The sequence below is a fragment of the Monodon monoceros genome, unplaced genomic scaffold (assembly GCF_005190385.1).
Source record: "Monodon monoceros isolate NGI ecotype Baffin Bay Population unplaced genomic scaffold, NGI_Narwhal_1 Super_Scaffold_15, whole genome shotgun sequence".
Lineage (NCBI taxonomy): Eukaryota > Metazoa > Chordata > Mammalia > Artiodactyla > Monodontidae > Monodon > Monodon monoceros.
The window spans coordinates 77,173,290-77,317,468 of record NW_021703771.1 but is presented as its reverse complement, the minus strand read 5'-3'; the positions used below and the strand labels follow the sequence as shown (position 1 = coordinate 77,317,468).

Genomic DNA, 144,179 nt, shown 5'->3' with positions numbered 1-144,179 from the left:
TAAATATCCTTGATGCCAAACTCATTAGGTTTCATTCTAGAAATGACTGTGTGAAAATGGAGAGTTTCAGAAAAGCTTTTTCAAAATGAGACTGTTTAAGTAGGTTTTATTCCTCAATCCAAACTACAAATTTTGATTTATAAACCACAAGCAGTTTCAGAAGCATCTCTGAAAAAGCTACTTATACTCTTCCAGGCAGGAATCTGATAGTGCTGGGTGGTTATTTTTCTAGAGAAAATGCTGTCTTCCAACAGGTTGGGCTTGCTTTGTTCCATAGGAAACCACATTTCTCCCATCAGTGAGATCTCCCCACTGAAAAGAGAATTCCATTTTCTTGAACCTTCCTTCTGCCACATCAGAGAAGAAATACCTAGAAGTTTGCACAAAGCTTGCCGAGGATTGAGCTGCAACAGCATGATAAGACTGGTAAACTCCCCACCCCTCCCTATGGGCACGGTGGCATCACACCACGTGACTCCTGTGGCGGGTATCACATGCTCTGTCATAGAAGAGGACAGAGCGTCTGTGTCTGTTCTAGATTTCTCTAGCAGTGATTTTCCTGTTCCTGTTCCTATTTGAATTGCCCTTTCTCTTTCTTCACAAAACATATCACAGCTTCATTTTCAAGGCCAAGGAGGAGAGTAAGCTGTTTCCATCCAAGGATGATTTTCATAATTAGTCAGTTCATCCCATTTCACATTCCCAATTTATTTCATGTATCTTCCAGTCCCAATAAAGGACCATATGAGCATTTTTATTTTTTTGAAGATATTTTGCAAATGGAAAAAAAAGAACAGTTTTGAAGTGTCCTCTAAAGTTGTCAGGAACATAAAATTAAAATCCCTTTAAGATACCAAAATCAACCTAATGAAGAACAGATTAATAAGATTTCAGGAAACCTTTCTTTATTCCCTTAAGCAGCTCCAACTAAGAAAAATATAAATTCAACTCAATAGAAAATTCTTTCATGAGAAATGATTAAGGTTTGGAGAATGAAGTTTAGGAAGGGAAGAGGGGGGCCTTTCTTCCACAGTGAGGACTAATTTCTAAGGTTAACATCATTCATTCTCGTACAAAATGGTTCTGAAAATTTATGTGGACAACTTACTATATCTACAGAGTAAGGAAACCATCATAAAAGATTTCACCCATGAAGGATTAACTGCTATGAAAATTTCCACCTGCAATAAACAACTAGAAAATGAGACAATATTTATGAAACAAATGTTTTCAAACTGTGGACAACAGGCAATGTGTAGGTCAGTGGTTCCTAAGAGAAGGAGAAAATGAAGTAAGTCCTACAATTGCCCTTGTTTACTGCCTGGGGTCAGTTTCTAGGTCCAAAACAGTGAAGCAGGAAATAAAGAGAGGCTGAAGTTCTCACTGAGTTGAAGAGATCAGGTTTGGAGTTTGATTATCTAAGCCAGATTGTCTAAAATTTACAGAACAGAATAGGGGAGAGGAGGGAGCTACACAGAGGTAGCTCCAGAGATCTGCAGAAGTGTCCACTGAAATCATTGCCTAAATACTAAACTATGCATGTGTATGGTAGAACTCCAGAATGCTGGGGGAAGAACCAGAAAGCAGTAGGATGAAAAATTAATCTAAGAGAAGGCAGGAAAAACAGGAGAAAACAACGACCAAAAAACCCCAGATGGGACAAATAGGTAACAACTAGCAAGATGGTAGATTTAACCCAAAACTTGTCAATAATTACATTTAATATAAATGGTCTAAAAACTAATTAAGAGACAGAAATTGTTAGACTTAATAAAAAACCAAAACCAGCTATACACTAGCTTCAAGAAACCAATTTTAAATATAAATACTCAGATAAATTAAATATAAAGGAATGGAAAAAGATATACCAAGAAAAATAATCTAAAGAAAGCCAGAGTGGCTATATTAACATCAGACAAACTAGACTTCAGAACAATAAATATTACCAGTAATTAAGAGGGATACTTTATCACAATAAAACAGTCAGTCCAACACAATCTTAAAGGTGTACATACCTAATAACAGAACTCCAAAATATATGAAGTGAATATTGATGGAACGAAAGGGAGATATAGATGAACCCAAAATTATTGTTAGATATGTCAATAATTTTTTTTCAGTACCTGAAATGACAAGTAGAGAGAAAAATCATTAAAATATTGAAGACTTGAGGAATAACACTATCAATCAACTTTGACCTAACTGATATTTATAGAAAACTCCACTCAAAAACAGAAGAATAGGGCTTCCCTGGTGGCACAGTGGTTGAGAGTCCACCTGCTGATGCAGGGGACATGGGTTCATGCCCCGGTCCGGGAAGATCCCGCATGCCACGGAGTGGCTAGGCCCGTGAGCCATGGCTACTGAGCCTGCGTGTCCGAAGCCTGCGCTCTGCAGTGGGAGAGGCCACAACAGTGAGAGGCCGGTGTGCCGCAAAAAAAAAAAAAACACAATAAATATTCTTTTCAACTGTAGATGAAACACATTTACCAAGATAGACCATGTTCTGAGTTATAAGACAATAAATTTATTTATCTCAATAAATTTAGACAGACCAAAATCATATAAAATATATTCTTTGATCACAGCAGGATTAAACTAAAAATTTAAAAAGATATCTGGAAAAATCACCAACTATTTGGAAATTAAATAACACACTTCTAAATAATCCATGGGTCAAAAAAAATTATAAGGAAAATGAGAAAATATTTTCAACAAATGATAATGAAAATACAACATTTGATATTTGTGGAATGTAGCAAAAGCAGTGTTTAGAGGGAAACTCATAGCTTTAAATACTTATATTAAGAAAGAAAAATGGTCTAAAAATTATTATCTAAGAAATTAAACCCAAAGTAAGCAGAAGAAAGGCAATAATAAGAAAAGAGACTATGAAATAGAAACAGGACACACAATAGAGAAAAAATCAGTGTAATCAAAAGCTGGTTATCTTTAAAAAAGAGAAAGAATATAAATTACCAATATCAAGACTAAAAGAAGTGACATCACTTCTGATTCTATAAAAATTAAAAGAATAATAAGAAAATACTATAAACATATTTATACTAATAAATTTGACAGCTTAGATAAAATAGAAAAATTCCTTGAAAGACAAAAAAAATTCACTCAAGAAGAAATAATGTTAAAGACCTATATCCTATTCAAGAAGTTGAATTTATAGTTTAAACACCATCCCACAAAGAAAATTCCAGGCTTAAGTGAACTTATTGGTAAGTTGAACCAAACATGAAAGGAAAGAATAACACCAAAGCTTCTAGAAAACAGAAGAGAAAGGAATATTTCCCTAAGACCAACACTATCCCGATTCCAAAACAAGACAAAAAAATATTACAAGAAAAGAAAACTACAGGTGAAGATCTTTCATAAACATAGAGGTAAAAATTTTTAATGAAATATTAGGAAATCAAATCCAGCCATATATAAAGACAATGCACCATGACCAAGTGGGATCTATTTCAGGAATGCAACATTCAAAAATCAATGTAATTCACCATGTTAAGATGTTAAAAAAAAAAAAAGCAAAACTACATGATCATTTCAATAGATACAGAAAGAACATTTGAAAAAATTCAACACATACTTATATCAAAAACTGTCAATAAACTACAAAAAGAAAAAAACTTCCTCAACTTGATAAAGAACATCTACAAAAAAAATCTTCAAAACACACTGTAAAGAAGGTAAGTCACTCTTGGAGGAGATATTTTCAAAACATATAGCTGATAAAGGACTTTTACCCAGAATATCAAAATAACTCATAATTTGTTAAGAGGAGAATCCAATAAAGACTGGGCAAAGCATGTGAACACTTCTTAAAAGAAGATATACAAATGGCAAATAAGTACATCAATAGGTGCTCAATATCATCAGTCATTAAAGAAATTCAATTGCTACTAATGCCCACTAAATTGACTAAAATTAAAGACTAACGCTACCAAATGTTATTGAAGATGTGGAGTAACTGAACTTTCTTACATTGCTTCAATGTATAAATAAAATGAAACTTGCTATAGCTACTATGCGAAATAGTTTGGCAGCTTCTTACAAATGCTGCAAGTACATTTACCATACTACACAGAAATCCCACTCCTATATATTTACTTAAGAAAAATGAAAATATATGCCATGCAAAGATATACCTGAAGGTTCATAGCAGTTTTATCCATAATAGCTCCAAACTGGAAACAAACCAGCTGTGCCTCAAGTAATGAATGAATAAACAAATGGTATAACTATACAGGTGACTACTACTCAGTCACAAAAAGAAATACTGAAAGACTTGAAGCATAGATGATTCTGAAATGAATAACGCAAGTGAAAGAAGCCAGACACAGAGAACCTACAGGCCAAATGACAAAGACAAAACTAATGTCATGCAAAGATCAGGAGTTTCCAGGGTCCAGAGCAAAGGAGAGACTGAATGCAAAGGGTCATAAGAGGATTTTAGGGATGATAAAAATGCTCTATATTTTGATTGTGGTGATGCTTACTTAGCAGTATACATTTGTCAAAATTATACATTTAAGTTGATTAATTTTATTGTTTAATTGTTCATCAACAAAGCTTATTCTTTAAAAATATCAGAAGGAAACATAATAAAAAGAAGCCATCATCATTTATTTAAAATTCTATGCGAAAAGATATTGCTCTTTTTTCCCTATTATTGTGTGTCCTGAGGTGTGTTTTATCTTTTATCGAATAGGGGAAAAATCAAGCTATTTTAAACTGAGATTATGTGGAAAGAGCTTCAAGTGGTATAAATACATTTATATTAAAATTAGAGCACTTTACAATAACTAATTGATGGGGTTTTTTTAACAGATATTTTAGAAGTGCAAAGAATACACATGGATGCTTATCTTTTTTAAAATTAATTTTTATTGGAGTATAGTTGATTTACAATGTGTTAGTTTCTGCTGCACAGCAAAGTGAATCAGCCATACATATTGGATGCTTATCTTTATTGTGATTTATTAAGTAGTTGGATGGCTCTACTCAAATCTCAATATTTACTACTTTCAGTACTTCATTTGAATTACAGTTTCATTTAGAGAATTCTAATTTTTATAATCAATAAGTCATTACGTTTCACATAAAATTATAATGAACATAACGTTGGGATAACATTATGTTTACTGTTTTGCAGTTTCACTTCTAGACTATTTCGTAAAAATTTGAAAAACAAATTCACTGATGGGAATAGATTTCCTCTGCTTGGCTTTCAAATTCATTGTAATCAATCCTGTAACATTAAGCACATTTCCTCATCAATACGAAAATGAAACTTCAGGGACTGACCTTACAAATAGATCAGAGAAAGCTGAAGGACACTGAGAATAAGTTAACATTTCCAGATAATCAAGCCCAATAAAAATGTAGTGTTTGAATGTGAATTTGCAAAATAAATCAAATTCAAAGGTATGTTCTCAGACTTTAAATAGCCTATGCTGGGCTTCCCTGGGGGCACAGTGGTTGAGAGTCCGCCTACAGATGCAGGGGACACGGGCTCGTGCCCCTGTCCGGGAAGATCCCACATGCCGTGGAGCGGCTGGGCCCGTGAGCCATGGCCACTGAGCCTGCACATCCGGAGCCTGTGCTCCGCAACGGGAGAGGCCACAACAGTGAGAGGCCCGCGTACCGAAAAAAAAAAAAAAAATAGCCTATGCTGAAAGAGAAAAGAGTAACCTAGTAAATCTTGATCACTTTAAATTGGCAACACCGGAGGCTTCCGGGAAGCTGGCGGAAGAGTAAGACGCGGTGATCACCTTCCTCCCCGCAGATACACCAGAAATACATCTACACGTGGAACAACTCCTACAGAACACCTACTGAACGCTGGCAGACCTCAGACCTCCCGAAAGGCAAGAAACCCCCCACGTACCTGGATAGGGCAAAAGAAAAAAGAATAAACAGAGACAAAAGGATAGGGGCGCGACCTGCACCAGTGAGAGGGAGCTGTGAAGGAGGAAAGGTTTCTACACACGAGAAAGCCCCTTCGCGGGCGGAGACTGCGGGTGGCGGAGGGGAAAAGCTTCGGAGCCGCAGCAGCTTCGAAGCCGCGGTGGAGAGCACAGCAACAGGGGTGCGGAGGGCAAAGCGGAGAGATTCCTGCACAGAGGATCGCTGCCGACCGGCACTCACCAGCTCGAGAGGCTTGTCTGCTCACCCGCCGGGGCGGGCGGGGCCTGGAGCTGAGGCTCGGGCTTCAGTCGGAGCGCAGGGAGAGGACTGGGGTTGACGGGGTGAACACAGCCTGCAGGGCGTTGGTGCACCACGGCTGGCCGGGAGGGAGTCCGGGGAAGAGTCTGAACCTGCCTAAGAGGCAAGAGACTTTTTCTTCCCTCTTTGTTTCCTGGTGCGCGAGGAGAGGGGATTAACAGCACTGCTTAAAGGAGCTCCAGAGACTGGCGTGAGCCGCAGCTAAAAGCGCGGACTCCAGAGACGGGCATGAGACGCTAAGGCTGCTGCTGCCACCACCCAGAAGCCTGTGTGCGAGCACAGGTCACTATCCACACCCCTCTTCCGGGGAGCCTTTGCAGCCCGTCACTGCCAGGGTCCCGCGATTCAGGGACAGCTCCCCCGGGAGAACGCACGGCGCGCCTCAGGCTGGTGCAACGTCACGCCGGCCTCTGACGCCGCAGGCCCGCCCTGCACTCCGTGCCCCTCCCTCCCCCCGGCCTGAGTGAGCCAAAGCCCCGGAATCAGCGGCTCCTTTAACCCCGTCCTGTCTGAGCGAAGAACAAACACCCTCCGGCGACCTACACGCAGAGGCGGGGCCAAAGCCAAAGCTGAGCCCCTGGGAGCTGTGAGAACAAATAAGAGAAAGGGAAATCTCTCCCAGCAGCCTCAGGAGCAGCGGATTAAAGCTCCACAATCAACCTGATGTACCCTGCATCTCTGGAATACATGAATAGACAACCAATCATCCCAAATTGAGGAGGTGGACTTTGACAGCAAGATTTATGATTTTTTTCCCCTTTTCCTCTTTTTGTGAGTGTGTATGTGTATGCTTCTGTGTGAGATTTTGTCTGTATAGCTTTGCTTCCACCATTTGTCCTAGGGTTCTATCCGTCCGTTTTTTTTGTTTGTTTGTTTGTTTGTTTTGTTTTCTTAATAATTATTTTTTTATTTTAATAACTTTATTATATTTTATCTTACTTTATTTTATTTCACTTTATCTTCTTTCTTTTTTTCCTTCCTTCCCTCCTTCCTTCCTTCCTGCCTCCCTCCCTCCCTCCCTTCTTTCTTTCTTTCTTTCTTTCTTTCTTTCTACTTCTACTAATTCTTTCTTTCTACTTTTTCTCCCTTTTATTCTGAGCCGTGTTGATGAAAGACTCTTGGTGCTGCAGCCAGGAGTCAGTGCTGTGCCTCTGAGGTGGGAGAGCCAATTTCAGGACACTAGTCCACAAGAGACCTCCCAGCTCCACATAATATCAAATGGCAAAAATCTCCCAGAGATTTCCATCTCAACACCAGCCCCCAGCTTCACTCAACGACCAGCAAGCTACAGTGCTGGACATCCTATGCCACACAACTAGCAAGACAGGAACACAACCCCACCAATTAGCAGAGAGGCTGCCTAAAATCATACTAAGTCCACAGACACCCCAAAACACACCATCAGAAGTGGACCTGCCCACCAGAAAGACAAGATCCAGCCTCATCCACCAGAACATAGGCACTAGTCCCCTCCACCAGGAAGCCTACACAACCCACTGAACCAACCTTAGCCACTGGCGACAGACACCAAACACAACGGGAACTATGAACCTGCAGCCTGCAGAAAGGAGACCCCAAACACAGTAAGATAAGCAAAATGAGAAGACAGAAAAACACACTGCAGATGAAGGAGCAAGATAAAAACCCACCAGACCTAACAAATGAAGAGAAAATAGGCAGTCTACCTGAAAAAGAATTGAGAATAATGCGAGTAAAGATGATCCAAAATCTTGGAAATAGAATAGACAAAATGCAAGAAACATTTAACAAGGACCTAGAAGAACTAAAGATGAAACAAACAACGATGAACAACACAATAAATGAAATTAAAAATACTCTAGATGGGATCAATAGCAGAATAACTGAGGCAGAAGAACGGATAAGTGACCTGGAAGATAAAATAGTGGAAATAACTACTGCAGAGCAGAGTAAAGAGAAAAGAATGAAAAGAACTGAGGACAGTCTCAGAGACCTCTGGGACAACATTAAATGCACCAACATTCGAATTATCGGGGTTCCAGAAGAAGAAGAGAAAAAGAGAGGGACTGAGAAAATATTTGAAGAGATTATAGTTGAAAACTTCCCTAATATGGGGAAGGAAATATTTAATCAAGTCCAGGAAGCACAGAGAGTCCCATACAGGATAAATCCAAGGAGAAATATACCAAGACACATATTAATCAAACTCTCAAAAATTAAATACAAAGAAAACATATTAAAAGCAGCAAGGGAAAAACAACAAATAACACACAAGGGAATCCCCATAAGGTTAACAACTGATCTTTCAGCAGAAACTCTGCAAGCCAGAAGGGAGTGGCAGGACATATTTAAACTGATGAAGGAGAAAAACCTGCAACCAAGATTACTCTACCCAGCAAGGATCTCATTCAGATTTGATGGAGAAATTAAAACTTTTACAGACAAGCAAAAGCTGAGAGAGTTCAGCACCACCAAAACAGCTTTACAACAACTTGTAAAGGAACTTCTCTAGGCAAGAAACACAAGAGAAGGAAAAGACCTACAATAACAAACCCAAAACAATTAAGAAAATGGGAATAGGAACATACATATCGATAATTACCTTAAATGTAAATGGATTAATGCTCACACCAAAAGACACAGATTGGCTGAATGGATACAAAAACAAGTCCCATATATTTTCTGTCTACAAGAGACCCACTTCAGACCTAGAGACACATACAGACTGAAAGCAAGGGGATTGAAAAAGATATTTCATGCAAATGGAAACCAAAAGAAAGCTGGAGTAGCAATTCTCATATCAGACAAAATAGACTTTAAAATAAAGACTATTACAAGAGACAAAGAAGGACACTACATAATGATCAAGGGATCGACCCAAGAAGAAGATATAACAATTGTAAATATTTATGCACCCAATATAGGAGCACCTCAATACATAAGGCAAATACTAACAGCCATAAAAGGGGAAATCAACAGTAACACATTCATAGTAGGGGACTTTAACACCCCACTTTCACCAATGGACAGATCATCCAAAATGAAAATAAATAAGGAAACACAAGCTTTAAATGATACATTAAACAAGATGGACTTAATTGATATTTATAGGACATTCCATCCAAAGCAACAGAATACACATTTTTCTCAAGTGCTCATGGAACATTCTCCAGGATAGATCACATCTTGGGTAACAAGTCAAGCCTCGGTAAATTTAAGAAAATTGAAATTGTTTCAAGTATCTTTTCCGACCACAATGCTATGAGACTAGATATCAATTACAGGAAAAGATCTGTAAAAAATACAAACACATGGAGGCTAAACAATACACTACTTAATAACGAATTGATCACTGAAAAAATCAAAGAGGAAATAAAAAGATACCTAGAAACAAATGACAATGGAGACACGATGACCCAAAATCTATGGGATGCAGCAAAAGCAGTTCTAAGAGGGAAGCTTATAGCAATACAATCCTACCTTAAGAAACAGGAACATCTCGAATACACAACCTAATCTTGCACCTAAAGCAATTAGAGAAAGAAGAACAAAAAAAACCCAAAGTTAGCAGAAGGAAAGAAATCATAAAAATCAGATCAGAAATAAATGAAAAAGAAATGAAGGAAACAATAGCAAAGATCAATAAAACTAAAAGCTGGTTCTTTGAGAAGATAAACAAAATAGATAAACCATTAGCCAGACTCATCAAGAAAAAAGGGAGAAGACTCAAATCAATAGAATTAGAAATGAAAAAGAAGTAACAACTGACACTGCAGAAATACAAAAGATCATGAGAGATTACTACAAGCAACTCTATGCCAATAAAATGGACAATCTGGAAGAAATGGACAAATTCTTAGAAATGCACAACCTGCCAAGACTGAATCAGGAAGAAATTGAAAATATGAACAGACCAATCACAAGCACTGAAAGTGAAACTGTGATTAAAAATCTTCCAACAAACAAAAGTCCAGGGCCAGATGGCTTCACAGGTGAATTCTATCAAACATTTAGAAAAGCGCTAACACCTACCCTTCTCAAACTCTTCCAAAATATAGCAGAGGGAGGAACACTCCCAAACTCATTCTACGAGGCCACCATCACCTTGATACCAAAACCAGACAAGGATGCCACAAAGAAAGAAAACTACAGGCCAATATAACTGATGAACATAGATGTAAAAATCCTCAATAAAATACTAGCAAACAGAATCCAACAGCACATTAAAAGGATCATACACCATGATCAAGTGGGGTTTATTCCAGGAATGCAAGGTTTCTTCAGTATACGCAAAACAATCAACGTGATAAACCATATTAACAAATTGAAGGAGAAAAACCATATGATCATCTCAATGGATGCAGAAAAAGCTTTTGACAAAATTCAACACCCATTTATGATAAAAACCCTGCAGAAAGTAAGCATAGAGGGAACTTTCCTCAACATAATAAAGGCCATATGTGACAAACCCACAGCCAACATCGTCCTCAATGGTGAAAAACTGAAAGCATTTCCACTAAGATCAGGAAGAAGACAAGGTTGCCCACACTCACCACTCTTATTCAACATAGTTTTGGAAGTTCTAGCCACAGCAATCAGAGAAGAAAAGAAAATAAAAGGAATCCAAATCGGAAAAGAAGAAGAAAAGCTGTTACTGTTTGCAGATGACATGATACTATACATAGAGAATCCTAAAGATGCTACCAGAAAACTACTAGAGCTAATCAATGAATTTGGTAAAGTAGCAGGATACAAAATTAAGGCACAGAAATCTCTGGCATTCCTATACACTAATGATGAAAAATCTGAAAGTGAAATCAAGAAAACACTCCCATTTACCATTGCAACAAAAAGAATAAAATATCTAGGAATAAACCTACCTAAGGAGACAAAAGACCTGTATGCAGAAAATTATAAGACACTGATGAAAGAAATTAAAGATGATACAAATAGATGGAGAGATATACCATGTTCTTGGATTGGAAGAATCAACATTGTGAAAATGACTCTACTACCCAAAGCAATCTACAGATTCAATGCAATCCCTATCAAACTACCACTGGTATTTTTCACAGAACTAGAACAAAAAATTTCACAATTTGTATGGAAACACAAAAGACCCCGAATAGCCAAAGCAGTCTTGAGAACGAAAAATGGAGCTGGAGGAATCAGGCTCCCTGACTTCAGACAAAGCTACAGTAATCAAGGCTCCCTGACTACAGACAAAGCTATAAAGCTACAGTAATCAAGACAGTATGGTACTGGCACAAAAACAGAAATATAAATCAATGGAACAGTATAGAAAGCCCAGAGATCAACAGTATAGAAAGCCCAGAGATCAACAGTATAGAAAGCCCAGAGATCAACCCACGCACATATGGTCACCTTATCTTTGATAAGGGAGGCAGGAATGTACATTGGAGAAAGGACAGCCTCTTCAATAAGTGGTGCTGGGAAAACTGGACAGGTACATGTAAAAGTATGAGATTAGATCATTCCCTAACGCCATACACAAAAATAAGCTCAAAATGGGTTAAAGATCTAAATGTAAGGCCAGAAACTATCAAACTCTTAGAGGAAAACATAGGCAGAACACTCTATGACAGAAATCACAGCAAGATCCTTTCTGACCCACCTCCTAGAGAAATGGAAATAAAAACAAAAATAAACAAATGGGACCTAATGAAACTTCAAAGCTTTTGCACAGCAAAGGAAACCATAAACAAGAACAAAAGACAGTCCTCAGAATGGGAGAAAATATTTGCAAATGAAGCAACTGACAAAGGATTAATCTCCAAAATTTATAAGCAGCTCATGCAGCTCAGTATCAAAAAAACAAACAACCCAATCCAAAAATGGGCAGAAGACCTAAATAGACATTTCTCCAAAGAAGATATACAGACTGCCAACAAACATGAAAAAATGCTCAACTTCATTAATCATTAGAGAAATGCAAGTCAAAACTACAATGAGATATCATCTCACACCAGTCAGAATGGCCATCATCAAAAAATCTAGAAACAATAAATACTGGAGAGGGTGTGGAGAAAAAGGAACACTCGTGCACTGCTGGTGGGAATGTGAATTGGTACAGCCACTATGGAGAACAGTATGGAGGTTCCTTAAAAAACTACAAATAGAACTACCGTATGACCCAGCAATCCCACTACTGGGCATATACCCTGAGAAAACCATAATTCAAAAAGAGTCATGTACCAAAATGTTCATTGCAGCTCTATTTACAATAGCCCAGAGATGGAAACAACCTAAGCGCCCATCATCAGATGAATGGATAAAGAAGATGTGGCACATATATATAATGGAATATTACTCAGCCATAAAAAGAAACGAAATTGAGCTATTTGTAATGAGGTGGATAGACCTAGAGTCTGTCATACAGAGTGAAGTAAGTCAGAAAGAGAAAGACAAATACCGTATGCTAACACATATATATGGAATTTAAGGGGAAAAAATGTCATGAAGAACCTAAGGGTAAGACAGGAATAAAGACACAGACCTACTAGAGAATGGACTTGAGGATATGGGGAGGGGGAAGGGTAAGCTGTGACAAAGCGAGAGAGAGGCATGGACATATATACACTACCAAACGTAAGGTAGTTAGCTAGTGGGAAGCAGCCGCATAGCACAGGGAGATCAGCTTGGTGCTTTGTGACCGCCTGGAGGGGTGGGATAGGGAGGGTGGGAGGGAGGGAGACGCAAGAGGGAAGAGATGTGCGAACATATGTATATGTATAACTGATTCACTGTGTTACAAAGCAGAAACTAACACACCATTGTAAAGCAATTATACTCCAATAAAGATGTTAAATAAATAAATAAATAAATAAATAAATAAATAAAATAAATTGGCAACACCTGGAGTGTGTTTTGCAGAAGGTTTGTGTCAGATACACACACACACACACACACCATGAGTTCATTGTCAAACCAATCACAATAATGTAGATGTAAACAAAGTAAAACCAATTTTCTCATATCAGGACGTCTCAGAACGTTTAATATGCTAATCTACATTGGGATTCTTACTGGAGAAAGTTGCATGTACCACAGATTATTTAACTATGAAATCTTTTATCCAGGATCAGCTACTGGAGTTTGTATTTTAAAAACGAACTTTGGGAAAGCTGGCCTAAAGTGGTGTTTATTTTCCCAGAGAAACTCTTACATATGTGAGCACAGTTCTCTAAACCACATCTCACTTAATCTTTTAATAGGTATGTTGTTTTATTTGTTCTGTTTGTTAAATGCCCGAAATAATTATTTTGTTGCTTGTTTTTTAATAATCTCTTGGAAAGTGTTTATTTGTACACATTTTCAATAAGTAAATAATTATAAAATGTATGTATATAATTTAGCTAATTATGAATGGCTCTATAACATTTTCTAAACCTAGGCAAAGCTAGTCTGCTTTATAGTAGATAGGCATACCCTCTTATCTACAAAGGGACACTTTTTAAACAAGAGCAGTTGTTAGAAGACAATTCTCCATGGGTTTCATGCATTTCTACATGTCTTATGACCAGAGGCATTGACAGTTTTTTCAGTACTATCTTTTGAAAGACATTTGTCTAGCAAACAGCCTTGGAAGATATAGAGTCTTCCTCTGGGGCACAGACAAAGGTTGGGTAGGTTTGCTAGCAGTCCCCTTCAAAAGAATAATTCCTTTAAAGTTTGGTCCCTGAACTCCCTTTAAACACTCAGGACTTCTCAGCCATGAGACAGATGCACTGCATTGGAGTGTCCACCTGGGCTGCTCCGTATCACACCCACGGGCCTCACCGTGCAAGAGAAACATTGTGAACATGAAGTTCAAGCTTCCTGCTGTGCCATGAGTAATAAGATCCTTTGTCTCTGACCCAGGAGTCTCGTATCTGCAAGCATCCATGAAACTGTGACAGGCTATCATTAGCTTGCAAATAGGATAAAAGCTCAGACTTTTCATAGTTCTTGGCAGCTGTAACATTTACACTGAGGTGACACTTTCAGGTGAATAACTTCCTGTATAACAGCAAGAAAAGTTTGAAGATGTCAGTGGAGGATTGAACAGGACAAGACAGGGAAGGAGTAAGGAGGCTTAGTCTTTTATTTTATTTTATTTTTATTTTTATTTTTTGGCTGTGTTGGGTCTTCATTGCTGTGCACAGGATTTCTCTAGTTGCAGTGCACGGGTTTCTTATTGCGGTGGCTTCTCTTGTTGTGGAGCATGGGCTCTAGGTGCACGGGCTTCAGTAGTTGTGGCATGCAGGCTCAGCAGTTGTGGCACATGGGCTTAGTTGCTCCGTGGCATGTGGGATCTTCCCGGACCATGCATCGAACCTGTGTCCCCTTCACTGGGGGGGGGGGCAGATTCTTAACAGCTGTGCCACTAGGGAAGTCTCAAAGGAGGCTTAGTCTTATTGAAAGAACCAAATACATACCATTGGTTCCCAGGAATGGCCAATGTAAGACACACTGACAAAGTCAGAAAGAAATAACAGAGGCAGAATTTCAGAACACAGTGATTTTGTTTTCATGGTCCAGCTGTACCTTCTACACAGTTTATGGGACTTAAAAGCAGAAAAGAGTGACAGGAAGCTAGAATCTGGGAGAGTCAGGACAAGTCTATTCTATAGGTCTGCAAGAAAAAAATCTAAAAAGCTAAAATAGTTCTGTGTAAACTGTAGTGCATCTTATTTTGGTTGCTCAGGCATGATCAGAATACGTACTTCATGCTTGCAATTCTAGAATGGAAGAAAGGACTTGAAAGGTAACTTGGAATAAGGACAAACTGCAAAGGAGAACATTCCAGAAAAATAAATGCTCTAGAATTAGAGAAATAAGATCCTACTGTCTACACTCATGGTTAGCACCTAACAAGTTATTCCTGTACCATTTTGTTCATTTTATTCTTTTAGGACCCAAAAACCAAAAATCCCAAAGTTTTGGATGATGAAACTCTGGGTCTTATTATTCAATACTGTGGTAAGCAGAATAACAAGCCCATAAATATTCACGCCTTAATCCTCTGAACCTGTAAGTAAGTTGCAGTACATGGCAAAAGAGACCTTTCAGATATAATCAAGGTTACAAAGTTGCAAATGGGGAGATTATTCTGCCTTGTTTGGGTGGACCAATCTAGTCAGGCAAACTCCTGAAAGCAGAGAATTTTTTTCCAGCTAGAGCCAGTAAAGATGCAGCAGTGGGAAAGTCGGGGAGATTTGAAGCATGAGAGGGACTCAACTAGTTGTTGCTGGAGGAGCACCACATGGAATGCATGAGAAGGAATGTGGGCAGCCTCTAGGAGAAAAGACCAGCTAGGAGCAAGACCTTTGCTGACCATCAGCAAGGAAAGGGAGACCTCATTCCTACAACTTCATGGAACTGAATTCAGCCAATGACCAGAATGACCTTAGAAGTGGATTCATCCCAGAGCTTCAGAAAGGAGTGTAACGCTGCCATCACTTTGAATTCTGCCTTACAATCCTTTAAGCAGAAGACCCAGCTAAGCTAAGCTATGCCCGGAAATTCTGACCTATAGAACTGTGTGATAATAAATGAGTGCTGTTTTAAGTACTAAATTTGTGGTAATTTGTTATGGCAGAAATAGAAACTAATACAACACTAAACTCCCTCTGTAACCGCTGATGGACAATTTGTCTGAAGCTTTTATATTTGAGGATTCAAGCAGCGATGACCCGATAAGCAAACCTATGGAGATGGTACCAGTTTTTAATTCCAGTGTCATTTATTTGCCTACAGACATTTGTCTAGTAAATGAAATAACTTGGTGAATAATTGAAACTTTGCTATTTGATACCTTTTCAATTATTCAGTAACAAAAGAGAATAACAGTATCATTCCCAGGGAGTTTAAATAAATATTTCTCTCCTGAATTTATTTAACTCCTACACTGTGACCACAATGTCAAGGCTACCATGCTGACAGTGAAGTTGGAAAACTTCTTTTGAATTATTCTTTTAGGCATTGCATGTGAGGTCGCTGTAGGTTAGTGAAGCACATAGGTTAGTATTTGCATCAAGATGCAGTCCTTCTAAAAGGATCTTTCTCGTTCCTTTGGACTAAGGAAACTAACTTTGAGAATAAAATTCCTTGACAATCTAAACAGTAGAATTGGAGTGATGTAACTTTGGGGAGATGGTTATATAGCTGATCATTAGTTAACTCACAGCAAGATTATTTTTATTAACTCAAGAATAGTAGTAAAGAACGGAAAAGAGAGGAGTGGTCTCTCTAGGATACAGTGAGTGGTTTGGAAAGATCACGATTATTTATGTGGTAACTCTGAGTCAATACTCCAGAGGAGGGAATGCTTTTCAGTATCACTAACGAGGTCTTAACTCTTCACATGGTTTCTCCCCATCCTTTCATTTAATATTAAGGTACGTTCGCTAATAATAACAGATTACCAATTACCTCCTTCCAAACATAAATCTCAGAAGCAGAAGATTCTATTTTCTGTCTTCTGACATCAACAACAAAACTAGAATAGGAAAAGATGCTGGTAGCTCCCTAGAAAATGTTCTGCACTGCAGAACGTGGTAGACAGCATTAAACCCCTGCCAGGAGAACTTCTACTTTGATAATAAGAATACACCATATCTCACTTACAATGTATGGTCTCCAGTAAAGGAGTACCAGAAAAATTGAGGGGAAATTCTCCTTATTGAGTCAACATTTATTTTTTAAATTGTACCCGGACATCTGTAAAGGGCAAACTCAAAGTGGAGCTTAAGAACTAAATGCTATGTAATATGTCCTCTTTTTAAGAAGGACAATACCATCTCAAGTGGATAAAATTTCCTGGTTTGAAAAAGTCCTCTAGAAAGGGGAATTTCCCAGTGTCCTATGGCAACTCATATTGATATAGCATTTTTGGAACATTTATTGTCATATATAACTCAGCTGTTGAAGTCTGCTTCTTCTTGAAAAATCTTTCAGTCAATATTTATTAAGTACCTACCATGGTCTGATTCTTCCTATCTCCTATTTAACAAAGTTATTGAGCTATAATTCACATACCAAAAATTCACCCATTTAAAGAGTTTTTAAAGTGGTTTTAGTGTATTTAGAGTTGTACAGCCATCATCCCAGTCTGTTTAGAACATTTCCATCACTCCAGAAGGAAACCCATTAAAAGTCTTTCCAGCATTCTTTCTTCCCCCAGCCACTGGCAACCACTAATCTGCTTTTTGTATCTGTAGATGTGCTTGTTTTGGACATTCAATAAATATATGGAATCATATCTTTAAGACTGTTTTTTTTCACTTAGCCCAATGTTTCAAGGTTTATCCACACTGTGGTATGTATCAGTTCATCATTCCTTTTTATGGCTAGATAATATTCCACTCTATGAATATATAACATTTTATTTACCCATTTATCAGTTGATGGACATTTGGGTTATTTCCACTTTTTGGTCATTATGAATAATGCTGCTTTAATCATTTATTTGTCACACAAGTTTTTGTGCAGATGTATGTTTTCATTTCTCTTAGATACGTACTAAGAGTGGAATGATGGATCATATGATGTGGTTAACATTTTGAGGGACCACCAAATTTTTTCCCAAAGTGGCTGCTCAGTGTTACATTCCTACCAGCAATGTCCTACACATCCTCTCCACACTTGTGACTTGTCTTGTGTCTTTTTTCTTACTGCCATTCTAGTTGATCCACAATCAACTTTTCATGTGCTAATTAACCACTTATATGTCTTATTTGGATAACTGTCTATTCAAATAGTTTGCCCATATGTTAATTGGGTTATTTAACTTTTCTATTATTGAGTTGTAACAGTTCTTAATATATTCTGGATACAAATATTTTATCAGATACATGATTTTCAAATATTTTCTCCCATTCTGTGAGTGGTCTTTTCATTTTCTTGATGGTAGTGTTTGCTGAAAAAACTATTTGTTTCTCTATTGAATTGTCTTGACACCCTTGTCAAAAACCATAAATGTATGGGTTTATTTCTCAACCTTGAATTCTATTTCATTGATCTACATATTTATTTTTTTGCAAGTACCACACTACCTTGATTACTGTAGCTTTGCAGTAAGTTTCAAAACTGGGAAGCATGAGTCCTTTAGCTTTTTCTTTTTCAAGATAGTTTTTGCTATTCTGGGCCCCTTCAGATTCCATATGGATTTTAGAATCACTTTATCAATTCCTACCACAACCAAAGAAAAAGCAGCTAGGATTTTGACAGAGATTGTGTTGAATCAGAAGATCAGTTGGGGAAGTATTGTGTTTTAACAATACTAAGACTTCTGTTTTGTGGTTTGCACTTCTTTTGTTAATTTGTTTCTTTTGTTAATGTGTTTTACAATCAGTCCTGTGAATTAACTGTCACTGTGACTACTGACCAGGCAGTTTGACTTGTTATGTATAAAAGCTCTTTAAAGCTGCAAATTCTCTCTTCTGTTGACTTTGAATCTCCCACAGCACCCGGTTAGAGTATAAGATACTCCACAGAAAGTTAATTTGTAAGCACTGAATAAATAACTTTTACTGAAAGTTAATTTTTTACCTATTGTGGGAGCTGAATGATCCAATGATCACGAATGACGAAATGAAGACAATATGCCAAAAGATATTGGAGAAAGTCACCCCAGGAGTGGTTGCTGAAGACAAAAGATGCAGTCCTTGACTTACAAATGATCTTTGGCTGTATAGCAAATGCTGTGGCTTGTACATTTTTTTTTCCACCTCCAGAAACCCAGACATTCATAAAGCCTGGGGGCATAGGCACAAGAAGCCTTTTCAGTCAATAGCAGTGGTCAACATTTTTATTCTAAAAAGGATCAGATAGTAAATACGTTTCGGGCTATCTGTCCTCTGTTACAGCTACTCAATTCCACCATTGTAGCACAAAAGCAGACACAGACAAAACGTAAACAAATGAGTGTGCCTGTGTTCCAATAAAACTTTGTTTATAAAAATAGGTAGCAGACCAGATTTGGGCAGCAAGCAGTACATAGTCAACTCCTGCTCTATCATGATGTACCTAGAACACAGTGCTGTCATTACAGACCTGTAATGGGCAGCATGGGCAGAGGGTGCTAGCTCAAAGAGAAATTTTTTTCATTATTACAACCTAAAGTATCAGAATCACATCTGCATCAGGCATTCACCTGACCAAGAGGAAGATAGACTGCCGATTCTATACCTTCAGTGATGACTGACTCCTGAGGAGGGATCTGGGTTCATGCAGCCAGAGAATGGGGAGCTACAACTGCCCACGTCTTCTGGATTAGTTTGCTAGGGCTGTTGCCACAGACCGGGAGGCTTAAACAACAGAAATTTATTTTCTCACAATCCTGGAGGCTGGATGTCCAAGATCAAGCACGTCAACAGGCACCAGTCATATTAGATTAGAGCCCACCTTAATGACCTCAGTCTAATTTAATCATTTAAAGACCCTGTCTACAAACAGTCACATTCTGGGGTACTGGGGGTTAGGACTTCAATGTATGAATTTGAATACAATTCAGCCTGTAATACCTTCTCTCAGAGAAAACCCAGAAACACTTAAGTGTAAAACCAGCCCCTATATTTTCCTTTTCTTTGTTTCACCTGTCTCTGTACCTGTACTTCCCACTTCCCTTTCCATGGCCACCACCAGCTGTGTAGGATCTGGATTTCTTCCCATCCTAGTTTACCAAAGAACAGATAAAATCTCCCAGCTTCTTTCTTATTTATCCAGCCTATAAAGCATGCTCATAGCCATCTGAAGATTTCCATATGTTTAAAGTAGTGTGTAATAAATATTCTTTCCCTCTTTCAGAACTTAAACCTTGTTAGGACAGACATAGTTATACTAGAAGAGATCGTTGTATATACAATGGACAGAAGAAAGATTTGTCTAGTTTACTGTTAATAACACTAACTCACATTAACATCGACTTTGCCAGCCACCATAATATACATATACATATATCATCACTTTTCATCCTTATGGTAGCCTGTGAGGAAAATAGGTCAACCCCAATTTACAAATGAAGGATCTGAGCTTTAAAGAGTTTCAGTGATTTTGCCTAAGATTATACAACTAGGTTATACAACCAGAAAAATCCCATGGCTCTAACAAAGACTTGGGGCTATTTGTACCTGATATTATTCAGATATTCAAAGCTAGAACCTTCCTATTTTAAATGTAAATGAAAGTGTGTCATTTCTGTCCATCAGCAGATGAATGGATAAAGATGTGGCACATATATCCAATGGAATATTACTCAGCCCTAAAAAGAAATGAAACTGAGTTATTTGTAGTGAGGTGGGTGGACCTAGAGTCTGTCATACAGAGTGAAGTAAATCAGAAAGAGAAAAACAAACACCGTATGCTAACGCATACATGTAGAATCTTAAAAAAAAAAAAAAAGGTACTGAACCTAGTTGCAAGGCAGGAATAAAGAGGTAGACATAGAGAATGAACTTGATGACATGGGGTGGGAGGGGAAGCTGGGGCAAAGTGAGAGTGGTATCGACATATATACACTACCGAATGTAAAATAGTTGGCTGGTGGGAAGCAGCTGCATAGCACAGGGAGATCAGCTCGGTGCTTTGCGATGACCTAGAGGGGTGGGATGGGGAGGGTGGGAGGGAGGCTCAAGAGGGAGGGGATATGGGGACATGTATATGCACATGGCTGATTCACCTTGCTGTACAACAGAACTAACACGGTATTGTGAAGCAAGTACACTCCAATAAAGATCTATTTTTTTTTTAAAGTGTGTTATTTCTGATTGAGAAAAAGGAGGTAAGTTTGGAGGGTAGATTTGCCCAAGGAGTAATGAGCAGATTCAGTCCTAGGAGAAAGGGAAGAAAATAAGTAAGGTAAGTAGGCTGCAATATTCAGAAAGTACAATACAAACCCCAACCAGGAAGGGAAATAGTGTGCTTCCCCTCCCCCCACCTCTGCTAGGCTGAGGGTCACCAGACAAAAGTCTGAAGTGCTAGCTTAGGGGAAACATGAGGGAGAAGCTAGGCAGAGCTGCCTGGGCTTCCCAAAACCATTTTCTAAAAGGAAAGATGGCAGAAGGCTATCCCAAGAGGTAGCTGCTCCCACGACCACGGGGGAACAGGTTTGCAGACCAGTTTCAGGTGTTCCAGGCCAACGTTCCTTAATATGCAGCCTATAGTATGTCAGACACAAGTAAGCCTGGATCTGCCTGCAGCCTGTTGACAGAAGAAATGGTCTGTCTTAGGTTTATCTTAGGGATAGTTTATCTTAGGGATAAACCTAAGAAGAAATCCTCACGTTGGAATACTCGGTGTTGAAAAGAAATTGTACAATCCTTCCCTCCCTGTCCTCCAGAAAAGGCTTTTTATTTTCTAAAGGGCATGATGCTTAAATTGTTCCAACCAAGGCTGTGCAGATTTCTTCAAAGGGGCTTCTGTGGCTGCCCTTGGGAGACAGCGCCAAAATACATTAGATTTTGAAGCTCTAATTTGAAAAAATGTTTCTAATTCAGATCCTCCAGTTTCCTTTAGTAAATTTCACAGTATTATTTCTTGTTATACTTCCTCTTGGCACTATATATAATCCTACCCTTCTTCTTACCCTTTAGCTAGCAGTCAAGAGTTATTGCATCTCTCCAATTCATCACGTAGTTAAGACGTATAAAGCATAGTGAGTTATTTTAGCCACCTTTCTCAGGCTTAAATCCTTAACATGGTCTCTTTATCGTCCCTAGCACTTTTCTGGCAGAAGATCTCAAAGCTGGGAGAAATTTTAAAGATCACCTTAGTCCAGCCACCTAATTGATATCTAAATCCCATTCACCCAGAAGACCAATAAAAAGAACCCCAAATGGCTACTCAGCCCTCAGGTAACTCAGTACCTTGTGAAGCAACTCTTTCTTTGGACAGTGGATATGGTTTTTCTGTGTGTTTTTTTGTTCTAGTGGGGAAAAAAAAAATCTGTGGCTTCCAACTACTGTTCCATGCTCTTAGCACTAAACAAGAGTCTATTCTTTACACATGCAGCCGATCAAGTATTGAAAACAAGTTTTGAGCTCATTGACTATCCCCAACACTCTAGCTAAGGTCAGATAGTAAGGGCGTACATTAAATTTAACTATGAAGTAAGCAAATTGTCTACCTACTTACTCATTAGCTTGACTGGAAAAAACACAAAGAAAGCATCCAAGTGCTATTTACGGAATTTCCACCCTCCCCATGTCTTTTTTTGGTCAGTGTCCTGCTTGTTCTCCCTGGAGAGCCTTTACTTTTACCTTTTCCCCCATCATTTACCTATATTTTCCTTAAGTCCCTACTACGTAATTGGTTAAAAATCTAACATGTGAATTTGGACGACTAAGTGAACAGGACAGAATGACTTAGCCTTCTCTGACAACATCATTTTATGAGAGACCATCAATATTTAACACTAATAAATACAGGATAGTGCAAGCACCAGATGACCTAATAGTTTGAAAGGGGTGAGACCCTGAGCTCTGGAAAGTAATTTTGACCCTTTTAAAAGTACGTTGTTTGTCTAGCCTAGGGCTCAGTGCTGGAGAATAACAGTAATGTGTTTCAGATTCTTGAATAAACCTCCATGTCAACGTTAAAGAATTGCTTATGTTTTTTGTTTGGGGAGATGACTCAACACTTCCAGCGTAAGCTGCAAATCAGCTCAGCTGAATTGCATTTGCATCTGGGAAGTAAGAAGCTTACCATAAGCATTCTCCCTTGATTAGTCATATATTCAAGGGAAGAAAGGTCTTGACTATATCTTTACCCTCATTTCTAGAAATCCCTTCATTCTATGGACAGAGAGACCCATTAGCTTAGCTGTTTCTCTACCAAGGCAGCACTCCTGCACCTTCTCTGACTGATGAGAAGTTAAAGGTTTCCCAGGAAGCAAATGCCACTGACTCCTGTGGTTACCTTTGTCAGTGTGGCACTTAAATATGCCTGTATGTCGCCCTGCCCTGCCCACCCTGATTCCAAACCTTCTGAGTCTCCCTGCCTTTTTCTACTCTCCCCATGAAGGCATTTTTCACCCTTCTGGCCCTGACAGATTAATCTTTGCTGGGCCAGCTCTGACCTCAAAGAACTCCAGACATTCCATTTGCTTCCAGAGTAAAAGCCAAAGTCTAACCAGGCATTCCAGATTCTTCATGAGTGAGCCTCTTCCCACCTTTTTGGGCTGACCCACATTCCCTTCACAAATCCTCTTAGGCAGAGCTAACCATTGGGCTCACCTCCCATAAACACAGACCCTTTCACACCAGCCCTTGATGTCCTTTCTGCCTGGAACCTCCTTTGCTACTTGTTCCCAAAGGGATGCGTTCTGCTGCCCTTCAGAATCTAACACTAATGCTTCCATCAAGGGTTCTTTGATATTGCTCATAACATTTCCTTCCAAACTCTCAGGAGATTGGCTTTATTACTTTTTTGTCGTACTTACAAATAACCTAACTTGAACTATTTTATCATCTTCCTACCTGCCTATAATAATGTCTTACACCATCACCTAGTACTATGTTTGAATCCATTGGCGCTCAATAAGTGCTTATCAGATGGCATCAACCTAAAGTCATTAACCTGAGTTTATTCATAAACTCAAATTCCAATGAAAAAGAAATAAGAAAGAATAGACATATAAATGATACATATACATGTTCATTTTAGGCCCAAGACCAGCTTTTTAGAATATTGACCTTGGGCACTTGATCCAAGGCATTTTTGTAGTTGTTATCACTGAGTCCTATGTTATTTATATATTTTGCTATTAGAAGACAATGAAAAAAGCTCATCACTCACTCCCACCAAGTTTTAGTACTGATAAACCACCCTGGAAACTCTTTTGTGTTTCATTCATTGCTGGCTCTGTCACAATGTTGCATTCCATTGGTGCTCTTGCTTTCCTTTTAGCATTTCTGCGTTGCTCTCTTAAAGTCCTTGGAGTTGTTGCAGAATATCATTGTGTCTTGTAATCACTGAGAAAAATGGAACAATTCAATTTCCCACCAACATAACTCTGGATAATCCTCCTTTGCTGCTAATTCTGGAAAGGACCAGAAAACACAAAGAAAACATCAAAGTGCTATTTCCTGAAGTAATTCCATTCTCCTCAATGCCTTCTCAAAAGTGACAGCAGAAGCAGAAGAAACAAGGTGCAGCTTGCAGAAGCTCATGACAGTGCCGCAATCCAGGATTGCAATAACTGAGTTTTAATGTCCTGAGCTGTTGCTTGTCATAAATCCTCTATATGTAAAACCCTAGCCTCCGCTAGGCGAGATGAATGGTTAGCAGTGTATATATTATTTATTAAACCTCTTTTTATGTTGCTTGGCAATCTGTGCTACCTTCAAACAAGTTGAAATAATTGACATTTAGCACATCAACCTGCTTTTGACTGAGAAGCATGACATTCATGTAGATAGTAAACACTTGGCAATTGCTGTAAATGTCTCCAAATTTAACGTCATGACCTTTTCTCAGGTAAATGTTTTTGGATAAAATGTAAATAATGATTCACTGTATGTCAAATACCACAGTATGTCAACTACTGTGCAGTGTCAAGTTTACTGTCTTGTTACCCTCCAGAGGTTCATAGATTGGTTGACCTGTTGCATCTTTCAGTGAGTTTTATATTAAAACTCACCATTATTTATTATAATTTATTGGCTTTCCAAACTTTTTTCCCCACAATATTTCTGATTAAGAAGAAGTGTGGTTTGGTTTCATTGTTTAATTAAATGAAACTTGGCATTTTAAAAATCCATACTGCGGCATGAAAAAATTAGTTCTATTTCAGAGGCTTCTAAGCACAGGGATACACACATGCCTCAGAGTCTCTGGAAGTAGTGACTGCAGATCATCAAATAGAAAGTAAGACTAACGGATTCAAGGGGCCCATTTTTTACCCTCCAACATCTTTGGGCTCTTCTCCAATCATATAACAAATGCTAATGTTATGAAAGTATAATGTAACTGCATCTAATCGTGCTTCTTTATAAAAATTCATCCTCATTCATCACCATGAAAAGGATCACTCTAATTAATAATCCATAGGGCCTTTGTTACTGCATTTAAATCCTTTCCCTAAGAAGAGTTCTACTTTTCAGATGGCGTTCTCTTTGTACATGCTAAGTGCACGTGGCATTTTTTTCATGCGTCTTCCATTCCTTTAGTTTAACAAAGTATTCTAGGCAGAGTATTTTGCAACTGTTGAAGTGGTTCAATTAGACTATTTTAATGTAGCAATAGAAATAGATATGCATTGACATGCTAAGAATAAAATGAAGTCTATTTAAATTTGTTTTCTGATGTTGAAAAATAAGATAAGCAATTCGGTCAAATTTCTAGAGAGGTTCCTACAGAGGAACTCAGATAATCAGTTAAAGAAGAAATAGGTATGAATTCTGTTTTTAAATTGAAGTTTAGTTGATTTACAATGTTTCAGGTATACAGCAAAGTGATTCAGCTTTATACATATATATAATACATATATATGTAAGTATGTATATATATATACATTCTCAAATATATATACATATTCCAAAACAAGAATTTTAAAAAAAGAAAAAAGAAATGGCTATGAAGACCCATTGTGTGCCTGATATTCATTTTGCATTTTGATCACCCTTTAGTAAACAGTTTTTTCAACAGAATTTTATTAAGCGCCTACTCTGGGCAAAAATCACTCTAGACCTTGTGACTTTCACGCTGGATGAGGCATTGGGGTGCCTTCCTCACAGAGCTTACACTCTGGGGGAAACTTTACATTACACAGACTCACCCTCTCTTTGTTTTCACAACACCAAGGCACAGTTAAAACTGTTGAAACCTAAGAGATCACTTCTTCCAACACCTTCATTTTCTACATGGAAAACTTTAGTCCCAGGATTTCTCTCTGACTTGTCCGAGGTCACAGGCTCTCAGCAGCAGAAGGAAATGAGAATGGAGTTCTCCCACCTCCTGCAGGGTTTGTGATCCTCCCACTGTCCACCAAATTCATCTTCTAGTCCATTTAAAATTCAATTCAAAATGGCACCTCATACAAAAGTTTGGGGGAAATTATCCTATCCTTATGCAATTGCCATTATGGGAAAACACAACAAACTGCATAGATATTTAAATATCTCTTGGGAATACTGTCAAATTGTGGTTAAAAATAACAGTGATGATGTTAATAATATTAAACTCCTTTATCATGCCTCTTAGCTTCCAAATATACTTCTAAGCCCTTTACGTATATTAGCGCATTTAATCCTCAAAACACTATTGGGCAGGTCCTATTATCCCCACTTTACACAAAGACACAAAAAAGGCACAAAGAAGCAAAGAAACTAGCTCTTAAAATATTCTTCAATTTAATGAGACAGTGCAGCCATTAAAAATAATAAGCTGACAATGTGTACATACTGTACATATTATTGATACTGTAAGATTTCCATAGTTTATTGTTAAGTGAAAAAAATATGCATTTATGTATGTGTGTAAATACATATATGTATATATATGTACATAGGTACCTATATATGTGTGTGTATTGCTATTGTTTGTTTTCTTTTAATCACCAGGGAACTTAGTCAAAAATATACTTTCCACACTAGTCAGGCATAAAAAAGAATGAAATAGTGCCATTTGCAGCAATATGGATGAACCTAGAGATGATCATACCAAGTGAAGTAAATCAGAGAAAGAAAGCAAATATCATATGATATCACTTAAATGTGGAATCTAAAATATGACACAAATGAACTTATCTACAAAACAGAAACAGACTCACAGATAGAGAGAACAGACTTGTAATTGCCAATGAGAGTGAGGGGATGATTTGAGAGTCTGGGATTAGCAGATGCAAATTGTTATACGTTGGATGTAGAAACAACAAGGTCCTACTGTCTAGCACAGGGAACGATATCCAATATCCTGTGATAAATCATAATGGAAAAGAATATGAAAAGAATGTATATACATGTATAGCTGAATTACTCTGCTGTACAGCAGAAATTAACACGACACTGTAAATCAACTATACTTCGATAAAATAAATTTAAAATAAAAAAATATATACATACATGTGTACCTACATATACTTTCCAGTGTCTTAACTCTAACCTATCAAATTAGAGTATCTCTGGATGGGGTCTACACCAACTGATTCATAAATAGATGAGGCATCTAAGCACCCTTGGTTAAGATTGCCTGCCCTAGTGTAGTCGAACTCAGCAGGGAAACAGCATTCTAATTAACTGATTACTACAAGTTATATTAAGTTATGAAATCCAATAACCTTAACATTCTCAAGACTTATTTACATATATATAAATATATCCCACATCGTGTACAAGGAAAGAACACATGAACAGGAGCAAGAGCTTTTAGCCCATTGCTAACAACGGGCATCCATGAAATCTTTCCTGTCACTAATACACCAGAAAAGCAGGCTTCAGAATTTCAATTGTTAATCCCTGATTTCGACCATTGAACTGCAATGCCCTTTAAGGCTAAACTAAATTTTAAATTCAATTCACTTGAAGGAGTTCATTGGTGACCTTTGAGAAATCAATTGTGTAGTATTCCAGGCAAAAAGATGATCTCACTTCCCTGTAAATTGATGACCTTAAAAGTCATGTGCCATCCCTACCAAATATATTGGGAGTGCACTTTCACGGTTCAAGTTCGATGACAGGTTCTTATGTCCTAATGGGAAACTTTGAGTCTCCACAAAAAGAGGGATGAACACTGAGAGCCAGCTCTGAGTTTGGTTCTCTGGAGAAACATTTAGCAATTTTTATAAACACTATTTTGGTCTCACCCACTCATTGTTTTGTTTACTTAAATAAAAATTAAAGTCAGTCCTTGATTAAAATCTTTATTTTAAAAGTAATAAATGTCCTGTTTCGGAAAAATAAAAGGTGAAGTGGTTTGTCTCTAGACAAACTAGAGGTAGTCATGGAGACACAATTTTCAGTATGTAGATGCAGAAGACAGTAGCTGTCACCATGAATTGTCATAACGCTCGAATGAGTCCACCTCCCACAAGTGGCCATGGCCTCACCACGTGCTTTCTGTCTGTCAGGGGCCCAGGATCCCTGAACATCCAGATTCAGGAGTTCCTTTCCTATGGCTGAACCTTGCTTCTATTAAATTTCATATCAAGATCAGTGGACCTCCCTACATGACGTACGACCTGTTGCGGAGAAGCTCCCTCTCCAGAGACCCCTGACATCGAAGCAGCCCTTGTTCCATGGAAATGCAAACCAAGCTCCAGTATGTTAGCCGGGGTGGTGGCCATCCCTTGAGATAACTCCGTGATTGACTACAACCACCAGTTCCTAATTTTACTGGCACTTATTAGTTTAATAAATCCACTAATGATGTAAACAACCGAGTACAACGTTTAGACAAAACAAGGAGATGACCCCTGTTTTGTGAGATCAGCAGAAGCTTAGAGGAAAACAGAACAGGTCCAGAATAACGAAAGAAGTGTTAAGATGCCCCACGTTTCATTTGTTTTCAAGGAGTGTTTGTCAGCTCCCCTCTGACTCTCAGTTAATAGCAGCCCAGGTCCCCGTTCTATCGGCCCAGCCAGCAGAGTTAAACACTGCTTCTCAGGACAGCCTTATATAAATAAGTTATGGACAATATATTGCCAGCTTCCACCACCTAATAACATCATGTATTTTTCATGTATTGTTGGGATTCATAAGTTGGAGGCATATCCATTGAGATGGATAATGGCTGTGCTCTTTTATTTTATGCACTTAGCCCTCTTATTGAGAACTGCATTAATCTTGTGTTTTTTAATGGTGAATGCCAAAGATGTGTCTCTCCTTCTCCTATTACAAAAAGAAAATCCTGTTTTGACTTCTAATATACTTGCTACTTCCGTTCATCCCCTGCTTAGACATTTTTTATTAGTATAATTGTTTTTAGAGTCATAAACCAAAAGCTGAAATCTAAGGAGATCAAATTCCTATGGAGTAGATTTATGATCCAATATGAAAAACTTTTGTACTCTGAGATGCAGTCCTCAAAGTCAAGAAGGATTTGATGTCAGAATGTTTTTAAATCATTTCCTAGAGGAGATCTAATACAAGTGCCTGGAAACGCTAGGGCTCCAACAAATGGAGTTAAATTTCAGATTAATTTGCATCGATATCAAGGAGTATTAGGTGATTTAACCATCATTAGTTTCAAATTGTTATACAGGTTAAGCAGCTATTTTATCCTAAATGCAAACACAATGGCAAAACCCAGGACTACTATTTAATTGTTTTCAATAGGCTGTAATTTTGAATATTTCTAGTATGACAGATTTTCTCAACCCCTCTGAAATAAGCAATGCTGAAAATATGTGAACAAAAACCAGTTAGTGCAAACACACCATTACACCATAGAAAAGAAAGCTTCCGCAGATATAGGCTTTCTGCAACTACAGATCTACGTGGACTTTCTAACAAATTTCTTAGCTTACAAGACATCAGAGACCAAAGGGACTGTGAAAGATGATCTGGTCTTGCACCCTTATTTTACACCGGACATATCTGAGTGGATAAGTGGATTATCACACAGCTGTTTGAAGGAAGAGATTATGTAAGAATACAGGACTCTGTCTTCTACGACAATATTGTTTCCACCAGACCATCTTATGTCTACATGACCATAGAAAAGCAAAGTGGTAGAGTGTTTGTGAAATTTTTTGCCATCCTTGAATGACAATTTGAAGGACTCCGTGATTACTATAATATTTTAAAAAATAAAACTAGGTAAAAACCAAATTGTTCTTGGGTGTTACATACAATACCAGCCACTTTTTTTTTCTATTTTTGTTATTTTATTTTTACTGATGGTTCATGGAACTTATTTTTACTGTTTCTCTAACCTTGAAATTATCTTTTAGAAAGCGTTGTTTTCTGATCTTTGTTGTTTTCACTTAGGGTTCAGTAATTGTGAATACTTTGTTAAGATTTGAAAAGGAATATCCGAGGCATTGTGACAAAGCTATTAAGAGCTATTACATCTATACCATCAAATTACTCTATTAGACATACACATTTTCATACTAAGCCTAAAAATGTGATTAAGACCACCAGAATGAGAACCAAGAGGACAAATCTAATTGTTGTACTTATATCAGTATTTAAGATTGCACTGTTGACATGTTGCACGTTAGTAGAAATGTAAATTGGTGCAGCCACTATGAAAAAGAGTATGGAGGTTCCTCCAAAAATTAAAAATATAACTACCATATGATCCAGTAATTCTACTTCCGGATATTTATCTGAAGGAAATAAAATCATTATCTCAAAGAGATACCTGCACTCCCATGTTAAATGCTGCATTATGTACAATAGCCAAGACATGGAAACAACCTAAGAGGCCACTGACAGATAAATGGACAAAGAAAATGCATATATATATATATATATATATATATATATATATATATATATACATTCAGCCATAAAAAGAAGGAAATTCTGCCATTTGTGACAATATGGATGGAACTTGAAACATTATGCTATGTTAAATAAGTCAGTCAGAGAAAGACAGATCCTTGTATGACTTCACTGATATGTGGAATCTTAAGAAAACTGAATTCAGAGATACAGAGAACAGATCAGTGATTGCCAGAGGCAAGAGATCAGGGTTGGACAAAATGGGTGAAGGCGGTCAAAGGTACAAACTCCCAGTTATATGACAAGTCCTGAGGATGTAGGGTACAGCATGGTAAGTATAGTTAACAATACTCTATTGCACATTTGAAAGTTCCTAAGAGAGATCTCAAAAGTTCTTATCACAAGAAAGAAAAAATTTGTAATTATGTCCCATGATGAATGTTAACTAAAAATTGTTGTGGTAATCATTTCCCGATATATACATATATAAAATCATTAGGTTGTACACCTAAAACTAATCCAGTATTATATGTCAATTATATCTCAATTTTTAAAAATTAAAATATATATGTGTAGCAATAGTTAAAATTTATTGAGTACCTATTGTGTGCCAAGCCCTTGTGAAGGGCCCTATATATATATATATTTTTTTTTTTTTTCATTTAATTCTCAGCACAAAACTACAAGGTGGATAGCACTACTGCTCCAGTATGCAGTTGAAGAAAGAGAAGGTCAAAGAGAACTTGATCAAGATCGTATTGCTCGGGAGTTCGGGGTTTTTGAGTATGAGCCACCAATTCCTTTTTTTTTTTTTTTTTTTCCGGTACGCGGGCCTCTCACTGTTGTGGCCTCTCCCGTTGCGGAGCACAGGCTCCGGACGCGCAGGCCTAGCGGCCATGGCTCACGGGCCCAGCCGCTCCGCGGCATGTGGGATCTTCCCGGACCAGGGCACGAACCCGTGTCCCCTGCATCGGCAGGCGGGCTGTCAACAACTGCGCCACCAGGGAAGCCCCCGAGCCACCAATTCTTGCTTGGCCCTGCAATAAATCTTCCTCTGCTCAAAAAAAAAAAAAAAAAATTAAAGAAAAGGAAGATCATATTGCTAACCAAAGATATGTCAACGTTCAGATCCTGGCAATCTGGTTCCAGAGCCTTTGCACTGAAGGAATCCAATGGAAACTTATTAAGAACTTCACTTGGAGCAGATTTAGGACCAGTCTATCTTCTACTATGCAGATAACAACTTCATGAGATTTGAAAGCTCTTTTTCCAATAGCCTCATCAATTGCTTTCAATTTCTTATGCAAATGAATTTACAGATATGTAAATGCAAGCTCAAAGCAGAAATGCAAACCTAATAAATCTGTAATGAATGCAACCTTTATTAACAGTCTATGGTTCCAATGAGAACTCTTCCTATAATTTACAGCAGTGGCGTAATTATTCTATTTCCCATAAATGGCTACCATAGTGATACCAAGTTTGTAGCTTGTCACATGGATGACAGCACAAGTCATATATAGCTGTTCATTTTTAACAAGTCAGATACATTGTGGGTATTCCCTAGCAATAACATTATGAAATATATTTATGAATGTATGGGGACATTTACTTAATGGCACAAATTAAAACATTAAATAAGAAGTAAATATGATAAACGATGAACTGCAGCATACAAATAAAATGTTGTTATACATTTTGTCCTTTTTGTCTTGCTACCTATACTTATCCATTTGTGCCCTGTTTTTAGTTAATGTCTGAGTGACAAATGTCACCACAATTAATCCTCCTGTGAAGAGAACTATTTCTATCAATGTAGTTATGAAGGGAAGAATGATATCTGGAAATACTTTGGAGTCCTATTTCTGAAATATTGGTATTAAATACCAAAGAATGGCTTAATTATCTTATGTCATTATTTTACTTCAAAGTCTAAAATATTGATAATGAAGTGATTCACAGAGAGTGATGACAGTAACCTTTTACCTTTGTTATGTCTTGAAAGGTCACTTGGTTTTATGGACTTCTATGGGCACTTGTTTCAAGTAATTGTGTACTATATATCAGTGAAATCAGATGTATAATGCCAGAAGAGAAAAAAGCTCCAGCCTAATTTTACCCTATGTCTTCTAGACTGAAGGTCACAATGATGTGTTTTCACATTCACTTAGTTTGCTCAAACAATTACATCTTGGATACCTTCAAGATGACAGAAAATGGTGTAATGAATCTTAAGTTTGTGATCCTCATGTTTGCCCCATAACACTGTGTTTTCTTCTGTCTCATTGTTCTGTAATTCTCTACTTACTAATTTAGGGGGCCTATCTCCCCCTAAATTATAAGTTCCTTGAGATGATGACTGTGTCTTCTTCCTCTTTGAATCTGCATGTTCCTCTTTGGATCTTCAACAGAGGCACATTACCTTGAACGCAGTAGGCATGTGACATCCATTTGTGGAGTGAAGAAAGGAAAAAAGGAGGGAGAGAGGGAAAGAGCGATGGAAGGGAGGGAGAGAGGGAGGGGAGGAAGGAAAGAGGGAAGGGAGGAAGGAAGGAAGGAAGGAAGGAGGAATGAATTCTGCTGCATCCTCTTCTTAAACTAACAGACTCCATCCTTGTAGTCCTAGCGATGACATACATGTGAAGGAAATGTGAATTCTAGATGAAGATATCACACAGATACAACTGATACCAACAAAAGACATCAGCACAGTGTTCTGCTGCTATGAAACTTAGAGAAAATTCCTCTGGTTACAGTGTGCTTGGAGCTCTATTCAATTAGGTTAATCAAGCATGAGATCATACTGATCATTGTTTTTTTTTTCTTTTTATACATCTTTATTGGAGTATAATTGCTTCACAATGCTGTGTTAGTTACTGTTGTACAGCAAAGTGAATCAGCTATACATATACATATATCCCCATATCCCCTCCCTCTTGAGCCTCCCTCCCACCTCCCTATCCCACCCCTCTAGGTGGTCACAAAGCACCGAGCTGATCTCCCTGTGCTATGCGGCTGCTTCCCACTAGCCGTCTATTTTTCATTTGGTACTGTATATATGTTGATGCTCCTCTCACTTCCCCCTCCCCCGCCCCACATCCTCAAGTCCATTCTCTATGTCTGCATAATTTTAAAGTACTCAAGTAGTGTTTATTAAGTGTCTAGCACAAGTCTAATATTATGCTATCCACTGAAAGAAAAGCAAAAGAAGTTGTGCAATCATCCATTCATTCAGCATTTATTATTTAGTAATTTGCCAGATGTGTTGAACACTTTCCCTGCCCTTGAGATAATTACATTGTTCCTGGGAAACCAAGGCCTGCAAGTGTAAAATAGGACACTGAGAACACTGGGATAAATATAAGCATTTAATGATAAAGGTAGTATTAGCCAACATTTAGTAAGTGCTTACTATGTGTCAGTCAAGGTGTCAAGCATTATACATGCATTACTTTATTTAATGTTCACAGTACTTTATACTCATGTCATTGAAATACCCATTTTATAGCTGACAAGTCTCAACCCAAAGCATTTAAATAATTTGCCAATTAACTTGAACCAATGGTCTTTCTGGCTCCGAAATTCATGCACTTAACCATTATGCTCTACCGTCTCTGGTCACCTGCCTAAATTTTTGGAAGTAGACAATATACTCTAAGGAATAGAGATTCTGTTTTGGCTAAAATCAATTTTTTTTAAGTTTCATGGAATAAACGAAACTTGAGATACAGGTCCTGAAGTGTGGGCATGATTTATATTATTTGAATAAATAGAAGGAAGAATTGGTAATATCAAAGTGTGGAATAGTAAATCCAAATATGAAAATGTGGAATAGTAAATCCAAAAACGTCAATGCAAATTTATGTGAAATGATGAGATCTGTCTAGGAGCAGATAATTTAATGGGATGGATGCCTTTGGACCATGAGTCTACCAAGACCAATGGATATGCTCAAGATGGCAACCTAAAACTAATGAACCACCATCCTCCCCTCCTCCATCAGCCCTTTCTTAATGACACCAAGTTCTGTTCACCTAGCTTTTGAATCAGTTTTCTCCTTTCCACGTCCATCAACAAAACCTTAGTTCCCACACAATTTCTTCCTCAGATTTGTGCTCCAACATAACTTACTTTCATGCAAAGTATTAAATCTCTCTCTAATCCTAAGTTTTCCTATTAGAGAAGTGAATAGGAGAATAAAACCTGTTTCAAGGCTAGTATGTGCATTGAATAAAACAATACATGAAAAGTACATAGCTCAGTACTATTTTCCTGGCACATAGTATGAATTCAATAAATATTAGTTTTGCCATCTTCTTATCTCATCTTTCTATAATGTCTCCTCTGTTACCTATCTCCTAAAATACTGCTAGAGTTAATGTTTCCCAAAATGCACATCTCATCATTTCAGTTTGCTGCTTTAAAATTTTCCAGTGAGAGGACCTTCAAAATGGCAGAGGAGTAAGATGTGGAGATCACCTTCCTCCCCACAAATACATCAAAAATACCTCTACATGTGGAACAACTCCTACAGAACACCTACTGAAGGCTGGCAGAAGACCTCAGACTTCCGAAAAGGCAAGGCACCACCTACATACTTGCCATGTGGCTGACAGTGTTTTGGTGCTCTGACCAGGTGTCAAGCCTATGTCTCCGAGGTGGGAGAGCCAAGCTTAGGATATTGGACCACCAGACACCTAATGGCCCCTTGTAATATCACTTGACGAGAGCTCTCCCAGAGATCTCCGTCTCAACACTAAGACCCAGCTCCAATCAATGACCAGCAAGCTCCAGTGCTGGACACCACATGCCAAACAACTAGCAAGGAACACAACCCCATCCATTAGCAGAGAGGCTGCCTAAAATCATACTAAGTTCACAGACACCCCAAAACACACCACCAGGCGTGGTCCTGCCCACCAGAAAGACAAGACCCAGCCCCACCCACCAGAACACAGGCACCAGTCCCCTCCACCAGGAAGCCTACACAACCCACTGAACCAACCTTAACCACTGGGGGCAGACACCAAAAACAACGGGAACTACGAGCCTGCAGCTTGCGAAAAGAAGACCCCAAACACAGTAAGTGTGAAGAAAAATGAGAAGACAGAGAAATACACAGCAGATGAAGAAGCAAGGTAAAAACCTACCAGACCAAACAAATGAAGAGGAAATAGGCAGTCTACCTGAAAAAGAATCCAGAGTAATGATAGTAAAGACATCCGAAATCTTGAAAATAGAATGGAGAAAATACAAGAAATGTTTAACAAGGACCTAGAAGAACTAAAGAGCAAACAAACAATGATGAACAACACAATAAATGAAATTTAAAATTCTCTAGAAGGAATCAATAGCAGAATAACTGAGGCAGAAGAATGGATAAGTGACCTGGAAGATAAAATAGTGGGCATAACTATCGCAGAGCAGAATAAAGAAATAAGAATGGAAAGGAATTGAAGACAGCCTCAGAGACCTCTGGGACAACATTCGAATTGTACCAACATTGTACATGTTGGTACCACATGGTAAATGTACCAACATTCGAATTATAGGGTTCCCAGAAGAAGAAGAGAAAAAGAAAGGGACTAGCAATATATTTGAAGAGATTATAGTTGAGAACTTCCCTAATATGGGGAAGGAAATACTTAATCAGGTCCAGGAAGTGGAGAGAGCCCCATAGAAGACAAATCCAAGGAGAAACATGCCAAGACACATATTAATCAAGCCATCAAAAATTAAATACAAAGAAAAAATATTAAAAGCAGCAAGGGAAAAACAACAAATAACATACAACAGAATCCCCATAAGGTTAACAGCTGATCTTTCAGCAGAAACTGCAAGCCAGAAGGGAGTGGCAGAAAATATTTAAAGTGATGAAAGGGAAAAACCTACAAGCAAGATTACCCTACCCAGCAAGGATCTCATCCAGATTTGATGGAGAAATTAAAAACTTTACAGACAAGCAAAAGCTAAGAGAATTCAGCACCACCAAACCAGCTTTACAACAAATGCTAAAGGAACTTCTCTAGGGAAGAAACACAAGAGAAGGAAAAGACTGGCAATAATAAACCCCAAACAATTAAGAAAATGGTAATAAGAACATACATATCGATACTTACCTTAAATGTAAATGGATTAAATGCTCCAATCAAAAGACATAGACTAGCTGAAGGGATACAAAAACAAGACCCATATATATGTTGTCTACAAGAGACCCGCTTCAGACCTAAGGACATATACAGACTGAAAGTGAGGGAATAGAAAAAGATATTCCATGCAAATGGAAATCAAAAGAAAGCTGGAGTAGCAATTCTCATATCAGACAAAACAGACTTTAAAATAAAGACTATTATAAGAGACAAAGAAAGACACTACCTAATGATCAAGGGATCAATCCAAGAAGATATAACAATTGTAAATATTTATGCACCCAACATAGAATCACCTCAATACATAAGGCAAATGCTAACAGCCATAAAAGGGGACATCGACAGTAACACAATCATAGTAGGGGACTTTAACACCTCACTTACACCAATGGACAGATCATCCAAAATGAAAATACATAAGGAAACACAAGCTTTAAATGATACGTTAAACAAGATGGACTTAATTGAAATTTATAGGACATTCCATCCAAAAACAACAGAATACACTTTCTTCTCAAGTGCTCATGGAACATTCTCTAGGATAGATCATATCTTGGGTCACAAATCAAGCCTTGGTAAATTTAAGAAAATTGAAATCATATCAAGTATCTTTTCCAACCACAACACTATGAGACTAGACATCAATTACAGGAAAAGATCTGTAAAGAATACAAACACATGGAGGCTAAACAATGCACTACTAAATAGCCAAGAGATCACTGAAGAAATCAAAGAGGAAATCAAAAGATACCTAGAAACAAATGACAATGAAAACACGACGTCCCAAAACCTATGGGATGCAACAAAAACAGTCCTAAGAGGGAAGTTTATAGCAATACAATCCTACCTCAAGAAAGAAGAAAAATCTCAAATAAACAACCTAACCTTACACCTAAAGCAATTAGAGAAAGAAGAACAAAATACCCCCAAAGTTAACAGAAGGAAAGAAATCATAAAGATCAGATGAGAAATAAATGAAAAAGAAATGAAGGAAACAATAGCAAAGATCAATAAAACTAAAAGCTGGTTCTTTGAGAAGATAAACAAAATAGATAAACCATTAGCCAGACTCATCAAGAAAAAAAGGGAGAAGACTCAAATCAATAGAATTAGAAATGAAAAAGGAGAAGTAACAACTGACACTGCAGAAATACAAAAGATCATGAGAGATTACTACAAGCAACTCTATGCCAATAAAATTGACAACCTGGAAAAAATAGACAAATTCTTAGAAAAGCACAACCTTCTGAGACTGAACCAGGAAGAAATAGAAAATATAAACAGACCAATCACAAGCGCTGAAATTGAAACTGTGACTAAAAATCTTCCAACAAACAAAAGCCCAGGACCAGATGGCTTCGCAGGCAAATTCTATTAAACATTTAGAGAAGAGTTAACACTTATCCTTCTCAAACCCTTCCAAAATATAGCAGAGGGAGGAACACTCCCAAACTCATTCTACGAGGCCACCATCACCCTGATACCAAAACCAGACAAAAATGTCACAAAAAAAGAAAACTACAGACCAATATCACTGATGAACATAGATGCAAAAATTCTTAACAAAACACTAGCAAACAGAATCCAACAGCACATTAAAAGGATCATACACCATGATCAATTGGGGTTTATAACAGGAATGCAAGGATTTTTCAATATACACAAATCAATCAATGTGATAACCCATATTAACAAATTGAAGGAGAAAAACCATATGATCATCTCAATAGATGCAGAAAAAGCTTTCGACAAAATTCAGCACCCATTTATCATAAAAACTCTCCAGAAAAGTAGGCATAGAGGAAACTTACCTCAACATAATGAAGGACATATATGACAAACCCACAGCCAACATCTTTTTCAATGGTGAAAAACTGAAACCGTTTCCACTAAGATCAGAAACAAGTCAAGGTTGCCCACACTCACCACTATTAGTCAACATAGTTTTGGAAGTTTTAGCCACAGCAATCAGAGATGTAAAAGAAACAAGAGGAATCCAAATTGGAAAAAAAGAAGTAAAACTGTCACTGTTTGCAGATGACATGATACTATACATAGAGAATCCGAAAGATGTTACCAGAAAACTACTAGAGCTAATCAATGAACTTGGTAAAGTAGCAGGATACAAAATTTGTACACAGAAATCTCTTGCATTCCTATACACTAATGACGAAAAATCTGAAAGAGAAATTAAGGAAACACTCCCATTTACCACTGCAACAAAAAGAAAAATATATCTAGGAATAAACCTACCTAAGAAGACAAAAGACCTGTATGCAGAAAACTATAAGACACTGATGAAAGAAATTAAAGATGATACAAACCAATGGAGATATACCATGTTCTTGGATTGGAAGAATCAACGTTGTGAAAATGACTCTACTACCCAAAGCAATCTACAGATTGAATGCAATCCCTATCAAACTACCACTGGCATTTTTCACAGAACTAGAACAAAAAATTTCACAATTTGTATGGAAACACAAAAGACCCCATATAGACAAAGCAATCCTGAGAAACAAAAATGGAGCTGGAGGAATCAGCCTCCCTGATTTCAGACTATACTACAAGCTGTACCTTGTAGTGCTCAAGACAGGATGGTACTGGCACAAAGACAGAAATATAGATCAATGCAACAGGATAGAAAGCCCAGAGATAAACCCATGCACATATGGTCACCTTATCTTTGATAAAAGAGGCAAGAATATACAATGGAGAAAAGACAGCCTCTTCAATAAGTGGTGCTGGGAAAACTGGACAGCCACATGTAAAAGAATGAAATCAGAACACTCCCTAACACCATACACAAAAATAAGCTCAAAATGGATTAAAGACCTAACTTTAAGGCCAGACACTATAAAACTCTTAGAGGAAAGCATAGAAAGAACACACTCTGACATAAATCACAGCAATATCCTTTGTGACCCACCTCCTAGAGAAATGGAAATAAAAACAAAAATAAACAAACGGTACCTAATGAAACTTCAAAGCTTTTGCACAGCAAAGGAAACCACAAACAAGACAAAAAGACAACCCTCAGAATGGGAGAAAATATTTGCAAATGAAGCAACTGACAAAGGATTAATCTCCAAAATATACAAGCAGCTCATGCAGCTCAGTATCAAAAAAACAAACAACCCAATCCAAAAATGGGCAGAAGACCTAAATAGACATTTCTCCAAAAAAGGTATACAGATGGCCAATAAACACATGAAGGGATGATCAACATCACTAATTATTAGAGAAATGCAAATCAAAACTACAGTGAGCTATCACCTCACACCAGTCAGAATGGCCATCAACAAAAATCTACAAACAATAAATGCTGGAGAGGGTGTGGAGAAAAGGGAACCCTCTTGCACTGTTGGTGGGAGTGTAAATTGACACAGCCACTATGGAGAACAGTATGGAGGTTCCTTAAAAAACTAAAAATAGAACTACCGTATGACCCAGCAATCCCACTCCTGGGCATATATCCAGAGAAAACCACAATTCTAAAAGAGTTATGTACCACAATGTTCATTGCAACACTATTTACAATAGCCAGGACATGGAAGCAACCTAAGTGTCCATCGACAGATGAATGGATAAATAAGACGTGGCACATATATACAATGAAATATCACTCAGCCATAAAAAGAAATGAAACTGAGTTATTTGTAGTGAGGTGGATGGACCTAGAGTCTGTCATACAGAGTGAAGTAAATGAGAAAGAGAAAAACAAATACCGTATGCTAACACATATATATGGAATCTAAAAAAAAAAAAAAAAAGGTTCTGAAGAACCTATGGGCAGGACAGTAATAAAGACCCAGACATAGAGAATGGACTTGAGGACACAGGGAAGGGGAAGGGGAAGCTGCGACAAAGTGAGAGATTGGCATTGACATATATACCCGACCAAATTAAAATAGATAGCTAGTGGGAAGCAGCCCCATAGCACAGGGAGATCAGTTCGGTGCTTTGTGACCACCTGGAGGGGTGGGATAGGGAGGGTGGGAGGGAGGGAGATGCAAGAGGGAGGTGATATGGGGGACATATGTATACGTATAGCTGATTCACTTTGTTATACAGCAACAACTAATACAACAAAGTAAAGCAATTATGCTCCAATAAAGATGTTAAAAACATAAATCAATAAGAATAAAAAAATGTTTTTAATTAAAAAAGAAATAAAAACTTCCAGTGATTTCTCATTGCATCCAGGATGAAATTCAAACCGCTTAGTCTGGTACTAGCATTGTAGGCCATTCATTCATTGGTAGATTAGTTTCATTTTAAAAATAAGTAAGCACCTCCTATGTGCCAGGAACTATTCTAGATGTGCAAACAAAAACAGCTACAAACCTGGTAATTCAAAGTCTAGAGCTCAAGATGAAGTTCTGGACTAGAAATAGTTTGGGGTTCATTATCATTAGGGTGAAACTATGGGGCTGGTTGAAATTGCTGATGGAGAACATGAAGCTTGAGAAGAAAGAAGGGTCAAGAATAAAACCTTTGAGATAACCAACATTTGATGTGATGTTGATCAGGACAGACAAAGAAGAGTTCATGAAGGAAATTAGAAGGAACAATTGGGAGAAATACAATGGGAACATATGAGGCTGAGAATAGTCAAGGAGGAGGAAGAAAGGAAGGAGAGAGTAGTCAACGACATAGGTAAGTAGACCCTGCAATGAGAAAGCCATCAGTAACGTGTGCCCCGGCAAGAGTAGAAACCTCCCTGCAACAGCTAGAAAAGAGAATGGCAGGTGAAACAATGAAAGCAAGGTTATGGGCTATATTCTTAGGTGCTTCTTGGTGAAATGAAAGAGATACATCCCTCTATGCCCACTCCTGCATCTCCACACAGCCAAGAGCAGAATTTTCTTTAAAGAAAGATTTCATTTGCCAGGAGCTTTCAACCCTGCCTGCTAATTAGAATCACTTCAAGATAGTTTAAGAAATAATGACACTGTGCCTAAATTCTTACCCAGTTGATTTTGAAATAGATCTGACATTAATATTGTTTTAAAGCTTCAAAAGTGATTCGAATTTGCAGCCAGATTTAAGGACCATTGTCATAGGCAACAAGGAAGAAACGAATCACAAGCCTTCTGGCTATCTCATGAAAGAAATGGGTAGAATCCTGTTGCATGGCAGGGACTTTGAGTAATAATAACTAATATGTTTTATGTGTTTATGCTGCACTGTGCCCAGGAGTTGATGTACACCATCTTAATGCATCCTTACCATCACCCTGTGAGTATGAGTATGATAATCATCCCCACTCTATGGCTGTGGAAACTGAGGCTCAGGAAGGTTAGGACTTTAGCCAACGTTAGCCAGCTGGTAAGAGCAGAGCCAGGTTTCACAGGAACCCAGTCTGTTGATTCCAGTTTCCTGTATGCCTAACCTGCTCAATCCCACCACAAAAGCACTGTGGCTGACAACACAGAATAACCAAATAATTCATTCCTGTGAGTATACAGACGAAAGCAGAAAACCAAAAGTGAAAATTTAAGACTAACAACACAAACCAACTCTATTGTAGGTTCCACTAGAATATTCAGAAGTACTATGTTGTTAATTTCCAAAGTTATCCCTACGTCATTTACTTGGCTAACTCTAGACTGCAGAAATTTAATTAGCAGGTCCAACACAATCCAGATAAACCACTAGACAGATAATTAATTTTGCTTAAACTCACACTGAACCTGAATGGCACTTCTATTCTGCCTTCCTAAGTGACCCAAAACCGAATGGATGTGATGACATAAACTTAAATAATGATTTAGTAGAGCAATTACCAGAAGTTAAAAATTTTCTCCTAAATGATCTGCATGATAGAGACTCCTAAATTTGCACGTAAGTGAAAGTTTATAAATTATTCAAGACAGGTGAGTGGAAGGGTATCACCAGCCGCCCTAAATTGTAACTCATTGTAACTAAAATTCATTTCATGGCACACACACATACAAATCACGCCTGTCCTCAAGGAGTAGACATACATATGTTAGCATGTGTGTGTATGTGTGCGGTATTCACATGTTCCCTAACATGGAAGAGCTTAGGTCGATCACAGCATCTACAGTCGCACTGACAGCCACAGCATTTTAGGGGCTAAGTAAACAATGGATACTTTTTTAATTTGCAAGTGACAGGATGAAGAATATTGTGGATTTTCCCCACCAGACTATAACAATATTAAGGTAAATCAAATTTTGCACCTCATTTATTTAACAATGTCATTTTTCAGTTGCTATAGGGTTTTTTAGCCTCTCAGAACACAAGGCTGCACAAATTGCCCAGAACTTATTTTTGCAAAGAAAAAAAAATTGTCACCTCTTGAACACTTAATTATAATTGGTTATGCTTCTTTTCTTTTATTAAAAGATAATTTATGAAAGACTATTTCAAGATTGTCTAAAATGCTGCCTTTGGAAAGACTGAAGCAAGGGAATGTAATCACTATGTAATGTAATCAGAATATGTAATTAACATATAATCATAAAAGAAGAAAATAGTCTCACAGCATCTGTGCCCCAAAGTCAACAACAGGACTGTATTTAAAAGGCTATATATGTTTTTTTTAATATTTTTAATGAAGATAATACGGATTTTATAAAATATTTTCTCAATCTTTTTTTTAATTTCAAACAGAAAATTTAAAAATTTGACCTAGAACTTAGTACCGGAAGGATGCTGCCTCTGGTTTTCAAATCAGTTCACACATCCCTCCATATTCCCCAGCTCCCACTGAGCTCCCAATCATTCTCCATCCCAAATGTTTCTCCAGTCAAAGCCTCCTCCATCCACCCCATACATTTCTTCTTTCTCTTGAGTCTTTGTTTGCTACTGAGGGCCATCCTCCAAAACCAAGACTTTGTTATTTTTAATTTCTGGTCAATTTTTTTTCCTAGTTAAGGATCCATAAGAACATAGAGAAATGCAATCACGGAAAATCACTGAGGATAGGGAGGTCACATAATTTTGTACCCCAAATCCATGACAAAATACAGGGCAAGAGACAAATTTGATTGAGTGATAAAGGTAATACTAAGAATCATAATAGCCAACAAAATTCAGAATCAAGTGCCTTTTATACGTTCTCCTAGTTGTAGACATGAGGTGGTTTCAAATTTATTTCTTTAAAAAAATGCAACAAGGGCTTCCCTAGTGGCGCAGTGGTTGAGAGTCCGCCTGCCGATGCAGGGGACACGGGTCCGTGCCCCGGTGCGGGAAGATCCCACATGCTGCAGAGCGGCTGGGCCCGTGAGCCATGGCCGCTGAGCCTGCGCGTCCGGAGCCTGTGCTCCGCAACTGGAGAGGCCACAACAGTGAGAGGCCCGCGTACCACAAAAAACAAACAAACAAACAAACAAACAAAAAAGCAACAAACTTCTTGTACATATCTCCTTGGATACATGTGTGAAGCTTCTTTAAGGCAGGTACCTAGCAGAGTTGCTAGGTGGTAGGGTGTACAAATATTCCAGACAGCTACGTACTACTCAAAGCCTTTCCAGAGTGGTTTTAACAGTTAAATGGTTGGGGGAATTCCTTTTCCTTAATTCTTGCCAGCTCAATATACTCTGGCATTTTAATTTTTGCCAATCGAATGTGTCAGGAAGGGTTCTTTGTTTCTTCAGTTTGTATTTCTCAAATTATTAATAAAGTTAAATTTCCTTTTATAGGTGTGTTGACCAATTTGATTTCCTCTTCTCATTGCTGTCCAGATTCATGTGTTTAGTTTTCTAGAGAGTTTTCTGTCTCTTTCTTATGGATTTCTAGGATTTCCTTCTATCTTTATATTAAAGGTATTAATTATATAGCATTAATATATGTTAACATTTTCTCTCAGTTTTCACACTCCTTTAACTACATATTATGTTTGTTATTGTATAAATTAAAGCTTTAATTTTGATGTGGTCAAATTTATAAATCTCGTTTTTTGTACCTTGTTTAAGACATCCTTTTTTATTCCCAGGTGATAAACCTATCTCCTGTATTTTCTTCTAATAGTTTCAAATTTTTGGTTTTCATCTTTACGCATTTAATCCACACAGAATTCATTTGTATAGATAGAGTGAGAAAGGGAACCAATTCTATTTTTTCCATATTGAAAGCCATTTATCTCCTTATCACGTATTAAACAGTCCATCTTCTGCCCACTGAGTTGTAACGGCACCTCTCATATAAGTTCCCACATAAGATAAATCCGCTACTAGACATTATATTCTGTTCCATTCAATAATTTGTTCTTATTCCAAAACCACATCATTTTATATTGTATCATATTTTTAATTAAGCTTTATATTATCTTGGTACTTAGAATAATTGTCCTTTCTTTGTGCCTATTACCTTTGCTTAATTTTGCTTTTAGAATTATCTTATTTTTCAATTTTTTATTTTTCCACTTTAATTTTTGAATCTCTTTCTCAAATTCCAAAAACTTAGTTATGAGATTTTAATGTAATTGCATTGAATTTAAAAATTGATTTGGTGGGGAAATGGCATCTTCATTATTGTGAGTCTTCTCATTCATGAAAATGATACATTGTTTATTACTTTAAGCTGATTTCAATGTTTACATTTCAAAGTTTTATAATTTTTTCCATAACAATATAACATATGTTTTGCTAAATTTGTTCCTGGCTACCACATACATTTTATTGCCATTGTGAATAGGATTTTATTGATTGTATTTTAGAAATAGAAAATCTATTAACTGTGTATGTTAATCTTTTATATACCAACTTTCCTAAAGTCTTTTAGTTGCTATAATTTCTGATTCTCTTGGACCATATATGTAGATAATCATTTGCAGTCTGCCTTTTTCTTTATAATTGTATAAGTTGTAGTTCTATTTCTTGTATTATCTTCTTGGTTAGGTCCTCGAGAACAAGGTTGGATGATTATAACAAGCATCTTTGTTTTATAAAGTACACTAATGGAAAATGCTTTTAAGTTTTATCATTAAGTCTGAGGTTCATTATAACTTTTTGTTAGATGCCCTTCTTTAGTTTAAGAACTCTATCTCATATTCATAGTCTAATAAGAGCTTTCATCATAAATGAATATTGACTTTTATAGAATAAGTTTTCTCCAACCGTTGAGACAGTTCTATTGATTTTGATCTGAATTTGTTAATACAGTGAATAATATTTAGAGATGTCTAATTTTTTTAAGAAACATTCTTGAATTCCTTAAATAAACAGTAGTTTGTCCTAACAATTTTTTCTCTATACACTTATAGTCAATTTGCTAATATCTTACTTAGGAATTTTACATCAAAATTTGTCTATAATTTTCTTTTCTTGTACTTTATCTAGTTTGGCTATCAAGATTATACTAGCATAGAATTGTTTTTACAAGAGAGACATCTCTTGTAAAGGTTCCATAAAACTTTCTTCTAAAACTTCCCAGGCCCTTTGTCCTATCACTGCTTTGGGAAAGGACAGGGTAGGATTTTGACTATTAATTAATTTCTTTAATAATTACTTTTCTACTCAGGTCTTCTATTTCTCCTTGAGTACATTGCACTAATGTATATTTTTCTTGAAAGTCATATGTTTTATCTATTTTTTCAAAATTTTAGAGAGTTATTCATAGTATACTCTGATCCTTTAAAAAAATCTGTGTTGTTGGGTTCATTGTTTCAGTTTTGTCTTTACTATTTTGTTTTACTTATCTTTCATTATTTCATGCTATTATTTAATGATCATCTTCCTCTCTTAACTCTCTATTTTAAACATTTATTTTAAAGTCTCTTTCACATTTTTCTATTATTTCTTTTTCTAGAACTCTTTATTTTGTTAAATATTAGAGAGGGTAATATTATGAACCCGCATGTACTTGTCCTAGATTCAAAAATAATAAACTCTTGGCCAGTCTTTATTCATTTGTTACCCCCCATCCACTTTCTCCTACCCCTTGATTATTTTTAAACAAATCTCAGACATTATATCTTTGCATCCACACATATTTTAATATATATCTCTAAATGATAAAGACTCTTTTTTAAATGTAATCACCATAACATTGTCATACCTAAAGATTAAATATATATATATATTTGATATCACCAGATCCACTCAGTGTTCAATTTTCTTTACAGTCTCATAATTTTTTATAGTTTTATTTTCAGTTGTTTATTAAGGTCCATGCACTGTAACTGGCTAATGTGTCTTAAATCTATTTTGATATATAGATTTCCTCTAACTTTCATGTTGTTGTCTGAAGAAACTGAATAGGTTGTCCTACAGAGCAGCTCTTAGTCGGGAATTTGCTAAATGCCTCCAGGTATTATCTTAAATAATAGAGTATTTTATACTCTTCTATACCCACTATTCCCTGAAAATTTGTGGTTAGATCTAGAAACTTGATCATATTCAATATTTTGCTCGGCAAAAATACTTTATAATGTTATGGACCATGAAGAGATTCATAATGCCTGGTTGAATTTCTTTTTTTGATGTTATCGACTAGTGATAAAAGTTGCCTAAGTCCATTCAAGTTGCATTTCCAAATGATAATTCTAAAATTTTATTATTCCTTTTGCAGTCATAAGCTTGAAATCTGCCCTCCTAGAAAGAGAATTTTTCTTCATCAATTATTTGGTTACCCTAGGGACAGTTCAAGCAGAAAGGATAAAAATGTAAAAATGGTTGACTCTTTCCTTTTAACAGGTTTCAAATGAGCTGGTGTCCCAGCAGCGTTGAAAGGTGATGAAGGAGGTGCTTCCTTTTAATATCTTTATGAACTCATGCTTTTAAATATATTTGATATGTGCTGTCTTTCTTGGTCCTCAAATTGTTCCATCTCTGGCCTGTGGGAACTTTCTCAGTTTGGCTCTGAAGTCTCATTGACATGTTACTTGGAGTCTTTGAAAGTTCCCTTGTTTTCTGGCATGACAAGGTAGTCCAGGCTTTTGTAAATTTCCTGCTCCAGAACTCAGCCACTTCTCCATGGATTTGTGGTTGCTTTTATTGGCAAATGGTATTTAGAAACCACAACCTGAGCCAAGAGATGTTCATTGCCCCTTTGCCATTTGGTCCCCTCCCCGTTCCCACCACTGGCCTTTTTTATTAGCATAACTAGAAAATAATCTTTTAGATAAATATATCATGATGTTATACTGATATTTCTAGTTCAAATCCATAATTATAGAGTTTCCATTTATCCTCATTAAGCTCACATATGTATCATTTTTCCCCACATTGAAAACCTTGGTTCTCAATGACACAAAAGTAAATATTCATTTTCTTTATCCTTCAATACACACAACAGTCTTACAGTAATATTACCAATAAAAGTATACTTTAGTTCTTTTAGTCCTTACAGTTTATACCTCAAATGTAATTCAATTACTTTTAAAAATCAGTTGGAATAATTCTTTTTTATGTAGTTATTGCTCCTTTATTCCTAATAATTTAGATGATAATTATCTAATTTACTGTCTATGGGCTGTCTTGCTGTGTACCAAACCTTAAATGTACTAAAAACTTCCCTATGTAAGGTTATCTCTCAATCTTAAAGGAAACCCAGTAGTTGAGTGCTACCTTCCATGGGACATTTTCCAGTGTCTCTGCCAAGACCTTAAAAGGTTTGCTGGTTATGAACCATTTTTACATTAATTCATGGCTCTATGTTTATTGCCTTTTAGCACAAATGCAGGGTTCCAACTCTCAAGGCAATTGTCTCCTTCCACAGTAAGATATGAACTCCTGTCTTCCAGGATTATAAGCAAAGATCTTTCAGTTCTTATTGACAGACAGGACAGTGATGTCACAGCTTCTTCCATTGGGTAGGTAGCCTGTATCACCTCTTGGGTATGCGTGGGGCATCTTTCCTGACCTGTAAGTCCTGAGGTGAGTTTCCACACTGGAACCCACCTCTCACCACTGCTTCTCTGCATACTGTGCCCTCTTCATTTTGCTACCTGGAGTTTTCTCATAAACTTGGTTTCTTAATATTTAAAAATAATTTAGGTGGCAATTTCTGTGTACTTTAAGTAGTAGTGGAGTTCCCTGCATCTATGAACACCACAGCCTTGATCAGAAGTGTCAGAAATTAAACTTGTACAGATATGTTCACACAGTCCAGAAAATCCAGGTGAAATCTGGAAGCTTTCTTCATCCAGATATTTTGATATTTGTAAACATCTGAATAATTGAATTTTTCACCTGGACACTTGAGTTCATATAGGTATATATCCAGTTTAATTTCTGGTACTCATTTTAGACAGTTTTTAACCTTTTAATCTACGTCCTGCAATAATTTGACCTTGAACTTGATACTCACACTCTCAGTGATTCAATGGGGACTCTGCCTTCTAGATCGTGTGACTGTAACTGATGCACTGATGCACTACAGGCTAATAGATCCTACAAGTTTGAAAGCTTTTTCTCTGAGTGTGCACCCAGCACAGTTTAGGGGTATTATCTTTTCCAGTTCCTTATTTAGTCAATTGTTGTTCTGAAGGAGACTTCAGGGCTCCCCAAGTGTCTCATTTGCATTTGTTATTAGGTTCCTCAAACTTAGCCCCCATCTCTTCTTAAAAGTTTAATTTTTCAGAAGAGAAAGAACCATGTTTTCAGCACTTTCTTCTTTTATGTCTTAAACCTATCTTAACACGATTTTTTAAAGATATTTTAAAATTAAATTTATCCCTCAGCAATTTGATTTGTAGGATAAGGAGAGCAAAGTTTTACAAATGGAATACTTTTAAATAAATCATAATTAATTAACTATGCAAATATATCAAATAAGTGTGGATACATAGTTAGATGACTAATTACCATTCAGAAAGGTTAGAAATTGTAATACTATTTTTTAGCTTGGTTAATATAATATTATAATTGGGGTTGCTTTGATCATAGGGAATGTCACAGACAATAATTTTTCAAGCTTGGCTGATTTTGAAATCATATGGTTATGAGTATTAGCAGCTTAATATAAAATGTGGTGCTGTCCACAAAGTTAAAAGAAAATTATTTTTGTCATAATAAGCTATATTAATTTAATTAGTTGTGCATATGGTTACATTTTTCATTTGAAAATGAAAGCAGAATGTTCGTTGATCCAGTTTTTTAAAAAGAGAAAAAAGAATTCTTTGATATTTTAATTCTACAGGAAAAAATGTTTGTCTCCTTAGGTTTTATTATTTCATATGTCCTAGTTTTTTAAGTGCCTGTTAATTCCTGTATCATTCAGTAAGTGTTCACAGGGGCTCGGTGATGCGTTAGGGCTGCCACTCCTTGAATTAACTGAATGTGCTCTCTCCCAGCCTAATGCAATGACCTTCTACTTTGCCTTCTGGCTTCTAGGCTCACTCCCTCAGATCCATCCTCCACCCTGACACCAAGATCATCTTCTGATGCTGTAATCTGGGGCTGGTACCCTGTGTTTCACATTTTTACAGGGCTGATCACCCCTTGGTTCTCAACCAAGGGTCCATGAGCCATTCCCAATCAACAGATTCATTTCTTGGGCCCATACTGTAATATAAGCCTTGGTTTAATTTTCATTTAAATTTGTTCCCAAATTTTAAAATAAGGAGATTTTATGTAAAATTCTAGAAATCTGACTTTTCTTCAAAAATTCAAAAGATATAATAATGCTGGCCCACGTTCCTTCAGGAGCTGAGTAGCGGCTGCTCCTCTCAGATGAGGTCGGTCACAGCAGGCAACTTGGGCCCCAGCTCACTGACATTAACCACCTGGAATCTGAATCTGTGGTCCCTGAAAGCAGGCTCAGATCCAAATCTGTTATTTTTTTCCTACAAGGCTGTAGTGGATTAAATTGTTGCCCCCAAAAGATAGGTCCACCTGGAATGTCAGAATATGACTTCATATAGAATAAGGGTCTTTGCAGATAATATAAAGGTAAGTATCTGAGATGAGATTATCTTGGATCAGGACAGGCCTTAAATATGATGATGGGCTGTCGTCATAGGAGACAGAAAAGGAGAAGACAGAGACACACAGAGAGCAGAAGGCCAAGTGAAGACGGAGGCAGAGATTGGAATTACACAGTCCCAAGCCAAGGAGAGCCAAGGGTGTTGGCAGCAACCAGCAGTGTAGGACAACAACTTTCTGTTGTTTTAAGCTTCCAGCTGGTGGTAATTTGTTACCGCAGCCCTAGGAAACTAACAAAGTCCCTCTGTGATCTGGCCCTGGTCTACCTCTCCAGTCTCTGCCCCTGTACATACTTGCCGTTCCCTCACAGCCATGCGGTTTTGTGATTCTGTTTTTGCACCTGCTGCTCCCCCTGCCTGGAAAACTCTTACATCCCTTTCTTCCTGGTTGAATTTCACTTCACTTTAAGGCTCTTATCAGAGGGCAAACTCCTTGGAGAACCCCTCTTCCTTAGCTGGGAAAATGAGCAGGCTGCTGCCCCCTAGTGGTAATAATGTTCCTTGACCTACAACGCCTTTTAGTACTCGCCACACTAGGCTGAAAGCATGCCAGGGTAAGAAAGCTTCCAGAGGTGTTCATATTTGAACTAATCCTTGATGGCGGTGAAGGTTATGAGGCATGTGATGGTTAATTTTATGTGTCAACTTGACTAAGCTATGACTAAGCTGTGACAATGTTGTTTGGTCAAACACCAATCTACATGCTACTGTGAAGGTATATTTTTAGATGTATTTAACATTTAAATCAGTAGACTTTGGGACTTCCCTGGTGGCACAGTGGTTAAGAATCTGCCTGCCAATGCAGGGGACGCGGGTTCGAGCCCTGGTCCAGGAAGATCCCACATGCCACAGAGCAACTAAGCCCATGCGCCACAACTACTGAGCCTGCACTCTAGAGCCCGCGAGCCACAACTACTGAGCCCATGTGCTGCAACTACTGAGGCCTGCATGCTCTAGGGCCTGTGCTCTGCAATAAGAGAAGCCACCACAATGAGGAGCCAATACACCACAACGAAAAGTAGCCCCGCTCACTGCAACTAGAGAAAGCCCACATGCAGCAACAAAGACCCAATGCAGAAAAAAAAAAAGAAAAAAATCCATCTATTAAAAAAATATATAAATAAACCTCAAAAAAAAATCAGTAGACTGTGAGTAAAGCAGATTATCCTCCACAATACAGGTGGGCCTCATCCAATCCGTTGATTTGTTCTGTGCTTTAGAAAGGTAGCTACTTTGATTGCAATATCAAGATGGAAGCAGAATAACTACAAACAGATATCAATTATGGACTGTTGCAAAAATGCAAGTAAAATGTAATAAAGGCATGTAGTGAGGGACCTGGAATGAATGGGATGGCTGGCGTGCTGCACTGTAACTTCTAGAAGTCAGGCTTGTGTCTTATTCCTCTTGGCCCCCCAGGGCCCACCCAGCACTCATGGGACACAGCATGCAATAACTTGTTAAATGAGGGATAAATGGAAGAATATACAGGAGAAGAATGAAGAAAGGTTTAAAGACAGCCTTGATGCTTCTATTGATACATCAGCATATCCATTCTTTTCCCTTTCAGTGCCTTTTTAAAGTTCTACTTGCCCATCCTCAAAATCTGTATCATCTAAAAATAATCAGGAACAGCGTGGATTTAACTTTGCACAAAACTTCTTCCCCCTTGAGCCTTACCTCTAATCTCTTCCCTTTTTCCATCCTCCAGTTTTCCTTTGTATCATTTGGAGCCATGAATGTATGAGATGTGATTGATGAGTATGAGGATATGGTGATCAGTGAGGAGATCTAGTTTAGGGAAGTGGAGTCAAGGTTGGTTAGAAAAAATATTGTGTTAGCAAACTTACGGGAAAATGTATAGGTAGTCAAGGCCTACCTGTACAATGTGGACAGGAAGAAAATTAGGACGATGTCAAGATACCATTGGGTATTTTGCAGTCATCTGACCAAACCACCTGAACAGAGTCAGGGTGTGACCAATCAGTTTTGAGAAAACCCTAATTGTACTTTGTACCATATTGGTCACCTTGACAACAAATCCTCTTTCTTAGGACAGTAATGTCATACCAAGAAAAGTGCTTGCAAATTAAGAAAGTATTAATTATAGGTGGAATACATATGGCTAAGCTAGCTCCACCTGGAGAAATAAGTGGGAGGGTATCTGAAGAGACAGTACCACTAACACAGGATGGGGTAAGAGGGAATATTGAAGTTATATTACAGAAAGGATAAAGTACAAAGAACAGATGGGTTTATTCACAACCAGCGTCAATCAGTCAAATGATGTGCAGCCAGGATTTTGGATCCATTGCTCTCACCTCCTGGAAGTGACTTTAAACTGAAAAAGGAACAGTTATAGTAGGAGACTGTAGCATTGTAGCACCTGCAGCTTCAGTTGACACGAATCAGCTGGGAGGATTGAGGCCACACAGAGAGGAGGAGAACCAGATATCAAAAGTGACCATAGGCCAAAATACTGATTTTCAACATACTTATAGGAGCTCATTGTTCTTAATGAATATCCATCTTCTAAAAAGCACTCTAACATGGATTCTGAGCAATTTTGTTTCCCCCCCCCACCCCCGGCCCAAAGAATTGCTAAAAATATGGCAATGGGAAAAGTAAATTTTATTTTTAAATTATCTACAAGTAACAAAGCACTTCTTCAGGACTATTGTCCTATTAAGCTGTACTTTTCCCAGGAAAATTTAGGTTTTAAGTATCAACTTTTAAACTTTGACATAAAATCCACAAGAGCTATGTTGTCAGTGAGGCCAGAGGAGCGCTAGATGATTGATCCCATCTTTACATGCGCCAAAAACACAGCTTAATGGCTCTAGTCATTCTGAATAATACTTTTTCTTTATTGGTTCAAGTTAATTAGCCAGACCATTGTAAAATGCATCTAGCTCTGGACACCAGTCAAACAGAGGCCTCCATGCGCATAGGGGAAGTTGTTATTGGTAGTTTGGGAAGTGCATCTGTGCATCTGTCTTTAAAGTAACAGGCAGACCACAGGACCAGGGGTCAGGCACGTGCAGCTCAGCTATATTTACTAACTAGGAGATCTTAGGATGACTTCTGAGCCTCTTTGCATCGCTATATCCCCTTCATCTGTAAAAAATGCCTTATACCACCCTCATAGATCTGCAGGATTAAGTTTCATAATATATGAAATGCCTGGCACCTGGGAGGCTCTCTGGAAATGTCCACACTCCAGGCTTCTGGAGAGTAAATACATTCTCCCTATTAGCACTTCCAGGCCCCATTGTGTAGGACCCAGGCTCCTGGAATGAGCCCTTTGATGCTTTTCGCTATTTCACCTCTGTATATTGTAGACTACAAAGATATGAAAACAGAGGTGTAGTGAGTGATACAATGGAATAGCCGGTAGACTTGAACAGCTGGACTCTCATCCTTTTTTACTATTAACCTGCAATATTACTTTAAACTAGTCCCTTAAGCTCCCTGTCTCTGTTTTCTCCTTTGTAAAGTGAGAATATTGATCTTCATGATCCCTAGATTTCCCTCAGTTCTTGAGTATTATGATTCTAGGCAATTTTTTTATTGTATAAGTTTTGGGTGTACAGCATTATAATACGACACCTGTATACACTACAAAGTTATCACCACCACAAGTCTAGTAACCACCCATCACCACACAGCTGACTCCCATCACCCATTACCCTGCCCCCAACACACTTCCACTCTGGTAACCACTAGTCAGTTCTCTGTATATATGAGTTGGTTTATGTTTTATCTTGTTTGCTCATTCTTTTTTTTTTTTTTTTAGGTTCCATGTATGAATGAAATCACAGTATTTGTCTTTATCTCTCACTTACTTGACTTAGTCAAATACCTTTAAGGTCCATCCATGTTGTCACAAATGGCAGGATTTCATTCTTTTTTATGGCTGAGTAGTATTCCATTACATATATGTGCCACATCTTCCTTATCTATTCACCTATCAGTGAACACTTAGGTTGTTTCGACATTGTAGCTATTGTAAATAATGCTTCTATGAACATAGGGGTGCATATATTTTTTCTAATTAGTGTTTTCCTGTTCTTCAGATGAATACCCAGAAGTGGTAATACTGGGTCATATGGTAGTTCTATTCTTAATTTTTCGAGGAATCTGCATACTGTTTTCCAGTTTACAGTTCTACCAACAGTACAGGATTTCCTTTTCTCTACATCCTCTCCAACATCTGTTATTTTTGTCTTTTCAATAAGAGTCACTCCTGTCAGCAAGAGGTGGTATCTCATTGTGGTTTTGATCTACTTTCCCTAATACTTAGAAATGTTGAACATCTTTTCATGTACCTGTAAGCCATCTGTATGTCTTCTTTGGAAAAATGTCTATTCAGATCCTCTGCCCATTTTTTAATCTGGTTGTTTGTTTTATTGTTGTTCACTTGTATGCCTTCTTTATATATTTGTATATTAACCCTTTATTGGTTATATGATTTGTAAATATTTCTTCAATTCCGTAAGTTGCCTCTTCATTTTGATATGTTGCAGAGATTTTAGTTTGATGTAGTTCCATTTGTTTACTTTTGCTTTTGTTTCCTTGCCTTTTAATTCAGATCCATAATAATACCTCTAAGACAGACGTCAATGAGGTTACTGCCTATGTTTTCTTCTAGGAATTTTATGGTTTCAGGTCTTACATACAAGTTTTAAATCCATGTTAAGTTAATTTTTGTGTAAAGTGTAAGATAGGGGTCTAGTTTCATTCTTTTGCATGTGTGGCTATCCAGTTTTCTCAACACCATTTATTGATGAGACTATCCTCTTTCTTTTGTATGTTCTTTGCTACTTAGTTATAAATTAACTGTTCATATATATGGGGATTTACTTCTGGGCTCTCAATCCTGTTCCATTTATCTGTGTCTGTTTTTATGCCAGTAAAATATGGTTTTGATTACTATAGTTTGTAACATATTTTGAAATCAGGGAGCATGATATCTCCATCTGTTCTTTAGAATCTCTGCAGATTCTTTTGACTATTTGGGATCTTTCATGTCTCCATACAAATTTTAGAATTATTTGTTCTTGTTCTGTGAAATATGCCATTGACATTTTGATAAAAACTGCATTGACTCTAGATTAGTTTGGGCATTATGGACATTTTAATATTAATTCTTCCAATCCATGAACATGGAATCTCTTTCCATTTATTTGTGTCTTCTTCAGTTTCTTTCATGAGTGTCATAGTTTTCCATATACAGGTCTTTCACATCCTTGGTTAAATTTATTCCTAGGTATTTTATTCCTTTTTGATGCAATTGTAAATGGAAATATTTTCTTAATTTCTCTTTCTGATATTTCCTTATTAGTGCATAGAAATGCCACAGATTTCTGTATATTGATTTTGTATTCTGCAACATTACTGAATTTGTTTATTAGTTCTAAGTTTTTCGATGGAGTCTTTAGGTTTTCTATATATAGTATCCTGCCATCTGCAAATAGTGACAGTTTTACTTCTTCCTATCTGATTTGGATGCTTTTCATTTTTTTCTTGCCTAATTGCTGTGGCTAGGACTTCCAATACTATGTTGAATAAAAGTGGTGAGAGTTGGCCTCCTTTTCTTTTTTCTGATCTTAGAGGAAAAGCTTTGAGCTTTTCACCCTTGAGTAGTTGTGGGTTTGTCATATATGACTTTTATTATGAGTCTTCTCTCTTTTTATTTAAGTCCTCTTTCCTTTTCATTGAGAAGCTTTATCAAAATGGATGTTGGATTTTGTCAAATGCTTTTTCTGCATCTATTGAGATGTTCATATAATTTTTATTCTTCATTTTGTAATGTGAGTATCACACTGATTGATTTGAAGATGTTGAACCATGCTTGTAAACCTGGACTACATCCCACCTGATCATGGTATATGATCCCTTTACTGTATTGTTGGATCTGGTTTGCTAATATTTTGTTGAAGACTTTTGCATCTATGTTTATCAAGGATATTGGACTGTAATTTCTTCTTTTGTGGTATCCTTGTCTGGTTTTGGTATCAGGGTAATGCTGGTTTTGTAAAATGTGTTTGGAAGGTTTCTTTCCTCTGCTATATTTTGGAAGAGTTTGATAAGGATGGGTATTAAATCTTCTTTGATTATTTTGTAGAATTTGCCAATGAAGCTGTCTGGTCCTGGGCTTTTCTTTCTTGGGAGACCTTTGATTACTGTTTCAATCTCCTTACTAATAATTTGTCTATCCAAATTTTCTGTTTCTTCATCATACAGTCTTGGAAGATTGTATGTCTCTAGGAACTTATCCATTTCTTTTCTTATTGTTGTCCAACTTGTTGGTATATAATAGTTCTTATAGTCTCTTATGATCCTTTGTATTTCTGTGTTATCTGTCATAACTTCTCTTCTTTCATCTCTCGTTTTATTTATTTGAGTCCTCTCTTTCTCTTTTTTTGTTGATTAGTCTAGCTAAAGGCTTATCAGTTTCATTTATCTTTTCAAAGAACCAGCTCTTAGTTTCACTGATCTTTTTATTGTTTTTTCTGTCTTTATTTCAGTTATTTCTGCTCTGATCTATATTATTTCCTCCCTTCTCCTAATTTTGGGCTTCATTTGTTCTTCCTTTTCTACTTCCTTCTGGTGTAAAGTTAAACTGCTTATTTGAGATTTTTCTTGTTTCTTGAGGTAGGCTGATATTGTTATGAACTGCCTTCTTAGAACCATTTTTGCTGCATCCCATAGCTTTTGGTATGCTATATTTCTCTTTTCATTTGTCTCTAGGTATTTTTTAAATTCTTTGATTTCTTTGATTACCCATTGATTTTACAGTAGCATGTTGTTTAATCTCCATATTTTTTGTGGCATTTCCCTTTTTTGTGATTGATTTCTAGTTTCATACCATTGTGATCAGAGAAGATGTTTGATATGATTTCAATTTTCTCGATTTATTGAGACTTGTTTTGTGACCTAACATGTTATCTGTCCTGGAGAATATTCCATGTGAATTTGAGAAGAATGTATATTCTGTTCCTTTTGGATGAATGTTCTATGTATATCTATTAAGTTCATCTGCTTTAATGTGGTGTTTAAGTCCAATGTTTTCTTATTGATTTTCTGTCTGGATGATCCATTGATGTAAGTGAGGTGTTAAAGGCCCCTACTATTGTTGTATTGCTTTCAATTTTCCCCTTTAAGTCTATTAATATTTGCTTACATATCTTGGTGCTCATCTGTTGGATACATATACTTTTATAAATGTTATATCTTCTTGCTGGATTGACCCCTTTGTCATTAAGTAATGCCCTTCTTTGTCTTTTATTACAGTCTTTGTTTCAAAGTCTATTTTGTCTGATATGAATAGCTACTCCATGTCTCTTTTCATTACCATTTGCTTGAAATAGCTCTTTCCATCCCCTCACTTTCAGTCTGTGCATGTCCTTTCTACTGAAGTGAGTCTCTTGTAGAAAGAATATAGATAGCTTTTTTTTTTAAATCCATTCAGCCATTCTGTTTTTTGATTGGCAAATTTAGTTCATTTACTTTCAAAGTAATTATTGATATGTATGTATTTATTGCCATTTTTATAAACTTTAAAAAAAAATAAATGCCAAAGCTTCATCTTTTAATTCTCCCTCCCTCACATTTTATATTTTCGATGATACATAGGCAAGGCTGCCCCTAGACCAGCTGCAGGGCCTGGCCATGGCTGCTATGGCATGCTGGTGGGCAAGGCTGGCCCCTGGAATGGCTACAGAGCCTGACCACAGCTGCTGTGAGATGCTGGTAGTAGGGCTAGCCCGCAGATGAGTCTAGGCAATTCTGATTCTAAGTATGAAGTTCTGAAGACCATCTTTTAAAAACTTTTACTTGGGGGCTTCCCTGGTGGCGCAGTGGTTGGGAGTCCGCCTGCCGATGCAGGGGACACGGGTTCGTGCCCCGGTCCGGCAAGATCCCACATGCCGCAGAGCGGCTGGGCCCGTGAGCCATGGCCGCTGAGCCTGCGCGTCTGGAGCCTGTGCTCCACAACGGGAGAGGCCACAACAGTGAGAGGCCCGCGTACCGAAAAAAAAAAAAAATTTTACTTGGGACTTCTCTGGCAGTCCAATGGTTAAGACTCTTCACTTCCACTGTAGGGGGCATGGGTTCAATCCCTGGTGGGGATCTTGCATGCCGCACAGCATGGCCAAAAAAAGAAGTTATTACTGAGTCTTTTGTGTGTGCATGTCCTGTGTTGTTGGATGGTGGTTGTGGTGATGACTGTGGACAGGTTTGTCCCTTTTTGCCAGTTTCTAGTTTAGTATTTATTGAATATTCATAGAAATTTTGTTAAGCTACCAAGCAAACATACCTCTTTTCTGTGCTTACAATTCTTTCTTCTATTTTCCATTTTTTAAATTTTTGTATTATTATGGTTCAGCTTCCTAACTGAGTCCTTTGTCAACAAAATGAATCTTTAATGTTGTAATAATACAAATATTGATAGCTGAGCAGAATAATAACAAATTGCACATGAGATGACGAATGAGCAGCAAATCATTTCATCCTAGAAGAGAGATACCGTTGAGCTTGTTGAGTGACATTGGCATCCTTCAGAATAAATGTACAATGCTTTCTCCAGCTAATACTTTCTTATCTGATGGCTTTATTTAAAAAAAAAAATACAAAACCTTTGTTTCATCTTTCTGTTCTTTTCTGAACTCCGATCAAACAGTCCCACAGTTTGGCTTAAAAGTAAACTCTCCAGCTTGTCTAAATGGATCATGAAAACAGAATATTTCAATAGGTGTTCATTTGCTTTTTTATTTGCTACCAGAAAATTCATGGCTGTTACAAAAAAATATTTATTTTTAGGAAGCTTGTTTTATGTTGCTTCACCCCTCCCCTGTCTATTAAATCAAATGGATGTAATCCACTGCTTGATGCCTCACTTTCCCTGCCGCACACAGGGGATTAGGAAGCATGCAATGTGAAAGAGCAGCAGGAGAGATGGTTTGGAAGTGCTCTCCTCATCACAAATATGTGTCTTCAATATTTAGTTGTTGTGGCAGGAAAACAGCAACAAATACATGAACTGTAAACCATCTGGCTTGAAATATGTTCAAATATGAATGTTCATCTTGAAAAATGAAATCTATGGAATTCTGGCATCCACTTTGACTTTTGAGAGATGAACAGCTTGGATATGCAAAGAAGGGATTTCTAGACTAGCCTTCTTAAACTTTACATTTTCCTGAACTAGAAGTTAAATAATTCACTACCTAGACAGGAGAACTTTCCTCTCACTTTTAAACTTTAAGGAAAAACGTTGCTCGAAAATCCTGCAGTTGTATCTGTGTAGGGATTTGTACAGAATTGTCTTATGTTTTAGGAAGAAGAGAAATGAATGTGGTTCTGTGTTTATTATTTAACATTTATTAAGTTTCAGTGTATGCTAGGTACGATATAAAACACATAAAAAGCATGATAATTCTGATGTTCACCGGATTCCTAAACCAAAAAATTAAAACTGGCAAAACAGGAGGCTTTGAACTGTTCCACTTAGTTTGGGGGTAAGAAATGATGAGTTAGTCACTCTGCTTGCTTTTGAACTATGATCCTGAGGCTACTCAGCATCCGTGCCCTATAAGAAGTAGCTCTCCAAATGACTCTCTGAAATATTTTAGGTGACTCAGTAAATGTAAAGATGAAACGTGCTGCAAACATATGTGAGCAATAGGGAAGATGAAGGCAAACAAAGCACAAAGCCCTCTGGGCTTAGCAACCGGATCAGAGGTAACCACAGAAAGGACTAGAAGCAGGAGTAATTTTTGCTTTTGCTGTTTGATGTTTTGGGAGCTTTTCAAATTGACCCTTTGAGAGACATAGAAATTCAAACTTATTTGCCTCCTTCTCTTCTTCACGTTATATAATTTTTTTTTTTTTTTTTTTGCTGTACGCGGGCCTCTCACCGTTGTGACCTCTCCCGTTGCGGAGCACAGGCTCCGGACGCGCAGGCTCAGCGGCCATGGCTTACGGGCCCAGCCGCTCTGCGGCATGTGGGATCCTCCTGGACCGGGGCACGAACCCACGTCCCCTGCATCAGCAGGTGGACTCCCAACCACTGCGCCACCAGGGAAGCCCCTATAATTTTTGGCAAAACCCAGATTGATCCCCATCTAGAGAGAATTCTCCCTACAGTAAATCCTTCAGCTAGATCTCTTTGTGCTTCAGTGACCCTCAGGTGGACAATCTCTACCACTCCAGGATGTACTCACTTTTAAATGATTCTTTAGCTGCTGCACATGTTCCCTGCTACACTGTAAGCTTCTAAATAGGGGACTATTCACTATTCACCAGACTCTAAGACCCTCTGTGCCTAGCATCATGTGATGTGCGCAGTGGTCTCAGTAAGTATTCATTTGAAATTATGAAACTTGGATAAATGAAAGAATTATGCCTAGGTGGGAAAAAAAAGGTTTGAACTGGATAATGTTAACAAAGTTTGTGAAACAAGCCATTTTTACATGATATTAAGAGAGCATCATGTTTCCTAAAACAAAAATACAAGAAAAGGTAGGGTATTGGTGATATATTCAATTAAATTTTATTTTAAAATCAGATATATTTCAATGCATGGCCTTTCTTTTTTCTTTTATTCTACTTTTTCTTTAAAAAGTTGAATTTATTCAACATATGATTTATCTAAGAGAATTTCATAATTTTCACAACAAGTGTTCTTCAAAATAACTATGTAAAGACCTGAGATATATGTGTTTGTATTTTTTAATTTCTTTTTTTCACCTCTTTTCACTTTAATACTTAGTTGTTTATAAATGCTTTTAGGAAAAGGGGCAAAAACATGTTCAACGCTTAGAAGAGGAAATTTGGCAATGCTATTTTTATGCTCTGTGAACTCTGCTATATCTACAGGAAACTTAGATTTTAGTATGCAGCAGCAAAAGCTACTAGATGATCAATCTTGCCCTTGAGGATCAAAGTTTTTCTTTGGTCAACTGTTCAACTAAGAAACTAAAAAGAACTAAAAATATAATGCAGCAAATCCAGTCCAGGAATGTATTGTGGGCAGCATGGAGTTTGTGTCATACATACAAGCAATTAACCTGCCTTTGTAAACGTATTTGTTTGGTTTCCCTCCTACTTGTTCCATTATAGAAAGTTTGTTGTTGGTGATCTTTACAAGGGAAAAAACCCACATCTTTTGTGTAGTGAGCTGGAAGAACCAACGAGTATATCCATTTAATTAGAAAGACTGTATCTGCCTTAGAAACACACAATGCAGATTTCACTTCACTTGTTCTGAGAAAATTCTGAAAATGAAATGGACACAACGTATTAGCAACGAAAAACAATTAGATGAGACTAGATCAAATTCTGAGCATTTATATCATTTTAGTAGATTTCGTACAATTTCCTCTGCTTAGGTGCAACTCCATTCACCTGGCGCCAATTCTTGGGAGATGATTCAGGTAGTTCTGATTTAAATTCTGATCTGTACAGATTTCTTCACTGAAGTAAAAACTGCGGCAGACATTTTGGGGCATGATAGGCATCCTCGAACTTCACCAGGTAAATTAAAAATAAAGAGCACAGCCACAATATCTTAGTTATCAAAACTGAGAGCTTCTGAGGAGCCCAGAGGCTGAACTGAGTTGTATGTGGGTGTGTGATATAAGGTATGATATCTTGTGTTTTATAAAATCTGATTCCAACATTGTAAACCAACCAGTGATGTCAACAGATTATTCTTATGTGTGAATATAGAGAAGATGAGAAGAAAAGGTATGTCCATCAATTGAACAAGTGTTGAGTTCTGAGTGAATTGAATATAATTTGAAAGTCACATATTTTTTAACATGAGTAAACTAAATATCATGTAAGTTCTACAAAAATAAAATCTATAAAGAAAAGTGCTGAAGTTAAATCATGATTTATATTTTCATAATACAACTATGAGCCATTTTTTTACGCTATAAATGAATAATAGCTTCACTTTAACACAAAGTATCTTTACATATTCAAAATGAGGAACAAACATATCACATTTTAGAAATAAGAATGGAGCATGCAAAGATGTGTTTTTAAACCTAAACCTTTATATTTTTATTGTAGCACTAGAAATAGTCTAAGCAATTAACAACAAAAATGTGACCACAATTATTATTCAGCAATATATGCCTCTCATTTGTAACACTGTGTGAAGAATACAGAAGGCTAGAAAAGCCCAACTCTTCCTGACACTCACTGAATCTAAAATAGACAAGATAGTATAAAATTCTGGAGGTAGTCTCTCTGAATTAATTTTTATAACCCAACTGAATAATGCCTCTAAGACATGTAAATCCTAAACACTTCAGAAATAACAAATCATCTCATCATGGAAGATTATTGGCTTAAAGAAATGAATATGAAGACTTTACACCTTTGTTATTTCTCACTGTTAAAAAAGCTACTGAGGATATTTCACTAGCTGCACGCTTACCTCAGGTTAATGCTGCCAAAATACATGTATTTTTATCTATTTCTAGAGGGGAAGGTTCCTTACAAAAATGATATCTTTTTCTAAAGAAAAGCAAATTTGCTAATTTTTGTGGCTACTCTAAAACTTCTCCCAAAGAAGCATTATCTCACATAAGTGTGAGTGTTTTATAACTGTGTGGGTGTATGTGCCTTGGTTAGGGGGGCTGGAAGTGGAGGAGGAATGAGGTTGAATTCACGAGGTAGATATTACAATTAGCCTCTCTAAGCAAATGTATAAACTGAGGCTCAAAAGAGGTAACACAGGCAGGTCTGGGTGACAAGGAGAAAGCTCACCCATCCATCAAAATGCTTAACTTATGATACCAAAGTTCAAAATGGTTAGAAATATGGGTGTTTTAAAAGGTACCTGGGATTTGTTCCAGCCAAGTATGGTAAGATGACAGACATGGAGATGTCTGCCTTGAAAGAAGAGTTTCTTACCTAGAGTTCCCAAGAGGAGGGGACACACACACCACACAGGGCCACATAGGGAAGCACCAGGGTCAGTCAGGAGGCAGGAGAAAGGGGATGAGCATGAGCCAGAGCCTTTATTGAGGTTTTTGTGGGAATGAATGGGTGAGACAGGGAGGGCAAACTGAGCAAGTTTAGGATTGGGTAGATTGAATAATTCCAGTAGGCTCTGGGATGGAAAAGTGGTGCCTAGTTGTCCAGTATCTGGCCCTCAGGTGACTTAGGGAAAAAAGAACATTAGATTGGTGTGTGAGAGTTTGATCCAGGAGACGTTTGGGGAATGGGCTCTAGATTGATTGGTTTGCATATCAAAGGCTGTTCTCTGCAGGTTGCTTTCTATCGCTAGGAATTAGCCAACCCTGGAAGGTACAGTTCCTCCCCTGAGTCTGCAAGTCTCCAACATGTCAAAGACATCTTCCTATATAGAAAATTAAAAAGAAAATGGTTAATAAAATAGGATAACATATATTCATTTCTCTATAACCTATCGGCATTATGTAGAAATAGATGGCATACTTAATCACATATAGCAGCACACAGTTAGTGCTCTGTACCTGCAGGCTCCACATCCATGGATTCAGCAACCACGGACTGAAAAAAAAAATTTTTTTTTTCCATTTCAGGAAGTTCCAAAAGGCAAACTTGAAGTTGATGCACTCTGGCAACTATTCACTAGCATTTTCATTGTATTGGGTATTATAAGTACTCTAGAGATGATTTAAAGTATACAGGGTGATGAGTATAGGTTATATGCAAAGACTACACCATTTTATGTAAGGGACTTGAGCACCCGCAGATTTTGGTATGCGAGGGCGTCTTCGAACCAATCCCCTGCATTTACTGAGGGAGGACTGTGTTTATTCACAATTAATTATTAACTAAATTAAATTAATTCCTATGACATAAATGTGTCCGATTACAAGACTGCAATTTATACTGTATGTTAAGTGTGTTTGATGCACAAATCCATTTATTAGTACTTCATAAAAGGAGATGTTTAGGGAGCGGTGCTGAGGTTTGCCGCCATCTTGGCGGAGAATCGCTGCGAGCTCCTGGGGTTGGGGGTTGGCCTCGGGGCGGGGTTGGGGGTTGGCCTCGGGGCGGGGTTGGGGGCGGACAGGGGCGGGGCTGGGGTGGCCTCGGGGCGGGGCTCTGAGCCTCAGCGCGGCACCGCCCCGGAGCGTGTCCTGCTCAACGGCCGAGGCACCGCTCCTCAGGCGTTGTGACGGGGATCCGAAATCCTTCCTGCACCGTCCTGGGCCCGGCACTCGGACAAGCATGAAACAGGTGTCTCTTTCATGGTCAGAGACCGCACCTAGTTCGGCCCCTGGTGCACTCCATGAGACACTGGTCATTCACAAAGACCTTGCAGAGGGTGCGGAATTTTACAATATCACCTCACTAGTAAAACCTGCAAAGGACAGAATTAGAGAAGGAGACAGCAAAACATCACAGCTGCGGGTGACGCACGTGCACCGAGGGCTCCAGGGTCCAGGGGCGGAGCTCCCGCAGACCGGGTCCACCAGGCCGACGGCGAGAGGTCCGAGCAGCTGGGCAGCAGCATCGGCTCTTCCTGCAACGACAGGGGTGCAGAACAGGTGGGTTCCTCTGCGGGGTCTCCCAGGAGCTGCACGACTCCCCCGACGGCCCAAGCAGGGAGCCCGGCGAGAAGGCCACCATTTTGTAAAAACGGGGTTCAAGGAAGGATGTGAGGAAGACAGTATCCACAGCTTTAGAAATGTTTTACCTTTTCCCAAGATGCAGTGATCCGCCATGTCGAGGAAGACTGGCTGTGAGAAGAAACCTGCTTTGTACAATTTCTCGAGAGAGGTCTGGGTGTGACTCCTGGGCCCTCGAGGTGGGCGGTGAGGGACGGGGCCAGCTGTCCGAGGCCGGGCTTCCCCACTCAGGAGGCCCGGGTGGGCATCCCCATAGGGACTTCCGCTTGGTTTCGCCAAGGGCCGCTCAGGCCTGAGGCAGGGCGCTCCTGACTGACCCTTTTAATCACCGAAGATAGCTGAAAGGACAGCGTTCTTGGTGCTACATAAACAGACTGTAACGGAGCCTGGGCCTCACTGGTGGGCAGTGGCAGCAGCGCCATGGCCCCGGGCTCTGGGTGCCCGCTGCTCACCCTGGCAGCACCAGGCCCTGGTGCTCGGGGCAGGGGGTCTGCGCTGCCTCCTCGATGAGATGGGTTGGTGGTTTCTCCTGGCCTCCGCGTGTTCAGTGCTTCCAAGGCCTCCTTCCTGACCCGGCCCGGAACAATCGAGGCTTCTCCATTTGTCATTTCCAGGCGAGAGCCCTGTGCATCCTTTCTTTCCCTGTGTGGACGCTTTTACTTCTTTTACTTCTTAGAAATGCCTGAAAGTGCTGCTGCCTTTGGGGCTGATCTGTTAAGTCAGTTAAAAGGAGGTACAAGTTTTGCCTCGTCGGACCCACCCGGGGCCTCGGGGGACCTGGCGCCCATCCCTGCCTTGGTCTGGCCTGGGATGGAGGTCAGGGCGGGGTGTCTGTGCAGCCGGCTTCTGGAGCCGAAACTCCGGGTTACGTTTGCAAAGCGGACGTTTACAGCACATCGCAAACATCTCTTTCCTACGGGCCCTCTAGTCCTCTTGTGTAACTATGCACGTCTCCCTGATATATCTGGGGCGTTGGTGACACAGCCTGCACGGGCCCTGCTCCCCGACATGACGTTGGCGCTGCTAGGATTCCTTTGAAACCTTCCTCGGCTGGTCGTGCGGCCTGTCGGTCCGGAGGGGCCTGGCTCGGAGGGCAGCTCTGCTACCTGACCTTGGGCTTCTAGGCAGGTCTGGCTCCAAACGCTTCCAGAGGCATCTCGCCTGTGCCCTCTTCTCATTTGCCAATATTACCTGATGAACCAGGTTCTGCAGCACCTAGGACTTGCCTCCTCCTTTTTGTAAGGTCTGTTGTATGTTGCTAAATGTTTGGCTTCATTGGTTTATAGCAACCTTTCTATAGGGCACGCTTAACCCTGCTGACGCGCCCTCCCCGGAGCCCGCAGGCGTGGGCGGCCCCTTCTTGGCCCGTGGGGCGCTGCTGTGACCTTGACATAATACATAGGCTTGTGGCTTTTTTTTTTTTTTTTTAATTTAAAGATATCAAGACTTAATTCACTAAAATTTATTCTAAGTGGATATTTTTACTTTTGTACTTCTTTAAGTATCCATATTTTATCGGCTTACAGTTCATGCCTAAGTTTCCCCTGAAAATAGCAAATAAAATTGTGTATTTGTGGGGAAAAAAGAAATGTTTAGGGTAATGGTTAAAAATGAAGATGCTAAAATCAGAGAGAACTGGATTGAGGTCCCAGCTGCCCCTACTGCAAGTTACTTCATTAGGCCTGTTTCCACTTTTGTGTAAGGGGGCTTATCATAACCTACCTCATAGAGTGAGTCAGTGTATGATTTAATTGGACAATACTGGAAAAGTCCTTAACCTGGTGCCTGGATTATTGATTTAGGATTTAGAATTACTCTTATTATTTAGGTCAATGAATACTCATAATTATTATCCTCGACAGGTTTTTTCAAAGTTTTAATTTTTTTAGGATAACTAAATAGATTCACCGTATGAAGATGCAGAAAGCTTAAGCAATTATTCAAATGATTCAAATCGCCTCCTGTTTTCATCTTAATTGTCTGAAAATTTTAAATGAAATATTTGAGTCAAAACTAGCCAAAAATTTGCTTCAAGTGGGCCAAGTTTGCCTACCAGAGCAACCATAGTCACTGTTTAATAACTATAACTTAAACAAAATCAGAGAATGGACCAGGCCTACGCATAGCCGCTCCTGGGATCACTAAGGTATGAAAGAATATTCTCACTGACCTCATGGGTGCACCAACTGGGATTAGGAAGAAAATAGGGTTTATTCCATCAATCCCACAAAAATGTCTCCTTTATTCTTCATAGCCACATGTTAAATTTATGAAAATTCTTCCATCTGTGTTTTTTTAAGATCCTTTTCTTTTTTCTTCACCATCTTCTGAAAGATTGTTTAACTTATATTTATTTACCCGCTCTTCTATGTCTTCTATAAAAAGCTTTTTTCAAAGAGGGAGAAAGGAAGTAAAGAAGCTAAATAGAGAAAACTCTATAAAAATGTTTTGCTGTATCCAGCCATCAGCAGCTAGGTTATTCTTCAAATTTACATAAGGATTTATTATCATCTTGACTGCAATCATGTAGAAAACGAATGGGGTACAAAGTACATGAGACTAATTTAATAAAACGAGCTTTCTTTGCTTGTGAAATCTTTGAAGAAAGGAATCATTAGACAGAGACTTGCCTTGTTTTCACCAAGGTCAGGAGGCATGTCAACTTGGAGATGTGCCCTTGGCGAGAAGTCCTTAATTAGAAATTCCTCGGGAGCTGCTCCCAGTAGGTGCTTCCTAAGACGAAAAGACAAAATAACTTAGCAGGGAAGCCCTTACTAAGGGTAAGGTTACAACGTCCAGGTTCAGGTGAATGAAAGAAACAATTTGCTGACAGCAAAAGAGCAAAGCTGTCATGATGGGTTGCTGGATTTTGAATGAAAGTCTCTCCATCATATTAGTAGTAAGTATCATTTTTGTTATTTAACTTTAAATATATACATTGAATGTCTTGATTCTTAGGATAACTTGTAGAGCGATATGAAATAACTTCAAGTATTGCTCTGGTTAAAGGACTAAAACTTGTTAGAAAACATTCAATAGATACATTTAATTTACCCTTGCAGAATCATGTAAGTCATGACTTTTAAAGTCAAGTAGTTTGCTTTTGCATCATGTATGAATGTTTCTCTAAATCGAATGAAGGCTTTGAATTAGACTATGAAATTGGAATTTTTCCAGAGTACTTTCTGAGTTGTTTTTAAAGATTTCCTCCTTCTTGACATTATTGACTTAAAATGTTATAGCAATGTTGATTAGGATGGTTTTGTACTTTTCATTAATTTCCTTAAAATACACCCATATATGTTTAAAGTCTTTTTTTATAAAGTTAACAATTTCTTACCATTACGATCACTGTTAAAAAACTGATCTATGAGAAATAAGTACTGTATATTGTGGTTGATATTGAGAAGCTCTTCATTTCACTTTAAAAGAAGAACCCCAAGAACCCCAAGTGATTTTGAATAGAAGAAAAGGTTGAAGACAGTATTGATTGGTTCTTTTTTCATTCTACTCTAGCTCTCATGGCTGGGAGTAAATTTATATCTGTTTATTGACACATTCTGTTGGTACGAAGAGGAAGAGTCTTTCCTTTATACACGAGTTATTCTGGGTGTAAGTAGATTTGGGGACTACACATTAATTATCATTTCAGAAAGAAAATGCATTCTATTTTCCCCAGCTTCCTTGTTTTCACTGTATCTCTTTCTTGTGTGTTTATGTATGGACAGTCAACACTGGCTTGGGCTCGAGCATCTGCAGTGTGCCTGAATTTTAACTGCATGCTAATTCTGTTACCAATCAGTCGAAACCTCCTTTCACTCATGAGAGGGACAAGTAGTGTAAGTACTAAATTATCTGAAATAATTTCAGTTGTTATGATCTAATGTGTGTCATTGAAAACAAAGATGTACTTCACTATGAAATTCCCAATAATCCTGGTTAGATTGAGGTTTGTTTCTCTGTAGTGAGAACACAAGGACTAAAACTGAACGTCTGAAATTGGAACATCTGATTTGTCTTTTGCTTTTGCCATTGACTCCCTACGTGACATTGGACTCATTGCTCAACCTTCCCCTGATGCATTTGCTTCATTGGAAAAGAAGAGCTAATAAGATTGACCTGACTCGTGAAGATGGAAGTATTATAACAGCTTGAATTACTACAATTTCTGATTAAAAGGAGCTAAATAAGTAGATGAGCCAAATGCACTAAAGAAGCATCTGTCTGAGTTTTCAGCCCAGGAAAACACAGTCACTGTACATAGATTTTAGTATGTAAATTTTAGCCCCTACCAGACACATTGGAGTATTTCCTAATTATGTAGATTTCACCGTGTTGGGTGCTTACCTGTGTTTCCTGCCAAACAGAATAATGCACTGTACAGAAAAATAAGACCTTCAATAACCCTTCTAGACTACATAATTTATTATATAATCATCTTCATAATTTCATGAATATTTAGTTGTAGATGAATATAGAGCCTTTCTTGGTGTAGTAAGGAATAATTTATAGACTACTTAAACCATGTCACTGAGGATGATGGTTATAATCTTCATTTTCTAAATTAGCTGAGGCATGATTATTAGCAGGTTTATTCTAGAGTTTTGGCTTATAGCCAGGCAACTACTAACTCAGTCACTTTTATTGAGTTGAAATTTCAGCAAAGCCAGTAATAACCATTTGATTTTGCTTGTTTAATTAATGGCCACTAATTTTTGTGTCATGTAGCCTCACCTTCAGTAATTTAGAGACAGGGCCTGAGTCTTGTTTTCTTAACTCTTATGACACTGTTATTGCTATGATTTTCCCTGAATAAGACTTTTAATTTTTGTTATTCTAGTGCTTCAGAGGACCATGGAGGAGGCAATTAGACAAAAATCTCAAATTCCACAAACTGGTTGCCTATGGGATAGCCATGAATGCAAGTAAGTGCTAGTTATTAATTGCCTGATTAATTTTATAATACCTCCCATTCACTTTATAGTTTTATTTCCTCCCTGCCAAAGACTCACCCTTAGGTAAAAGAAATCTTTGCCTTCCATCTGACCGTACAAACCTTATATAAATGGATTTTTTAATTTCTGATTTATACGCATGCAGTCTTCCCTACCAAGCCTTCAATTTGTCAAGGAAAAGTTTATGAAACTTCATTTTCATTTGTGAATAACTAAGCTTGTTGATAATACCATGGTAAAAACCCACTTGAAAAATGAACACTTTGTTAGTCAATATAATTCACATCAGAAATAAAATTGCCCTATACTCAAAATCCCATTCAGTCGTAGGAAAACGACTATCAAATGGTATCATGGGCAATAAAAAGAAAAAAGAAAAGCAAGATCATGTGAACAAGGTCCTGAATAGTATTGAGCTAGTGGATATAAAAGGATTTTGAAAAGATATGAAGCTTTATAGGTATATAAAGTGTTACCACTATTTCTTGAATAGAAAACCAGAGAATTCAAGATACACGCACTAGAAATTAGCATCAAAGGTCAAGGTTAAACTCTGGTGAGGAAGAAAGGAACAGGGGCAATAACCAACTGGCTTGTGGTTTTGTTGGGCAACAAAGACATTGAAATGAAAGGCTATCTGAACAATAAAGAGTTATGATTCAGAACTGTTTCCCTCAAACTAATTTAACAATAAACTGTTTTTCTCATTTGTTTTTATCCTCTCATGCATAAAAAATAGCAGAGTAAAAAGAACACTCAAAACAAATGCGGGTTTAATTAAGCAACAAGACATGACAGACGGTGCCCCAGTGCCAATTAGCACAGCTTCGGGTGTGCGCTGAGATGTGTGGGGGGAGTTCCCTACCGGCTGTCTTCAATGCCAGATTAAACCAACCCCGGAAACGTTTGCAAAAGGTCTTTGGAGTTTGTTAAGACTTAAGCGTAAAAATACATCATGTCTTAGAGAACACTAGCGAAGGGATGGAGGACAAGGAACAGGGCTAATTCATGTTTGTGTTCCAAGGCCTGCAATAGCGCTGAGTATATGTAGGTGCCAATAATCTTTGTGAATGCGGGAAGGGATGAAGACTCAGGGAAGCAGATTTCAGCTCAGAAATGCAAGTCTTTGCCAGACCTTGAAAATTATCTAAAATTAGAACGAGGGTCCCCTGAGAGTGCTGAGTTCCCTGTTGGGGGAGGTGTCCTAGTGGAATCCAAATTGCTCCTTGAAAAGCACTTCAGAGAAGGAATTCAAGGAATCGCTAGGCTTCCTTTAAAATCTTAAGAACCTTTAATTCTGTATTAAAAGAGGAGATAAAACACAGTACAATGGCAGGAAGAATATGATCACTCTGCAATAGCTTTAAGGCAGAATTGGACTCTAAGAGAAAGTTACAAACATATTACAGAGAGAAGGAACAAAAAAACCCACAGCGTCAAAACAATCAAAAAAGAAATCAAAGAATAAAAGAAAATATGTATTATACGATAGGTTTCTCCTTAAACCTTTGCGTATGTATATTTCTTCATGTGGAATCATATATCAATAGTATACCTGCATCAGTGATGTGTACTGAATATCTCCCTCCCATGTGCAAGATACCCTGATAGGAGCTGTAACCGTCTGAAACTGGTACAGTCAGTAATGTTTTCAGGATGGAGTATAATTCATAGGGACAGCAGTTGACTAGAATCAGATAACCAAGTTATTTTATACCCCTGCTAGTGATGGGTTGTGTGATCTCGGATAAGTTCCTTATGTCCTCCTCTGTGGAATTAAAAGAACAATAATCCAATCTATCCATCCTTATAAGATGCGCAGACCCGTTGTCAGGAGTGGACCTCTAGGAAACCGACAGACTTCAAGGTCATTCACTGTGGCTATTGCAAAGAGAATCAGGTCCAGGTTTAACAGGGCCAGCAGGCTCCGCTCGTCAAGCCCCGCCCACTGGTGCTTCCCCTCACCTCTCACCGCACCCCTTTGCTTTTCCCTAGCTCCTGGCGGTCCCTGAGCAGTCTGTGCCTTTGCTCTTGGTATTCCCTTTGTCCAAAATGCTTATCCTCTCCTTCTTCGTTGGGTAAGTGGTTGCTGTACCCAGGACTCGTTGCCTGGCCAGCTTTCCTCTGAGCCTCCAGGTCTGGGCTGTTGGCCCTCCTCACCTGCGGGTCCAGCCGCACCTCCCGCCCTATAGTACTATTTCTCAGACTCTCATCACCTTAAAATTTGTGACTGTGCCTTATGCCTCTTGGCTTTCATGGTCCCGGCACACAATAGGTCCTGAACAAATTCGGTCAAACCTGAGGATGAGTAGAGAAGTCAGCTAGCAGGCAAAAGAGATCAAGAGAATTCCTGGAAAAAGAGACAAGATATGAGAGTGCGGGAGTTCCTAGGGAACCTGGAGCAGTTTGGGGTGGATGAAAGATATAGTGGGCAGTGAAGAGGTTCAGAATGACGTCAGTCATCCAAGGTAATCAGTTCGCATTCTGCTATGACAAGACGAAGCAGGCTGCTCTTTCTCCTCCGTCTTTCCCTCACAGATCCCTGGAGAGAATCAGGTATTCTCTCTGGCCCTCTTCTGCTTGAGTCCCCACTGTTTGCCAAGCTCCCAAACATCTCCCGGGGCTGTGCCAGCAGGGTCTGACTGCTTTTGAGAGCAGAGCGCCCCTCTTCTCCCACCTCCATGGCAACCAGCGGCGCTGCGGTTGTTTCCATTCCAGGCAAAGGCGGGAAGGTGGGGAGATCGCTCTCTGCTTCTCCCAGACCCTGACAAAGCAATTACTACATTTCACATTAACTACAAAACGTGGCTGGCAACGGTGCTTTTAGAAGAAAAAAAAAAATGCTAAGCCCTGGTTTCATAGATATACCTTTGCTTTTCACATTTTGTCCTTCCAGTGTATTCACTTGGGAGCAGCTGAAAATGTCCCCGTGCTTATTTTATTAGCATCGCCCATGATGCTGCTTTTCAAATAGCCGACTGGCTTAATAGAGGTGTGTAACCTTGGAAGAAGTGCATCCACATAGAGGTTTGCGTGCCAGCCTCTAATTTCTCATCCATTCCCCTATAAGTTGAACTGCAGGCTTTAATTGGTCAAATCATTAAAGGATGTAATTAGAGCCTTGTGAAAGTAGGCTGGGGTGGAGGAGGGAAGAGGCAGACAATGGTATCCATAATCAAGGGCATCACCGAAAATGCAGTGACAGGAACTCTTCTTCCTTTGGCTTCCTGCCTTCCTGCATGCCTGCCTATGATAAGAGCTGCTGGAGCCTTCTTCAACCACTAATAAATCACTTTCAGAGCCCTATAACCTCACTGGTGTAAAAATGATAGTTTCGCAGCTTCTCCGTTCTTATTAATGCAGGTCTTTCTGGGCTCTCTGGTCCACAGTAGACCTTGAAGACGCTTCCAGTGGAATAGTAGTACTTTGAGCCCGAGCTTCCTTCAAGGGGCCTGTGAATAGAGACCAAGGCAGCTCTCTGGCAAATTCTGCAGCTTGCATCCGCCAGGTTCCAGGGCGGGCAGTGACCCACGTGTAGCTCCTGACGAGTTGCTGATTAAACCTCAAGAAACACAACACAGACAGGTTGAGAGAAACGACCTCAGAATCGGGGTGCTAAGAAAAAGTGATTTGGAGGCCTCACCACAGAGAACAGTCCCAGAGGCCCAAACTCTTCAGGACTTGATCCCAAAGGAATGGCTACTAGTTCTGCTTGAGGCACGGGGAGGTCCAAGGAGGCTCTCTACCCCGTCCTGCCTATAACATGATTTAATGTGATTTACAAACGAGTGGCATGCACAGGATGCCAGAGAATATGTGTATTCTTGCAGAAATCAGACAACACACTTGAAAGTCTGGGGCCAGATTCTGAAATGCAGAATCAAGAAACGCAGCCAGGATTTGTCCCAGCATCCTTCTTTCTAAAAGCTGCTTAATTAGGAGGTGACTAACTTCAGAATGACTGTTATCACTGACAGGCAGGCAGAAAGATAGCAAGAACTGACCACACTTCCAAGATTCTCCCTCAATTACCCTCGCTTTGATCTCCTGCAAAAGAAAAAGAAGGAAAGAAAGAAGGGAAAGGAACTTTCTCAGGGCAACTGGCTCTAATTGTAGCCTTTATGGTTTTTTTGTTCACTGTTCAATAAAATCTCCTTATGTGAGCTCAGAAGTTCACACACCAATTAAATGTGCATTTGTAGTGTGTCTAAGATTGTGGCTCTCTTTTAACTGTAAAAGTACTTTGGTAAGAAAATAAAATTGTGGGAAGACCCAGTCACAGCATCTTTTCGTCTGGCATTTAAGGTGGGATCTGGAAATGCGTACCTAGGGCTCTTCCAAGGGCTTTGGCAGAAAGTCCCCAGAGGCACCAGGAAGAAGGAACCTGTGTAGTTGGTGACACTGGATTTGCCGTAACACTTAAGAAACCCCTTTGAGACAGTGTTGACTTTGAAAACATATTGAAACATAAGTTTCATGTTTGCATTGCTCTCGTATTGGACTCCAGCTCCCTTTTAGATTGACAGATACTCCCAATTAGCTTCAGACGGAGACACAGGAGCCAGACAGCTGGAAGGGAGCCTAGACATCAAGGTTTAGTCCAGTCCACACATTTTACAGATGAGAAAACAGGGACTGAAAGAAGTTAAGTAACTGAGAAGTATCCTCTTCAGTATTGTTTCTCCTACATGCTCATATCAAATCTAGTAACATGATATGATTTTGATGACTAAGAAAGAGGAAAATAAAACCATATCTCTATTTTATCACATACTTGAAGCAACCGTCACTATAAATATAGCATGGCTATTCATATTAAAATAACTAAAATGTATAAAGGGAAGAATAGGAAATATAATGTCTGAAAAAGAACAAAATCAGTATCTATCAAGTCCCAACAGTCCTGGATTTGGTAGCTGGGATACCTTTGGTTCCAAGCCAAGATCACAGTAAAATTAGGGTCTGCTCTAAGAGGAAATAAAACATTTAGACAAACAAAATGGGCACAAGCAGTATCCTCTCTGAGAATTCCTGAGATAAGCAAAATAAGATATTCTACTTTTTATTTTCTACCTGTGAAAAGAAAACAAAATAGAGGTAGCTGGAGCAAAGGAACATTTAAGACGTGAATTTTAAAGTACATAAAAAAACTGGAAAGGATAATTTTCAATATATTCCCTCAGGAGCTACCTTTTGCAAAGCATCTTGGGTTTTCTTATACTACTTCATTAGTTTCTTCAGCTCTGTTATGGGAAACCTGGCAAGAAGAATAAATAAAGAGTTCAATATCTTTGCTCATTCAATAAATGTACTTAAATTTAGTTTATCAGTGTCAAATTCTCTTGTGGAAATCAACCTAACAGAAAATAGATTGTGATCAACAACTCATTACGTGGGAGAAAGATGTTACAGAACGTAGACTATAAAAGACCTAGAATTTATCCTGTGTTCCGTTTCTGACCATCACATGTGGATTATGTAATGGTAAATACATCACTTAATTTTTTGCTTGAAGCTCAGTATCTATTTCTGTAAAATGGGAACAGCTCCTCTCTGTCTGGTGTGCTTTAGTCCACAAAGGGAGAATTGAAGAAAGCTAGGAGCAGAGGAGTGAGGGTAAAGGGATATAATGTAAAAGGAGTATTTACACCCACCTACAAAGAGGACTCCAAAGGTCATAAGTCTTAGGAGCTATTTGACTCTAGATTAAAGACACCAACTGAGCCATTCAAAGAGTCTAGCTAAGCCCTTAGGAGAAATTCATTTTCAGTAAACTGTAAGGGTATAACAATTATTGATTAGTGAAAAGAAGCAGTATAACTTAAAGGTCAAAAGATGGGGCCCTGGAATCAAGCAAACAGGGTTTTATCCTACCTTTGCCATTAATGGACTACAGGTCTCTTAACTTGTTATATACTGGTCTGTAAAGTGGGAATAAGATTAATACTTGAGGATTACATGAGATCATATGCCTAAAGAATTTATAACAGTGCTTGCGGTATAATAAGTATTCAATATCTGTTAGCTATGAAAAATATTACCTGTTTTTTTCAAAACTTTAAGATACTTACCAGAAAACAGCAATTAAAAATACTGGACAGGGGCTTCCCTGGTGGCGCAGTGGTTGAGAGTCCGCCTGCCGATGCAGGGGACACAGGTTCGTGCCCCGGTCCGGGAGGATCCCACATGCCGCGGAGCGGCTGGGCCCATGAGCCACGGCCGCTGAGCCTGCGCTCCGCAAAGGGAGAGGCACAGCAGTGAGAGGCCCGCGTACCGCAAAAAAAAAAAAAAAAAATACTGGACAATGTTTATGTTCAATTTAGCAAATAGTTCCTATTTTATATACAGCATATTGCAAGAGTCTGCTGCCGGGTAAGCTTTTCTAGCTTTGTGGACGCTAAGACCAAACAAGGCAGCCCCTTCGTAGACGTGGCCGCATATAGTAACAAATGGAACATAACGAGGAAAGACACCGCCCCTTTGGTGCTAACCTCACCAAACCCGTAAGGAGACAGTCAACAGCACAGACTCAGAAACACTATAATGTGCTTTGCCTTCTTAAGTGAGCTTCAACCAAAAGTATATTTGAACTGATTTCTAACTAAAAGGCTGTAGGAAAATGTGTTAAAACACGTATTAGCAGGGAAAACACTACTCCAACCATGTTGCACACAGATTGACTCCCTGGACCTTTCTCCCTTTCTGTAATCTTATGGTCACTCTGCAGATCATTACTAAGGACAGGCTGGTGCTAAGCATGTGCCAGGTGTTGAGGTTTCAAGATGAACGAGTCTTGCGGCGTCAAAGTCCATCAAGAAACGCAGGTATAAATAAATACTCAGAACCATAGTATCTGGGAAATGTCATCAAGGTATGACATCCGTGCTTGTGGAATCGAAGAATGCTTGAGAAGACAACTTTTGAATTGGGTCTTAAAGCGTGAGGACTGCTTTGCAGCGCAGAAGAGGGAATGGCTCTGTTAAAAGAAACTCAGGTGGCAGAGAGAAGAGGCTAAATAGAAGATGTCATTTCTAAATGTATCTGATACTGGGACCACAGGAATCAAATGCCACCGATATTCACAGAACTTTCTGCTGTTCCTTTTTCCCTCACTCCCCATACCTCCAGCCACAACTTAGAGCCGTGGAGGACCCCAGAATTCACCCACAACTGTAGAGATTTATAGTAGTAGTAGCCTCTGCTGCTTTTCACTGTGGGTGCAGGAAAAAAAGAAAAACATATCAACCGGGAAATTATCTGTACTCTGGGTAATGAATTCTCATTTCACACTTGAATCTGATCCCAATGGCAAGTATCAACTGGCCACCCAGCAGGGCTTCCATTGGTAGGAAAAGACTCAGGATGTCTTTGTCTGGACGTTGTGACTGCTGGCTTCCCCACAGATTTCAGAAGACCGGGAAGAGTAGCATCGGGCACAGACTTCGTAGGCTGGATGATGCTGTGTTCTGAGCTTATTCTCTTCATTTGGAATTTAGACATCACCAATTCCCAGAATTAGAAAGCTGAATTTTCTTCTTAAGAATATACAAAGAGGCTTAGTTCCATAAATACTGGCTTATTTCAGTCCACTAGGAATAACACATGCAAGTATATGTGTGTATGTGTACATGTAGGTATATATATACATGTACACTAAAATGTATAAAGTAAGAATAAAAAATATAAAGTCTGAAAGAGAACAAGAACACTGTCTCCTCTGGTATCCATAACGTATGTCATATGCATATATATTAGTGTGCATTATGCACAGTATTCTAGACAATGTTTTATTTCTTGGGAAAGAAGGGGTGTGTGTGTGTGTGTGTGTGTGTGTGTGTGTGTGTGTATCTTCTTATATATATGTATAGGATGGAATACATATATATATATATATATATATAATTAGCTTGTATATCATAATATCTATTCCAGGCCCAAAATGATTATATGTTTATAATTAAATTATGGTGAATTGAAATTTAATTTATGTGAATATAATTAAAATGAATGCTGTGAATCATACAATATCTTCAGAAGTATTTGATTCATTCCATTCAAGACACTTGGGAAAGATGCACAAATTACTCTTCCTTAGATATTACAAAAACCAGAACAGAGAAACTTGACCAGATAGGCACTGAGTTTCTGAGTAACTACCAAGGAAGAAATCCACATGGTGCATGTCCCATATCATCCCTGGCCCGTAGCCATCCACATCTTGGCGCATTTGTGTAACCTGGAGTACTACCACTGGAGCCAGTCGCCGGAAGCAGAGGGACTTGTAGCCGCACTTTCCAAACTTGGCAACGCCCCAGATGAGACCTACCTCAACCCCATCCGGACCTTCCACACAGTGAGTTCTCCTTGCATGCCACCTGGCTGCTCATCCCCCAGATTCTTCCTTTTCTGATCCCTTTATCAGGAATACTGTATTTCAAAAGCTTTTAATGAAACAAAAAGCTAGAGAGGTTTTTATGCCAAATGCTAACATCAATTTCACCTTTTAAAAATTATTTTCTTCTGCCATCAATGTTGCTGAGAAGTTATGAACAAGAAGAAAAACCGATGCCACTTAATTAGTTTATAGCAAAAGATAGTAAATACACCTAAACAAGAAATGCAATAACCTGTTAAAACCCTAACATTTAAATTTTTTTAAGTAGCTCATGATTAGATTTTTTTTGGCCTATGTTAGAATCATAAAGAATGTGAAGTGCCATCTAAATTCAGGGGGGAAGAAGTGGATGTCTTCATTTTCAGTTTGCAAATTGTTTTCTGGATCCCTTCTCCTGTGTCATTTTTGGCACACAGGTGACTAGCTAGTTTGGCAAATCTGATGCTGGGCAAAGCAGCTAATTCCAGAATAAGACCCGCATGGCCAGTGACATCATTAATGCTAATTAGCTGTGTGCCCATGTGGGAAACAAAAAAGAATACCCAAAGTGTAGCCACAGAAAGCCATCTGTAAAGATTAAGACATTTCTCTCCTTTAATCCACCCTCTACCTCTCTTTTCCTGATTGATTTAAACTTTTGCCATGTACTACCTACTATATTGGAACATGTATTCAGCATGTTGACGAAGCTCAAAAATCTGTACCGCCCAAGAAGAGCCCTAAAACAATACTCTCCAGAATGGAAATTTCTCCACTACCATCTGGGCCATCCCTTTAAGTGACCTTTTGCCCACGCAGCCTGATTTGAAGAAGCAAAATTCAAAGACTCTTTTTGGGGAAATTCTTCCATGTCATGTCCTCTAATTATCCTAAGATGATTTTGAAAAGCAGGCCACTGATCAAGTAGAGCTACATTTTCTTAGCTGACAACAATTAGAAGCTACAGATGCCCTAAGCTTGTGGGAATGGAATGCCTTTGGTGTACTCATTTGAGCTGCAGGATTTGTCTGGGCACCTACTGGGGTTATAACTCTTTTCCCCACTAGGGCTCTGGAAAATTCATTGCAGTACACACCCGAGAATAAATCTCAACATTTTGAAGAGACTATGTAATAAATAGCACTTATTATAAATATTTTTAAAGCAATTTAACAAGATGATTAAGCTACTCCCTATATGGTTATTTTGTAATTTTAGAAGCAATATACTATTTAAGTACTAATTAAGTTCAGGAAACCCTCTAATTTGGGATATTTAGAGAAAGATGGGTATCAGTAACACAGTGTGTACACTACAGAGTATTTCTAAAGAGACACAGTGGAATTGTTTAAGACAAATGATTGCAACTGAAACCAGTCTATAAATATGTTGTGACAAGAGGGAAGCGGGGATTTGCTTTAATAAGCAAAGAAGAATGATTTGTAATTAGCACATCATATGATGTAAATGGATTTCTAAAATGCCTGAGTACACTTGAAAAAAGTCTTTTAAATGTTTTACACATACCCCTTTCAATTTTATTTCCACTGTTTGCTCTATGAAGAAAAAATAAACAACAGAGAAGTCTCTGTCCAAATTACCTTAAGATCTCAAAGCAGCCCAAATTAATGAGATTTTACTGACAAAAGATATAGTGTGAGTTCACTGAGCTCATTGTTGTCTCAAAGATAGTAACACAATGTGTGAATACTAATGACTTGGCCAGAATATGGGAAACTCACAATAAAAACAAAATGCTTTGTGATTCACGTTCTAAAAAGCTATTTAATCAACCTCTACATTCACAGGGCAGAATTCTGGCCTTTTGGCAGGGTCTATCGGATAAGGAGAGCTGTATCTTTATTGATCACCTGGGATTTACAAAGCCTTATTCCAAGCCTCCTGAGGTAACATGAAAGAAATGCAAGTCATGGTCCTTCCAATTAAAAAGCGAGAGCAAGGAATAACCGCCAGGGGAACAGAGTGTGCAGCTGCTTTATTAGGAATGCCCCTGAGGGACCTCTCCAAAACAGTGTTTATTAATGTTAAGATGCAATTAAGCATGGACATTCTTATTTTAAAAATTAAAAACTTGAAACCCGACTTTATTTTGCAGTATTGTATCTTAAAATGCATTTTCATTTATTGTCCTAATTTCAATTCAACATAATAACTTTGACATGACAATTGATTTATACAGATGGAAAAATAAATGTAGTTAACAAAATGGCATTGGGCAAAATTTGAGCAGAGTGAATTTCCACCCTCAGGTGGAGTAGAGGAGAGGGCAAGGAAGTTCCCTCGTGAAGTGTATGGGGATGCTTTTCAAGGCTAATACGCTTCTGATTAGATCGCTGTGAATTGCTGCCTGCTTGGACTCTCAAATATTGATCCTAAGATGGAAAAACAGGACTGAGACATTAATGTCATGGTGCTTGTTTCTTTTAGAACACAATCACTGAGTTGCTAAGGACAGTCGCGGGTATTACTGGCCTGTTGATCTCTCTGGCTTTGATCTTGATCATGACCTCTTCCACCGAGTTCATCCGGCAGGCGTCCTATGAGTTGTTCTGGTACACACACCATGTTTTTATCGTCTTCTTTATCGGTCTGGCTATCCACGGGGCAGGGTGAGTCCTTACGGCGTCTTAGAAAGTCTTTTAGATGGAAAAACATGACATGCAAGACTAATGGACACATAGAACGTATGAAAAAAGCACATTCTCTGTGCCAAACACCTTTTTAATAATACTGAAAATAAGCAATGTAGATGGTGAAGGATTATACTTTTCCTAGCTAACTCTGTTGGAGAGTCTTGACATGTATATAAGAATTTTAATGAATGCTGAGTAACAATAGGTCTCTGTTTCATTCAGAACCTATTTTCACGATCCAATTTATATGGGATTCGTTGGGATATATCTTTTTGACACCCAGAGTTTACTTCTGCTTGACCAAAATCATCCCAGTGTCGGGGAGGGGACAGTGTGTGAGATGGCCAATCTGACCTAGGCTCTGCCACTGGTGTTCAGGGTGACCATGTGCAAGGCTTTCAATTCCCTGAACCTCAGTTTCCCCGTCTGACCTCTAGGAATCCTTTTTCCTCAAACATCCGATAAAATGCTGTGCTGGCATTCAACACCCACCTGATAACTCTTAATTCCTTCATCAGGAAGCTAGAGCAGCAGCATCTGAAGTATAGCACCTTCAAACATAATGTTTTCAATTCTTTAAATATTACCAAAATGGCTCTAGACCAATTAACCAATTGATGTCTGTAAACTAGGTTGTCCCATATTAATTACTTCATAAATTGATGCTCTTTTTTCCCATGTTAAATTTTCAAAGTACATTTATGTATATGCACGACCAACTTGACCTTGAAAACCGTCCTGCCCAATAGAGACGGTGCTGTTATTCCCCATTTCATAAGGAGGAAACAGATGTTCAAAGGGTTAAGTGATTCGCTCAAGATCCCAGGACAAATAAATGGCAGTCAGACCCAAGACACCGGTCTTCAGGCAACCAAACCTTTACTCGTAACAAGCCCTGAAGATTGGGTCTCTACTTCCGTGAATAAACCATTCCTCGACACTTGCAAGACCGTGCCTGGTGATATTGCAAAGCCCTGTATGGCTTGCCAGAAGTTCTTCATCTGCTACCCACACTCACATGATACCATGTCCTGCACCTTGTTCTCCCACCACGGCCACTGCTGAGTGCAGGGGGGCCGAGTCTCAGAGGTGGGCTCTGTTTCTGCCCAGACCCGGAAGGGGAAACACACGGCCCAAGAGGCTGGATGGCCAAGCAAGTCACACACCACGCGGTGACTGTGGATCCCCTGCGGGGCCCTCTGGGAGCTCTTCTCAATCAGCACCTCCCAGCAAGTCAACTGCGTCCTCCAGTCTCCCTCCCACACTAGAAGCACCCCTCATCTCAGCCCTCCACTTCTTGAAGGGGCTCCAAGCGGCTGCCACTGCCTCTGCCCAGTTACGAGCTCCCCCATCATCTGTCAGCTTGTCTGACACAGACATTGTAGGAGGAAGAATTGCCCCAGGGGTGTATTTCACCCTAAAAAATTGGCCATCCCTCTGCTAATCTTTAGAAACCTAGTCAGTCAATGTTCATATTGATGCTGCTGCCTGGCTAAGGGCTTTCTAGCCTCTTTTAACTTTAAAATACCCGCAGTTGACTCTTCTGAATGTGCCATCCCTCACCCTGACTTTTTGTATTTGGAGGATGGGGTGGATGGTATGTAGTCCCCAAGCCTTCCACCCCAAAGACTGTCAGGCCTTCCTTTCTCTGTGGCCTCTTCTGCTGGTGCCAGGGTGTTAACCCCTGTAGTTCATTTGAGAGACTCTTCATAATTCACATGTGTCTAGAAGAACTCTTCACAAAAATGACACGTGCATCGCCCTGATCCTTCCTCCCCGGCATTCACACCCTGGTCCATTGTAGAAGCACAGAGGATTTCAATGGGCAGTGTTTCATTGGAAATATTTTTTAATATCCAAATAACATTTCATAAGATGAAATTTTTTTTAGTCATTTTAACTTAGTTGGAAGTCTTATTTTGGGATAAGGGCCTCATTTAATCTTCTCAGCGTGAAGTATTCTACAGCTACTGTTTACAGCAAAAAGTAATTTGCAAATTCTGTACAAAAATGCCAAGTAGGATTATTGGAATGTGTTAAAGCCCACTAATCTTCTTATTTTGGGATGGCATAGATGAAGACATAAAAAGTTTAAAAATTTTTAAAAAGATACCTACTGCATTTGAGAAGTGTTCTGAGGTTCCTTTAGGTAAAACAAGAAATGTTGTCTAAGGCCTGAGAACGAAGGTGTTAAAATTGACAGATTCTTTTCCTCTGGCTCCTATTTTTTATTCACCCTTCCTCTGTCTGGGCATCATTTGCTCATGGGAGATTCACAGATAGTTTTGCTCATCTAACTCAGTGGGATGTTATCAAGTTGGATGACTTCCATAAAACAGACTGGGACAAAGGCCAGGATGGTAGTTCTCCAGGCTGTTTCCAAGGGCATTGCCGTGCCCTCCTCCCAGGCCCTATGATGCAAAAGGAGACATGTTACTCCACAGGCTACCCAGGACCTGAGCTGTGTCATGCTAAATTTTCTCTGTGAGGATCATGTTCCTCAAAAGTTAATCCATGTATTTTACTCATAAACTGCTAGGAATTGAGCAACACCTGGATTACATGACCTCAGCATCACATGCTTCACAGCCTGTGCACCAGTGGGTAAAGGGAGGAATTTGTACCTAAGCAAATTGTCCAGGGTCAATGGGTACTGCATCTGTAGCAAATATAATATAGCAGGATCAGAACTTCCCTGGCAGTCCAGTGGTTAAGACTCCGTGCTTCCACTATAGGGGGCATGGGTTCGATCCCTGGTCACGGAACTAAGATCCCACATGCTGCATGGCACGGCCAAAAAATGAAAAAAAAAAAAAAATATATATATATATATAGCAGTACCACAGGACTCTTGATCCAGTGCTCCATTCACGAAGGCCAGCTTCCTTTTTCACTCTCCAATTCAACAATATCGTCTTGAAGGCACATTTCACACTGATCTATTTTTACCCTGTCAAATACTAAGCCTGCTATTGGTCACTGGCGGGAAAAATACCATTATTCAGGGCACTTCTTTTGACTTCTTCACTTGATAACTTCTAGGTGCTTCAGAAACTTCAGAAACAAACCAGGAAGGGTAGAAGTTCAATAAATTTGCAAAATTTCCAAATAGTACAAAGGTAGCCAATTAGCCCAAATCAGCACTCAGGACAAGACATAACCTAATTGAAGTCAACAGTCTACAAAAGGATGTGTTCCCACAATTTCCCTTCATTATGAATTCTCTAATACAGACGCTTTCAATTTAACACAGGATACCACCGAGGGGCACTTCTTTTCTGGTATCTTCAGAGTTACTCGAAGCTTCTTAAATTCCTATTTTTAAAGATGCTCAGGGAAATACACCCCAGCCCAGATTTCAAGACAGTGGAAATGTTATTGCAGAGTCCGTCGTAGACTATGTATCTGTGGCATCCCAACACTGCACAAAATCAGTCTCAAATTTGGCGGTTTTGTTTTGTTTTGTTTTTAATGGCAAGTCGGATTGTTCGAGGGCAAACCGCTGAGAGTCTTCTGCTACACAACGTCACCTTCTGTAGAGAGCACCTCGCTGAGTGGCAGACAGCTGCCCGGTGCCCCGTGCCTCAATTTTCTGGCAAGGAACCTTCGGTAAGAATGAGCCCAGGAGCTTTTAAAAATAGCTGTCGCCACAGTTGAAATAGCTAGAGCTTTTATATGCTTGAAAAAAGAACAGCGCATGTCACCATGAGACAAAGCCAACTCTTTATTAAGTGTGCTAATGGGGAACTCAAGTTATGGATCATTTTACGAGAGGTTGCCTGCCAAAAGCACTTTGTTCATTTTGAAATGTGTCCTTCCACTTACATTTAAATATGGATGGCTGAGAGGGTGGGAATTCAGAGCCCCCCCCCCCCCCCCCGCCACAAGCACAGTCCTGTCTCCAGAGGAGTTAGAAAGCTGTTTGGCTCACCTCCCTCTGCACTCAGCTCCCTACCCCCTGACCAACTGCCCTCTCCACTCTGAGAATTAATAGCATCCCTTACCAAATGAACATTAGGCGACGACCAAATGAGAATCATGCCCTCTTTATAAGCTTGCCTTCTTTCTTTCCACAACTTTAGAGATGGAAAAAATTGAGTTTACACGCATTTACTTCCTGTTCTAATTAAGCTTTTACTACTGAAATAATGAGAATATTAGCCCCAAATAGACTTAACTAGAGTAGACGATAATGTCCACAGGATCTCAAAAGTAAGATTTCCAGGGTATGCTGTAAGCATGACACTTGGTGGCATAGATAAATAGAAATAGTCATTCTCTTTGGTATCCTCACAGGTCTTAGAACAATGCAAACCTTGGGGCAGCTGGGTAATGCATGAAGGAAAGTAAATGAAACCAGCAGATTAAAACGAGGAGGAAACAAGTACCAAAAAATATGTATCATTAAACAATGGGAAGATAGTTTTCAGTATATAAATGGTGAGGATTCGGGAAATTATGTCATCAGCATATGAAGAATATAATGATTGACTTTTTCGAAAATCCCTAACTCTATTAAATTAAGCGCTGGATTTTAAGAGTGGAAACAGCTAGGAAGAATGTTTAAAACCGAGAGAAGTACAATGGATGTGTCCATTAGACTGTGGTTCTTTTAATGGCCGGTATAGATTGTCTCTGTCTTAAACCCAAGCATCGGGAGCCACTACCCAGCCTGCATATTAATGAGGAACACGAATGCCTCACTAAAATGTTCAGCTACAGTGTCTCCATAAAAAAATCAATACTCTCCCACACCTCATGAATACAGACTAGAGCCTGCTCCCAGCAGCGTATGCTGACGTTAACTATCATGAAAAGGGGGGAGCGTACCCACCTCTCTGTTCACTCTCCCCTGCTATACTTCCTTGCACACCCAAACTCAGGTTGTCACTCTTTCCCATTATTTTTAATGGATCCTGATTCAAAGCATGTGTGGGCTCTGCAATTACCGCTTGGCTGAGCTGTACGATATTCTCTCTGATGTCTTAGAGACACTGAATCCAAAAGGCATCCCAAGGACAAGTGCCCTCGCTTCACTGCACCACACCTACCCCGTCTTTGCAGGAATCCATCTCTTCCTCTTTGCCTCTCTTAACTCGGTGCATTTGCATGGTGCTTTTCTCAATAGAATATTTATCAGTTCACCTTTAGGGGTGTACTACTCCCGTGGTAGAGCTAAGGATGCTTTGTACTTCGCTTCATATAAACTGAACTGATCAAAGGAAACAGTTATACTTTGCAATCCCCTTTTCCCCCACTTGTCTCACTCCCCCTCTCTACCCAAACTCACAGACACATGCAAGACTCCAGACTCTATAGAATTCCTCATGCAAAATCCATCCCAAAAGATGCCTTGGTCTTCCTTAGCCAAAGAAGCACCTTATTTCATTTAACTGCAACATTAACAAATAATAATAGTAATAAGACTGGCACTTTTTAAATTACTAGGGAATGATGTCAATGGTATAGGAAAAAGCTTTAACTGAGGTAGAGTCAATTTAGCAAACTTTTGCCGAGTGGTTATTATATTCTTGGCATCGCAGTAGACGCAGGATTCAGGGATGTGGTTTCCGCTCCTGGAAATCTTATTGTCTAGAAAAAGAGGCCATTCATAAACACATACATAAAATAAAATCAAAGCCAGCATGTTCTTATTTCTGGTAGGAATGAAAAACCAGGAGTGAAAGTGGAGGAAACAAGTTTCATTACTGCAGCTTTTAAATCAACATGGTTTTATTTCTATCATAAAATACTCACTGTACCATGACTTTCTGAGTATTTTTAGAGAAGAAAAAATAAAGCTAAAAATCCACAGGTCTTTTAACATTAAAGAAACTTAGATACTAAATAGACCTGACCCTTTATTTAATAGATGGAGAAATCGAGGTCCAAGGAGCTTTTATTTCTTACCTATGGTCACAAAGGGCATTCCTAGCAAAATCACATCAAGGAGCCAGAGCTCCTAACTCTGTGGCCATGAGCTTTCACCTCTCTACTCTTCGACATTCATTCTGAATCTCTGGCCTCCTTCCACTCCTCATTTTGTCAGCTCTCTGCTGCTATCTACAGCTCTATGACCCCGACATTGTGTTTATCTCTGTGAGTAGAACTAAAACATATAAGAGCTTGGAGGGAACCCAAATAATAATTTCCTTCAATTCTCCCATTTTATAAAGCAGAAAATTTGAACATAAAAAAACCCAAGATTTTCCTAAAGGCATAGGGTGAGGGATGGTTACCCCAAGACCAGAAGCCAGGTCTTCTGGGACCCAGTCCAAGTTCTACCTTGCCCCTCCCACTCTGGGCCGTGTCTCCTTCTTGTTTTTACTTGCTCTTCCCTATCCTGGTCATCACTGCCGGGATATTTATCTTTGAATATTCATCTCTGGCCATCCTCTCCCTCCATTCCTACCTTCCAGGGGCCCCAGGAGTATCACAGTATAACTAAACTGGGCTTTCTCCTCCTGGAGCAATTTATATACTAGATAGAGATAGAGCCAAGGATTAATAGCTTACATTCTCCTCCCTGACTAACCGTACAAAGAAAAATAATCCGTTCCATTTTGTCAACATGGAAAAAGCAGAGAGCATGACTGACTTGACACCAACAAAATGAAGTGTACGATGTCGCAAACTTTCTAAAATGCGTGTGGAAGATTACTTGTAAAATTACATAGAAACTATGGGAGTGATTTTGCAAATCTCTCTCTAAGCTCATATAGAAAGAATTGCATCCTTGTTATCATTTCTGTAAATATCCAAGCCAACTCTCAAAATATTTTTTGGTTCATTCGAGCATAAGAGACCTAAGGATTCACTGCTTTGGTCCAACCGCATCCTTCATGTCTACCCCTTCCTGCCTCATCCCTTACTCTGATCATCATCCTTACCTCACCCACAGCATAGGTGGACAGAAGGTTTTATTCTCTCTGCTATTCTGCACACATTGCTGAACCCCACTGAGGCAGAAAAGAATAAGTGGGTCAAATTGCTTTGTGTTGCCTACATAAATCGAGCCTTTGTCAGGCAAACAAGAGGCTCCCAGGGAAAAAGCACAGAAGGTTGATGTAAGTGAGAAAAAGTGCAGTGCAAACAGACCTAGAAATAAACAAAAGAGATTTAGAAGAAACAGGAAAGATAACAAAAGCAAAAATGAGGCTGAAGGGCTTGTGACCTGTCAGTAGAAAAGACAGAGAAGGATAATAGGGGAGTAATGAACAAGGAAGGTGATGAGTCAGTCGGTGAGGTTTTTAGTGAATATCTGAGTTCAAGAGAAGGGGACACCCTTTCTGTTCCTGAGATAGGATTCTAAGAGTAAGGTCGGTGGATTTAGAATTCCAAGGAGGGAATTCGGGGAAGTTAGGAGAAGGCTTGGGTTCTAGTCCTGGCTCTCTTGGGACCGCCTTCTGTGTCCCTAGGCAACTCATACTCATTCCCAGAACGTTATGTTATTTCTTCTTTAAAAGAAGAACTAGACTAGATATCCAAGAACCCTTATCCTCCTAAAATTCAATGAATTAATGAGTCTCTAATAGTTTGTAAAATACGTACCCTTTCTAATGTCAGCATTGGACAAAAAGAAGCATGATGACATGGGAAGAGCACAGGCTGGGTGGTCAAGACCAGTTCACGTCTTCACTGTGCACCTTGTTTATCACCTTTGTGACCCGGGACAATTTGTTTCATCTTGCTGAGCCTTAGTTTCCTTTTCTGCAAAATAAAGAGAATATCATATGCCTCAGAAGGTTGTTTGATGTCAAATCTTCAAAATTTTTAAGTTGCCATTCCTTGCCTTTTAGGGGAAGCACACACCTAATGCTGTAACCCAACCCATGGTACAAGAGTGGCCTGCTGGTAAACTGACCCTCAGTAAGGCAGATTATACTCATAAAAGGTTAACACAGAATGGGGAAGTTCCCTGTCAAAATTCTCCAGACAAGTGTTGAGGCTTTTGCTCTGATTCTGTAAACCTAGATTTAAAGTGTTGAACACTGGGGACTTCCCTGGCATTCAAGTGGTTAAGACTTCGCTTTCCAATGCAGGGGGTGTGGGTTCGATCCTTGGTCGGGGGTCTGTGATCCCACATGCCTCGTGGCCAAAAAAACCAAAACATAAAACAGAAGCAATATTGTAACAAATTCAATAAAGAAAGACTTTTAAAAAAATAAAGTGCTGAGAAACTAAGTTTGTTTTATTCCATATAACATTGGCTGCACGCATGTGTGGGAGTGGGAGTGGGAGGGTGGGTGTGTGAGTTGCTCTAGGCAGATCCCCCAAGTTGTGATGCATTGTTGGCCCCCAAAATTACTATTCGAAACATTTTTTATTGAATTTTCATGTCCTGTTAACTCAGTAATGTAGTTTGTAAGCCTTTGACTTTGGCTGAGTTTGGGAGCATTTATGACCCTATCATATATAACATAAACATCAATCTGCTTTCTATTTCTTTGCAAATGCAGTTATTTCTAATTACATAAAAGCATCATTGATCAAGTAAGCCTAAAAACCAATACAGAAGAGTTTAGTCTCTTAAATAAGCTTGTAGACTTCAAGGAATAATTGAATGTTATAGCATTTAATACAAGGAGATATCTTTGTTGTTGATAACTGGCCCAAACTTAAAGGAAAATGTCTAAACTCCGTCGTGTTACATATTGATTGGTTCAAATTGGAAATATTTGGATTCTATTTTCATTTCCTTTTCCTCTCTCTCTGCAGGCTTGGAAATGGGTTTTAGGCCCTGTGGTCTTGTATGCGTGTGAAAGAATACTTCGGTTCTGGCGATTTCAACAAGAAGTAGTCATTACCAAGGTATGCATGCAGGTTTAAGTCTGAAGAAAAACCTGAGTGTAGATGAAAATTTTTTATTAGCCCAAGTTTTTAATTTGCCATTTTTATTGCAGAACCATCTGTAATTTAGAGGCTCATCTTCTGTTCTAATAATTTCTTGTATCCTGTGCATCTTTTAGTGAGACTAATTTTACTGAAGACAGGGAGCAGGGCTCTGACTGGTACACAGAATTCTGATAAAGGTTATGGTACAGCCCTGGAATCATCTGTATTTCTCTTTATTTCGGTGTCTCTCTAGGGGGAAAACGCAGGAGGGCTGAGTATGCTTTACATGGATCATAGGGACTTAGAGTATAATCACTTCCTCCACAGCATAAAAATACGAATGTTGCAAACACGCAAATAATGTTCACATATTTTCAAATACACACACTCTTACTTGGAACCACTCAACAGAAGATGTGGAAACAGTCACCCTCAGGTTCAAAGGGAGAAAGGGCACTGGGGGCGTTCAAAATGGAGAGGAAGGGCCCTGCCCTAAGGAATGAAGGCATGGTGGTAATATTTTCCAATCTTGCCCTCCCTCCTCACCGCTCTCCAGTTTTTACCTCGTGCTGGAGGAAGACCTCAGCAGATAGATCAAGAATACATGCCTAGGAGGACTTCCCTGACGGTCCAGTGGTTAAGACTCCATGCTTCCACTGCAGGGGTTCAATCCCTGGTTGGGGACCAGGATCAGGCATGCTGCACAGTGCAGCCAAAAATTTTTTTAAAAAAGAATAAATGCCAAGGAGACTGAAAGCCTACCCCAAACTCTCCCCCTAGTTGTTTCAATCTCTTAAAAGAAATTCTCTGCTAACCAAACCCATGCAGCTTTGCTAATACAATATTAACAGAATACTCTGTCTCTTTAACTGTCTTCATGAAAGCAGATGCACAGAAATTGCTTCATATTTCTGTTTTAAACTGCTTCCCTGTTGCTGTTTTTAAGTTAAGCACCAAAGGATATGAAGCTGTAAGAGCCAGACAGTAAAACTTCTGGAAATCTACTCGAGCTGCTACTAGGGAGACCATTTAACAGCAGAATCAGAACGAGTATCAGTAGGGAGAGGAGAAACTAATGATTAAAATGCTGTGAAATTCTCTTCTGAATGGAAAAATACTGTCACAGTATCTAGACACTAGATTCTGCCCCCTTATACCTCCTGCCACAAAAGAAGACCTGGGGGCCTGGAAACAAGAGGGAAGTCTAAGAAGGGAAATTAGTTCATTGTCTCTGATAAGTAGCAAGTTATAGAGCTCTTTAAAAAGCAATAGCGTTTGCATCACGCTTTCTTACATCTAAAACTCAGAGCCTAGGTAGGAGATTGGACGAGACTTGACTAAAACTAAACCAAATGAATAAAACATTTCAGAGTATGAAGGCTGTTTTTTACTCAGAATGGAGAAATACCAGGGTTAGTTCACAAAGAAGCAGGAAAAGATGCACATCATTGAACATAGTAACAAACTGGACCTATATTTTAAAACACGAAGTTGATTCTGTGGCTATTTTGATAACTTTAAGCATGATTAAGTGCTATGGATGATATGCTAGTTTAGAATTCTCTTGGGCCTGAAATTAACTGTGCTATCGAAATAGTGGCCACTTGGGACAAACAGTCACGTGCTGGACACCACTTTGCCCCTGGATGCAGCTACCCAAATTTCCTACCTAGCACGCTGAAGGAGGTCAATGTCATTCTTGCTGGAGTTGCCATCACTTTCATGTCCGGGTTGGAACGATTCTTGAAAACTCATAATGAACGGTCTATGTCAATCATACCTCAGAAAAGTTGATATAAAAATTTTAAAACCTTTGATGGAATGAAGGCCATTGTCTTAGTATTTAACCTGAGTGAAAGAACCAGCACCTCTCTTGCTGTGATTTAGGTGGTAAGCCATCCATCTGGAGTGCTAGAACTTCACATGAAAAAGCGTGACTTTAAAATGGCACCAGGGCAGTACGTCTTGATCCAGTGCCCATCCATATCCTCGCTAGAGTGGCACCCCTTCACCCTCACCTCCGCTCCCCAGGAGGACTTCTTCAGTGTGCACATCCGGGCAGCAGGAGACTGGACAGAAGCTTTATGCAAGGCCTTTGGGGCAGACGGACAGGCCCTGAAGGAGCCCTGGAGCCTGCCAAGGTGGGAGCCCATTTCTTTTTTATGTGTAAGTTAGAATATTATAAAAAATAAGGTCCTTTAGTGCATCAACATGCTAACAACTTCTGCAATATCTTATTCTGTATGGTAAATTTGAATCCATTTATAAAATTTGAGACTCTCTATTAAAAAAATATAACTCAGCAGACTTCCATTAGGAGCAAGTACATTTCTTTAAAAAACAAATGTTCAAGACAGGTGATGATCCAGGGAGAGGAAACATTTTGCTTTCCCAGGTCCAAAACATCACTTGGCAAATTATAAGCAGCTTATGCTGAGTAAGGCAGCCTGGTGAACTTTTTGCTGTCACGGTCCGAGGTTTTTCAATTATATTTGTAAAGTTTGGTCTTCGTAAAAAGGATGCTTTACAGTCCAAATTAACCTGGCAGCCTCCATACACTGGAGAAAGAGCTAAACGATTAGACTAAAGCTCAGAAAATGACAAAATAATCTGAGAATCAAGAAAGTTAGTGGTGGTGTGCATTGTCAGTCCCACGTGTGTGATTGCAAAAAGTATTAATTAACCTCCACTGTGTGCCAGAAATACAAAGATGGCAAAACATTGCCTCCATTCTCTAGGACTTCTGAAATCAACACTGGTGTGCAAACAAATGATTTAATTTTGCTACACGGACGATGGGTAGACCTGAGAAAGTGGAATAACACTGATACCATATGTAGTTTCCTGGAGTTGTCGTAACAAAGTACCATGAACCAAGGGCCTTAAAACAACAGAAGTGTTATCTCTCACAGTTCTGGAGACTGCAGGTCTGAAATCTCGGTGTCAGCAGGGCCGTGCTCCCTCTGAAAGCTGTAGGAAGGATTCTTCCTTAGCTCCTCCCAGCTCCTGGTGGTTTGCCAGCCACCCTCGGCGTTCCGAGGCTCCGGCTGTGGAAGTCCAGTCTCTGCATCTGTCATTACGTGTTGTCCTCCCCTCTTGTGTCTGTGTCTCTGTGTTTCTGTGGTCCCTTCTTGCAAAGACACCAGTCACACTGGATTAAGGGCCCATCTTCCTGGATGACCTCACCTTAACTTGATTACATCTGCAACAATCCTATTTCCAAATAAGGTCACATCGGAAGATAGGATTTCAGCATATCAACTGGACTAAACAATTGAATCCAAAACAACATCCTCTTCAGAAAAGCCTGGGCATGCGACAGAAGTCCCAGTGTCCTTGGCTCCTTTTAGTAAACAATGGCTTAGAATTGATTCCCACTCTTGCTGCAGGATTATACAATAAGCACTCAAAGCCCATGTTTCGGGGCCCAGAAAAACAGGGACACACACAAAAATGTTGAGAAAAACTTTGTGAAGGAATTTGATATTTCAAAAGAAGCATCAAGACATCCCCTCTTCTGCCATCCTTGGAGGGTATCAGGAACTGCCAAGCAGGTGACCACAGCTACAAGACTTCAGGTGGTGAACCCAGTAAGGACACACTTAGAATGGAACTTCCTAAGGGCAAGAGGTTGTCCTCCTCTATACGTCCCACGCCTAGAACAGTGTCTGACACGTAGTGGATACAGAGTAAATATTTGATGAGGAATGAATACCTGGACCCAAGATGGACGCTTCAACTCATTTAATTTAACAAATATTTACCGGTGGTAAACTAGGCACCAGAATAAATTTAAGGCACAGAATCTACTCAGCTTATTGTCCCTCCTCTGTCTTCCCATGGGACACTGAACTGTGACTATGTAGCACTGGGCTTGCTTGTGTTGAGTGGGTGGGAAGAGCCACAGTCTTCATTTCAAACACTGGTACTAAAGAGCAGTGTGATGATAAACCAAGTACAAACATCATCTATTGAGACTAGAGCCCCAAGTCACAAGACAACATCTGACTATTCCATTAAGACCTTATCCTTTTTATCGTGGAAAGGAAGCCATGTAACAGAATTCTGAGGTTCAGAGTGTAGTGTGAATGCTTAAAATCAGGAATGAAAGTAAACACACGTACACACACACACATGCATGCACACACACAGGTCCCAGCCCTCCCTTGGCACTGCCAAGGTGGATGCCTTCATCCTATTTGCTAGCCTGGTTTCTGCTCTGAGTGTATACAGTTGTCCGGCCTATCGACCAACCTTCCTCTTCACAAACCAGCTCTCATTTCAGCCAGTCCCCCAACAAGAGCTCGGGAAGTGTTTCTCCGTAGTCGGTATGCTTTCTTTCTTTTTGTTTTGTTGAAGTAGAGTTGATTTACAATGTTGTGTTAGTTTCAGGTGTACAGCAAAGTGATTCCATTTTACATATATACATATATCTATTTCTTTTAGATTCTTTCCCCTTAGAGATTATTACAAAATACTGTGTATAGTTCGCTGTGCTACACAGTAGGTCCTTGTTGGTTATCTATTTTATATACAGTAGTGTGTACATGTCAATCCCAACCTCCTAATTTATCCCTCCCCCACTTTCCCCTTTGGTAACCATATGTATGTTTTCTATGCCTGTGGGTCTATTTGTGTTTTGTGTATAAGTTCATTTGTATCGTTTTCTTAGGGTTCCACATAATATCGTATGATACTTAGCATGCTTTTATCTCCAGAGTGCATCTTCAGCGCAAGGCCTGACATGATCTGGCCCCCAGACCTCCCTGGGCACCCCTGCTGCACCACCTGCTCCCTCGCTCACTCAGCCACTCTTCCAGCCTCTTGCTTCCCTCCCACACCAAGCACACTCGCCTCAGGGCCTTTGCCGCTGCAGCTCCCTCTCCCTGGCACACTCTTCCCCCGGTCTCTGCTTGGCCGCCCCCTCACTGCCCCCAGGTCTCCGCTCTAATGTCTCCTAATGAGGCCTTCCCTTCCCGTTTCCTGTGATCCAGCAACCCCGACAGACACTCCACACTCGTCGTGGTCACTGTGCCCCGCGCCTTACTTTCTTCCTCTCCACCTGACACACTAAATGCCTGGTTGTTTATTTGTTTACCATTTATCTCCCCACACGAGAATGGGGACTTTATCTCTTTGATTCACTTTGTTGTCCCCAGTGACCAGAACGGGCCCTAACTCTCAGCTGGCACTCAATAAATATTTACCAGGTGAATAAAAATGAGTCGTTGTACACAGTGCAGCTTCCCTTCATTTGTTAACTTCGTTTGACCTCTGCCTCTATATATGTGTAGGCATAAGAAACCCCCCAAAACCTAGAATTTGTTTAAATCTTCAACACATGACAAATCAGAATTTTATTGAACTTCCTTCGATGACTTTACCTCTCAACATTGTTTTAATTTTGGATTAAATGGAACGGTTTAGGGAGAGTACCATAATTTTTCACTGCTTTGCACCCAGAAAGGATTTAATCCAGTCCCAGGAACCTGTGAGACAAGCAGTGACTGAGGACCCCAAGAGGAGATGCAAAGCTTAGTGAAGAGCAGGGAAGCTCTTCCTCTGAACTCAGGAAAAAGGACAATGAAGCTCTTTTAAAAGACTTCGCATTAACAGATACACACTACTGTATATAAAAGAGACAAACAACAAGGACCCACTGTATAGCACAGGGAACTGTATTCAATACCTTACAATAACCTATAATGGAAAAGAATCTGAAAAAGAATAGATATATATGTATGTATCACTGAATCACTTTGCTGTACACCTGAAACAATGTAAATCAACTATACTTCAATAAAAATAAATAAATAAAATAAAAGACCTCACCTTCTGAAGTAAAATGGAGGAATTTCTGAGAGTCTGTGTTAGAGTTTTTAGCGATTTAATCTACTGCCCAGAGCCAAGGGTTCCAGCGTCCGACAGCCTGGCTTCAAAGCCCAATTTTGCATGGGATCTTGGAGGATGTATGTAACACCTGCCTCAGTTTCCTCATCTGTAAAATGAAGATGACAGTAATAGTACATAGGTTCTGTTTAGGATTAAATATGACAGTCCATATGAAGCCCTTAGCATAATGCATAGTAAAAAAAAAAAAAGTTAGCTACTATTGTCATTGGCAAAATAAGAAAGGTCATCTACCACAGAGTCGCCACTGAAAGTGCTGATGACACAGGAGGGACAACGTGGATGAATAAAGTTCATGGGTTCAGAGAGACAAGACGGGAGGTTGATGAGGTGGTGGGTGGTGCTGCTGACAGGAGCAGCAAGGGCCAGGTGATGTGGCTGCTGGAAAGGGGACTCACTTCTAAGCTGCTTTATTAGAAGCTGTATCCACATCAGACAGGAAGTAACTGAGTGAACTTGACAAATGAGAATTTGTGCAAAGGAAGCCAATTCAACATTGTGAGAGATGGAGATATTTTGGTCCAAAAAAGAACAATTGGGGTGTCATGATAGCTAGATCAACTAGTTTAAGGGTTGAGAGGCAGGAAAGGGAAAACACCTGGTTTGTTTCTCAGGAAGGCAAAAGGCATGAGTTGTCAGAAGACAGATCCCAGTGAGACGTGAGGAAAACCTGTCTAATACTTAGCCCTCCCTGCCCCTCTATGGAACAAGGGGCCTTACAATTTCACGTGGGAAAGTGATTAGTGATCAGGGATGTGAAAGGAGGGAATCTCTGTATGAACCAGGAGGTAGGACTCAATATTTCCTCCTGCTGCTTCCAGCTTAGGTTCTCAATTTTAATTATGTAGAAATTTGTTTATTATGCACTTCTATGAATTATATGACACAATTCTTCTTTGGGTTTAATTGTTATCGTTTAAAATCAGTGTCAAATAAATCCCAAATACAACTAATTATAAAAACAATTAACAATAAGACACTTTAATCGTGGACCATTTCATATTTATTCTCTTTCTCTCAATTCCCCTTATCTAATTATTTATAAAAGAATCTACCGTGGGCTGAGATACTAACCCTTTCTGATTAATGACCTTTTATTTTTATTCTTCTATTTCCATATATCAATATGTAATAAAGCCTTATTAATTAAGATAACTTGAGGAGAGTTAATTTGAATTGTTAGGAGGTCTGGCATATGGAATATTTTAAAATAAACCCAATTGAACTTTCATGAGCACATAGTAAGCCCAAAAGGGGCAACCTCGGGTGCCTTCAACAGACACTCCTTAGGGAATGGTTATGAATAACTTAGAAGCTTCTTAATTAGCATATCTTTGTTCATATGTAAATGTGTGCTTTTGGAATAGTTGAGGTTATTTAATACATTCCATTGACTGAAATATTTTAAACATCCCCTTTACAATTTATTCAATAAATTGTTATTGAACAGCTCCATGTAAGGTGCTGGGATGCAGTGGTGGGCAAAGGCAGACATGGTCCCTCCCTCTGCAGACCTGAGAGTCTAGTGACCAAACAGACACAAATTAAGTCATGCACACACACACACACACCACCCAAAACAACTATAAAATTACAACTGTGATAAGGACTACAGAGGAGAGATGCGTGGTGTTATAAATTATCTAAGAGGGGATTTAACCTAGTCTAAGAAATCCATGAAGACTTCCCCAGAGAAATGATAATTGGGATGAGACCTAATGGAAGGGTAACTATGAACCAAATAAGAGGATAGGAGAGAACTTGGGGCAGAGCATTCCAAGTGACTAGTTGGATTATCATGTGCAAAGGCCCCTTAGCCAAAGAGGGTCCTGTGTACGTTAAGAAACAAAAGAAAAGCCAGTGTGGAGAACTGGCCACGAGAGATGGAGCAGAATCCGGGGTCAGTCCATTTAGGACCAAGTTAAAGACAGTTGCACTTATTCAATGAATATGCATTATCCTTATAAAGAAAAATTTGCTAAGCAAAGACGAAACATCAGTGCAACCCCTGGCCTAATTATCACAGATTTCTGAGTTCGCATAATCTAAAATAATGAGTTTTAGAAATTCCACACAACTGACAAATTATTCCAAAATTATGTTTATTCCAAATGAATGGCTTCCATTAGACTAAAATTATATAAACATATGAAGAGGTGGGAACGGGGAGAATCATATTAGCAAAAGGACAGATAAGCCTTCTAAGCCACCTTGATGATTCTGTTTTTTCCCTCTGAGGGCAGATGGGAAAAAAAAGGAAAAGAAAAGGCATCTTCTACCAATCTTCCTGATGCTTGAAGGCAAAACAAACTCCTAAGAACTGTAAAAAAGAGCTGTGCCATAAGGCCGGCCACCATAGCCCTACACTATGTGTGTCCAAATAGGGCATTCTCAAGCACAGAGCCAACTTCCCTGCACACATTTGCTAACACATCCCATACAAAGCACTCGTTTAGGATGGCTTTGTTTTCAAGAGCGGAGTGTTCTGAATGTCAAACGGCACACTTTGTGATTGCAGGCTGGCGGTGGACGGGCCGTTCGGAGCTGCACTGACAGATGTGTTTCACTATCCAGTGAGCATGTGCATTGCCACGGGAATAGGGGTCACTCCCTTTGCCGCTCTTCTGAAATCTATCTGGTACCAATGCTGTGAGTCACAAACCCAGTGGAAGCTGAGCAAGGTATGGAAAATATCATCAGCTTACCCTTCCATGAATTCAAAGGTTCAACATCCTTCTATCTGTCATCGCCGATTCCTGGGGAGGGTTTTAATTAACTACGAGGGATAAACTCAAGGATCCTTAACTATACGTATGTTCTTAAAAATCTCCATTCAGTATGACATTTATGAGAAGGGTTATGTCTAATCTTGTTAAAGATGACAAGACATAAATTTTATTGCTTCATTGCCATTACAGGACATGTAATTGCTCATGTCAGTAAAATATGGACAGGCTGCAAATGGCTATGTGACTGAGTACTATTAGCAGGCAGCCTTAGACTCGAGCTTGATACTGTGGTTGCAAGTGTACTATTCAATATCTTCATCTCAGGGACTCGGGGTCTTAACTGAGAAGCAAAAATGCCACAGTTGGGATTCATTTGTCTGCTTGCCTGGTGTTGCCATTCAGCTCCAAATCTCCTTTTTGTCATTTCTTGTATGTTCTCTGACTAGCTGCCTCCATGGTTCCCTGGCTCCCTTTGTGCATCCCATGTTTTAACCCTCTTAGGATCAGCAACAGACACTAGAGCAGCAGGAGAAAGGGAGCCATGCTAACACTAAATGGTGTCAACTCAGGAGGGCCAAGGACATCAGGCAAACTTGGTTCTGGTCCTGGTTCTGCCGCTTCTCTGACTGACACTTTGGCTGCAGTTTCGTCGTCTATCCCAGGAAGATGCTTGATTAAGTCAGCATGTCTATGGGACGTTAGTCATATGAGAAGGTCCACTAAAGAGAATTGTGTAGTGAAATGATTTCAGAAATGCTGTCACAGATCCCCCTTTAGAAGATTCACATCTTCTATTAGCCTATTAAATAAATTCTGCAGAAAAGAAACTCATTCAGTTTCATTTCACCCACCCTTCCCAAGCATATTTAGTCATGGAAACTTTCTTCATCTATCATTCTTTAAGAAATGGCACTTTGCGAAGCACTGGGGCAAGGCCAGAAGGGAAGATCTCTACAGGTGGGTCTTTCTCAACCAAGAAATTAGAGTAAAATTAGCTATCATTTCATGAGTTTCCAAGTGACAGGCGCTTGACATATGTTTTTTCATTTTATTTTTATAATCTTCCCAACAACCTTAGAAAGTAGATAGCACAAGCTCTGTTCTCCAAATAAGGACTCTGAAGCTTTAGAGACACGAAAGTCACTTTCCTGAAAATACACTGTTAATGAAAGGCAAAATCAGGGTTCGAACTCAGGTGCATCTGGCTCTCTGGTTTGACATAACCAACACAGGTAGACATGGCTTCCACCTACTGTATTGTAGGAAGACTGTGGGATTCCTGGTCAGAGAATCTACCTCAGCCTGATTCCACCCTCACTAGAAGCATCACCCTGAGTGCATCAGTTCACCTCTCGGAGCTAGGTTTCCTGATATACACGATGGAGAAATAAGAGTCCATATCCATCAGGGAGTTTTTGTTTGTTTGTTTTGTTTTTGTTTTTGTTTTTGTTTTTGCGGTACGCGGGCCTCTCACCGTTGCGGCCTCTCCCGTTGCGGAGCACAGGCTCCGGACACGCAGGCTCAGCGGCCATGGCTCACGGGCCCAGTCGCTCCACGGCACGTGGGATTCTCCCGGACCGGGGCACGAACCCGTGTCCCCTGCATCGGCAGGCGGACTCTCAACCACTGCGCCACCGGGGAAGCCCCATCAGGGAGTTTTAATACCAAATAAATGATGTAGAAACATTACTGTATAAATGTGTATAAGATTATATTAAATGTGTATAAGATTATAATTAAATTAATTATATCTGCCAAAGATATAAATTACTAGTACTAATACTAATAGCCTAGATTAATCAATCATTGACTACCTAGAAGGCAGGGAGTTAGGCATTTTACACATACTATCTCACATCATCTTACACATACTATCTCACATCATCTTTACTTACCACTTTCCCATTTTACAGATGAGAAAACTGAAGCTGGATCACAAAGCTAATAGGAATGATAGAATCATATCATTGAATTGTTATAATACCTCTTTCAGATAAGTAGTATCCTCAGATTACCAGTGAGGAAACAGAAGCACAGAGAGCTAGTAAATATCAGAATGAGAGTTTGAACCCGGGTTCTTCTTAAGCTAAATCCCATCTTCTTTCCTTTATACCACAATAAGATTAACCAAGTGTTTTATTCTGTTCGGGCTGCTATAGCAAAATACCATAGATGGGGTGGTATACCATACATACAACAGAAATGTATTTCTCCTACAGTTCTGGAGGCTGGGAAGTCCAAGATCAATGCACCAGCATCAGACTTGGTGTCTGATGACAGCCCACTTCCTGGTTTATGGACGGTCATCTTCTAGCTCTAACTTTCCACTGCAAAAGAGGGCAAGTTTTTGGACACTGATGGGCACTAATCCAATTCAAGAGGGCTCCACCCTTATGACCTAATCACCTCTGAAACTCCCCACCTCCAAATACCATCACACTGGGGATTAGATTTCAACATATGAATTTGGGGCAGGGGGCACAAACATTCAGTCTAGGGCACAAAGCAAGCAAAACAGACACTGTTTCATACATTTGGACTCCACTGCAAAGCTTTGTTATGGTTTATGTTGATTTCCCCATCTCTGTAAGCTCTTTCCTCTTGCTGTCTACCAAGTCAGACCCACTTATAGCAGCAGCTCATTGCTTCATGGTTCTCACTGTACAAAAGGTCACATTATGCTTCACATGGAGATGGTGATGGAATTGTGTGCCTCACTTTCATTCACTTATTCACTCAATGACTATTTATGCAGCACCTACTATGTGCCAAGCCCCACTCGTACTGACTGAAAAGCCTATCACCCTCCTCTCACCAGACTCACAATACCTGACCCTTCTCTCAACATCCATTACCCCTGTGCTGTTCTCCTTTTATATCATTTATCCTTCTTTTTTATTTTAACGTTCACAAAGTACTTTATTTCCCTTAACAGATTCTGAGCTCGTTAAGCGTGGCTTTTCTCGATATCTCCATTATTAGAGAGATATATATTTATATATGCACGCACACTATAAAGTTTGAATAAATCAATGAGTGAATAAATGTCCCCTTGGCCAAAAGAATTAACAAATGGCTTCTGCACAATTTTCTGTAAAATTCTAGGTTACTAAGATTAATTTTCTTTTATTTAAACAAAAGACTATTCGTTCAGCAACTTTATAATTAAAATAATACATTCCAATTATTTTATCACAAATAGGAAAATTCTTCTAAGAATCCACAAAATCTTAAAGTCCATATTGGAACCCACAGAATATTAATACCACCTTCTCTCTCACCATTTCATTGTTATTCCTGGGCTGTTTATGGGCTTTCTCAAAGCTGTTTCAGTGGGAGGGCTAAGGATTTACCACAAAAGTATAAAACAGGGGCTTTGATCTCTAGTCCGAAAAACAGAAATCATAGAATTGGAAATAAAACACAATGTTTTAATGACTTATAAAAATCGGGGGTAATACTGAGACAACCCTCAACTGAAAATAAAGGCAGGAGTTATAGTATATGGGAGAAAAGAAGCTAAAAGCATGGAATCACAAAATTGAAGGGGCTTGACCTTCCAGTTTTGCATAGAACAATACTTACAGTGGGAAGTGATTTGTCCAAAGTCCCTATCTGGCTAGCCACTGAGTCAGGACAGGAGCCTGTGTTTCTGGTTTCAAAGCTCTTTTATGAAAGAAGTGAGGTTTCATGCTACAGAAAGTTCAGGCTGAAAATCACACTTGACATCCACTTCCTCAGAATCTGCATGCTTGAGAAAAAGCTTAGGAAATTTCTGTTTTAAAGCAATTCTGTGTTTATTTGAGTACAGCTAACATTAGGCTTATGTAACTAATATTTGTCAGGGCCGCCCACATGCTTTTGAGATATAAATACTACTCCTTCCACTAAACTGTCAGCATCGCTGTAATTTTTTAAGTGGGGGAGAGCAAAGCAGTACATTCTTATCTAACAGCATCTTCACAATTATAGATCTGGGCTATAGTTTTCAGAGTGTTCTTTTCTGCAACAAGGAAAGGGGAAAAAACAGCATAGAGGTTCAGAGCTGGAATTATAAGTTTAAATAGTTAACTGCAATTGGTTCAGATTTTCTCCCTCCTGTGTAAAAGTTGGCATAAAGGCAGTCGTTTTTACGAACAAGGCTTATATTGCAAGTCTAGAGTAAAAAATTTGCACCAAAGTTTTCTTAGTTGTGACCATTGCAAACTACATCTCTTCCTCCTTCTCCTCTGCCACATTATTCTAGAACATTTCTAAGTAAAATGCAAAAGGATATCCAATAGGGCTCCTGCATCTTCTTTGGGGTCATATGTAGCACTTTCTGTTTGAAGCTAGCGTTTTTCAAATTTTTTCTAGCTATGTGTTATTACTAAAGATAGCGGTGAGAGAGAAGTGGTTAGGAGGACACTTCCCAAGAAGGCAAAATAACAATAAATATAATGATGCCCTGCTGTGAAGAAAATGGGAAAAAGTTGTAATATATTAAAGGGATATTTCCAACCCAAGAGTAAGAGCCACACTTCACTTAGTTGGAGGCAAATGAGAACACAGTGCTCTTTTGGGATGAAGGAAGGGGGTGTGAGCGGCTGGGACATCCCTGTGATACAGTATGGAGGAAGCCAAGGGTTAAAATGCCCCTTGGGGATGAATGTCCCCCCAGCTCCTGCCTAACGGAGATGATTAATTCTACATCACACTCAATTTGTGAAAAGAGCTCTTGAAAAAAGTTAGGACAGTTTGCTTGTGCAAACTGTCAAAATGATGAATGGAAATAGGTGTGTACAAACCAGGGGTGGGGAGGGGGCAGATTGCTGACATAAATGTATTGGCCTCCACATTTTAGTTCCCTAATATCACAGCCGTGCAGTCAGAACCGAGAGGACGGCCAACTGGATGATTTGGTTCATTTTCTTAACTGCATATGTAATCTTCAGATGATAATAAAATAGATTCTAGAAAAACTGAGATAACCTAATTCCTTCATAAATGGTCTTCCTTCATCAGCTCAATAATACATAACCGTGATAATGAGTATTTATAGTGTGTCCCGTGCAAAATGGCCTTTGGGTTCTTAACCTAATATAATAAACAGATAATTCAAATAAAAAGACAGCATGGGCCAGTGGGAACAAGGCAAAGAGGCCAAGAAAGGCAAAAATCCATACTGTCCTTAAATATATTAATAAAACAAAGGAGGGCCTGCTCTCTTTTCTAATGAATGAAAAATGCATTTAATTTAATCTGTTTTGAGGAATTATTTACTTTCACTTTCCCTCACCCTGCTGCTCTGGCTACTCCTAGAACTGATCATCTCTGGTAGCCACTGAGAGTGTCCTGATAAATTGAACCAGGGAACATGAGGCCAGCTTGCATCTCCAGGAGACACACGTGCTTCTCACCTTTCACTAGGCAGCCTCAAAAGACCCCAGTCCCCCAGGAGGTCTCCCCATTGTCCTGTGGGGAAGTGACCAGTATTAATATTTTTAATATCTTGGTTTATTAACCACACAAGCAATACGTGACTACAGGGTCCTTGTAAAAGATTCAAATAAAATACTCAGTCAAAAATCTCAATCAGAACAGACTTGTGGTTGCTGGGGGTGGGGTGGGGGGCGGTGGCGAGGGATGGACTGGGAGTTTGGGGTTGGTAGATGCAAATTATTACATTTAGAATGGATAAACAAGGTCCTACTGTAGAGCACAGGGAACTATATTCAATATCCTGAGATAAACCATAATGGAAAAGAACCTGAAAAAGAATGCATATATATGTATGTACAACTGAGTGACTTTGCTGTACAGCAGAAATGAGCACAACTTTGTAAATCAACTATACTTCAATTAAAAAAAAAAAAGAATGTGTAAGCATGGCTTTACAGAGAGGAAAGTGCACTGTTCTGGGGACCCTTGCAATGAAAGACATCAAGACTTCATTTAGCTGTGTTTTTTTAAACCTCATTTCTGTTTAGAAATAAATTGATTTAGCAGTTTGAAAAAAAAAACTCCCTTTATTCACCTCCCTTCCCAAATTAACCACCGCCACCACTTGGCCCTCCAGGGTTCTCACCTGAAACGGTTGAGCGCATCTTATTCCATTCCTTTCCTGCACTTTTGTGTACACATACGCACCTACACACATATGCAAGGTGTTATTTTATTTTTACATAAATAGGGATGTGGGGATGGGGAAGGAGGGAGAGAAAGAAAGGTGTGCAATTTGTGTTTTTGTTTTTCATTCTAACATGGCCTGGCGCTCCTTCAAGTGTCACTGCCTATTTATTGACTTTATTTTATTTAGCGCCTTCAGTGAATTCTGTAGTATGACTATCTCACAATTGATTTTATCATTCTATTATTAATGAACATTCCAGTTGTCCAACAACTATAATTTGAGCAAACTGAGGCACAATAAACTTTAGGCCCCAGTCAAAGGGCAGAGCAGCAGCATAGCCATGAAATAATTAACATTAAGGATAATGGCTTTAAACAATAGTCTTAAGGGCTAAAAGTGATTGACAAAGGCTGGTCTTAGTATTACAATGGATAATGGGAAAAATAGTTTTATAATTTTATTTCTTTAAAACCAGATGTGGAAGCCATGTTAGGGAAGCTTCTCAAAACTAGTTGCTTCAAAATCTGTTTGCTATTGTCTTCACCCACGATGACCTTGGTAACAGCAACCACAAAATAAAAACCAGGACAGTAATAGCTACCATTTATTGAGGCGGTATTATGTTTTCTAAATATCAGTCTCAGTCTTTATCTTTTCAAAGAGAAAAGTTCTCTTTTTAGAAAATATTCATGATTCCCTCCATGGAAAGTCACCATCACCCTCCCTGATTGAAGCTTCTATCAGTTCTGTTACATTGTATAGGGAGTGTGGAATCTTAGCTCAGGCTACTATAACAAAATACCAAGGCTGAGTGGCTTAAAACAACAAACATTTCTCATAGGTCTGGAGGCTGGAAGTCTGAAATCAGGGTGCCAGGATGATTGTGTTCTGGAGAGGACTCTTCCTGACTTGCAGATGGCTACCTTCTTGCTGTGTCTTCACATGACGAGAGAGGGAGCTCTGGTCTCTTCCTCTTCCTATAAGGGCACTAATCCCATCATGGGGGCCCATCCTCATGACCTCATCTAAATCTAACCATCTCTTAAAGGCCCCATTTCCAAATCATCACATTGGCAGTTAAGATTTCAACACACAAATTTAGGGGGGATGCCTTCATACCATAACAGTGGGGAACATAGGATGCTGCCCAGGAGGAGGCAAGGTCACAGTGCAATCCCACTGGCCTCCTAGAGGGAGCTGTTGTTCAAGGTCAAGGTCAACCCTGGCACCCAACATGGATCTTAGAGTACCTTTCACTAGTGAATGGGTTCCTCTTTCAGAACTACATCTTTATGACCAATGCTGAGGTTTTGAGACTGGTGCTAGAGATTTTGGTTTCACCTCCTGTCAATAACCACCATCTCTATAGTTCAGGGGTGACGGTGGACGCAGACCCCCAAGTAAGGCAAGTGTCCCTCTTTGCTCTCTAATATAAACATGTGGCATTCATTCTGTAAGCTCCTCCAGATGACAGTGAGGTAGTAGCAATATCTCAGCTAACATCTCAGAGCACTTACTGCATCTTTAGACTTTGAGCTAAATGCTTCCACGAAACCTATCTTTTCATCTTCAAAATAATCTCATGGATTATTGTTCTGTGTTTTTGTTTTGGTTTTGGGGTTTTTTTTTGCCATTTCAATGTATGATAATCTAGACTCAAATTACATAACCTGCTCCCAGTTACACAGCTTGAAGGTGGTGAAGCCAGGAGACTAGGACAGGTTGCAGGACTCCATGCTCACAATGGTTAACTACTATGTTATATTACACCTTCAACCTGCACCCTCATTTGCAATTTCCTTCCTTAGAAAGGAAAAAGCCCCTTGGGTGCTCTCGGCGATAGATAGATAGATAGATAGATAGATAGATAGATAGATAGGTAATTTTTGTCCCCATTCCATCCTCAGGAAATTGATTTTGGGTCTAAAGAAATGCAGGTTGTATTTGAGGATGTGTCCCCTGCTGTGTTTGTGGGTACCTATCCAGGCCATGGCACGGGAATGTCTGATGGAAGAGTCTGGTGCTCTGGTAGTAAAATAGATAAGTAGCTTTTCTTATTTCATTTCCTGGAATTGTTTATCCAAAAATAGCATGGGGACATTTCCTACTGGGCCCAGATGACCTGGTCCACACTCTCTTAAAGAGAAGCCCAGGCTGTGGGAAAGGTGGGGATGAGCTGGAGCTGAGACCCAGGCCCCCCCAAGATTGGCTGTGGCTGAGTTTATCTCGTGGTTCGTGCTAGGAACGATGTGACAGCGAAGGCCTGTGATAGGCCACATGCATACAGAACTCCCTAACCCCATAACAACGTCCTGGAGTGGTGCCCTGCAACCATCTGGGGATCCATTAGATCTACAAAAATGTGTGGGCTGAGTCCTGTAAAAGAAAACTTCATTACTACAGAAGTTCAGAACTTTCATCATTTTACTGAGGATGACTTTCTGTGTAACAAAACCTTTTAAGGTTACCTGAGGTATTTTAGGCCTCTGTTATCTACTATAGATTTCTGAAAGCCATGCTTTATACAGGTAACCAATTTTAGGGTGGTTTTATTTTTGGAGACTGAGGCGGGGCGAGAGTTGGGAAGCACAGATCACAGACGTGTAGCCTATTGTTTGGGACGTTTGTTCTACCATTGACCAGACCCTTCCTACTGGAGGAAACACAGAGGTGGGAAGCCTCTGTCCCTTCACAGTGAGCGTCCCTCACTATTAGAAAGATGAAAGGGAGTCAAAGTAAATGTGCTTTTTCCTCTCTTCAAAGTCCATTTTCTTCTCTTTCTGCCCAAGGCACTTCACCAGAGCCTATTCAGTGCCCCTCCATTGCCTCTTGCACCAAAGCTGCCCAGTGTCACCTGTGAGTCAGTTACAGAGGGAAAAACACACAAAGCCATTACAAGGAAGCAGAACGTATAAAAGGCTTGGCGAACCCTCAGAACACTGACACACAGCTAAGCCACGGGAAAGTAAAGACAGGAATGATTTCTGTTTGAAAGAATAAGGGTCAGTAAGTGGAGGAAAGCTAAGATGTGACTGTTTTTCAAGTAAGGGTGATTGGGACTGGATTTGAAATTGACAGGTTTAAAAAAAACGATTTTTTGGTTTGTTGTTTCAGATGAATGTATTTTTAGCATGTTTCTTAAAGAGCGAAAATAATAGAAAATAAGTCAATGTTGTTTGTTCTATACCAAATGCACCATTAATATTCTTAGATCAAACAAGCTACTAGGGGCAGGAACGAGGGGAGGAGCATAGGTGAGAAGGGCATTAAATTCAGTTAGTTGGTTTTGATTTCCACAGGGAGCAAAGTGAGTTAAAGGCAGGGCTGAGATTTTGAAAGAGTAATTTAAATGAGGCACTATACAAGGTGGAAAGAAAGAGGATAGCAGTATTCATCACCTACATAGCATATGAAATCAGCCTCTGGCCTCCATTCTTCCTTCCTTCCCCTACCCCTCCCCGATTCACCGCCCAGTCTATAAAAATGCTGCCAGAATGGTGGCCCCGGGATCCTTCCTCAGATGACGTCATTCCCCTGCTGGGCACCCTGCAGTGTCTCCCCACCTCACTCAGAGTAAAAGTCAGGACGGCCTCACAGCCCCCGTCTGCACCTCTCCGCCTTCCCCTCAGACCTCACCTCTCGCTGCCCACCCCCCACACACACTCCACTCCACCAGCTCCTGGCTCCCCTCTGACAGCTCCCACCCTGGGCCTCTCCCCTAACCATTCAACTCTCTCCACGTCTTGGCTTCAATGTCCTCTTTCCTTGTCCATTTGACTTAATATTGCAGGACTTTCCAGCCTGCCTTTTTTTTTTTTTTTTTCAGAGTACCAATCACCCTCTGACATAGTCTATATTTTAGTTGTTAATTTATCATCTTTCTTTTCCCTCTAAAATGCAGACGCCATGAAGACAGGGAATTTTTATCTCCTTTGTTTGCTCTTCTAGCTCCAGAGCTGAAAACAGTCTTGACATGGAGTGAGCATTCAGTATGTTCAGTACATTCAATTCAATTCTTTGAATCAACAAGGATGAACACGATTGTCAGGAGGGACCCACTGACTCAGTTTTACAGCTGAGAAGAAGCTCCTTTTGGGGTAGGGGAGCTAAAATACCTGGGGATTATTAGTAGTCCTGAGATTAATATTCCAAGAGCCCTTCCAAGCAGCAATTGTCCAACAAATATGTAGGCTCTAAGCTTTTGTTCTTCTTGAGTATTAATTTCATAAATTCCTGCACAAACCTGGAGAGAATAGGCAAGATACTTAGCCTGGAAACACGTTCTGTGATTTCTTTTTCCTCATGAATATGATCTGTTAATTAAATCTCGCCTGTAAATTTCATTATATGATGATGGTGAGCTTGCAGCCTGGCGGGGGAGGGGAGGGTGAGAACACTGGCTATTGGAGACGATATTTCCTGGTGGATATCAAGGCCGGCCCCCTCCTCTATCCTGTTAATCAGCATGTCTTTTGGGAGGGGGTGCAGGAAAGAGCAGTGGGCAGTAGGGGTAGGAGTGTGAGAAAAAGAGGAGAATTAATAGACCTATCTCCCGTGGTTTCTTCTAGATACAATTATCTGAAACTCAAAGCGCAAAATCTAAGCCTTTATTTTAGCAAAGCCAAACTACTTCTCATCACACGCCATTTGCTAAACACAGAGAGTTTAAAAAAATAAAAAGAAAAGAAAAGAAAGAAAAAAAGAAATGTTCCTCAGTGTAATTTCATTATAGCAGTTGACACACAACCCCTGCCACCACCCACCAGCTTCCTTGGACACTGATATGTCTGGCTGATGGGAAACTCCTGGACTGTGTGGCTTGATTCTGCGATTACCATAATCTCCACCCTCCGGAGGGCATGGCTGGTGAAGTGGATTAGTGAACAAGCCTTTGGGTCTCTGGAGAAGGTTCAAACCCAGAGCTTAGGTCATAAGGGAAGATGAAGGGCGTTGGTCTAACAGTTTATCCCCCTTTGGGAAGAGTGAAAGGCACAGCTACTTATGATTATTAACCTCATTCAGAAGAAGCACAGCCAGGAATGGGGTAAATTGATCCTCATCCAGTGAAACTGGCAACAGCCCACAGGCTCCTGACTCTGAATTCATTCTGGGCCTTTTCAAACACAATGTGAATTTTTTCAAAAGAAATCACAGTGTGACTATTTGTTCGCTGGCAGAGTGAAGCGTGTTATTTTGCAGAAGTGCCCATTTGGGCTCAAATAATTTAGTGGAGATAAAGTAGTCTGCGATTATCAGCACATTATGAAAAGAGGGACAGATCTGTTTTCTTGCCTTCTCTCTTGACAGGTGTACTTCTACTGGATTTGCCGAGATCCAGGAGCCTTTGAGTGGTTTGCCGATCTCTTACTCTCGCTGGAAACAAGGATGAGTGAGCAAGGGAAAACTCACTTCCTGAGTTATCATATATTTCTTACTGGCTGGGATGAAAATCAGGTATAGATAAGACTTTGAGAATGAGCAATATTATCTAACTTGTGTCATGATAGAGCAAAGAGAAAAAGAATAATTTCAATAATGAGCTACATGGTTATCTAGCAACATGAAAGTATTGTTTTTATGTTCTTTAAAAGAAAAAGAGAATAAAATAAAACCAGATAAGAAAGAGCTATTCAAATTGTAGCAATAAAAGCTACAGTTGGGCTTCCCTGGTGGCGCAGTGGTTGAGAGTCCGCCTGCCGATGTAGGGGACACGGGGTCGTGCCCCGGTCCGGGAAGATCCCACATGCCGCAGAGCGGCTGGGCCCGTGAGCCATGGCCGCTGAGCCTGCGCGTCCAGAGCGTGTGCTCCGCAACGGGAGAGGCCACAGCAGTGAGAGGCCCGCGTACCGCAAAAAAAAAAAAAAAAAAAAGCTACAGTTAATTTGCTGAGGAATAGAAAAGGAGATTGGAAAAAGAGGTTGGTTAAAGGGAGAAAACCCCAAGTTTGGAAATCCAAGAGAAATTATGTCATTAAAAGTTGCATTTGGGGCTTCCCTGGTGGCGCAGTGGTTGAGAATCCGCCTGCCAATGCAGGGGACACGTGTTTGAGCCCTGGTCCGGGAAGATCCCACATGCCACGGAGCAATTAAGCCCGTGTGCCACAGCTACTGAGCCTGTGCTCTAGAGCGTGTGAGCCACAACTACTGAGCTTGTGTGCCACAGCTACTGAGTCCGCATGCCTAGAGCCCGTGCTCTGCAACAAGAGAAGCCACCGCAATGAGAAGCCCGCACACTGCAATGAAGAGTAGCCCCCGGTCACTGCAACTGAGAAAGCCCACACCCTGCAACGAAAACCCAATGCAGTCAAAAATAAAAAATAAATAAAATAAATAAATTTTTTTTTAAAAGCTGCATTTGAAATTTAGTAACATCAAGCAAACATTATGGATTGGCTATATTGTCTCGTTGAGCTCCGAATTGGTTCTAATTCTATGTTTTGAGCTGTTCAGAGTTAAACAGAAAAAACTGACAGGTGTTGACATTCAGCATTTTGTATTGTAAACCATGTGAGTTCCTACAGAAAATAATTATTATGAATACATGATTTATCTAGAGATTTATTTTTCTTAAGGCATTCTTAGAAATTGTGTGCACGTATGTTTATTCACCTAAGATCAAAATGATCTTCTGTTGGGGCAGGTGTTCCGCTGTGTCCATTAATATGTATTAATGACATATTAAGGTTGAGTTTACCAAAAATAATGCATATCAAAATATTGCACTGTGGTACTATTTCAGTGTTGATATGTTGAATGATAACTATTACATTTCCAATCTTTTTTAATTCCTCAAATATGGACGCTAACAATGAAGTGATTACTAGGTTATGACATTTATGTCCTGATCAGCACTTCTGTGACAGCTACTATAGATATTTAAGGAAAGTGTGTTTGAACCAGAGATTTGCATTAGTTACTAAATTTACAAATGAATGCACTCCTGAGAGCCTCTCTCTCTCTCTCTCTCTCTCTCTCTCTCACACACACACACACACACACACACACAAATTGGCCCTATAGAACATCACTGTAGTTTGACTCTGTGCTTCTGCAAATGAATAAGACTTGCTTGAAATTCAGTAGCTAAACAATTTTTTAGGGTCTTATTTGCAGTCGGCCTTACATATTTATTCCTCTGGGATACTCTGAAATAGAGGTTTCCTGGGAATTAGGCTTGAAACATCTTCATGAATTAAATAGTGTTAATTATATTTTCCAAACAAATACTTTTTTCACATTCAGTGGGATTTTTGACTAATGATCTACTTGGTGAAGTACAAACAAGCCTTTGTCTTCTGCTTTCTGGTCCTGTGCTGGCTCTTCTGCTTCTAAAGTGAATCGATCCCAAGTGTCCACTTAAGCAACCCCAGTCACTTGGAAGTTGCAAGACCGAGGCTCTGTCTGATTTTGTGACAACACAGCTCTACCCCATCCCATCCCTGCCACTTCCAAAAGTACGCTGTTAAGAGAGAGTTTTCTTCTGAATACGAGCAAATTTAAAATAGACATGTTCTTAAATTTTTGCCATGACATGTTGGAAATTCTTGAGATGCTTAAATTTCAGGACAAAATAATTGGTACATGCTGTCAGTCAGGAATCAAGAGGCTGTTTTAGAAACAGCCAATTGCTAAACTGAATTCAGCAACCTCAAAGTGGCAGAATGACAAGAACAGAAGGGACAGATGGAAAAGGGCAAATTATTATTATTATGAAGGGCAAATCAACAGGGTTTGGAGATTAATTGAACACTGGGCTGAGAAATATGGAGCAAACATAATTCCAAATGTTTGAACATCAGTGATTGGTAGCTGGAAGGTACCATGGGCGGAAGTGGGAAAAACTCTTTTTTCTACTGAATAATGCCCAAACTTCTTAGCAGATATTTCCAGGCCCCTCTTGACCTGATGGCAAAACCCACTTGTTCTATAGAATTCCCATCATTTTCCCCTGGCACCAGAGCCACCAAACAATACATGTTCTCCAATCACACCAAGGACTCTCTTAATTCCATCTCCCCTCATCCTGTTTCCTTTCCCTGACATGTCACTCAGTGCCCTCTGTCCCACCTGCTGCACTACTGCATGGAATCATCCTTTCAAGACCAGTCCCCACTAAGGCCTTGCCCAGTTCTCTTAGTCAAAATTACTTGGGGCTTCACCAGAGTAACATGCTTACTTCTCCAGAGCACTTCGCTTCTGTCTCTGGTAAAGAAGGGTGGTGGTCTGAATCAGGGCATAGAAATTGTGCACATGGTCTGCCTCTCCCTCCAATGACCAGTGCCTCACAGAGCAGAGACCTTCTGTCTGTCTTCTTTGTACCATTCGATTCATAGCACTCTGCCTGCCTATGGAAATCACTTAACAGTTGTACGTGGAAGTAACTTGAAGTCACAAATTATTTGGAAAGTGAGGTGATTCATTTTTAGCTATGATGGTCAATTTGAAGGAACAGAAAGAATTCTACATAAAAGTATGTTTGGGGAGTTTGAGATGCAGAATTCTACTCAAGCAGGAAGAGGAAGGCTTGGGAGAGAAAGTTTGAATTCATCTTTGTCGATTATGCTAATTGGATTGTGAAAATGGAAGCTCTTTGGGGAGTAGTGGTCCGAAAGAGATGCAGAGAGCTGAGCTAGAGACTGAGAAGGCAGCTACATATCAAGACAGGAGAATATGATAAGAAAATAACAACTACTGTTTCTCTCTTGAATCAGAGAGAAATAGAAGAACTAGGATTTTGTAATGCACATAGAATCAAGAAGAAGCAATGTTCAACCGCATGGTGGAGAAGCCAAGGAAAATAAGGCCTGAGTTGGTCATTAGATTTGGCACTTAGTCAAAAGGGAGTCAACTGTCTCTGCCTTCTTATTCTGCCCACCGCTGGAGCCAGCTTCCTCTAGAGCACCAGCCCACCCTACTGTTAAGCAAAAGCCTGTGGAGATGCAGCACTGCCATTCTAATCCGGAGGCCGATACAACTCTGACCCTGAGTTCCAGTTCTGGTAATGCGGCTTCCGCCAGTTTTCAAGGCTCTGTCCTCAACTACCACCTCCGTTCTTATCCCTGAACTCTTGTCTCATATTTCGTGCTTTGAAAAACTTGCCTAAGAAGGGGGTCCTGCCCCACTCTTGCCAGTTTTCCCTCTCTTGCCTGGAGTCCTCTTCCCAAATTCAGTTCCTGTAGTAGCCCTGCTGCCTAGGCTCAGACTTGCCTGGTGCCAACTTCCTGCAGCCTGGATATCTGAGACTCCACCAAAGTCTGCCACCGTCTACTGCCTGTTAGGGTGCAGCCTCCCTACCCCTGGCTGCTTTCCTAGACTGATGTGAAGGCCAGCCGGGGAAGCCAGTCTTGCAGCAGGATCGTGGGGTAAGAGTTGGGCCCAGCAGGGTTGTTACCCATACTGCTCAGAGGATGTAAGCAAATGAAGCACCAAAGGGTAAAAACCCATGAGCTCAAGAGCTGTGGTGGGATCTGAGCAGAGCAGACACATATCCCAGGAGGTAAGAAGCAAGAATCCTTCTTACCTACCAGAGTTCAGCATGGGCTGAAACAAATCATAGCAACTTAAAAAATCATCACTAGGCACGGCTATTCCCCAGACTCTTACTTATCGACCACTTGATGCCTGGGTGCTTTCGTGTAATTTGAAGGCAAGCCGTTGGCCACAGAGCTCCAGCCATGCCCCTTGCTAGTTCTGGCCACCTCTCTGCCTGCCAGACTCAACATCCTCCCAGCACTTGAACCTGGACACAGACCGTTTCACTCCAGTAGGCAGATCTCACCGTAAAATCCAGCTTCACCCTGGGCTTTTTCTATCACTTTAATCTGTCAGGGCCCTTCTCACATCCCCAGGATTTACTGTGAAGTGAATGGGGACAGAGCTAGAGATTACTTTTTGAGAAATTTGGCAGAAAAAAAAAAAAAAAGGAAGTAGCTTAGTGCTTGCTTTCCTTTACCCCTTTTTACCGTATTACTCTCATCCTTTCAAGAAAAATCTTCTTTCCAGGCTCACGTTTCTGCACATCAGCCACATAGAAAGCACTTTGTTTCAATAGTGCCCAAGGTAGACTACAAAGAATTTCCTATAAAAAGTTGTGTATTAAATCTACAAATGAGCATAATTACTTCATCCTTCATTTATTAGAGGTTCCTTTGCTTTTCCCTCTAAATGTCATCTGATACCACAATTTTTACTTTAGGCCTTTCACATAGCTTTACACTGGGATGAAAATACTGACGTGATTACGGGATTAAGGCAGAAAACCTTCTATGGAAGACCGAACTGGAATCACGAGTTCCGGCAGGTAGCCTACAGTCACCCCAGGTAAGGCAGCTCTCTCTCCTCTGCCTGTTGGGAGCCTCCGTGGAGAGACAATGCCTCCATTGCTGCTGGAATGGAAAGCTCTCGGGCACAAACTGGTTAATCTGCAGCGGTGGGCAACTTGTTTAGAGATAAAACATCCACCTTAGAAAAGGTGGTCATGGGGTGTTTCTGCTTAAGCAGTTTACAACATCTGACAATTATCAATTCCATTGAAATTTTTCACACTTAAACCCAATCGAAGATGGTATTTCTTTTTTCTTAAATTTTATTGAAGTAGAGTTGATTTACAATGTTGTGTTAATTTCTGCTGTACAGCAAAGTGTCTCAGTTATACATATATATATTCTTTTTTATATTCTTTTCCATTATGGTTTATTACAGGATATTGAACATAGTTCCCTGTGCTGTACAGTAGGACCTTGTTGTTTATCCATCCTTCGTATAGGAGTTTGCATCTGCTTATCCCAAACTCCCAGTCCTTCCGTTCCCCACCCTCCCTCCCCCTTGACAACCACACATCTGTTCTCTATGTCTGTGAGTCTCTTTGTTTCATAGATATGTTCATCTGTGTTGTATTTTAGATTCCACGTATAAGTGATATCATATGGTATTTGTCTTTCTCTTTCTGACTTACTTCGCTTAGCATGATCATCTCCAGGTCCAGAAGATGGTATTTCTTTTTCTTTTTTTAAATTAGTTTATTTATTTTGGGCTGTGTTGGGTCTTCATTGCTGCACACGGGCTTTCTCTAGTTGCGGGTACTCGGGGCTACTGTTCGTTGCAGTGAGCGGGCTTCTTATTGCAGTGGCTTCTCTTGTTGTGGAGCACAGGCTCTAGGCACGCGGGCTCAGTAGTTGTGGCTTGTGGGCTCTAGAGCACAGGCTCAGTAGTTGTGGCACACAGGCTTAGTTGCTCCATAGCATGTGAGATCTTCCCGGACCAGCAATCAAACCCATGTCCCCTGCACTGGCAGGTGGATTCTTAACCACTCTGCCACCAGGGAAGCCCAAGATGTTATTTCTTAAACTCCCTATGCCTTCAAGAAACCTTGGGTGAACACAGTTGACCTCTAATTACTCAACTGGAGAACTCACTTATGCCAGACTGTAAACTGTATCTAGCAAAGCAGACAAAACTACTCTACAACCAAGCAGGGACTTGGGGTGGTAGTAGGGACCCAGGAACCGGAGTCCTAGTGCCTGGGTATAAATCCTACCTCTGCCGTTACCACCAATTTACCATGAACAGGCTATTTAACCTGGCACTGACTTAGTCCCCGTCTCCGTAAACTGCAAATAATAAAACTGTTTACCTCCTAGGCTTCTGTGAGGATTAAATGTGAGAATACTTATAAAGAGCCTAAAACAGTGCTTTGAGTTCAGTAAATGTCAGCTGCTATCATTAATATTATTATTTTAGTTATTACTATTATTATCATTATATGTAGAGGAGGAAGAGCATTTGCTCTGGGACTATAAGGCAGGAGTGAAGGCTGATTCTAGAAGATACTGGCTATGTGACCTTAGACAAGGCCTCATTATAAAACATGAATGATTCTATGCATCCACAGTGTTATTTTCATATTCTAAAGGTGCATAGTATGTTGAAGAGCTTTGTAAAGGGCCAAGCACTAATATAAATAGTTGTTGTTATTATATATTGCCTAAATCAGTCTTTGTTTTGAACCCAATCATCTACAAATCTTGAAAGTAGCCTGTCCTAATATGGTCTTTGTTTAAAGAATAGTTTCCACATTTGAGGAAAGTCCTGGAGGGAGCAAGGGAGTGTGCCACATGAACAACTGGGAAAGAGCAAAAGGGCAGCACGTGCCAAGGCCCTGAGGCAGGATACACTGTTCCTGGCGTGATCCAAGAGACCAGTGAGGTTGTGGAACACAGCGGTTGAATGAAAGAGTAGCAGGAGAAGGCATTTAGGAGAGACAACTAGGGAATAGTACAGGTCATTTTATTTGGATTTTACTCTGAGAGGGGAAGCTACTTGAAGGATTGAGCAGAAGAGTGAAATAATCCATCCATTTTATGTTTAATTGGATCCCTCTGGCTGCTATAAGAGACGAGATTGTAAGGGGCCTTGGATGGAAATGGAGAGGCCAGTGAGGAGGTGGCCTGGATAGGGGGGGCCACAGTGGAGGTACTGAGAAGCCTTTGGATTCTGGATATTTTTTGAAGGTAGAGCCAGCATGACTTGCTAATGGGTTGGATAGGAAACATGGCCCAAGCTAGAATGGAGTTCCCAACAGCCGAGATGAGGACAGCTGTAAGGAGTGGTTGGCAGGCATGGGATGTCAGGAGTCCAGTTTCTCAACATGTTTAGCTTTAAGTTGCCTGTTATACATCCAGGCAGGGATGTTGAGTAGGCAGACGAATATGAGTCAGGAGTTCACGGGAGAAGTTCAGATTGGAGATACATGCTTGGAAGGTGTGAGCATATAAATTGTGTTTGGGGCCATGAAACTAGATGAGATGGAGAAAGAAGCAAATATAGATTGATGAGAGTTCCAAAAACCACAGTATTTGAGGATAGGGAATTATATTGTCTATTTGCAGGTTATGGAGCTCAGTACATATTATTCATCACTACTTTATTTAATCATGTTGTTTAGGTCTTCTGTAGAACCTATTTTCTATCCATTTTATCAGTATTGAACCAGTAACAGTAAAACAAAAATCTAAGGTATTTCTGACTAATTTCTCATTTCCTGTGATTTCCCTGTTGTCTTCACATCTTTCCCCCCAGTTCTGGCATTGATGCTTTGTGGCCTTCCTTCACAGAGGTTATTGCTTCGTTAAACTTTTTGTAGTTCCCTAGCATTTTTCTGCTCTCTGGAATACTTTTCTGGTGAATATTATTCCTCTTTTGGTCAATTTGGATGCTGTTTTATACTTTTTCTTATATTCTCTTTGTGCCAGAGCTATTCTACTTTTTAAAAAAAAAAATTAATTGTCACTGAATCTGTTAGACTTCCCTGGCCCAGCTATTCGAAGGAGGTTTGGTGAGGAGGGAGGTGTGCAGGAGGGACCAGATGGCTGCCCAAGGTTCATAACCTATCCAATTCCAATGGCTTCCTTGGTGTGAATTCACTCTGACCTAAACTGTCGTGCGCTGTGAGGCCCCCAGCCAACCCTTCTGCACCCTGTGCCCAGGCAGCCTTTGGGAGAAACCCTGGACCCCAAACAGTGTTCACTGCGGACACTCTGAACCCCTGACCACACCATGCCAGTGTCAGCCCGGGGAAGAGACAGAAGGAGTGCTTGTGGGGACTTACTCCTGGTCTTGAATTGTCCTGAGAATAAAAGACTTCCAAAGGGAAAAGCCAAGAAAAGCTTAATCTTTGGCTTCAGGATTAAGGGAAGGAACGAGTGGACCAGCTGCACTACCTCTTCCTCACCTCGGGCTCAGCTTCAGATGCCCTATAAGAGCTGGCCAAGCCCCGTGAAGGTGGCCTTGGGACTCTGCAGGCACCACTCCTGAAACCCAGCTGCTTCATTTCACCTCTTGCCTTGACTCTTGCTGACATTTGGTCTAGAATCCAATTCTCGCCCTCCATCCGTCCAAATGTGGTGCTTTGAACCCATCCCGGCTTCTGGAGCCTCAGAATCCAGTTCCTCTGTGCTCCTTACTCAACACCCAGTCCTGGCTCCTAGACTCCCAGCCTCCTCTGAGCCCTGAAAGTCACCCTTCATCTCACACCCATCCAGTACTTCTCGTCCAGAGGCAGAGACTGGATTATTATATCTGCAGTTTCCTTTAAAAATTATAGGTCGAAAACTAACAAAATGTTACAAGCTTCTATGTTACAATCACATTGGTATTTTCTCCTTTTGGAAAAAAAAATCTATTCATCTGATAAATGTTTTACACTCAGTTTTCAATTATCATGGGGTGAATGTTCCCACGTTGCAGGCCTTTGACACGGACACATATATCTTGGTTTTTAAGTTTTTATAGATGAGACTGCTCTTTGCTATGATTGTCCCTCATTGACTCCTCACATTTGTGTTTGTGTTACACATGAAGTTTGCAGCCCAGTGGGAAGGCCTTTCAGATCAAACCATTTAACTACCTCCCTTCCCTCAGAAAGGTGTGAACCAGAAACACAGCATCAAGAGACCAGGAGTGGAACTGAGTTTGCACACACACTGTCTCCAAAATTATACTGCATCATGCTGAAAAGTGAGTCTGCCTGATTTTTCAGGGAGTGAGGAGTACAGAAGAGTTTGAAGGCGGGAAAACTATATAGCTCTCACTTTTCTCGTTGCCCTTGTGAGGAGTGTGTTCATTCCTTTTCAAAAGCCATAATCAAAGTGTAGTACATACATGTACCTAAAGCCCAGCTGAATCTTTCAGCACAGCTGAAAACTTGTGGAATCTCTCTCTTCCTAATGGATGACTTCATCTCTTCCAGAGTAGAAGGAGGCCCCAAGATTTGGATGCCGCTGAATTAAGCCTCTATATCGTACTCCCTAGCCCCAAATTCTAAAAATAGTGTATTTGTAATAGATGTAGACTCTAGAACCCTGCAACTTGTTATATAGCTTCAACTTTCAATGTAACTAATATCAGACATGTGTAGGCAAAGATCAATTATCATTTTATCCATGGAATGCCAGATCCCTGGGAAGATACGAGTCACCAGTAAAACACTTAGCACTGCTCTTCCAAAAGACCTTTTAAATGTCCTCCTTAAAATTTTGTTTTCTGCTGTGTAAAGAAGATTTGTGTTTAATGGAGCTTTTAATGAAGAAATCTCAGAAAGAGAATGCCAATAGAATCTAATTTTTTAAAAAGAAAATCTAATATTGAGAAGTATTTCAATATCCTGGCCTTTGTCCAGATATAAATAAAACACACAATTCAATTACTGTTCTGCACAAAGGACAAGGTCACATTAATTTTCCTCAAGATGGTTATTAAAGAGATAAACGGTATGTTTTCCCCTGATTATGTCAAGGAGATGTTTGTTCCCTCCCAAGCCTTCTTGGCTACTCTTATAAGACAGGTCTGTCCTGTCATTAGCTCAGATCTTTTGGCAAAGGTGAGCCATAAAGAATTGGTGTATTTGTTCGTGGCCTCAGAAAAGGTTCTTTGTCCTTGAGGGTCTTGGAAATAGGCTCGCAACCATTTCTACTCATCAGCATGAAGCCAAGGATTCTTAGGGCTTCTACTCTCTTAAAAACATTTACCTGTTCACTTAAAGCTGGACTCTGTTCTTGTTATAAGAAGAAGGAGTTGAATCAAAAGAATAAAGGGAAGAGGGGCAAAAATGTTTTTTTTACAGAACATGAAAAACAGCACGAAAAATAAAGCTTGAAGGGAAGCAGATCAAAGAGAACAGTGCATGCTATAAAGGAAGCAGAAAATTGCAATAATAACAGTAATAGAGAAACAAATTGATGGGCATCAAAATGAAAACAAATAAGGAAAGGGAAAGAAAAAATTAAAAAGAGATCAAAGACCAAGAGTAGAAAATAGGAAAGTATATTCTGTTGTTTTTATGTGCAATTAATTTTCGTAATTGTATCAGCTGTATTACAAAAACACAAGTATATTTTTAAAAGAAGATCAATAAATAGCAAGTGGATATGTAAAAAGTAAGTCTTTTACTGATACGGCCAAACTCACACACATGTGACAATTGTTGTATATTGCTTTAAGTTAGACAAGCACAGAAAATTACTCTAAACACAAAAACAATGGAAATTATTGTCTTAATTAAAATAAATAGGTTAATTAAATACATACAATACATACCCTGATACCTCTGTCTTATTAATCTTTAGAAATGTGCATCTTATACAAAAATAGAAGTTATATTTCATTTTTTGTAGATGTTCTCAATATGTTCCCAAGCTTTTGGCAAATGTTCAGAAAATCAGGAAATCGTTTCCAAGAAGGTAGACAGAATGCAAATAAATACATCTTGATCACATCTAGCTACTTTTTTGATAAACACACATTATGCGTGTACCCAACCTTCTGGATTTGTAGATCAGTTGTTTTTAATTAATTGAATAAAATGATTCCATAAGACTTCAATCTTCGACCTTACATTTCACATAATATTTATAGTTTGCCACTTTTGACTTATCTACTAATAACTTCACCATGCCTTTTAGGCATAAAACTTTATGCAACTAATTACCATAAAAACTTTGAAGGTTTGGCCATTTTCTTCATAACTTCAGTAGAAGCGTTTCTTTTCTCTTGAAGGAAAAAATAAAGAAGAATACTACCATTTGTTAGAACAGCACAACCCAGCCCAACTGTGAAGGAAGGTGCCAACTTACCATAAGATTGGGAGCTTCTAATCCATGCTGCATGAATGTATTTTAGACCACCCATTGTTTTCAGAAATGTAAAAATACCTTTATACTAAATCGAGTAAATGTGTCCATCTGGAACCACATTTGCTTGTGTGCACACCCTCCAATTCTCATTTGTACGTGCATATGTGCAAAATGTTTTCAAATGATATTTTTAAGAAATTAACATTCTGATTATAGCACACAAGTCTGCCTATCTAAAAGGATATCCTAAACATTCCTTACATGACTAAATTGTTCAGAATATTCAAAGAAATAGACTTAAGTGGAAATCCCACACAAAATAAATTATAGCTTCATAATAAAAAAAAAGCCACCATAAACTTATGACTGGATATTATTAGCATACGTAAATATACCTTTGCACCAGAGGGCATCCAGCCCTCCAGTTATAATCAAGTGAAGATTCAACGAAAATTACTGGCACTATTCCATTTGTGGCAGGTGGGAATAGGGAGGTGGGTGAGCACAGGGTGGATTTATCACTATTCTGCAAATTTTCTTTGGTGATATTATCTGTCAAATCATTAGATATGGCAAAAATATTTGGATATTTCTGGGTGAAGTATATCAGTGTGAAGGTGTATATTTTTTAGTGTTTTATCAGAAGGGGAGGGGACAAGATTGGCAGAAACATGGCTCTACCATTCCCAGGGATCCAATACTACGAGTCAACTGCTTTCATTTCTCTCCCCTCTTTAACTGTGACATCCTCAAGGGCAGCAACTTTATCTGTGCTCCTCAGAGCCAAGCGCAGTAACCAGCTTCAGCAAGTGAAGGGACCCCAAGAGGGATGAGGAAGCTAGGACAAGAGTGCTGACTCGCCAAAGAAGATGGAGTTGGTGGGAAGAGCTAGAGAAGTGCCTCAGCCGTGAGCAAAGCACCATTAGGGACGCCTGTAGCCCCTAATCAGCAACTGAATAATTAGGATGCAGAGAAAAGTAGTAGAGCAGGCTGCTACAAATCAGCTGGGAGATGGGTTTAAAAAAAAAAAAGGCCAACACAATTATCATCTGTGGTTATGAAAAAGAAGGTGTTGTACAAAATATAATTATGTGTTGAATCTTTTGGAGGCATTTCTAATGAAAAACATTCTCTAGGAAAGATTAACCAGAAGTTGTGTCCATTGTCTGATACCGAGCTTGTAGCTCTTGTTGTCTTCTTTCTAAGCCTCCATAAATCCATGGGAAGCTTCTGTTTATCGATTTTGTTTGCAGAATGCACTCAGGGCATAAAGTAATTTGATTTTTTTTAAATGGGGTTTAGGGTCTGCCCCTACAGGGTTATAACTTACCAAGCATAAAAGCCAACACAGAAAAACAAACATACAATTTAAAGAGAGCAGGGCTCAAGGCAGCAAAACCTGGGAAGCCAGCAAGATGGTGGGATTATTCCCAAGCACACCCACTCTCCCATATACCTGCTGGGCGGAAATCTCCTGGGAGGTGACATTCTGGCTGCCTTTCAGGCATGGCATAGCTGAACTGTTTTGAAAAATGCATCAAGCCCACAAAAAAAGAGCACAATAGTTATTTAGCAAATAAGAGGGGGACAGGAGGATTTTCCTTATTGTGTATCAGAGCTAAAAATAATGCTGTTAATGTTAACCATCTTTGCAGCTTGTGTAAAATTTGTCTTTTTCCCATGAAAGTCAGCAGCCCAGACTGATCGATGCCACTAATGTTGTCCCTAATCCAGTGCCTCCCGGGTGTGCAAACTCTGCAGCTTGCAGGCTGTAAACTGAAGAATAATGCCTTGTGTTTTTATACTTCTTTTAGAGAGAATCGTTTTTTTTTTTCATTCTGAGCAATCGTGGATAATTACAGTTTATAGAAGAATTTTTTCTTTACCAACCCCATTAGGGTTCTGTTGCAGTTGTCCGTTGCCTCATAAAAGAAAAAAAAAAATGCTGCCGCATCTGTGCCTTAACCACTTTGTGGGGCTTCTCAGCTCCATGCTTCACAGTAAGCCTTCGTGATGAGAAAGCTCCATACTTGAAACCACAAACGCCGAGGAGGGGAAGCAAGACAAGCAAAAGAACGCCATGTGTGGGGACAGTGATGCAGGGAGAGCTAGTGAACCACTGGCCTTTCTGCCTTAGTGGAAGGTAGATAATGAATGGCCTTTGTGAGACTTTTTGGTCATTGCGTAACCATGACAGTTCCATAAACACAGAAACGTGTGTACTCAGCTGTGTGATGTAGAGGCCACAACTTCGCAAGAGGCAGGGTGACTGTGAACTGGTGCAGACGCCAGTGGTACAGCTGGCAGCCAGCAATCAGAATCCTTTGAAATGGAGCCTTAAAGGCAGAGCATCAAAGAGCATCTTCACGATCTGCAAACAGTCACCATGGCTGCCAACGAAAGGGCAATCTTAGCCTGTTGGGAATGGGCCAGTGGGCAATCTCTTTGGTGACACCTACACTAATGGAAAAATGTCACCACCCATAACAATGTCTTTGAATATAGATGCAAGGATGCCTCAGGGCAGCAGACTCCCCACTGGGAAGCGTTTTGCCTGACCCATGTATCATTCAAAATGTTGCAGTCCAGAACTCAAAAAACCTAGTGCAAGAGTGCTGATTCCAGGAAATCTGTACTCACTGCTGGGTTAACAGCCCACATCGCATCTTGTGGTCAGCCTCGCGGAGCAGGCAGACATCGTGTGGGTCATAACGTAAGGCAACGGTTCCCAAGAGCTCACCGTGTGCTAAGTCTGGTCTAACCCTCACGGAGGCACTAGGAGTTTGCCATAGAACTGTCCCCATGGAGAGATAAAGAAAGGGGGGCTTTTAAGAGATGAATTAATATGCCCTAAATTTCCCAGCAACGAAGTGGTGGAGCCAGTAGCACTCTTAACCGTTGGGTGATATTTCCATAAACACCTTGAAAGTGCCTCATTAAGTCATAAACATAATTTTTCCAGTGGGCAATACTTTCTGAAAAAGTATTTTCTCAAATTTAGCCATGGGAATGATGTCTTTAAAGATAACACTTATACATTTTAAACATACTGTCCTTTACAAATGAATCCACTTGATAAGTTCCTTTGAAGCTAGAGTTTGAAATGTAATTGAACCATCAATTTCTACCATGGATATTATGGTCCTGGAACACATAATTAAATGTGGATTCAATACATGGCACGGAATCATGTTAATATACAAGCTAAGAAGAATGAGACTATAGAGGCATTTCCCAACAAAAACGGTCTGAGGAGGTAAAGGTAGTATAGTGAGCTGGTCCCAGAGTCCGAGGAATTTCTCTAAGACAGTGTTTCTCAAAGTGTAGCTCATAGTGCCATGTGCTTTAATGTCACCTGGGGGTCTTGCTAAAAATGCATTCCGTGGATTCAAGCCTGGGACTCTATGTTTTAACAGTCTGCCTAGATAACTTTTTGCACAGCAAAGTATGAGAACTTTTGATCCAGACTAGAGCAACTAATTAAGCTTGTGCCAGAGATTGCAAAAATACTACAAGGAATAGTTCAATGCAAGATAAGGGGAAAACATGGTCTCTACAAGTCCCTATAGAGACCGGCCCCTCCCGATTCCCAGAGACAACTTGAATCCTGGTGCTGACTCATTGTTTATATATAACGAGAGCTGTCAGTTGTGTTTACAAGGGAGTTGAGCAGCCCTGGGATAGTCACTATATGCAAAAACACCTCTTCAACACTGTTTTCTGAAATGCCATAATTAGAGATGACAACTTTGGGGTGACTCCATTTTCAGGAATGTGATTTTCCTTTCCACCTCTTCTTTTTGACCTTCCTTGAAAAGTAAAGTAATTCCAAAGGGAGACATAAACTAAGTTGCTAGAACTTTTGTGTAAATGTTATCAACTATGAAAAGGCAGGGTTGAACAATAGTAATAACTAACCCTTTTAAAACCTTTTGGAATGCATCATCTCATTTTGCTTTGGATAAAACATACCACGTAGTCGTTATTATCTTGGCTTTAATCACGCGGAGATTGAGGTTTAGAGTCTTACTCAAGACCACGCAGATAATAATGAGCAGAGCCCTTCATTCATTCCTTCAACAAACATGTATTGAGTGTCTACTGTATGCTGGATACTATTCTGAGTGGTAGGATTACAGTGATGAGTAAAACAGACCAGATGCCTGCTCTCAGGGAGCTTACATTCTAATCACCAATCCAAGAGGTGGACCAAAACTCCAGGCGTTATCACCTCTATATTGAAACGCGCTCACCTGCCCTCATGGCCCCTGCCAGCCTCAGTCTTCTTGGTCTCACCTACCTGTGTGATGCAGGGCATAACAGGACTCTGGGAACCTGTGGGAGAACGTGGTCCTGAAAGTAGGAGAAAAGAGTCTAAGAAAAAAGGAAGTGGGTGGAGAAAAACAAATACATAAAGTCACAACCGCAGCTACTCACTGACTGTATCATTCTGTCTTGGCTCCTGGCTGGCCGTGCCCTGTGTAACACGTTCTACCCTTGTCTTACCTCTATTGCAGCAGTAACATTGGAGTGTTCTTCTGTGGACCCAAAGCTCTCTCAAAGATAATTCAAAGAATGTGCCGCTTATATTCATCAGCTGACCCCAGGGGCATTCATTTTCATTATAACAGAGAAAGCTTCTAGACTTTGGAGGAAAAAAATCCACATGTTGTGTAAGTGGCTGCAATCATATAGGTCAGGAGTCGGGAAACTTTCCCCATAAAGGGCCAAGTAATAATTATTTCAGATTCCGTGGACTACATGGTCTCAGTGGCAACTACTCAACTCTGCCATTACAAGCACCAAAGTAGCCCCAGGACCTCAACAAATGGGCATGGCTGTGTTCCAGCAAAATTTTATTTATGGACACCGAAATCAAATTTCACAGTAGTTTCTTCTGTCATGAAATATTCTTCTTTTGATTCGTTTTCAACAATTTAAAAATGTGAAAGTCATTCTTGGTTCATGGGCTGTCCAAAAAACGGTGGGCCAGATTTGGCCTGTAGGAGGTAGTTTGCTGAGCCCTGATATAGGTCATCTTTCCCAAGCTTGTTTTCATGCTTAACAATATGTCCAAGTGGAGACCAGCATGGCTGCTTGGCTCGAAGCCTCCTTTAGAAGTCATTTCAAATTTCATCTCCCTGATGGCAGAGACATCTGTCTTGTATCCAAACCTGATCTTTTCTGCTTTAAACTTAAGCTCCTTTGTGCTTTTTTTCATCCTCTATAGATCTGAGAAATCACCAATGGAGGTTATCTTTCACAAAAATCCTTTCTATACTTGAAAATGATAATAAAATCATCCTTTACCTATCCCTTTTCTAGTCCAAACAATACTGAACTCTTAACTTTTCAGCCTAAGATATATACCCTAGCACTTCAATCATTCTTGTTGCCCTTCTTCAAATCCATTTTCATTTCTTCACATCCTTTTAAAATGTGTTGACTAAAATGAGACAACGTTCTAATCTAAGCATGACTAGTAGTGGCTAGAAGTGTGATTCTTTTTAGAGCTTGTGTGACGTATGCTTTTCAATACGACTAAATTCTGTTTGCCTCTCCTTTTTTCCTTCCTTCTTTCCTTGATTCCACATTCTTTCTCACTCTCTTTTAACAAATACTTTTCATTACTATCACATTTTGACCTATGATCATCTTGACACTTATACCCCAACTCAACTTCTGCCCCACAAACATACTGGGATTTTTTTTTTTATATACTCACACTGAGCCAGTCTTTCCATGCCATGCAGCTCTTTTACCCCCAAAGCGTTCACAAAATAATCCTCATATCGTATAGTTTTCTCTACTATTATCAATTATTTTTTTAGAACTTCTCTTCCTAATATTTCGAGATTGTTTTCAAGTCTAGCACCAGTGACTAATACTGGTATTTAGCTCAGTAATATCTGTAGATTTAATTAGTGATATCTCAAACCTTTTGTTTAGATGTTCAGGTTTAGATTCTTTTGTTTAGATTCAAGTGATCAAATCCAAAGAACTCCATCATGAATTCTTGTAACTGCCTGTTAATGTGAGCACCCACTTGGGAACATGTTAATAATAACTAGCCATTGAGAATGGCACATCACCCTATACTTTCTTAGCTTAAAAATAACATGTCATATACAATGAAACAAAAGCATTTATTGAAATGAAAATAGACTGTTTTACAAATGCTTCTTATCTTTGTAGACTGCCATTTTTCCATAGAACAGAATTAAATTGGTATGACATGATTTGTTTTTACAAAGTTAGGCAACCACGTAAGCTCTTTCAGGTATTTCTAAATTATAAATTGATCATTTCTTTTACTTTATCCTCAGATATTAATGTTGATTCTATAACTTCTAGGGTATATACTTAACTATATTCTAGGAAAAAAGTTGGGTATATTCCCTGATGTCTCAAAAATTATTTCTACTAATTTTGCACTGGAATTTATTAGTATCTTTAAGTATTCCTTGGTGAATATTATTCAAACTCCACTAATTTTAATATACCTAATCTTTCTATTTATTTCTCCATTTAAACTTGATTCAGGCTTTACAACTAGGAATTTCTGCAGTCAAATGTATATATCTAAAATCTTTAGCAGGAAAATTAAATATATTAAAAGATTTTCTCTTGATCATATTCAGTTATTACTTTTCTTTCCCTGTCTATTTGTAAATAAAATGCACTCTCTGGTCAACTAATTTTGTCTAATAAGTATACTTGTCATTAAAAATAGATTTCAATCTCTGTACATGTCTCTTAATTTTGTTATAAACCTGAAACTGTTCAAAAAATAAACTTTAAAAAAAAAGGTTTTGCTGCATTTTTTAAAATCTTTGCTGTTTGCATCGCTTTAAGTTTTGAGCTTTAGGTTACTTCTCTACATACTATGTAGAATCTGACCTATCTAGATAGAAAAATTACAAAAAAAGTCAGTAGATTTCTTTAATGCAGCAATAATCAAATAGGAAATGTGGATTTTTTGTTTTTGCTTTACAATGGTGTGTTAGTTTCTGCTTTATAACAAAGTGAATCAGTTATACATATACATATGTTCCCATTATCTCTTCCCTCTTGCGTCTCCCTCCCTCCCACCCTCCCTATCCCACCCCTCCAGGCGGCCACAAAGCACCGAGCTGATCTCCCTGTGCTATGCGGCTGCTTCCCACTAGCTATCTACCTTACGTTTGGTAGTGTATATATGTCCATGCCTCTCTCTCGCTTTGTCACAGCTTACCCTTCCCCCTCCCCATATCCTCAAGTCCATTCTCTAGTAGGTCTGTGTCTTTATTCCTGTCTTACCCCTAGGTTCTTCATGACATTTTTTTTCTTAGATTCCATATATATGTGTTAGCATACAGTATTTGTCTTTCTCTTTCTGACTTACTTCACTCTGTATGACATTCAAAGTAGAAACAAAAATGTAGCAAACATAAATTTATTTAACAAGAATTATGCAAGATGACTTGATAATGAGCAAATATTTACAGAGAGAGATTTTTAAATGGGTAGAAATAGCATGTTCCTAAATAGGAATATTAAACACACCAAAAATATTGATCTGTTCCAAATTAATTAATAGGTTAAATAAAATTACAATCGAAATTTAAATTCTCTTTAAAACTTTTTGAAATGGTAGATATGCTGAAGTTTACCTAGGAAAATATATAAGCAACAGAGAAGCAAAAACATGTGAGAAAGAAAAGAGCAAGCAAAGGGAAAAAAAGAAAAGAGGAGAGGAGAGAAAAAAAAGAACAGAACAGAAAGGAAGGGAAGAGAAGGAAGAGAAAGGAAAAGAAAATTCAACATCCAGAGCATCACTGTAAAACAGAAGACTGTAAAGTAACCAGAGAGAAAACACTGTTACTTACAAATAAACAATAAATTGGACAGCTGCCTTTCAGAAGCATCAGTAGAGACCAGATGATACTAAAGTAATATCTTCAAAGTGCTAAAGAAAACAATTGAGAATTTTGTGTTCAGTGAAATTATTGGTCAAAAGTGAAGGCAAGGGCTTCCCTGGTGGCACAGTGGTTAAGAATCCGCCTGCCAATGCAGGGGACACGGGTTTGAGCCCTGGTCCGGGAAGATCCCACATGTTGTGGAGCAACTAAGCCCATACACCACAACTACTGAGCCTGCCCTCTAGAGCCCGCGAGCCACAACTACTGAAGCCTGCATGCCACAACTACTGAAGCCTGCGTGCCACAACTACTGAAGCCCGTGCGCCTAGAGCCCGTGCTCCGCGACAAGGGAAGCCACCGCAATGAGAAGCCCGCGCACCGCAACGAAGAGCAGCCCCCACTCGCCGCAACTAGAGAAAGCCCGCATGCAGCAACAAAGACCCAACGCAGCCAAAAATTAATTAATTTATTTAAAAAAAAGTGAAGTCAAAATACAGATATTTTCAAACAAAAGAAAATCCTGTAATTTATCTCCCTCACTGAAACAACTACAAAAGGATAGATTTAAGGAAGGAGGAAATTCAGTTAATGAGATACAAAAAGCAGTGATGAGCAAAGACAGTGAGAAATATTTTGTCAAAATCTCTAAGCATTGGCTGTAAAAGAAATAAATGATTATTTCAGAAGGAATGCTTTTAAAAAGCAAAACTAAAATACTGGATGACGATAATATGGAAAATGGGAAGATGACACTAGAATTGAGGGATCCTAAGGTCCATATAGAATTGTTCAGGAGTATCCAAGAAATACTGACTAAATGTAGCCTTTTATTAAGTTCTATAAATAACTTTAAAAGGGATAACCTGAAATGGATTCCCTGCTCACCACCATTCCTTGTAATATAATTTCTCTATTCTTGAGTTTTTATTCAGCCTAAATGATTAATTTGTTGAATTAATTGTCAAGCAATATGTTTTAAGAAGGACTCATGAGTGTTATATTCCCTTAGTTCATATTTGAGAATGTCAGTCTGTTGCTTTTTCACTCAGCTGACAGTTGGTTGCATCTAGTGCTCTTAGACCATATTCTTTTCCCCTCAGAAGTTTGCAGTATTACTCTGGTGTTTTCTGTCATCTAATATTGCTGGGGTGAAGTATGAGGCCAATTACATTCTTTTCCCTTTGAAAATAAATTCCCTTTTTTGCCTAGATGTCTAAATAATTCTTCTTTATCTTTGAAGTTCATAACTTTTTGGTATTGAATACTTCATACTGATTTTTCCTGTATTACAGTGTGCTTTTCTGAATATTTTTTCTTCATTTCAGGAGAATTTTCTTGCATTAGGTCTTTGAATACACTTCTATTTCCTTTGTCTTCTTATTTCAGAGACTTCAGTTATCCCTATACTGGATCTTTTTTCTTATACATGAATTTTTCTAATTAATCTCATTGTCTCTTTAATTTACTTGTGGCTTCTCCTATCTTCTTACTGGTCCACAATCTCTTTCTGAAATGCTTAGAGCCATATATGTTTTGGAATTCAAAATTATTTTGTATTGTAGAAAATAAATGTATATTTCATATATTGCATAAACTCCCAGTAGAATCAGGGGCAGCACCCAGCACTCAAAAGCTTTAATGTTTTTCAATGAAAAGTATAAATATGAATATTCAAATTAAGTGGGATAAATAAAGATCATAAGTAACTTCATATCTGTTCAGGATAGGTTATGCTGCCAAGTAGGTGACCAAGAAAAACCCTCTAAAAGTCTTCATTTTTAAAATTTTGAAAGTTCAGCTTAGGGAGAGATTATGGGCTTGGAATATGCTTTCAGCAATAAATCTTACTGTTGACAATTTTTTAATTAGTTCTGTAAAGAAGCTGTTTGGAGCCCTTTGTTACTTTAGACCTGCAGTATCTCTGTTGATTTCATTTTGTTGTTTTATAATTCTGTCTTTTTTCTCTTTCTTATTAAATTAATGTGCTCATTAAGTTCTCCATTACATGAAGGAATATTGAGGAATTACCTGAGTTATCATTTCTACTAGATTTGGTTAATTCATTCTTATGGTTGTTTTCTCTTTTTTCCTGTAGTATGTCTGCAAAGTTGCTATCCTCCTTGTATTTTTTTTTTTACCTTGTTCATGTTAGTTGACTCTGTCCAGTTATTTTATTGATTCTTCCATATTATGAATACTTTCTTGGGTTTTCTTTTTCCATGCCATCTCTAAAACCACCTTTCTCTCCCTCTCTCTCTCTCTCTCCCTCTCTCTCTCTCTCTACTGCAACACCTTTATTGAGGTGTAATTCACAACCGTAAAATTAACCCACTTAAAGCGTACTATTCAGTTGTTTTGTATATTAACAGAGCTGGGCAAGCATCACCACAACCAGTTTTACAGCAGTTTTACCATTACAAAAGAAAACCCACATCAATTAGCAGTCACTGTTCAGAATGTACACTATATTCACGTACAGCTTTTTGTGTGAATCATGTTTTCTCCTCCAGAGTTTGGTTTAGCCTGAGTATTTCATGTTTTATCCACTTTCCTGTCATCTGAGAGAACAGCAGCTGGGTTGGAGCACAGTGTAAGAGAGGAGGGAAGCTCAGCTTGAGTGGTGTACAGACTATCTTAGATTTCCTGGGCTCCATTTTATCTTCTAAGAGTATACTGACTGTCTTGTATCTTGGTTTACTCCAACTAACTGGGCGAGGGAGGGTGTAGTGTATTTCCATGGGGAGATACTCCCAGGCTTCAGACCATTTTGGGGGAGTTAAGTGTGAAGCTTGGATCTGTCTCTTCCAACAGGGAAAGTCAGCTCTATTGATTTCTTTCCCTCTCCATTCATAGCTTCCTAGTGGAAGAGGAAAAAGATAAGAATACCCTTTCTCTTCACTTCTTTCCAGAAATAAGAGTATTAGTGACTCAGGAGTGAAGCTTCAGAGGAGTAGAGTGAGGTAGAAGCCAAGTCATACTGTTGGTCTCCTTTCTGCTCCGGAATCCTCTGTGTCTTGTCTTGTGCACAAGTTTTTAAAATTTATTAGATTAGATTTGCCCTTTATTTTGTCTATGGGTGAATGTGTGTGTGACTGTGGCAATATCAATCTACTCTCTGTGGTTGAACGTCCACAATGGTCTCTCTTAACGCACTCCAATTGGATTGTTTATCTCCACAGCTATAACTATTTTCAAGAGACACACCTGCAGAATGTGAAATTCATCTCTTTTTTGTTGTTAGCAGCAACTGAAACAGTTGACTACTTCTCCCTTCTTCTGACTCTGGTGATATAGTAGCCCCTTCGTTTTCTTCTCAGGGTCCTCTGTCCAACTTTAAAATGGTGGAGTCTCCTAGGACTTGATCATAGTTCTTGCCTTCTTCTGTCTCCCCTCTACCGTTGACTGATCGCATGCATTGTCATGGCTTTGAACACTGTTTGCTGATGAGTTCCCAATTTAAAACTCCATTGTAGACTTCTCCTTTGGATTCCAGTCTGATATATCCAACTGCCTGTTCCACCATTGGAAGTATAACAAGCCTCTCAAATTTTACATATCCAAAACCAAACTCTTTATTTTTCTCCTCATAATCCTGCTCTTCCATGTTTTTAAGTTTCAGTTAATGCCACCGTCCTCTACCAGAATGCATATGCTAAAAATGCTAAATACATCTGAGTCATCTTTAATTCTTCTCTTTTTATCATCATGCCCTCAAATCCCTATCCCAAACCACTGTTTCATCATCTTATTTCTCCATCTTTTCCTAAAAACATTTCAGGAAAGCATATGTAGTGCTTTCGTGACCTCAAATATGTACAATAGAAACTTCCAGGTTAATGCTTATGGATAGTCCAACTTCAGGCAATCTGTCCATACTTATAGGCAAAGCTGACCCACATATAGGCACAAAGAAAGGGCTGATCATCAGGTTAACTAGTCTTTCCCTTCACTAAGAGGTGGATGACATCCTAGCTGTGCATTTCATCTACACAGGTCACCTTATTACCAAATAATCTAAAGTGTTTTCTTGTACATCTATCAGCAATTATCATGCTGGATTTTTTTTCTCTCCTCTTTTTCTTTTCTTGAATTCCTAAATTGTTCTCCCTATCAGTTTTCATACGAATTCTGAATCTGTCTAAGTTGCTTTTTCTCAGTTCTCTCCCTCAGACTGAACAGAAGAAAAGCTGCTTTAACAATTCTTTATCAATTCCAAACACCTTCAGTTTATTACAAAACTTCCTGATTGATCTTAAAGAAAACAGCTCAATAACGATCCAGTCTTGATTTACTGTTCAATTAAATAATCCACTAACTAAGGAAAGGACAATCACCATTACATTTTTTATGTGACAGTCTTGTGCCACATCCTCCAAATCTCTAGCCAACTTAACTCAAAATTCAATTTTATTTTTTTAATGTTTGGAGTGTGTAGAAACAGCATCAACAATATATGGTGCCAATAAATAATTCTGGCAAAATACATGAAAGCTTTACAAAGAAAATGATAAAATTCTATCAACCATATCCTCATCACACTAACATGAACAGAGGTGTTACCCCTTTGCTGCCCCACCTCCACCTTGAGACTGTCTGGTGGGGACCTGTCAAGTGTTCTTGCCCTACACTAAACAAATATCTAGAAAATGTTGAGAAGAAGGGCCTGGGGAGAGGGCGGAGGGGGGGGTATCCCAGAACTAAGATTGCTGAAGAAAAGGATTCTTAAATCTACATCTAAAGTCCTGGGCAAATTCCCAAAAGGCCAGTGTGTAAAACCAACCAGAATCAACAGCAAATGACTTGAGACTTGTACTCTGGTGAGGAATATTATCCAGTTTTCAGATTGGCCTCTGGGCTGCACACAAGTGAAGCATACCAGAATAGCATTGCAAAGTCTTTAAAAACTAAATTGATATTGGAACCACAAACCACAAAAGTGGGCCAGGATGTGTGTTCTGAACCCAAACCTGTTAACTGCCAGCTAAAATAGAAGATCTAAATAAGAACCAGAGTGTCATAACATTATACTCAAAATGTGCAGGATACAATCCAAAATTTTTGTCATACGAAGAACTAGGAAAATCTCAACTCAAATGAGAAAAGAAAATCAACAGATGCCAACACCAAGATGACACAAATGTTGGAATTATCTAACAAGAATTTTAAAGCAGCTATGATCAGGAGGTTCCAACAGGCAACTGCAATCACTGTGAAACAAATGCAAAAATAAATAGTCTCGACAAAGACATAGAAGATACAAAAAGAACCCAATGCAAGTTTTAGAACTTAAAAATATAATAACCAAAAGAAAAAACTCACTAGATGGCTTGTGGTAGGTAGGATAAGGCCCTGAAGATGCGTACATCCTAATCCCTAGAACTTGTGAGGTTCTTGGCAAAGGGGAATTAAAATCCTAGATGAAATGATGGTTGCTTTGAGATGATCCCCTTGAGATGGGAAGGTCATCCTAGATTACCTGGGTGGGCCCAATGTTATCAAAAGGGACTTTAGAAATGGAAGAGGGAGGCAGAAAAGTCAGAGTCAAGAAACAGAAGTCGGAATGATGTGATGGATGACTTTGAAGGTGAAAGGGGCTGCAAGCCAAAGGATGTAGGCGGCTGCTGGAAGCTGGGAGAGGCAAGGATACAGATTCTCCCCATGACCCTTCAGAAGGAAGCACAGCCCTGCCAACATCCTGATCTTAATCCAGTGAGATTCATGTTGGAGTTTGACCTAAAAAAATTTAAGATAGCAAGATAGGGTTATGGAATTAAGAGATACAAACTGCTATGTATTGATATAAAATAGATAAGCAACAAGGATATATTGTATAGAACAGGGAAATATATCCATTATTTTGTAATAACTTTAAATGGAGTGTAATCTATTTATTTACAGTGAATTTACAGTGAATTTACAGTGAATTTACAGTGAATCCCAGTGAATCACTGGGACTTCCCCAGCGGTCCAGTGGTTAAGACTCTGTGCTTCCACCACAGGGGGCGTGGGTTCGATACCTAGTTGGGGAATTAAAATCCCACATGCCTTGCAGCACAGCCAGAAACAAACAAACAAACAAATTGAATCACTATGTTGTACACCTGAAACTAATATAATATTGTAAATCAACTATACTTCAATTTTCTTAACTAATTAATTAAAATATATATATGTAAGATAATAAATTTGCATAATGTTGTTGCAAGGTGCTAAATTTGGGGTAATTTGTTATAGCAGCAATGGATAACGGATACAGATAGAAAGGTGCAATGTTATCAATGTGTCAGTTCTCCTCAAAACAATCCACAGATTCTAAGTAACTTCAGTCAGAATTCTGAAAAGGTTTTTTATGAATCTTGATAGGCTTATTGAAAAAAATTATTTAGAAGAATACAGGAATAAGAATAACCCAGATAAAATTAAAGAACAAGAATCGTCAAACATTTTCCCACAAAGGGCAAGAAAATAAATATTTTAGGCTTTGTCCACCTCTGTCATGTCTACTGTTTTGATTTATTATTCAATCCGTTACAGATGTAAAAACCATTCTGAGCTCAAGGGGTGTATAAAAACAAACCACCAGCTAGATTTGGCCCATGGGCCGTAGTTTGCTGATGCCAGAATTAGAAGGACATGAATAAGCCTCAAGACCGTATTGAGAAAAGAAAAGGTGTAGAAGAATAGATATTGTGTGGAACTACTCAAATAAGATTATAAAACATGTGAAACAATATTATTTACTCATACACACATAATCACATGCACGTAAGTGTACAGAAATTAAATTATGCACCCCAAATTCAGAACGCTGTTTGTTTCTAATAAGAGGAAAAAGATGAAGGACCTCAATAGTTTCTGTAATATTTACTTCTTAAGTTGGATTTTTTAATAGGTATTACTTAAGCTGTAATTTTGTATGCACCTGATATATTTCATAATATTAAGACATTCTTGGTAGATTTTTTGCTCTGCTAGGCAAGGGATGACTCCTCAAGTTATCAAGGGACATGTGGATTGTCCTCAGTGGTTGGAGGTTCCCAAGTTCATCCTTCTTGAGGGTTTATGCACTTATCCCATATATTAAAGATAAGGGTTTGAAAACACTTGGTTTTCTGGAACCCAGGAAGGCATGTTCAATTCATCATTGTGTCTGTGTCAAGGAAGCCTGGCTTGTCTCTCAACAACAGATGTCTAGAAATTTTCCAGAAGTCTGTGGTGAAAGAGACCCAGGCTGTCTTAGCCTCTCCCACCACTGCCATCTCCCAACCCACATGATCACTTGCCCAGTCACTATGGGATCTGGATTTTTAGGACAACACACCAAGATCCTCCAGTCCACAAAGATGTCCTTTTCTAACACTCCCTGTCTTGGCCACCATCACACAGTATTGAGTTCTAGGACCCTCCACTCTGCTTCTATTCATTTACTTTCTTCAAACCCTGGAGTAAGTGTCAGAATATGGTAAAAACACAATATGGAAAGAAAATATGAGAAGGGATCTGGCACAAACCCCCCACACTACAGCAGTTTGGGGGCCGGGAGACAGACCCAACCTATGTGCAAGAGCAGCTGGGCAGGAAGACAAAGTGTAGTGCCCAAAGAAGGGCTGTGGGTTGGGCAACGGTGGACACTAAGACTTCCAAGAGACAGGCATGTCCCAGGAAGGAAAGTAGACCAGGGTAGTAGAAATCCCAGATGGGTAGCACATTGGATTGAGGATGGCAAGTGTCATCAACAGGAAGCTTCACACCCAGGAATCAGCGTACTGGCTGCAGGACTGGGTATCAGAGGCAGAGGTGCCTGGACTTGACTGAGGATGGCAGGGTAGCGAGAACCGAAACAGAGCTCAGTTCTCAGCAGTGGAGCACACAGGAGCCCAGGAACATCACAGGGCTCTGGGGTCTGGGAAGCTGGAATATTCAATTCCAGGGGATGAAGCGATGGAGCTGTTTAAATTCTGCCCATCTGTTGTTTGAATTGGTCCAGGAACCAGGGCAGAGCTCAGCCTTGTGGTGAATGGCAAGACCCAGCCTAGCTCCTGTGACCTGGGGAGAGTCACAGGAAGAGAAAGGGGAGGGCAGCTGCCTGTTCCTCTTCTTCGTACGCTTGTCAATTTCCTCCCACCTCTCCCTGCTGTCCCCACCCAGGTATTAATTATTTGTACTAACATCTGCCGCACATTGCTCAGATTCACTGCTGGTACAAAGAAAGCGTTACAGAGTAAAGTCGTGCTGTTGTATTGTTTGAAATGGTGCATCTTGGTTTGAAAATTGCTTTAAGTTTTGGAAATGTCTCTCCATCCAGCATGATTAATGTGATACATACAGGAGAGCAGCAGAGTGAGTGGAGAATTAGAGTTGGTGCCAGTTCACCTCGAAGCATTTATCTTTGCTTTTTTTCCCCCTGGTGCCTGCACTGAGCCTGAGGGTAAGCTGACACTTTTTTTTTCTTTTTTAACAAATTAAGCCTCATTTTCCTTTTCACGCGTGTGTTAAGAACCTTGAAAGGAATGAGCAATGTCTGCAGCCTCCAATGCCAGCTGCTGTGGCAGGGAAGAAAGAGGTGATGATGTCCCACAGATTCGGAAAGATTGTTTAATGGGGCTGTGGCAGAGGTAACAAGCACAAAGATACTGTGCTGTCAGGACAAAGCAGGTTCTCTCTTCCCCCAGCCTCGCGCTACATGATGTAACATTCAGCTTCTGGCCTAACGTGGCATCTCTTCCCGGCTTTGATTTATTCCCACTTTTGCAAATCACGGAGGTATGTTATAGGAGACGCATTTAGAGCCGTTGTTATAGTTCATTGAGGAGCCAGGTTTTATCCCTACCAGAGGAGAATCTCCTGCGTGGCAGGGTGAGTGACCTAGAATAAATGGAAAAAAGGGGGAAAAAAAAGAGAGAGACAGAGAGAGCAGGAATGTAGATGTTATGCTGGGAGGAAATTGTATTTACCTTGATTGAAAACGCTTTTATTACATAATTTAGATCCGAATGGAAAATAGAACAACGGGGCTCCTGCCTGGTCGGGAGTGTTGCTGAGTACACAGCCGCTACCATAATGTGAGTGCGTGTGTGATGACTGTGTCATTGTGTTTATATACGAAAGCACTGTGCTCCATCAAAGGAAATGAAAAATACCTCCATGGGTTTGCTCAGTCAGCTTCTTTAGCAGAAAGTGCTTGGAGGTGTGGAACAGTAACAGTGGCCAAAACGCAGAGTCTCAAAAGAACTACGCAGGTTTACATGAAAGTCACATGTCCACTGGAAACAGTGCAATGCTGACCAGACCCTGGCATCCTCAGAATAGTTGATCCTGTATTGTGACTTGGGCGTAAGTGCTCCCTGAGCACGAATTATACCCACAGCTGATGAGTTGGGCAAAATAATGTGCAAGGCAGCAGTACTGTCTGCAAGGAGCTTACAGTCCAGTTGAGCAGGCAAAACAAATACAGATAGAGAGATAATTAGAATTGCGGGGTGGGGGGTGGATTTCAAATGAATTGCTGAAACGATCCAAATTCTAAGGGGAATATTGCAGGAATTTAGCCACTCTCTCCAGAATGTCTGTGAGTATGTGTATATATCTATACATATACACCTATATATTAACATTTTATTTGCATAGATGATATATGTTTTTACCTTTTTATCCTAACACACTCAATTAGGAAGTCTCTGTTTCCTTATTTCTAAGACTTTCTCCATGTCAGAGGTACACTCCGGACCACAGAACTGACAGTGGAAGACTTTGCCTTCACATCCCACTCTCAGCAGCATAAAGGAGTCTCTAGATGTTTTCCTTGTCAATTCAAGTTGTAATTGATGCCCCCGCCACCGGCTGTGCCCACCCCCACCCCCACCCGCACCCCGCATGGTGTGGACTACTGCTAGTGCTGGAGGCGAAGTAAGGCTAAGAGGAGGGCAAAGAAAACTATCAGCTCCGAGCTTCACTCTGTGCTAGAACCATGGAATGATGCTAAAGGTTTCACCTGTTATCACATCTGATTCATGGAATGTCAACAAGAGCAGGGGCCTTGTCTTATAATCAACACTGTATCCCCTCTACCTAGAGCTGGTCTTGGCAGATAGAACATGCTCAGTAAATACCTGTTGAATGAATGAATCTTTATAGCAAACTCTGTGACGTGTATCATTACCTCATCTTACTGATGATGAAACTTCAACTCAAAGACTGAACCCTCTGCACCTGGGCACACAACACGTGGATACAATTACCCATATTTAAGACTAATTAGGCCCGACTCCAAAGGCCAGCTTCTTTCCACATAAGCATTGTTGCTGAAAGACAGAAGGTCTAAGCCTGACCTCAAAGGGCTTACCATCAAATAGGGAGCCAACACTTAGCATGTACAAGCTGAGAACAAATGGCCCAAGGTAGGATGTGATTAAGAGAATGGAATGCTTGTGCAAATGATTTCCCTGAGCACGCCTCACGCTCACACAGCCCCAGCACCCTTTCTCTGGCAGCAGCTACTAACCCGCTCACTCCCACATCTGTACCATGAGGGGGAAGGAAACTAATTACTAACACACTTGGTTTTGTCTACCCATGTTTTTTCAGGCCAAAATAACTTACGAGTAAGAAAGTAAACAAAATTTTTAACCTTATGATACCAGTTTACACAAACTTTTTTTTCTGATTTTGCTCTCATAAATTTCTATCAGATGGGTCTGGAATACTCAGAAGAGTTCTCTGCCATTGTCCTCTCTTCTTGCACCAGCTCACTGTGGTGACATGTATTACTCACAAAAGGTCAGCCATGCCTCGGACCTGAGTTAAAGACACTGCTGACAGGAGACAGGAGAGGGGTTAAGCACATAGAATCTGGGGTCAGATGCCAGTCACATGTGTAAAATAACCACAGTTGTGAGACTCAGATGATAAATGCCACCATAGGAAGATCAGACGGTTACCACTTTAACCCAGTGATAAATTTTAGTGTCACTAATGGTGCGACAGCCAGAAATTAGGTACCTCCCAATGTAACGTAAAATGAAATACACAGCAACACCTGTGAAGCATTCTTCCCGGAATGTTCAACCTAAACCTAATTGGGCCTTTCAATACAGGGGACAGAGGAATAGGTTAGATGACACCACAGAAAACAATCAGCCAAATACAGAAGGAGGGACATTTTAAAGATAAAAGACCTGCTCTCTTCAAGCCAAAGTCATGATTTAAAATAAAAAGAGAGAGCAATGTTGTACTGTAAAAAAAATGAAAGGGAGGATTTTCTAGATCAAGAGATATTTAAAGAGACATAATAGATGTGACAATTTAATTCTGGTTCAAACAAAAGAGCTATAAAGACATATGTGGAGAAGAATTGGGGAAATTTGAATATACACTGAGTTTTAGATATTGGAGAATTGTCAAGGATGATAATAATGTTATGGTTATATAGAAAATGTCCTTACATTTTGGAGGTGCATACTGAAATACTTAAGAGTGTAACGTCGTGATATCTGTAACTTAAAGTACTTCCACCAAAATAAAAAACGACACCAGTGCAGAAAATTATGAATAACTATTAAATGTAGATGATGGGGACTTCCCTGGTGGCACAGTGGTTAAGACCCGTGCTCCCAATGCAGGGGGCCAGGGTTCAATCCCTGGTCAGAGAACTGGATCCCACATGCCACAACTAAGGAGCTTGCGTGCCACAACTAAGGAGCCACAATCAAGACCTAGCACGACCAAATAAATAAATTTTAAAAATAAATGTAGATGATGGGTTTATGGGTAATTTTAATTCTGACTTTCTACTTTTTAACACGTAAGTTTTTGTAAAAAAGAAAATTTTAAAGGATGATATGATGCATGTGAATTGTTCAACAGAATTCCTGGCACTCCGTAAATGCTTACTAATATTGGCTTTTACTACGGTTATTGTTTTTATTATTTCCAGTTGTCAGTGCTGCTACCAGTGCCTGCCAACATTACCATGAAGGCCGCTGTCCCCCAAAGCCCAGAGCATTGTTGTCAAGTGTGGACTGCTGTCTCCAGTCCCTGCCTAAGCGTGAAAGCCAGTGTTGCTGAGGCCTGTGCTCTCAATAACACGCATGTTGTTGTTGCTTTTTAGATTTTGGTCATTCTTAATGCATCCTGTTCCCTGGAAACTGGACCAGAGAAGAGTCTGTGTGGTGGGTCCTGGGCTCTATTCAGACAACAGCTATGAAGATACTGATGAGCCAGCTGTGTTGGAGGTGGTGAGGGTTGGAGGAAGGAAGGGTCCCCGCCCAGGCTTCATCTTCACCATGAAGGGACACCAGTGAATTTTGATATACTCCTCTTCCTCGCTCACTCTTCTCCAACAAGGAGGATTGTTTTATCTTACTGGCAGATTCAGGAGCAAGCACTTAGGCATGGACAGCTCAGCCTCTGCCTGTGCAGGACACATTATGTGTTAGGCTTTCCACATGCCAAGGCTTGCTGGCAAAGGCTCTGTGCCTACAGGAGGAGCCTGCAGTGTCACCTGTGATTGGGAGGATATTTGTCCAATCCTGAGATTCAAGATGGAAGTCCACGTCGCCACTCTAAAGCCATGTTCTTCAGTATTATTAAAACAACAAGCAACAACAAAACACCCAAAAAACTGCTATTTCCTCCTCCAGCTCCTTATTCCACTTTATTGTTTAGTTTCAGAGCACATGGAAGAGAAAAGGAGCGCTATACGTCCATTTTCTCAAACCCAACATCCTGCGCCGAACGCTTGAGCTCCTAATCTTCCTACTGAGGTAAGTTCTTTCCCAGATCCTAGATGCACATTCTACACTCTAAAGCATGCAGGTATGCCCGGTAATGCCTGCATATTAAGAAAACACAGTTCATCTGGGATTTCTGTTCTTTGCGTTTTAACTCAGCTCAATATACTAGGGATTACTAGTTATCAAACTTAAAGGGCTGGGCAAATGGGTTTTATATGAATTATAAGAAATTTTCAAGTTGGAGAACATTCTGAGTGAAGCTGAGTGAAATATGAGATTGCTATTAGTTCTCCTAGATATTCTAATGTTTCAAATTAGAAAGAGGAAGAGAACAAAGATCCATATGCTACAAGTATAGAATTAGTAAGTCCTTTAGTAATTACTTTTTCTATGGTCTGAGGAAAATGCTAAAGTTAATCTTTTATTTATTTATTTTTTGGCTGCACTGGGTCTTCATTGCTGCATGCGGGTTTTCTCCAGTTGTGGTGAGCAGGGGCTGCTCTTTGTTGCATTGCGTGGGCTTCTCATTGCAGTGGCTTCTCGTTGCGGAGCACAGGCTCTAGGCGCGCGGGCTTCAGTAGTTGTGGCTTGCGGGTTCTAGAGCGCAGGCTCAGTAGTTGTGGCGCACGGGCTTAGTTGCTCCACGGCATGTGGGATCTTCCCTGACCAGGGCTCAAACCCGTGTCCCCTGCATTGGCAGGTGGATTCTTAACCACTGCGCCACCAGGGAAGTCCAACTAAAGTTAATCTTGAAGTTGAAATACTGGATGCCCTTCCAGGAACCATCTCAACTTGCTCTTCCTTGCCTAATAATTTCAACTATCAGGAGATATATTTCCTAGGAGGATACGTCACCAAATTCTTAAGGTAAAACAACTGATACAATGGATTTTGATACGAGCAGAAAACACCTACACGTAAGCCAAATAAACTAAAGACAATGATTTTTAATACATTTACAATTTATAAATACATTTAATACATTTACATAAATGTGGTAAAATATACATAAGATGTATCAACTTAGCTATTTTTTAAGGGTAGATCAGGGCTATTAAGTACATTCACATTATTGTGCAACCATCACCACCATCCGTCTCCAGAACTCTTTCATCCTGCAAAACTGAAACTCTGTACCAAGTAAATGACTTCTCATTCCCTCCCATCCCCCCAACCCCTGGCAGCCACCATTCTACTTTCTGTCTTTATGAATTTGACCATTCTTGGCACCTCTCCTATAGGTGGAATCATACAGTATTTGTCTTTTTGTGACTAAAGACAATTATTTTTAAGTGGCTTCCTTCCTGTGTTCTGCCCATCACTTATGTACACTTGGCCATGGGTATTTGCCCAATAACCCACCCAGCAATTGTACCAACACATAAGCCAGGCAATTTTACATTCAGAAGACCACCTCTTTCCACTTGACTTTTGCATTTAGCAATCACCATGTCAAATAAGGCCTCTGTGCCATAGCCTGTTTTCTTTGTTCAAAGTTAAATTTGTAAGATCAAAACACTCTCCAATTTGTCTGTACCAATCTCTGGAAGCCTCCTCAACGTGGTATCAGCCTGGGTCATGCGCAGCAGACACCAAAAAGAGGGGGGACCAAAGCCAGACTCAGAGAGTAAAAATAAGCAGTCAGGAGTCTGGAGACAAAGCCATCAACAAAAGATGTCAACAGGCAACATCACAGACAGAGAAGTCTCAACTGAAGGAAGATCCACTGTACATTTTCAGTAGCTCCGCTGGAGTACAGCAAGGCATCACATGTGTCAGAGGGTGCCCTTTACCAGCAAAATGTGTCCAGTGTATAACATATTAAGAAAATACTCTATATTCTCTACTTTTATTGTTTAATATTAAAATAAACTAAATCATATTTCTTAATCATCTCATTTCTACCAACAGAAGATACCAAATCCAAAAGCTGAATGGAATCTCACTTAATTCAAGTGTTATTTTTTCTATTTAAACACCTTGCTTTATATTAAGAAACAAAAACCCAGGTCTTAGGACCGAGAGGAAAGAGGGATTTTTTTGTCTTGGATAGTTGTT

At 39.5% G+C, this 144,179-nt stretch overlaps 1 protein-coding gene across 1 annotated transcript; it reads left to right on the top strand.

Annotated features, from left to right (window-relative positions):
* The first annotated feature begins 68,144 nt into the window (after nt 1-68,144).
* Nucleotides 68,145-126,133, top strand: NOX3 (NADPH oxidase 3). Its single transcript, XM_029224019.1, has 13 exons — nt 68,145-68,192; nt 68,810-68,905; nt 69,022-69,132; nt 70,134-70,218; nt 78,456-78,601; nt 81,071-81,252; nt 84,756-84,885; nt 89,995-90,087; nt 91,999-92,252; nt 98,540-98,702; nt 110,170-110,316; nt 115,057-115,181; nt 126,007-126,133. Exons 1-13 carry the CDS (start codon nt 68,145-68,147, stop codon nt 126,131-126,133), a joined length of 1,707 nt encoding a protein of 568 aa, XP_029079852.1.
* The last annotated feature ends 18,046 nt before the right edge of the window (nt 126,134-144,179 follow it).

Coding starts and splice junctions, on each gene's coding strand:
- NOX3 (XM_029224019.1), top strand. CDS start 68,145: ATGATGGGTTGCTGGATTTTGAATGAAAGTCTCTCCATCATATTAGTA. Junction 84,886..89,994: donor TTTCTGGCAAGGAACCTTCG/GTAAGAATGAGC, acceptor CTCTCTCTGCAG/GCTTGGAAATGGGTTTTAGG. Junction 92,253..98,539: donor GAGCCCTGGAGCCTGCCAAG/GTGGGAGCCCAT, acceptor TTGTGATTGCAG/GCTGGCGGTGGACGGGCCGT.